This window comes from Notolepis coatsorum (assembly GCF_963971535.1).
Source record: "Notolepis coatsorum genome assembly, chromosome: 3".
NCBI lineage: Eukaryota > Metazoa > Chordata > Actinopteri > Aulopiformes > Paralepididae > Notolepis > Notolepis coatsorum.
The window spans coordinates 73,311,624-73,444,138 of NC_140167.1; the positions used below are offsets into that span (position 1 = coordinate 73,311,624).

The 132,515-nt window shown below is 44.0% G+C and overlaps 1 protein-coding gene across 1 annotated transcript; it reads right to left on the bottom strand.

Moving 5' to 3' along the window:
• Positions 1-40,658: 40,658 nt before the first annotated feature.
• On the bottom strand, positions 40,659-85,048 carry dsg2.1 (desmoglein 2, tandem duplicate 1). The gene is made up of 14 exons (XM_084310660.1): positions 84,887-85,048; positions 72,330-72,443; positions 69,817-69,975; positions 67,607-67,748; positions 66,332-66,495; positions 64,394-64,528; positions 63,841-64,023; positions 60,067-60,593; positions 58,273-58,415; positions 56,049-56,270; positions 50,193-50,435; positions 48,826-48,953; positions 47,784-48,092; positions 40,659-46,322 (listed from the first exon to the last, which is right to left on the bottom strand). Exons 1-14 carry the CDS (start codon positions 84,929-84,931, stop codon positions 45,000-45,002), a joined length of 3,837 nt encoding a protein of 1,278 aa, XP_084166786.1. The 5' UTR covers positions 84,932-85,048; the 3' UTR covers positions 40,659-44,999.
• Between the last annotated feature and the right edge of the window lie 47,467 nt (positions 85,049-132,515).

Consider the following 132,515-nt stretch of genomic DNA (forward strand, 5'->3'; position numbering starts at 1 on the left):
GGTGTAACGACAGATATGAGGCAAGATGGAAAGACATTGAAAAAGAAGGGGAGGGATACAAGGTACAAGCTCTGGTGGGGGATAGGGAACTATTTAAAGAAAAAGAGGGACTATTAGATCCAATCACCAAATGCACCTTGACCATATGGAACAGAGTAGTAAAAACACACAAATTGGAGAAGCAGTCAGGGGTCCTGAGATGGGTAGCACATGACAAGAGATTCAAACCAGGGAGGTTAGACCATGGATTCAGAAGGTGGGAGAGGGGGGGGGGCAACAGCGATATGCAAAATGATAGAGAAGGGAGAAATGCAGACACTACAAAAATTAAAGGAGAAATTTGGACTAGAAAACAGGGACCACTTCAGATATCTACAGGTTAGAGACTACTACAACAAAGAAATAAGGGGGGCCAAAGACGAGGAACAGAATGGAATAATAAAGATGATAGTATGGGCATACGAAGGGGGGCAAGGAAGAGTAATATCAGCAATATACCGGGCTATAATGACCAGCAAGGGACACACGACCGATTATATAAGGGAGAAATGGGAGAGAGAACTAGAGATAGGAATAACAGGGAAGGAATGGGGGAACATATGTGAGGTACAACATTCAACAACAGGATCGAGAATATGGAAAGAATTTGGATGGAAAAACATAATCAGATTCTTTATAACCCCAGAGCTGAAGGGAAAATATGCACCAACACAAAAAGCATGCTGGAGGATGTGTGGGAAGGAGGGGGCAAATCACACGCACATATTCTGGGGATGTCAGAAGCTGAAGGGGTATTGGGAGGAGATAGGGGAAGCAATGATCAGAATATTAGGATACGGGCTACCACAAACAGGACTGGTGCTTTACTTAGGAGACCTGACACACGAGGGAATACAAGGGGGGGACAAATATTTAATAAAGATAATGTTGATAGCGGCCAGAAAAGCAATAACGAGACTGTGGTACAAGGAAGACCCACCGACAATAGCAAAATGGGTAGGAATAGTGGAAGAAATACAGGATATGGAAAGGATAACACACATGCTGAGGTTACAGGAAGAGAAATTTGGGGAAAGATGGGGAAAGTGGGAGGATTATAAAAGGAACGAGAACGACATCACAGAGGAAGAACCAAATGCAACACAAGAGAGCGAAGGGTAAAGGAGGAAAGATGTTCAAGCAGGGTCTATGAACCCATGTCACACACCTGTACTTTAGTTAATATTTTCTATTTTGTTTTTGGGATATTACAATTGCTGAATGCTTTTATACCTTATTATTTATGTCTGTTTAACGGTGTGATATTAAATATTCAGGGATGATGTGGTTTGTGTATGGGTGAACCAAAGGCAAAGTGAAAGTTAATAAACAAGAAAAAAAAAAAAAAAGGACGAAGGAGAAGGGAAGAAAGAAGCTCAAGGAGGGTCTCTGGACCCAGATCACACATACAAACCTTAGTCAGCATTTATCGTCTTTGAGTAGGAATTACCTGTTTAAGCCTGTTTAAGGGAGATACACAATCAGCCTTTGTATCAAATACCTAGAAAACAACAGTAGGGGAACCAGACAACTAACCATGTGATACCCATGTAAATATGTATGTGCACTGTTTTTTCTTTTTGTTTTTATTGTGATGCTAGTCTCTTCATTTTTTATTATTTATTTTTTGTAAGTGCTGTCTGTCTAAATAACTGTTAATAAAAAATTTAAGTTTAAAAAAAAAATAAAAAATAACAATAATGATGTAATAATGTAAAAATTATTATTAAAAATACCTGATTATGAGAAAAAAAAATTACGATGCATGGAATATTGTTGAGGCACACTAGTTACAACTATATTTCAAACAGGCACTCCATGTCAAAAAGGTTGCTGACCCCTGCCGTAGATCATCCTCCATATGTGTGTGTGGGTTTTACAAAGTTTAAACAATGGGAAAGCATTAAACCGATCATCTGTCTAAACCTCCTAACTCTATTCACCCTCAAATCTGTGTTCGTTTTTTTCATCTGCTGAAAAGTTGGGTTTTTGGAGTTATGAGGTTTTGGCCCGACAGCAGCGATATGTGACAAATAAAATAACATCTCAGTTAAGGCAACTCAAATATTGTTATTATTTGTATTTCTATCAGACTTTTTAAAACGAATTCCACTATATGATCCATGTTTGATGATCCAGTTAATTATATTGACTTGTTATATTGTTGGGAAGTGAGTCAAGTCTGCCTGAATGTTCACTGTTACAGTAGTTTTGCCTTTGAGAACCAATGGTTCTCGAGCCGTAATGGCACATGGGGCAGGAGCCTTTCCGTAGCGTGAGGCAGCTTGATGTACAAGTACACCCCTTGGACATGACACTAGTATGTCGCAAGGACAGTATACTGTAGGCAGTGACTTTAAACTGTTAAACTGCAGCCTGCACAGGAAGGCATGGACAACTCACTTTGACAACACAAGTGTGTCGTTTATTTCCACCAAAACACAGGACAGTGATACACAGCCAGAGTATTAAATAATCAGAAGAACTAGACAACCCTTTGGTATTTTCAGTTAATGAAGGGCCAGCACTAGTCAAGAGTTGAATAACTTTGTTGCAGCTGCTAACAAGTATGACTACTGTACATTAACGGTTGTTGTTGAATCCTACAGATCACCATGGAGTGGATCTGGAGCCTTGGGATAAATGATTGCGATTTCAAGGGTCTGAACATTCAGGCAGACTTGACTCACTTCCCAACCCCCAAAATATAACACCTCCGAGTATACAGTAGGGGGGTGGGGGGTTGGCATTGTGTGGAGAGATCAGTGACACAGAGTGGAGGGGAAATTATATGCAAAGCTTAGAACACAGCTGTGGTACAAACATAAGAAATAATTACGTGGAAAGAGTGATTTTGTACTTTTCTTCAGATTGCAGAATGGGTACAATACAGTACAGCTCAATACACACAATTGTTATGGGGATGTAGACCAGAGAAAGTCTTTAGTCTTGTTTACATCAGGTCCCCCATTTTCAATTCATCATAACATGACATACATGACATACAGATAGACATAGTCATGTATAGTATACGTTTTCATTCATTCACTGTAATGTACATGTACCTTATATGTGACAAATAAAATAACATCTCAGTTAAGGCAACTCAAATATTGTTATTATTTGTATTTCTATCAGACTTTGTAAAACGAATTCCACTATACGATCCATGTTTGATCCAAGTCTGTAAGCACACATGAATCCCTTGCTGATGGAGATGACCCAATGCTGTCTTGTACCTTACAAGCTGTGGTTGTGTGTTCCAAATTGTATACAGAATAAAACCACACTCTACTGCTCCAGCACCTGATTCCGTGTCAGTCCTGGATGAGACAGCAGGCAGGACATAATAGGAGAAGTCACACTGGTCACAATTTTTTTTTTTTTTTTTACATTTCTATAACCTTTATTTACCCAGGCAAGCAAGTAAGAACAAATTCTGATTTTATTTATTGTCAAAAGTATGCATAATGTTGTGTTAATTCCACAACAAGAGATATGTAATGTTAATTACCTGAGATTATTAAATTTTTTGGGGGGGGGGAAACCCTGCATATATCGGTATCGGTTGATATCGGTATCGGAAATTAAGAGTTGGACAATATCGGTATATCGGTATGGGTAAAAAAGCCAATATCTGGAATGTGGTCTTACTTAAACCCCTGTCTTCTACTTCCAGTTGTCGGATCTTCTCATTCTCCTGCAGAGTACACGGCGGTACCGCAGACACTGGACGTTGCTGTCTTTATTGTTCATTATTATCTTCTCTCCTAGACGTCCTGCGTCAGTGTTACTATCTGTTGCTATTACTCTAGGTGTACCGTTCTACAAATAAAGAGAACCACCGTTAACGAGTAAACACCCTCTCTGCTTCTACGTATTACTCCACAACTGGAACCTACCTGTCTCCGTCGTAACAGAAGATCCGACCATCAAAGGTTCCATGGAGTCGTACGCAGAGATGCACCGGAAACTGGAGATCGTGCTGGGGCAAGTATCCGAGCGACAACAACAGGTCAGCGCCGAGCTGGTTCGACTGGGAGGACTCGCCATTTCTTCCCAGGAGACGACAAGTTCGGCGTTGGCCGCGGCCCAGAGAGCCAGTACAGAGGTGGCTGAGGCAAGGGCGGCGGCAGCTGAGGCGTCACCGGAGGGAGTGGCAGTCGGCGGCAGGAGAGATCGTGCGGCTCACGGGATCCAGGAAGAGATCCGGGAGCCACGGCTATCACCGCCGGGCCGCTACTCAGACACACACACACAAATAAGAACGAATGCTTATAAAAACGATTTAATAGGCTAAACTTTGTTGTTTTAAATAAAAAATGTTACACTGTTTATTGCATTCGATTTTTGTCGTCATAATGCAACATGGCCCGACTAGATCCGTGACTGTTGAGATACAAATGAATTATCCAGCAAATAAAAAAAAAACGCTTATAAAAACGATTTAATAGGCTAAACTTTGTTGTTTTAAATAATTTTTTTACACTGTTTATTGCATTCGATTTTCGTCGTCATAATGCAACATGGCCCGACTAGATCCGTGACTCCATTGAGATACAAATGAATTATCCAGCAAATAAAAAAAAAACGCTTATAAAAACGATTTAATAGGCTAAACTTTTTGTTTTAAATAAAAAAATTTACACTGTTTATTGCATTCGATTTTTGTCGTCATAATGCAACATGGCCCGACTAGATCCGTGACTCCATTGAGATACAAATGAATTATCTATAAAAGTGACTATCTTTGGAATAGGCTTGGGGAAACATAATAAGTCACTATCTCCACTCGCTACGGGGGAACATAGAACCCGGGGAACATAGAACCCTTTGTGGCTACCGGCGAACATAACATAGGGGGAACATAGGGGGAACATAGAACCCGGGGAACTTAGAACCCGGGGAACTTAGAGCCCCTTTAAAAAAAAAAAAAAAAAAACGGGGAACATAGAACCCGGGGAACATAGAACCCGGGGAACATAGGGATGACCCCCTCAGGAGCACCGGAGGGATGCAGAGAATTCATCACCCAGTGTTCACTCGTGTTCCAATTGCACCGGTCATCGCTTCGGGAGCTGTCGGGGCTTCTTGGGAAAAGGAGGAGCCCGCTAGGTCCTGAGGAGGCGCTGGCAGGTGGGCTGAAATCCTCACATTTCCCAGATACACACACTTTTTTTAAGGTGACTGTCAACACGGGGAGCGACGTCAAGAGTACTGTGGCACTTATTGACTCAGGGGCAGCGGGTAATTTCATCCATGTGGGGCTGGTGGAGGAGTGGGGGATCCCTCTCGAGGAACTGGGAGTACCTGTTCCTGTCCAGGCTCTGGATGGCCGGCCGCTGGGCAGTGGGAGCATCACCCATCGCACTGCTCCCATGCACATTCAGGTGGCGGGTGGTGGGTGGGAGTGGTTGCAATTTTTCGTGCTTGTCTCCCCCATTTCTGTCATGGTTCTAGGTAGGGATGTCCCGATCCGATCACGTGATCGGGATCGGCGTCGATCACGTGCTTTTCAGAGGATCGGGGATCGGGAAAACATAATAATAAAAATCGGCAGTCAAAAAAAGAAAATTTTTATTCAACAAACATGACCATGTCCACGTCTTAAACTCATACGGAGGCCTTAGTTTTGGTTTTAAATTACATATAATATATCATCATTAATGTATTTATTGTCACACAGAGCAGAATAATTGTCCACAACAAACACATTCCCCTTTCATTTTCACCGTTGCAACAAACACATTCCCTTTAAGCGCTACACGCTCACGCTCGACCACATCACAACAACAGTACAACACGTCGCTCCCGAAACACGGTTAATATCCACTGACTTGAGCAGCTAGACTTAATGTCAGAGGTTTGGAACTAAGCATTTTAAAATAGAAAGTCAAGCCAGTTGCAATGTTTGCAAGGAGGACAGGCTGGAGGCGAAGTTTTCAGACTAACTTTTCACCTGGAGGATAACGTGACTGAGGATTATCGTCGGCGTTTCAGACCAGAATGGACCATTACGTAAGTCGAACACTGAATGTATACTAATGTGCAAACATATATTGAAACTTTTAATATTTCTCATATGAAGCAGAAGCACATTTCTCAGAGTGAATGTAATAACAAACGCCTCCGCGCTCGCGCCCCGGACTATAGGCAACAGATGGGCTTGTCTCGCTCTGCCAGTTTCTGACAAAAATGCGTCAAAATTGATTACTAATGTGAAAGATCGGATCGGAAACGATCGGATCGATAGATATTTAAAATCACATGATCGGGATCGGATCGGAAGCAAAAAAAGGCGATCGGGACATCCCTAGTTCTAGGTCATCCTTGGTTAGCGTTTCACAACCCTGTGATTAATTGGTGCACGGGCGAACTCTCAACGAGGAACGGCGTTGAGTCGGGCGAGAGTTTGCCCCCCCCCCCTTTGCCCCCCCCCCCCCCCTCTTCTCTTTTGTCTCCCTCTTCTCTCTCCAGGATGGTGGGGAGCGTTGCAGATGCTGGCAGCCCTACTAATCCCGATTTGATAGGTGTACCCGAGATCTACTGGGACCTGGCGGACGTTTTTAGCAAAACGCGTACTGAACACTTACATTGAGGAGGCATTGCTCGCGGGGCATATACGTCCTTCCACATCTCCTGCCGGCGCTGGGTTCTTTTCCGTTGCTAAAAAGGATGGTTCCCAGCGACCGTGCATTGATTATAGGGGGTTGAACGATGTATCCATCAAGAACCGTTACCCGTTGCCTCTCATGGACACCGCCTTTGAGTGCTTACAGGGGGCACAGGTCTTCTCTAAACTTGACTTACGTAATGCATACAATCTGGTCAGGATTAGAGAAGGAGACAAGTGGAAGACTGCATTTAACACGCCCAATGGGCATTATGAGTACTTAGTCATGCCCTTTGGCTTAGCTAATGCTCCAGCAGTCTTCCAAGCCCTGGTTAACGACATGCTGCGGGAGTTAATTGGGGTGTCGGTGTTCGTTTACTTAGATGACATCCTGATTTTTTCTCGCGATATGGTGCAACACCAAGTGCACATTCGTGAGGTGCTAGACCGTCTCCTCAAGCATCAACTATTTGTTAAGGCAGAGAAGTGTGTGTTTCACACTGACACCGTTTCCTTCCTGGGCTTTGTGTTGACGAAGGGCGATCTTCGCATGGATCCAGCCAAGGTGAGTGCAGTCTTGGACTGGCCACGGCCTTCGTCGCTCAAGGAGTTACAATGTTTTTTGGGCTTTGCAAATGTCTACAGGCGTTCTATTCGCAATTTTAGCGCCTTAGCCAATCCGTTAACAGCTCTCACTAAGTCCTCTCTCCCTGGCTTTGAATGGTCGACTAGGGCAGAGTAAATCGACCTCAAACGTCGATTTACCTCCGCCCCTGTACTGATCCGCCACGATGCAGAGGTTCCCTTTATTGTGGAGGTGGATGCCTCTGACATCGCGGTGGGGGGGGGGGGGGGGTGATCTCTCAGAGGTGTTTAAAGGACGGTAAAGTGCATCCTTGCGCTTTTTTTTTCTCGCCGGCTGTCTTCGGCCGAGCATAACTACGACGTGGGTAATCGGGAGTTATTGGCAATCAAATTGGCACTAGAGGAATGGAGACATTGGTTGGAGGGGGCGGCACATCCCTTCATTGTTTGGACTGATCATAATAACTTGGCTTACATCCAAGGGGCTAAACGCCTTAAACAGCTAACGTTAACTAACATTCAACAACGAGCTTGTGTTTATAACCTAATTGGTTTGGTAAGGGCGGCTAGGTGGTGTAGTGGGCAAGGCACTCGCCACCAATGTGGAGACGCTGGGTTCGCGTGTTCAAATCCAGCTCTCCACATTGTTTTCAGTTTAGCTGGTCGTCCGCAGTAATACACATTGGCCGTATTACGGGGAGGGAAACTGAAGGGTGGGGATCGGGCGCTGTGGACAGCGACTCCTACAGGTCGGTTGGTGCGCCTGCGCAGTAGAATCAGGAAGTGTCGGGGGCAGCGTGAGCCTCCCACGCGTTACTCCTCGCCACTGAGAGATCGAGCTGCGCAGGTGAAAAGATGCGACTGCTGTTACCTCAAGTACCGGAGGGGACTTGTGCTATGTATGACTTAGTCCACATTGCAGCCGGCTTGTGGGAGGCAAGAAACAGCGTTTGTGACAGGGGAGGGTTGAATTGGATGATACGAAATTGGGATGGGAGAAAATATAGAAAATGGGAGAAAAAGTGGATAAAAAAAAAACCTAATTGGTTTGGCACAACTTCTGTCCAAAATTAAATTCGAAGCCAGCTGCTGCATCCAAACAACCAGTCACGACAAGAACGCTGCCAGCAAATCAACACTGTTCAATGTCGTGGGGCGAATTTCACGGCTTTAACAATTTACTTCATTAATTGATCTAGTTTATTTGCAATAGCAAGCAAGATAATCTACTACGTTTCGTTGACTACGGTGTAAATCAAGTAACTCATATTATGTACTGTACGTCAATGCTTTTATCTACTGTCTTGTGTTAGCTATAGCTCTAGGCTATAGGGCTTCATTGCTGTACTCTAGGTCTCTCCATGTTGCAACATGGTGTCATTAAACGTTATTCTCAGTCAAAGACTGCTTTGTGAGAATAGTCCATTTGGATTGCTTGAAAACTGGAACTATTATTCACGGAGATGGAAAACTGCGGAGCCCCGGAGTGACTATAGAGAGAAACATATATATTGAGTTCATGTTTTACTACATTGAGCACTCAAAATCCGATTGCATGATACCATTTGTTCTCACGTTTTGATTAATTAATTCTCACAAATTCAATAATTCAATAATTTTGACATGGCCAAGTTATTCATTCCAACTGCCACCTGCTTAAGGCACTTGTCCTTGGCTGTAGAATAGCTACAGACTATTTAATTAAGCTTTACTTCATCTTGATGATGAGTTATGAATACATGTTAATAACAACACTTTACTTCATCTTGATGATGAGTTATGAAGACATGTTGACAACACTTTACTTCATCTTGATGATGAGTTATGAAGACATGTTGACAACACTTTACTTTAGCTTGATGATGAGTTATGAAGACATGTTGACAACACTTTACTTTAGCTTGATGATGAGTTATGAAGACATGTTGACAACACTTTACTTTAGCTTGATGATGAGTTATGAAGACATGTTAACAACACTTTACTTTAGCTTGATGAGTTATGAAGACATGTTGACAACACTTTACTTTAGCTTGATGATGAGTTATGAAGACATGTTGACAACACTTTACTTTAGCTTGATGAGTTATGAAGACATGTTGACAACACTTTACTTTAGCTTGATGATGAGTTATGAAGACATGTTAATAACAACACTTTAATTTAGCTTGATGAGTTATGAAGACATGTTGACAATACTTTACTTTAGCTTGGTGAGTTATGAAGACATGTTGACAACACTTTACTTCAGCTTGATGATGAGTTATCAAGACATGTTGACAACACTTTACTTTAGCTTGATGAGTTATGAAGACATGTAGACAACACTTTACTTTATCTTGATGAGTTATGAAGACATGTTGACAACACTTTACTTTAGCTTGATGATGAGTTATGAAGACATGTTGACAATACTTTACTTTAGCTTGATGATGAGTTATGAAGACATGTTGACAACACTTTACTTTAGCTTGATGATGAGTTATGAAGACATGTTGACAACACTTTACTTTAGCTTGATGATGAGTTATGAAGACATGTTAACAACACTTTACTTTAGCTTGATTATGAGTTATGAAGACATGTTGACAACTCTTTACTTTAGCTTGATGATGAGTTATCAAGACATGTTGACAACACTTTACAGGCCTGTCAGGTGGTGTACCCAGGGTCACATTGGAAAACTAAGACCACCATCGTGTTCCACTATGTGTGTCTCGTTATGCACGATGGGCAGACTGTGTTCAACATAGATTCAATTTGGTCAAGAATTGATGTCAGGTTGATTTTATAGGTTAGTCCTACAGTTGGTGTCAGAAGTGGGATGGCGGGAGCGTGAGGCCATCGGAAGCATGTGTGGCCAGAGGCGCGAGGGAGCTGATAGGCTGAAGCATGTGTGGCCAGAGGCGCGAGGGAGCTGATAGGCTGAAGCATGTGTGGCCAGAGGTGCGAGGGAGCTGATAGGCTGAAGCATGTGTGGCCAGAGGTGCGAGGGAGCTGATAGGCTGAAGCATGTTTGATTGATTGATTGATTGATTGCAAACTGTATTAACAGATTGCAGAATGGGTACAATAAAGTACAGCTCAATACACACAATTGTTAAGGGGATGCAGACCAGAGAAAGACTTTCATCTTGTTTACATCAGGGTCCCCCATTTTCAATTCATCAGGACATATATGACATACATGACATACAGATGGACAGTACTGCTACATCTATACATTTGACATACCAGAGTTGCAAATACAGTACTGTTTGTGATACAAAAAGAGTCCAGAAAAGGGAGTATATACATTTGACGTACAAACTGTACATTGGAGGAGGTTGGGTGGGGTTGGGTGGGGGGGGTTGGGTAGGAGGGGTTGGGGGGGGAAACACTGTACAACTGTACAAGCAAGACTGTACATTGGAATATTGACAACCATACTAGGTAATTTACTGTACATTGGAGGGGGTTGGGGGGGGGGGACACTGTACAAACAAGCAAAACTGTACATTGGAATATTGACAAAACCATATTGTGGCCAGAGGCGCGAGGGAGCTGATAGGCTGAAGCATGTGTGGCCAGAGGCGCGAGGGAGCTGATAGGCTGAAGCGCAGGGACGTGCTTCCTGAAGGAGGGGGGTAGTGTAACAACCATGGATGACTAGTGTGGGTGTTCGTTAATTGACCTTAAAAGATGAGGAAGAGAGATTAATCTTTCAGAGATTTTATTCCAGAGTGAATAAACAATATTACACACAGCTGTGGACACAGAACTACTCAGCCTGAGCACAAGGAGAGTTGTGCCACAAACATTTAGTATTGGTCTTTTATACATAGACAAGGCTGACACAAGTCTAAACATGGTCTAGACCAGGGGTTCCCAAACTTTTCAGGCCGGGACCCAGAAAATAAGGCGTCAGAGAGCCGCGGCCCAATGCACATCGTCAGGCTTTTTTTTTTTTTGCCAGGCGACCGATTTATTTAGCCAAATATCACTTCAATCCTATTAAGTTAGTTCAAGTTAGTTATTCATTTATATGTGCTATTTATGAGAGGGCTAACTTGTTATTTAGTTTGAAATGTTCGTTGAAATAAGTAGATTTTTCGTTTTTGTTTATTGTTTAAGTTAATATAAAACCATATAGTCACATTTTAGAATACAATCGAATATAATTTTAGAATACAACTAGAAACACTGTCCTGGCCTGCTTCTAAGTTCAGTGGCCTGAATTTTTTTTTATTTTTTTTTGGAAATCATCTCGCGGCCCTCCCGTGGCTGCTCGCGGCCCACCTTTGGGTCGCAACCCCGACTTTGGGAACCACTGGTCTAGACAGACAGATAGATTTATAGATATTTTATATAGCAAAACCTGCCAAAGTCTGACACCAGTCAGCCCAGACTGCTGTCTCAGAGCAGACTCACTGTATGTCTCTGACCAACAGGTGGCAGGTCCTTGGGTGAGCTAGAATAGATTAACCTAAATATGATACTCCAAGGACAAAGAGTCACACTAGACACACTAGCCTGTGGCTAACAAGTCAGACTCTTTAGTTGACTGGTTAGTGCTGTGGTCTGGGTGACCCAAGTTCAATTCCCAGCTGCCCTAAACTTTGCTACGCTATCAATGCGTATACTTATGTGGATGAATGCATACAACATGACTCTCATAATTATGTGATTTTAAAGTGTGTATATTCACCATTTTCCAATATTTACTGTATCATTTACATTATAATCCCAATCACAAAGTATTCCATGTCTCCTCCCTTTCCTCTTCCCGTTTCTTCTGATTCTCTTGGGAAGAGGAGTTGGAGAATTGTTTTAAGGGCACTTTCTAAGGAAGCTGTTTGCTTTTTATTTAATCTTCAGCTTCAGACTTGATTCACTGCCGAGCGACAAGTTGCAACTGAATTAGAATAAAATGAGACATGCTGGTCTGGGCATCAACGAACTGACACACTCTGTACGAAGAGCTTAGAGGATCAACCTGAAAAGGAAGAAACTGTCTCCAAAGTCATGTTTTGTACGTGGCGAGTTGGTCTCCAGACACCAGACCACGGCTGGAAAACTGTGGCCATCGCTGTTAAGGCTGTCAGCTGTAGGCTACAAGCTGCTCCCTCTGACAGCCTACCTGTGTTCCCTCATCCAGTCAATAAAAACCTCTCCTTTACTTTATGTCTGGATGTCCTCATGGTGAGTCTGTCTCCTTTATGTCTGGATGTCGTAGTGGTGAGTCTGTGTCCTTTATGTCTGGATGTCCTAGTGGTGAGTCTGTCTCCTTTATGTCTGGATGTCCTCATGGTGAGTCTGTCTCCTTTACTTTATGTCTGGATGTCCTAGTGGTGAGTCTGTCTCCTTCACTTTATGTCTGGTTGTCCTCGTGGTGAGTCTTTCTCCTTTATGTTTGGATGTCCTGGTGTTGGTGTGTTGTCATTATTTCTATTATGCACAATAATGTTGATGTGTTCCTTTAAATGAATGTAATTGTGGAATCCACAGCCTTGGTTGACGCGCGCATGCGCTTTTCCGTAAGAAAACAGCTGAGATGAATTGTTTGGTTTATAGAAAAGAGTATTTATTGTCATTTACTTGAAGCTTTGTTTAGCGTGGATGGGTTCCTACCGGATGACGTGGAGGTGTGCTGGCTTATTCCCGTTGCATGGTGTCCTGTAGGCTGTTTTCGGTCAAAAACCGTCTGGGCTGCGTGCCTTGCATTCCAGTGTCATGTTTTTTACTAGCGCGCCAGTCCATTGATAAAGTGAGTTCACACACTCAGGTGCTGTAATCACCGGTTCAAAATGGGCTGGACCAGACACGCCTCCACGTTGTCGAAGCAACACATATCCAAGTCATAGCAAATAAAAGATGTTATCAATCAAGTTAATTTCAAATCATTTTCCAAACAATATTGCTTCATATATTTAACTAAATAAATAAATATTAAGGACTGAATCTGGCTCCAACATACCGGCCCCTAATTGTTCTGTAAGAGAACGGTACAATTACCAACAAAATCAGGAGGAGCCAGCCAAAACTAAACTAATTTCATATTCTAAATTACATTCATTTTTTTTAACAGTCCATATCCCCCCGACGAGGGATTCAAAAGTTCTGTTTTCAAAAAACGCAAAAACTTACGGTCCAGAAGGTCCCCCCAACGAGGGATTCAAAAGTTCAGCTTTCAAAAACGCAGAAAAAGCGCCTCACAGTCAACGAAGTGTGTAATGTGTGCAATGTCCGTGTGAGAGAGGGGGGGGGGGGGCGGGAGAAAGAAAGATAAGGGGATATGGTGGGGGGGGGGAAGAGAGAGATATGGGGGGGTCTTCTTATGTTTTTGCCTCAAGGAGTAAGACAAGCTTCGTGATGGGCCTGATCAAGGTGTTGGTCTTGGTTTGCACCTCACAAATCCTTTTTTGTCTGGCCGGGTTTGTGTGATTCGTCCCATGATCCACGAGTTTCTAGGAGCAGAGTCGTCTATTATTAAGACAATATCACCGGCTGCCATGTTTCTCCTTTTCTTTGTCCACTTTTGTCTTTCTTGCAGTTCTGGCAGGTACTCTCTTGTCCACCGTTTCCAAAACAGGTCTGCCATGTATTGCACTTGACGCCATCTTCTCTTGGCATAACAGTCATCTAGGCTGAATACTCCAGGTGGCAGTGAAGGCTTTTCTTTGAGGAGAAGGAGGTGATTTGGTGAGAGAGGTTCCAGATCCAGAGGGTCATTGGAGGCTTTAGAGATGGGCCGATCATTAATTATGGCTTCCACTTCACATAAGTGTAGTCAAGTCAAGTCAAGTCAAGAGTTTTAATTGTCACGGCATACAGGTATACAATGAAATGCGGGTGGTCTTGCCCGCAACGATGTGCAATACAGTGGTACATATAATAGAATCAAAAGAAGAAACAACATTGTGCAGTAACAGGTAGCAGGTAACATGGAGTGACATCTCGGTATCTGTACATAGTTATTTACAGCGCATGTGTGACATGCTAGTTAGCTTTGGTAGTGCAATACACTGTTCCTGTTATTCTAATTTAAAGTGTCCTTTCCTTTGGCCATAAGTGTGCGTGTGTGCGACATGAGTGTGTGCCCGCTCATGTTAAAGTGTTAAGTGGCTGCTCGTGTGTGAGCGTGCACAGTGTGCGTGTCGTGTGTGTGTTCATGTGTGCTTGTGTGTGGACAGTTCAATGTTCTGAGCACTCAATGTACATTGTTCATGGCTCTGATGGCCTGGGGGAAGAAGCTGAGCCTAAGCCGCTCTGTCCTAGTAGCTGGGATTTGCAGGCGTCTGCCTGACCTCAGCAGCTGAAACAGGCTGTTATTGGGGTGGTGAGGGTCTTTCATTATCCTGCAGGCTCTGGATTTGCACCTCTTGTTGTATAGAACCTGCAGGGGGGGTAGTGCAATACCCGTGGTACGCTCGGCTGAGCGCACCACTTTCTGTAGGGCCTTCTTGTCCTGTGCCGTGCTGTTTCCATACCAGGCAGTGATGTTTCCGGTCAGGATGCTCTCTACAGCTCCTGAGTAGAAGGACTGGAGTATCTTCCCCGATACTCTGAACTTCCTTAACTGTCTCAGGTGGTAGAGACGCTGTTTCGCCTTCTTTACTACTGTGCCTATGTGTGTTGACCATGTCAGGTCCTCTGAGATGTGGACCCCCAGGTACTTGAAGCTGCTCACCCTGTCCACGGTAGCCCCGTTTATCATCAGTGGTGTGTGTGTCTCCTGCTGTCCTCTCCTATAATCCACGATCAGTTCCTTGGTTTTGCCAATGTTCAGGAGCAGGCTGTTGTCCTGGCACCAGCGTTCCAGTACCTCAACCTCCTCCCGGTAGGCCTTCTCGTCGTTGTCCGAGATCAGCCCCACCACCACTGTGTCATCTGCGAACTTCACTATGGAGTTGGAGCTGAACTTGGCCACACAGTCGTGTGTGTAGAGTGAGTACAGCAGGGGGCTCAGAACACAGCCCTGGGGGGACCCGATGCTCAGGGTGATGGTGTTGGAGGTCTGACCCCCCACCCTGACCGCCTGGGGTCTTTCGCTCAGAAAGTCCAGTACCCAGGCGCTCAGGGCGGAGCTCAGACCTAGCTCGATCAGCTTGTCCACCAGTCTGGTGGGGACTATGGTGTTGAACGCTGAGCTGTAGTCAATGAACAACAGTCTCACATAGCCCCCCTTCTGACGGTCAAGGTGCGAGAGGGTGCTGTGCAGTACCTGGGAGACCGCGTCGTCGGTGGACCTGTTTGTCCTGTATGCAAATTGCATAGGGTCCATATCACTGGGGAGGGAGGCACAAATGTGGTCCTTGACCAGCCTCTCGAAACATTTCATGACCACAGAGGTGAGTGCCACCGGTCTGTAGTCATTTGGACATGCTGGGGAGGGTTTCTTCGGCACAGGGATGATGGTAGACCTCTTGAAGCAGGCAGGGACCACTGACTCCGCCAGTGATTGATTAAATATGGCGGTGAACACAGGGGCCAGCTGGTTGGCACAGGTCTTGAGTATACGTCCTGTTATGCCATCTGGGCCAGCAGCCTTCCTGGTGTTCACCTGCATAAATGCTCTTCTCACACTGTGTTCCGACAACGAGAGAGCGTCCCCCCCCCCTCGCGGTTGCCCCCCCCCCTCCACAACAGCCGGCGCGCCAGTGACGTCACTAGCCGGAGAGCCAGCAGCGCCACTGTCTACACCAAACCGAGCGTAGAAGGTGTTGAGCTTGTCCGCGAGGGAGGCGTCGTCGCTCCCCATTGAGGGGGCGCTGACTTTATAGTCAGTTATTGTCTTCAGTCCCTGCCATAATCCTCTTGTGTCGTTTTGTGCCATTTGTGTCTCCAGTTTGTCAGCATATGTCCTCTTAGCAAGTTTGACAGCTTTGCGTAGAGTATAGACTGAAGCCTTATACTCCTCCATGTTTCCTGACTCTCTACCCAGGTTGTAGGCGGTGGTACGAGAGTTCAGAGCTGCTCTAATAGTGCTATCCACCCACGGTTTCTGGTTTGGGAAAATCCGCACCGTTTTCCTGAGGACAATACCATCAGCTATTGTTGTTATGTAGCACACCACTATGTCTGCTAGTTCACTGACGTCACTGGCGCTTCCTATGAACATATCCCAATCCGTGTCTGCAAGCACGTCCTTGAGCGTGGCCTCTGATTCGTCGGTCCACTTCTTTGTCTCACGTGACACGACGGCGTCACGTGATCTCTGTTGATATGCCGGAAATAGCAAGATGGAGTCATGATCGCTCGAGCTTGTGGACCCCGTTAATGGCGGAGCGGCTACTGCCTTGTAACCCGCTTTGAACGGGGAATAGCAGTGGTCGAGTGTGTTCTTCCCTCTGGTGGAGCAAGTGATGTGCTGAAAAAAGGACGGCATCACTTTCTTCAGGTTGGCCTGGTTGAAATCGCCGGCCACTACCATCGCTGCGTCTGGGTGTTTGATCTGGTGTCTGTTGAGATGATCGTGTAATTCGCCCAGCGCTTTGCCCGTATTCGCGTGTGGGGGAATATACACGGCAGTCATGACGACTGCTGTGAACTCCCTCGGGAGGTGAAACGGACGACATAGGATAGAAAGATGTTCCAAGTCCGGCGAACACGAGTTTGAGAGGACCTGCACCCCCTCGGGATTAACCCAGGAATTGTTCGTGATGAGGCAGACTCCGCCGCCGATGGTCTTTCCTGAGCCAGCGTTGCGATCTGCACGTAAGACTGTGAAGGCATCCGAGGGAGAGACGCTTTTGTCTGGGGTCGTCGACGTGAGCCATGTCTCTGTGAGACATATAATGTTGATGTCTCTCATCTCCCGTTGGAACCGGACCCTCGCTCTCAGATCATCCATCCTACCCTCCAACGAACGGGCATTCGCCAGAAAGATGGATGGAATTGCTGGGCGGTAAGCAGCTCTTTTTAGTCTCAATCTGATACCTCCTCGTCTCCCTCTGTGTCTTCTCCTGCCGTCGCCTTTGTTCTTTTCTTTGCCGCCATTCTCCCGTCTGATTTCTGCTGGCCATTCTAGGTCAAAAGTGTCTCCAAACTCCTCTTTGAGCAGTGTCTGACGGTCGTATGACGTACCCGCCAGTGTTGCTTTAAATAAAAAAGTAGCAAAAACAAACATAATAGCTAAAAGTGAGTACATCGTTGCGGAGCTAAAACCAGAGGCGTCTGACCAGGGTCGCGTCCTCTCTCTAGTAGCCAATCCTTCCTCATCCAGAGTCTGTTCCCGTGTGTAAAGCTCCAAGAATGCGTCTGACTGTTCTTATTTGTCTCTCCCATATTCCACCATGGTGTGATCCGGCAGGTGGGTTGAATGTCCATGATATGCCTTTCTCAAGTAAGGTGGCGTGAATCTTGAGATTGTCCAGATCTTGAATAGACTCTCGTAGCTCTCGTTCTGCCCTGATAAGATTCGTTCCATTATCAGATCTCATGGTCTTGACTGTGCCTCGTCTGGCTACAAATCTTCTTATTGCATTAATGCATGAGTCTGTATTCAGTGTATGAGCAACCTCCAAGTATACTGCTCGGATATTCAGGCACGTGAAGATCATGCCATACCGTTTCAACATTGTTCTCCCTCTTTTCATTTCAAATGGGCCGAAGTAGTCTACACCCACGTTTGTGAAAGGTGGTTGGTCAGGTAGCAGCCTGTCCTGGGGTAAGTCTGCCATGTATTGTGTACCTCTGACGCCACTCGACCTCCTACAGTGGACACACTTTGCAATCACTGCCCTGACTGCTGAGTTGACCTTAGGTATCCAATACTTTTGCCTCAGGCGTGATAGTGTAAGGTTCCGCCCGCTGTGTCCAACGGTTTCATGGACATGTCTGATGATTAATGTTGTTACATGATGTTTTCTTGGCAGAATGGCGGGGTGCATGGCCTCAGGGGGCATTGCAGACTTGACCAATCTTCCACCAACCCTTATTAGCTCATCATGAGGAACTGGGGTAAGTTTATGGATGTGACTGGTCTTCTTCACAGCCGTTCTTTTCCTTAGTGACTCTAGTTCCTCTTTGTATTCTGTTGATTGACAAAATTGGATAATGGCATGTTCGGCTTCCTGTAAGTCATCAACAGACAACAGAGCTTTGCAATTTTTTTTTTTTTTTTGGTGCACCTTTCATTTCCTATTTTTCTTTGCAGGCCTTTTTTAGTGTTGCTTTAATCCTCAATATTCATGCTACGGCTTTTCTGAGACGATGCCACTCAGAATAGTAGGTGATTAATTTCATGACTGTATTCACAGACTGATCCACAGGAGCAACATTTATAGTGAAGACCATAACTTCCGGATCGTCCTTTGTCAATGTGCATTCTGGGCATTGTGGCCACTCCGTTCATGGATGTTGCATGAATTCAGTCAGCGGGATTCAGAGTGCCGTTGACATACCTCCACTGTGTAACATCAGATTCCGTACGGATGTTGCTCACTCTGTTGGCAACAAAGGTGTGATATCTTGAGGTTTCATTGTTCAGATACTTAAGCACAGATGTGCTATCTGTTCAATAGACTGATGGCATCAAAGGGAGTTCAAGTTCCGCCTGCAGAAAGGTATCCATTCGTACAGCCATTGCTGATACTGTAAGCTCGAGCCTTGGGATGGTGATGGGTTTTAATGGTACCACCCTTGCTTTTCCCATGATAAAAACGCACAGTGGACTTTATGCCTGTCGTCCAGCAGCCTTAGGTAGTGCCGTAACCACTTTCACTCGCGTCTGAGAAGTGATGGAGCTGCGCAGAGATTAGGTTTCCAAAATCCTCGGGCATGAAGCATCTCTTAACTTTGAAGTTTTCCAGCTGGGACAGGTCAGCTAGCCAGGTCAACCATCTTCTTTGCAGGTGTTGAGGTATGTGATCATCCCAAGCTAGCTTTAATCCACACAGCTCTTGCAGTATCTGCTTTGCGGAAAGGACAACGGGTGCCAACATACCCAAAGGATCATAGATAGAGCTCACCGTAGACAAGATCCCTCGTCTGGTAAGCGGCCTGTCTTGAAGCTGTATTTTGAAGGCAAATGAATCCGACTGGGTACACCATTGTACCCCAAGGGCTCTTTCGATGGGCAGTGCATCCTGATCCAGATCTAGATCTTTCACCCCTTGCGCTCGGATCTGTTCTGGGATGGAGAGAAGCAACGACCTGCTGTTGCTGATCCACTTGTTTAGCTTAAACCCACCCGTGGCTCACAGACTGATGAGGTCTTTGGCGAGTTGTATGGCCTCTTGCTCAGACTTTAGACAATCATCCACGTACACAGTCTGTATGACCCCTGGGTCAAAGTTGCCAATGTTGTCTCATGCACACTGCTGTAAAGCGAAAGTTGCACAGCTTGGAGATGATGTGGCTCCAAATTTTTTTACAATTATCTTATACTCCTCGAGGCCCGTGTCCAGCGTTCCATCGGGCCACCACAAGAATCTTAAAAGATCTGAGTCTTCATCCGGTACTCTCACTTGATGGAACATGGCCTCCACATCTGTAATGAAGGCAACAGCCCTTTGCTGAAACCTTGTGAGGACACCAGTGAGGTTGCTGGTGAGGTCTGAGCCCTGTAGAAGCTGAGAGTTTAGTGACACACCTTGGTAGGTAGCTCCACAGGCGAACACCACTCGTAGCTTGTGCTTTTTAGGGTGGTAAACCCCATGGTGGGGAATATACCACGTCTTTCCAACCTTGGCTTCCTTTTGCTTGTTGTCGGATGTTGTTTGGATAGCAAAACCTCTCTTCAGATTGTCAGCCATAAGTGTTCTATATTCCTCATGAAATTGTGGGTTCTTTAACAGCTTTTGTTTCAAGCTCATGACCCTTTGCTCGGCGAGACAGCGGTTGTTTGGGAACTCAGCTTCGTCAGTCCGTAAAGGCAATCCAATATTGTAATGCCCGTCTTGCAGCTTTACTGAGTTTGAGACCTTTCCCATGAATATATGGTCTTCTTGAGACATCTCTAGGCGCTCTTCATGCTGGCGCTCTGGGAAATCATATTTCATCTGTTGTTGCAGCAATTCCTCAATCCTTACCAGAGAGATCCTGTTTGTGGTAACGACGTTCCCAGTGCCCTGTGTGAGTGGCCCATTGACTGTCCATCCGAGAGTGGTTTTAACAGCAAAAGGTCCTTTTCCCTGGCTGTTAATTATCATACATGGCTCCAAAGCCTTTGGAACGTTGTTGCCGATCAGCAGTCCGATTTCTGCTTTTATTCTAGGAAGTTTCACTTGGTGTAGATATGGCCATTGCTTTATATCCTCCTGGTCTGGGATATTTTCAGCTTTCACAGGGATCGCAGAGTGTGAGTAAACCTCTGGGAGTTCCAAATACTCATTGCTGTCAAGAGCACTGATTTCCATGCCGTTTACCATGGATGTCTTTATGACCTGTTCCTCGTTCATAGTTCTTAACAAAATGGTAGTTCTGCTTCCTGTTGCCTGCAGCTGTCTGAGCAAGGACTCTGTGCAGAATGTTGCAGAACTTCCTGGATCCATAAAGGCGTATGTGAGAATCACCTTATCACTTTTCTTCATTTTGATTTTTACAGGAACTATGGCGAGTTTGCATTCTGATTTACCGGCCCCAGTTTCACTCCACACCTCAGCTTGATTTGTGTATACTGTCACGGCTGTATCTTTAGAGTTTTCATCCTTCTCTATATTAGGATATTTTCTGTTGATGTGCAGGATTGTGGGATGTTTGAGACAACACACTTGACAGGTAAGTCTCTTTTGGCAACCTTTGCTCATGTGACCCACTTCAAAACATCCAAAACACACTCCCTTTTTCTTCAAGAATTCCAGCTTTTCTTCATGCGTTTTCTTTTTCAGTTGTGAACATGAACTGAGCTCATGGTTTCCTTTGCAATGTAAACATTCGTTGGTTGTTTTTCTTGGTGCTTTATCCACACATTCGGTTACAGCCTGCTTGTAGAAGCTGCCTGTCACCTTTGCCACATTGGTAGCAAATCCACTGAATGCGCTCTTAGGCCTTCTGTCTTTAGAGGGGAAGGGCTTGCCTGGTGGTGATATGACGGGCCTTCTTGTCTGTGTGGGATTTAAGCTTCCAAACAACGGATGTGATAGGATTCTGGATTGATAGTTTATAAATTCCACCAGCTCTGGAAATGTTGGCCTTGTTCCATAACGATCCTGCAATTCACAAGCTCTGAATCTCCATCTTTCTTGCGTCTTGTAGGCTAATTTACTGAGAATGGCTCTCATGTTAGTTGGATGGTTCAATTCCTCCAAGTACTCAACAGAGCTCATGGCATTGAGACAACCATTGAGAAACACAGCATAAGCCTGCAAGGCCTCTGCATCTTCAGCTTTGATTATTGGCCAGCTGAGCACTTTGTCCAAGTATGAAGTGGCAATCTTGTGTTCATTACCGAAATGCTTCTTTAAAAGCTCCTTTGCTGTAGTGTAACCTGTGTCTGGAAGCATGTATTGGCAACTGTGCACCAGTTCCCTTGGTTGTCCTGATGTGAATTGCTCCAGGAAATACAGCATATCCTGGCGGTTCTCAGTTTTCCTCTCAATGCCATGTTCAAAGGCTCTTATAAAGAATTGGTATTCCAGAGGGTCTCCTTTAAAGACAGGGATAGTGATTGATGGCAAAGTGAATTGTCCTTGTTGCTTAATGAGATTTTCTGTTATCCTGTTTTGACCTTCCATTAGGTTCACCAGACTGTAAAATTCATGCTTTTTACTTGTGTCCTGGGAATATGTTGTAGGTCCTTTACTGTGTGGTTGTGTTGATGGTCCTACATGTCCTTGTGCATCTGTACCGTGTGGCATGAAGTGGCGTGCACCTGGAAAAGCAGGGAGGTCATACGGTCTGAAAGATGAAGTATTTTCATATGACATAGCTTGTACTTTGGTGCCACCTAGAGGAGGATTAATTGTATGCGTGGCATAGGCTGAGGTCAAAGGGTCATATTCTTGATGCCTTTGATAATGGTTGTGATGGTATCTTTTTACGCACAGATTCACATTCTGTCATAGTTCCATGTGTTGCTCTTTCCACTGGTTCCTTGTGAGTGGGCCTTGATCTGGTTGGAACATCATCCATGTTGGTGCTGTCCAAACCAGCTGTCCATGACAGCTTTTCTGGTTGTTGTTCCGTTTCCTCTTGAATGTATCCTTCCAAGTATTCATTCATTCCATCCGATTGGTATGTTTCTTTATGTACAATTTGTGTTAATTCATGTGATAATTCATATTCTTTGATAATGCTTAACTTTGCTTTGTTAGCAGCCATCTGAGTTTCCATCTCAATCTTTTCCTTCTCCATCTCAAGCTTTTCTTTCTCGGCTTGGAGCTCTGCTTCTTTTATCTCAAGCTGTTGCTTCCTTTTAAGCCCTTCAGCCTTGACTGCTAGTTCAGCTTGTTCACTTTCCAGTTGCATTTTAAGAGATGCTATGGATGATCTTGAGGATTTTGATGAGCGTCTTGATCGCACATTGGAAACACTGTCCTTTGGAGCAATATCATCCACTGTAATTGTGGTATTCATCATTAGCAGTCACCTTTTCATTTTGATCAATCCATTGTAATACACCGTCTTTGAATTCATCCACTGGTATTATTTTAGGGATGTACCACTCACTTTGATCAAGTTTAACATCATCCTTTGACATTGCTGACAATAACGTTTTGACACAATCATTTACATCATTCAGCTCTTTGTATGCTTTGTTGAACTCGTTTTCCACCTTTGATTTAACAATTTCCACCTGGCATGTATGCTTCATTAAATCAAAGATTTCATTTTTCCTTCTGGTTAAAACACCCAATTTGGCGCTTCTAGATGCGCTCAATTCTTGTAATCTATTGGAATGTGCAGCGTCAATTTCATCCACCAAACGTTCCATTTTCCTTATGTTCCTTTAATGTTTGATTTAACTGAAATGGTGCACTTATTGCACATGCTTTTCAATTTAATTCAAACATCGTCGTCGACTGATACTTCGACTTGATTCCATACAATTTGATTCTTGATTATTATCTGACGACGGATAACACAATGAGATGACGTCAGTGCTTCACAGATGCGCATCCAATGAGTGAATGTGTGAGGATTCTGTGAGGATTGGCCCATTCCCCGCCACACGCTTCTTCAAGGTACTGTGATGATTGGTCCATTCCCCGCCACACGCTTCAGGAGCGATTACCAATTTCCATCACGCACCTGTTGTAGGTTGTAATTAGCGCTCCAGAGGCTTCATATACTCGGGCCTTCTATCAATCGTTGTCGGGTCGTTTTGGATACTACTGCTATTGCCTGTTCCCCCCCGTTGTTGTGCCTCGTCTACTTCTTCTCCAGGACATCTTTGGAAGTCGCCGCTGGTGTATATCTCGATCATCCGTTGGAGCTGTGCCTCGTTGCCCGCTTTACGCGTTTGCGCCTTGGTGAGTTTTTGGAGACAAACCTTTTGGATTATCTGTTTTTTGTGTGTTTGGATAACACTGAAGGAATACCGTTTTTGTTTTGTACTGGACTCAGCTAAATTTGTGTGTTAGGATAACACTGACGAAATACCGTTTTTGTTTTGTACTGGACTCAGCTAATTTGTGTGTTAGGATAACACTGAAGAAGTACCATTTTTATTTTGTACTGGACTCAGCTAACTTGTGTGTTGGTACACCGAAGATCAAGTCACTTGTGATTTATACTGGACTCAGCTAAGGAGGACTGAACTGCACTGCCTCTGTGTACAGTTGGATTGATTATTGACCACTCTCTCTCTCTCTCCGTTTCCTCCCCGAGTTGGATCCGGGAGTATCTGCAGAGCCGCAGATGTAGTGGCGCCATGCCGATTCCCCACCTCTAGACCGGGAGGATCTGCAGAGCCGCAGACAACTCTGCCTGTGGAGCTTTTTTCCCTATTGTTAGGTTTTAGTGAGTTTTTCCTTACCTTCGCGTGGGGTATGTCTGGGAGTGCTTGCATTCTTTCATTTATTTGTATTCATCTAAAAATGTTTGGACCTTATGGTGTTCTTGTTCTGTTCTTGACTTATTGTTATGTTTTCTTCTTGACTTGTTTAAAGAAGATCTGTACGGCCCATGGGGACATTAACGTGTGTTGTCGGGCCCTATAAATAAATTTGATTTGATTTGATTTGCCGAAAGCATTCTCCTTTTTGTTAATTCTGATTTGTTATTTGGCTCATTTTTGATTCTGTAATAAATACGCCCTAGTGTTTGGCTAACTCTGAACTACCTGTCTGTGCCGTGCTGTTGAGGTCGGTTTCAAACCCTAACAGAATGAATGAATGAATGACTTTATTTAACAGATTGCAGAATGGGTACAATACAGTACGGCTCAATACACACAATTGTTAAGGGGATGCAGACCTGAGAAAGACGTTTGTCTTGTTTACATCAGGGTCCCACATTTTCAATTCATATAGACATTTATGACATACACAACATACATGACATTTATGGCATAGGGACATATAGGTATTTAGTACTGATACATTTGTGACATAAACGGTGTTGTGAAGGATCAGATTAAACCGAATATATATATTTATTTATGGATATATACTTAATAGTATTTGTATATCGTTTGATATCCCTTGTATATTCCTTGTACATATACACTGAATATCCCTTTAGTCTACTAACAGCCCATAATAGTTTCATTCTCTCATTGGACAAGAACTTGGCGCCAGCAGCCAAGCCCCTTGGTTCAAGTTCAATCGTGCCGACGAACATGTCGTTACTAGCCCGGTTCCGCGTAGGAATACGTCTGGCGAAATACGAATGGTACTATTTGTTCACAGCGCATATATATATGGCGCAAGTAAAGTAGAACTTTCTTTTAGTCCCTTAGCCCTTAGTTCTTTACCCTCCAACCTAGTGGCAAGACGTTAAGCCTCACCCACGATACACGTGTGGTGCAGTATGGTCAACTTGGCCTCAGAATGGCATTGAGACATCGTGTGGATTAATAGTTGAATTGTCATAGTTTGGCACTATACCGTCGAGTGGGACGTATTTCTATTAAGTTAATAATAGTCTATTATGTATGGTGCATCGTTCGGTTAGAGTTATACAGTGAGTAGTACCCCCATCGTTTTCCTCGCGTTATCTAGTCTTAACCAGGCTGGGCAGACCACGTGTGGTGCTTTCATCCGAGGAGTTCTGGGCTAGGACGAGTGGACCTGCACATTGGATTACCTTACCCGGACGACGGCAAGCCCTACACGGCTTGGATTATCTACTTGCTTTGGGTGCTTTGATTTATGCCATGGATAACAGCCAACACTGGTGAGTGTTGGAACTACCCCCCGAGAGGAGTCCAGGTGAGACGGCGCTCTACCCGAGTGAGGTCGCCTCACGTCTCTTCGTTGTGGACCGGCAGCTACCGTCTACAAGAGGGCCCAAGCATATTCATCTGTGGACCAAGGTTCTGTGGGCACCGTGTTCAGCACTCTGAATTCTCCCAAGAAATCGTTGGCCAGATGGGATATCGCCGGCGGCTCTCCTAACCCCCCCCCCCCCTCTACTGACTTACAACCAGCAGGACCCCCTTTAGTATATCCAGCTATAATCATTAAGTACCATCGCTATAGTTCCCTAAAGAACCAGGTTGTATACTTGCTTCCTGCGTAACCAGAGATTGGACATTCAATATTGATTTGCCTACGAATACTCATTTGCCTTACAAGTGCATTCAAATCATAAATGTCATTACGTGAACGTTGTATATACCCTTTGCTATATATTAAATATTCGACGGATACATTTGTGTGGACTTGGTTTCATGGTGGGAAAGTGTTCATCATATCTATATCATGTACTGTGTGGCCAGTAGTTAAAGTACATAAAGCGGTAGTGGTTTAATGATACCATACTTATCAATACAGTCAGGGAATTGTACCCCTCAGTTACAATTGGTCCTTCGAGCCGGATGGTAACTAGTGTAATATTAATATAGTGTTATTAATATTGAAATGGCCTATGATGAACACTCCACGAAACGGTCCTCCTAACGTAGAACGCCCGCGGCGCAGACGACAGACACCTCAGTACTTAGAGGATTATGCTGTCAGTCAACTACCTAGCCTTCGACAAACGGTAAACGCGGTAAAAGTAGAAAGTTAAATTATGTCTGACCTTAACGACCAGGTTACCCCGACCACAGAGGCCCTAGTGGGTTCTAATGTAACTGACCAAGCTCACGGTGGGGACCAGGAGGGAGCTGACATGCCTTTACCCCCCGCCAATACTGAAGAAGTAGTTCCCGACCAGCCCCGGGAGGAAGACAACCCTACAGAGAGAGAACTCTGCACGGAACAAGATGAGGAGAGCGCCGAGGAGATAGAGCTCCAGGACTCCCCAACGAGTACAGCCAGGAGCGGCTCACCTCTACAACCGTCTTCCCCCAGCGAAGCGGAGAGGATGCTATCACAGGCGTTCCTCGTCAGCCTGACAGCCTCTACCGAACGCGATCGACTCCAGGGTGAACGCGATCGACTTCAGTGTGAACGCGATCGACTCCAGACGCAGCAACGGAGCGAAGAAGAGCGCATACGCCTGGAGATGAGACGCCTTCAGACGGAAGAGAATATGGCAAGAGACCGAGCAGACACCCAGCGCGCCGCTGACGGTGCCCAAAGAGAGGCAGAGCGCGACCTCGCTCTCATCCAGCGCGAAACCGAGCGCGACAGACTACAGGGCGAGCGCGACAGACTACAGGCGCAGCTAATGGAGCAGCTGATCACCAAGGCAACACCCTCTCCCTCCGCCAGGGGTTCAAGGAACTCGTCGAGACAACAGTCAAGGGCAGCATCCCCTAACCGAGCAAGCGACCCTGAACTTGACCAACAGACCAAGCCTATACCCCCCGCAGACCCCCTTCCCCGACCGGTCCAAGCGAGACCCAGCTACAAGGAAGGAGCGGCATACACTGCGGAGAAGCTAAATAAACGACTACAGGATCTAGAGGACCTGATAGAAGAAGAAGAGGGAGAGGAGGAGAACCAAGCCCGACGACAGCACAGTACTCCACCGGACCAGGAGGTCCAGTACAGCCCAGGCTATACCCCCGCGGCGCTGCGCTACAGACCCCCGACTCTATTCACGGGTGAGCATGACGCACGACCAGCCCCGAGGAATAGCACCTGGACCAGCGGGCCATGGTACCCTGCCGGTACCAGCCCACAGAGAGGCGCAAGAGGAGACTCGCCTAGGAGGCCTCTCCCCCAACGCTCGCCGATGTATCAGCCATCCACGGCGTCATACATTGGCACACCGACGTTTCCAGACTTCACCTATGAGAATCGAGCACAGTACACGGAGCTCCGGATGTGCTTAGAGACAATGATGGTGGATGTCGCTGATGAACGCCACAAGTATGCAATATTACTGAAGCACCTGAAAGTACCCCGAGCGCACAATATAGCGCTAGCCTATGCCACCTCTACGACCCCATACACCGCGGCTCTAGCAGCGCTGGACCAGAGATATGGACGTATATGGGATTACGTAATCCAAGAGATAAGGCATATTGACCGCCTACCCCCAGCAACAGACAATCGCTCATTAGACGACCTGTCTATAAAAGTGCAGTCCCTGGTAGGGATGCTGGGAGCGCAACGAGAAAAGGGTATGCACGAGCTATACGCCAACTCTAACGTCGAGAGGATTTTAGAGAAGCTGCCACCCGCCAGACAAGAGCGCTTCAGGCGGCAGAGAGACCACCGTGATCCTAACGGTCCCGAACCATCCCTCCTCGATCTAGCCGACTTCCTGGCGAGAGAAGTCAGCAGCCTACGACTGGATACGTTCGTGCGGAGCACACCAAGCTCCAGAGAGGGACCCAGGAGAATAAACGATGGAAGAAGATCGGTGACTGTCATGCACCAATCAGAATCAGTACCGAGCAGTAAGAACCACAGTACCCCCTCGAGAAAAGAGAAGTGGAAGATGGTGTGCCCGTACTGCGAGAAGGAACACTGGCTGTCACAATGTGACCTGTTCACAAAGATGAATGCAGAAGAAGTGAGTCAATGGATAAAGTCCAACAGGCGCTGTTACCGACAGTAACAGAAGAAAGCCTGCACCTGCACCATCGAGCAGCACAAAGGCAAGTGTCATGTACATTGACCCCGCCAGCAGCAGCGGAGCCCAAGTGCTCTTAAAGGTAGTCCGTGTAACATTGAGCTACCAAGATAAAGTCATGGACACTTACGCCGTCCTTGATGACGGGTCAGAGAAGACCCTTCTGCTCGCGTCCGCTGCGGCCCAGCTGGGACTGCGGGGGAGCGAGAACCAAATGACGATTCGGACAATAAGAAGAGATTTAAAGACGATAAAAGGCGAGAATGTCTCCTTCACTATCGCAGCAAGCGGGCAGCCAGAGAGACGGTATAGGATTACAAATGCTTTCACCAGCCAAGAAATAGGACTATCACAGTACACCTACCCCATCGCCAAGCTGATGGATAAATATGTGCACCTGCGTCAACTACCTATCCCGCTCATAGACGGCGCCACCCCGACCCTGCTGATAGGCTCCGACCATGCAGACCTCATAGTCCCGATAGACCGGGTCCATACAGGACCCAGAGGCTGTCCTGCAGCAGTCGAGACCCGCCTAGGATGGACACTACAAGGCCCCCTCGCTAAATCTCTCAACCGAACAGCAGCCACTAGCTGCCTCCACTCCGGAGTGACAGAAGAAGACACCACTCTCCTGCAGCATGTCGAGAGGCTATGGACACTAGAGACAATGCCCTTTAAGAACGAAAAGAAAGACATTCGTTCTAAAGAAGACATTTACGCCATAAACCTCCTCGAGCAAGGGACAAAGAGAGTCACAGTCGGCGGAGTGATGAGATACGCAACTCCACTCCTGAGGCGAGAGGGAATGCCCACCTTTCACGCAAAGAAAGACGCTACGGAGCGGTATCTATTGAACACAGAGCGGCGCCTAGCCAAAGACCCCGCTCAAGAGAGTGTGTACCACGCTGAGATTGAGAAGCTAATCACAGCGGGACACGTGACAAAGATTGACATTAAAGAGGCCGATCAGACGACCGAATCATGGTACGTGCCGCACCACAAGGTCCACCACAACGGCAAGGATCGCATTGTGTTTAACTGCAGCTACCAGATCGGATCCCAAAATCTGAATAAAGAGCTCTTGCCCGGCCCCACACTCGGCCCCTCTCTACTAGGCGTGCTACTACGCTTCCGCCAGGACAAGGTGGCTATCAGCGGGGATATCAAAGGGATGTTCCTGCAGGTGAGACTAGTGGAGGAGGACAAGCCCCTGCTGCGGTTCCTATGGAGAGAGAGGATCGGAGATGAGCACCCCGCCATCTATCAATGGGAAGTCCTCCCTTTCGGAACTACATGCAGCCCGTGCTGTGCTACATTTGCACTACAGAAACACGTCGCAGAGGACCCAGCAGCAGATGAAGAGGTCCGACACAGTGTGAAGAACAGTTTCTACGTGGACAACTGTTTACAAAGCGTTTCGACTCAAGAAGAAGCCGAGGCTCTCCTACTCAAGCTACGCGCCTCTCTGATCAAAGGCGGCTTTGATCTCAGGCAGTGGGCCAGCAGCGACCCGCACGTATTGCGCAGCCTCTCCCCCGCGGACAAGGCTGCCAGCAGCGAGACCTGGATGGCGACAATCCCAGGAGAAGCCCAAGAAATGACACTAGGACTAGTCTGGCGCTTCAAAACAGACTCGCTCCACTATAGACACAAACCCCTGACCACGGAGCAGGGAAGGTCGACGGCGATACCGACCACCAGACGGAGTGTGTACAGAACACTCGCCAGACAATATGACCCGTTGGGATGTATTCTACCTTACACCACCAGGGCAAAGATGATTGTACGAGCACTATGGGACAAGGACCAGGGCTGGGACGACCCAATACCCGCACCCCTTGCCTCCACATGGAGAGAGTGGGAGACGGAACTCCGCTCACTCCCAGGCGTCAATATACGCCGCAGCTACTTCCCACCCACAGTGAGGCCAGAGACATGCAAGATGGATCTACACGTCTTCAGCGATGCCTCCGAAGTAGCCTATGGATCAGTGGCCTACTTGCGTGCCCAAGAGAAGGGAGGAGAGATACACACCGCCTTCATCCTGGCTCGCTCAAGAATAGCCCCACGAAAGCAACAATCTATCCCGCGTCTAGAGCTCTGCGCAGCCCTAGCAGGAGCGCATCTAGCCACGTTAATCCAACGTGAACTCACCATTCTGGTGCACAGAACAATCTTGTGGTCAGATTCCACGACAGTACTCACATGGATCAAGTCTGATTCATGCAGATACAAAGTCTTCGTGGGAGTCAGAGTCACCGAGATTCAAGAGTTAACAGAAACAGCGAGCTGGCGGTATGTGGACACCAAACACAACCCAGCTGACGTCATCACCCGGGGAATGTCCCTAGATGACCTCACCCGTCACAACATCTACAGTGACGGACCAGAGTTCCTCAAGCTCCCGGAAGAAGAGTGGCCTACGCCCACCCCACGGGAAGCGAGTAAAGAGGAGGCTGAGAACAAGAAACCTATGTTCTGTGGACTGAGCACAGTCGCCTCCACAGACCCCAACATAGATGATTGCATTACCCTACAGAGTGCGCAGCTAAAGACATTCCTGTGGCACCACCCAGAGATTCAGCCCACTGCCGACATTTCAGCAGCTGACTACGAAGAAGCAGAACTTCTTCTACTACAACGAGCCCAGAGAGACTCGTTCCCCGACTGTCTACAGGGAGGAAAGCCCGTCCCATCAGACAGCAGATTGCTCCACCTGGCACCCGAGAGCGACGCCCATAATCTCATCAGAGTGGGTGGTCGTCTGCGGAGGGCCCCCAATCTACCGGATGACGTTAAGTACCCGATAGTCTTGAACAGCCGACACAAGGTCACAGAGCTGATCATAAAGAAATACGACGAGGATGTACACCACGCAGGAGCAGTGAGAGTCTTCGCGGAGATCAGACGTCGCTATTGGATACTTCAAGGAAGAGAAGCAGTGCGACGCTTCCAGCGAACCTGTCTAGACTGCCGAAAGTGGCGCGCGCAGCCCAGCATACCCCGGATGGCTGACCTACCTCCCTGTCGCCTCCGACTCGGCGACAAGCCATTCCACTCCACAGGCATGGACTGTTTTGGCCCGTTGTATATAAAGAAAGCAAGAGGAACCGAGAAGCGGTGGGGTATTGTATTCAAATGCATGACCACCAGAGCGATACATATCGAACTCCTTCCAACCATGAGCACAGACTCATTCCTTATGGCCTTCCGAAGATTCACATCACGGAAAGGAAAACCGTCTACATTGTTGTCTGATCACGGGACAAACTTCAAAGGCGGAGAAAGAGAGCTGAGAGAGAGCTTCCAAGCTATGGGCCCAGAACTTAAGACCCACCTCGCTCCATCCCAGATTGACTTCCAGTTTAATCCCCCGAACGCACCCCACTTCGGTGGAACCTGGGAACGAGAAGTACGTTCTATAAAGACAGCCCTGTACGCCGTGCTTGGGGCCCAGACTGTAGCGGAAGAAGTCCTAATGACAGTCCTCACGGAGATCGAGGGAGTATTGAACTCCAAGCCCCTCGGCTACGTCTCCAGTGATATAGCAGATGTCGACCCAGTCACCCCCAACACACTCTTGATGGGGCGGCTGGACCCCGCGCTACCCCAGACAATGTACAGGCCTGAAGAAGCGAACGGCCGAAGAATGTGGAGGTACAGTCAAGTACTAGCTGACAAGTTTTGGAACAGCTTTCTACTCCACTACCTACCGTCTCTACAGACCCGCCAGAAGTGGGTAAAAGAGAGAGACAATTTGACAGAAGGAACAGTCGTCATGATTATCGACCAGTCACTACCCAGAGCTATGTGGCCGGCTGGCCGCGTAAGCAAAGTGATCACCGGTGCCGATGGAAAGGTCCGAGCAGCTGAAGTGCTCGTCCAAGGGCGAACTTACACACGACCCGTGGCGAGGCTGATAGAACTGCCTAGACTCCCAGACACTATCGATGACGACCATGACCCCATGACTTTGTGAGTTGACTGACCCTTACAGCGGACCTTGAGTGGTAGACAGTGCGGTTAATCTGTCTGCTTAGCTAATTAGGTGGGACTAATTAGGGGGCGGCTGTTGTGAAGGATCAGATTAAACCGAATATATATATTTATTTATGGATATATATTTAATAGTATTTGTATATCGTTTGATATCCCTTGTATATTCCTTGTACATATACACTGAATATCCCTTTAGTCTACTAACAGCCCATAATAGTTTCATTCTCTCATTGGACAAGAACTTGGCGCCAGCAGCCAAGCCCCTTGGTTCAAGTTCAATCGTGCCGACGAACATGTCGTTACTAGCCCGGTTCCGCGTAGGAATACGTCTGGCGAAATACGAATGGTACTATTTGTTCACAGCGCATATATATATGGCGCAAGTAAAGTAGAACTTTCTTTTAGTCCCTTAGCCCTTAGTTCTTTACCCTCCAACCTAGTGGCAAGACGTTAAGCCTCACCCACGATACACGTGTGGTGCAGTATGGTCAACTTGGCCTCAGAATGGCATTGAGACATCGTGTGGATTAATAGTTGAATTGTCATAGTTTGGCACTATACCGTCGAGTGGGACGTATTTCTATTAAGTTAATAATAGTCTATTATGTATGGTGCATCGTTCGGTTAGAGTTATACAGTGAGTAGTACCCCCATCGTTTTCCTCGCGTTATCTAGAGTCTTAACCAGGCTGGGCAGACCACGTGTGGTGCTTTCATCCGAGGAGTTCTGGGCTAGGACGAGTGGACCTGCACATTGGATTACCTTACCCGGACGACGGCGAGCCCTACACGGCTTGGATTATCTACTTGCTTTGGGTGCTTTGATTTATGCCATGGATAACAGCCAACACTGGTGAGTGTTGGAACTACCCCCCGAGAGGAGTCCAGGTGAGACGGCGCTCTACCCGAGTGAGGTCGCCTCACGTCTCTTCGTTGTGGACCGGCAGCTACCGTCTACAAGAGGGCCCAAGCATATTCATCTGTGGACCAAGGTTCTGTGGGCACCGTGTTCAGCACTCTGAATTCTCCCAAGAAATCGTTGGCCAGATGGGATATCGCCGGCGGCTCTCCTAACCCCCCCCCCCCCCCTCTACTGACTTACAACCAGCAGGACCCCCTTTAGTATATCCAGCTATAATCATTAAGTACCATCGCTATAGTTCCCTAAAGAACCAGGTTGTATACTTGCTTCCTGCGTAACCAGAGATTGGACATTCAATATTGATTTGCCTACGAATACTCATTTGCCTTACAAGTGCATTCAAATCATAAATGTCATTACGTGAACGTTGTATATACCCTTTGCTATATATTAAATATTCGACGGATACATTTGTGTGGACTTGGTTTCATGGTGGGAACGTTTCAAGTTCAAGTTTCAAGTTTCTTTAATAGTTGTCATACAGAAGTACAGAATACTTTTGTACAAAATGCTTCTTACTGTTGCGCTCCAGAGACTGTGCAAGACAAGATAAGTATGAAATAAAAACATAGTAAAATTAGAAGTAAAAAAAAGAGGTCACAGTGTTCAGTTTAGACATATGTACAATGTTCGATGCAGAATAGACGTAGTTACCATACAATATACAATACTGTGCAGTGTACTAATATACAATACTATATAGTGCAAGGCAGAAATGGAGAAATGGGACGAGGTGCAATTTAGGTACAATTCACAGTAGGTGTACGAGTTGTAGTGCAAATCCTTTATCAATAAATATAAAGTGTAAGTGTGTTTGTGTGATCTAAAGTGTGGAGAGTGGGTGCTGCAGTGTGTTGTTTGTTTGAGTGAGTGTGTGCGTGTGGGTGTGTGTGCTGTGTGCATTTGATGGTTGTTGCATAGTGATTATTGTTCGTTTAGCGATTATTGTTCGTTTAGCAGCCTGATGGCCTGGGGATAGAAGCTTCTTCTGAGTCTTTCTGTGCTCGCCTTAAGACTCCGGTATCGCTTGCCTGACCGCAGCAGTTCAAAGAGGCAGTTGTTCGGGTGGCTCGAGTCCTTAATAATTCTCTTAGCCTTCCCCTTGCACCGCTTGATGTAAATGTTCTGGAGGGTGGGAAGCCCCCCTCCAATTGTGCGTTCGGCTGAACGTGTCACTCTTTGTAGTCTGCTACGGTCTTGTGCAGTGCTATTCCCAAACCAGGAGGTGATGTTGCCGGTCAGGATGCTCTCTATTGTACATGAGTAGAAGTTCCTAAGGATCTTCTGACTGACTTGGAACTTCCTTAGGCGCCTGAGGAAGTAGAGGCGTTGTCGTGCCTTCTTCACAACACTGTCAATGTGTGTGGTCCATGTCAAGTCCTCGGATATGTGGGCTCCGAGGTACTTGAAACTGTTCACTCTCTCAACCGGTGCCCCGTCGATGCTGAGGGGGCTGTAGTCCTTGACCCCCGACCTCCTGAAGTCCACAATCATCTCTTTTGTTTTGCTGACGTTCAGGGAGAGGCAGTTCTCCTGACACCACTGTGACAGGTTCTCTACCTCTTCCAGGTAGGCCCTTTCGTCGTTGGCAGAGATCAGGCCCACCACTACTGTGTCATCAGCAAATTTGATGATGGTGTTGTTGTTCCGCTGTGCTACGCAGTCATGTGTGTACAGGGAGTAGAGGAGGGGGCTCAGAACACAGCCCTGGGGGGCCCCTATGTTGAGCGTGATGGATGAGGAGGTGCAGTTGCCGGCTCTTACCACCTGGGGTCTGCCCGTCAGGAAGTCCAAGACCCACTGGCACAGGTCATAGTTCAAGCCCAGGTCCCTGAGCTTGGCTATGAGTTTGGAGGGGACTATGGTATTGAATGCTGAGCTGTAGTCGATGAACAGCATTCTCACATAGTTCCCCTGCCTCTTGTCCAGATGTGATGCTGCTGTGTGCAGCACATGGGCTATGGCGTCCTCCGTGGACCTGTTGGGGCGATATGCAAATTGCAGAGGGTCCAGGTTGATGGGGAGGGAGGAACAGATGTAGCCCTTCACTAGCTTCTCAAAGCACTTCATGGCTATGGAGGTGAGGGCTACAGGGCGGTAGTCGTTGAGGCAAGCGGGCGTAGATTTTTTGGGTACAGGGATGATGGTGGACTTCTTCAGACAGGTGGGGATGACAGCCTGTTCCAAGGACAGGTTGAAGATGTCAGTGAATACCGGGGCCAGTTGGTCGGCACAGACTTTTAGGACGCGGCCGGGGATGCCGTCCGGTCCTGCTGCCTTCCTGATATTCACTTTTTTAAAGATCCGTCTCACCTCATGCTCTGTTACCCTGAACACTGAGTCTCCATCAGCAGACCCCCCCCCCCCCCCCCCATTGCCGTGGTTTGTAGGCTGGTGTTGTTATTCACAGCCTCAAACCTCGCATAGAAGGAATTGAGATCATTTGCTAAGGAGATGTCACTGTTCAGTTTGAGGGGGGTTCCTTTGTAGTCTTTCATTGTTCTGAGGCCCTGCCACATGCCTCTAGAGTCAGCCTGTTCAAACTGAAGTTCAACTTTATCCCTGTAACGCCGTTTTGCCTGTTCATCATATCTATATCATGTACTGTGTGGCCAGTAGTTAAAGTACATAAAGCGGTATTGGTTTAATGATACCATACTTATCAATACAGTCAGGGAATTGTACCCCTCAGTTACAAACGGTATTCAAATATACAGTACTGTTACCCCTAGATCCTGACAGAGTATATACATATGATGGGGAGGGGACTGTACATTAGGAGGGGGTGGGTGGGTGGGAGAGAAATATACATACGGCGGGGAGGGAATATATACATGCGGGGGGGAGGAGACTGTCTATTAGGAGGTGGTGGGGGTTTTGGGCATTTACGGTGGCCAGTTTCGAATTGCAGCCTCCCGTAGGTGCTCTTTAAGAGCGGTTTTGAATGTGGGTAGGGATTCACATTCCTTTACAGCTTTGGGTAGGGCGTTCCACATTGATGTGGCATAATTGCGAAACGTGTTTAGTCCCTTGTTTGAGCCGAATCTGGGTTTAACATGATTTGTTGAGCTTCCTCTGGTGTAGTGGTTGTGGTATTCACTGACCTTTGGGAAGTATTTTGACATGTACATGGGTACCTTAGTCGTATAGTGTATCTTGTAGACCAGGCCCATTGCAAGTTGCTGTACTCTGTCGTCTACTCTAAGCCATCCTAGGTTGTCAAAGTGGGCAGGGGTGAGGTGGGTTCTGGGGGTAAGGTCAAGTAGTAGTCTGACCAGTTTGTTCTGTGATGTTTGTAATCTTGTTTTAAGCGCCTTTGAGGTGCTTTGGTACCATGAGGTGCACGCATAGTCGTAGTACCCTTGAATGAGTGCTCCTGCCAGAGTCTTCAGGGTATTCTTGTTTACCAGAGAGGAGATCCGGTACAAGAATCTAGTTCGTTGGTTGACTTTTTTTATTACGAGTGGTGCGTATTCAATTCATTGAACTCCGTCCATAGTAGTAACGTGGAATGTTCGATACACAATCTTCAAAGCAAACAAACGTAACGTTATTTCCAGCAATCAATTCCAGTGATGTTCCTTAAACAAAGGCGCAAGTATTGCATGCCTGGTTTTTGACAATGTGGAATCCACAGCCTTGGTTGACGCGCGCATGCGCTTTTCCGTAAGAAAACAGCTGAGATGAATTGTTTGGTTTATAGAAAAGAGTATTTATTGTCATTTACTTGAAGCTTTGTTTAGCGTGGATGGGTTCCTACCGGATGACGTGGAGGTGTGCTGGCTTATTCCCGTTGCATGGTGTCCTGTAGGCTGTTTCCAATTATTTCTAAAGTTCCAAATCCATAGCGCTTGCGACGGTCAAAAACCGTCTGGGCTGCGTGCCTTGCATTGCATTCCAGTGTCATGTTTTTTACTAGCACGCCAGTCCATTGATAAAGTGAGTTCACACACTCAGGTGCTGTAATCACCGGTTCTAAATGGCCTGGACCAGACACGCCTCCACGTTGTCGAAGCAACACGCATCCAAGTCATAGCAAATAAAAGATGTTATCAATCAAGTTAATTTCAAATCGTTTTCCAAACAATATTGCTTCATATATTTAACTAAATAAATAAATAAATATTAAGGACTGAATCTGGCTCCAACAGTAATAATAAAAAAGGTTCAAGCACATACATGCATAAATGCACATTGACCAAAAGTGTTATAATAAGTACACATTTATTTTATTGAAGGAGTGACGTTTAGAAATATCTCAGTACATTCAACCATACAGTCAGACACCAATAAGCACCACATCCAGGTTCCACAGATCTTTGTCAACAATAAATCCAAACTGATCTTTTTGAGCTGAAGGCACCTGTTTGGACGGAGCCTGAACATGCCACCTGGCTTCATTACACGCCCATGTGACGTGAAGCTGTTGGAGGGGAGGGGGGGTTACATACATTTTTCTGTAGGTAATGTTTTCTTCAGTGACGCAAAATGAGGCCGGCGGTGCCAAACGTTCATTTGGGCCACAGCAGTCACAGTTACTGAGAGACACTGGAAACATGGAATTATAACTTATAAGCAATATAAGAAATTATATTTGAGCTTTGAGCCTTCATCTTATTTTTCATACCAGCGCTTGTATTCCTATGCGTTTTTGTTCTTAGCTATTTTATTAAAATGTTTAAATGTTATTATGTACTTTAGATACTATTGCTACCATGTATATGTGTTTTATTACATGTATATATACATACATACCAATTATTTGCTTGTTCTATTCTCCATCCATCTATCATCCATAGCAACACTACAATATCACCGACATCCTGATGGAGATCCCCTTTGAACCGCTCATCTGATGTTTCTCTCCTCCACGCCACCTGTGGTGTTTTTCCCCCCGACACCAACCTCTGGGTTTTAGGGAGTCGTTCCTCGTCTTCATTGGGGGAAGTCTGGGGGTGTGGCTTATGTGGATTTTCATGGTGTTTTTTGTTCTGGATCTATTGTGATGTTTCTTCTAGACCTGTAAAGCCCATGGGGGCAATTCCTTGTGATTTGGGGCTATACAAATACATTTGATTTGATTTGATAAGGTTATATCTGATATATTAAATAAAAACGCAATGTTATTCATACAGGCTAATCTAGCTCTATAAACAGGTCCCCTCCCACCCCCTTATACACTCCACTAACCACCTTGTCATTCGTGCCAGTGGCTTGTCTGTGGGCATGGACTGTTGCCAGCCGCTCGAGAACTAGCAGCTGCACAACTCGAGAACTAATTACTCTAGAGGAAATGTTTGCTTCCCCTTCAAGTAGGTAGAAACATATCAAAATGTTTATATTAGTTTTGCACTATGGAATGTGAAAACCTTCAAGCTCAGTATCTCAAAACGACTCTGAACACAGAGAGAATCTTCCAAGCTGAAGATATGTAACACATTACTCAACACGTCTATAAAATACTATAGGGATCTTGTTTATTTTTTTTACCCATGCGCTATACATTTTTTTTTTATGTTGACTAGTACTGAACCCAGGTTATATTTAAACATTGTCTGGCATGATGTTGACTAGTACTGAACCCAGGCTCTATTTAAACATTGTCTGGCATGATGTTGACTAGTACTGAACCCAGGTTATATTTAAACATTGTCTGGCATGATGTTGACTAGTACTGAACCCAGGCTCTATTTAAACATTGTCTGGCATGATGTTGACTAGTACTGAACCCAGGCTCTATTTAAACATTGTCTGGCATGATGTTGACTAGTACTGAACCCAGGCTCTATTTAAACATTGTCTGGCATGATGTTGACTAGTACTGAACCCAGGCTCTATTTAAACATTGTTTGGCTTGATGTTGACTAGTACTGAACCCAGGCTCTATTTAAACATTGTCTGGCATGATGTTGACTAGTACTGAACCCAGGCTCTATTTAAACATTGTGATGTTGACTAGTACTGAACCCAGGCTCTATTTAAACATTGTGATGTTGACTAGTACTGAACCCAGGCTATATTTAAAGTGACATTGACTAGTACTGAACCCAGGCTCTATTTAAACATTGACATTGACTAGTACTGAACCCAGGCTCTTAAACATTGACATTGACTAGTACTGAACCCAGGCTCTATTTAAACATTACACTCTTATTACACACAAACTTAGCTCTGTGCTAAATCCTTTCACCGGGCTCCAATACAATCTAATGGGGCAACATTTTATTTTCCAAAACCATGAATTACTTCCAAAATGGGCTCTACAGTATAATGTGTCTCCATACAGTATGTTCTACTGAGAATTGTTGCAAACCGTACATTGCATCATACATTATGGGTTTCAGAGCCCTTGAAAACTTTTGATTAGTGTGAAAGGTTTTTGAAGGCTGAAACACTTGACCCATTGGTTTGTATTGGAGCCTGGTGAGAGGATGCAGTTCCTCAATACTAAAGCAATACGTAAAAGAAATCATGGACTGTACTAGTCAACATCACCAGACAGGCAATGTCTTAACAAGCGGGCAGAAAAGTGGCAATTTTCTTACTTGAACTTGAGGACTGCATACTTTTTTTGCAAACCAAAACAACATTATACTTATAGCACATGCATGGGCCTGGTCTCTTTTGAAAGATGACATTCTGAAGTTTCTGATTCCAGAAAAAAATTCACTTTTAGTGCTAAAGTAATAGAGTTACATAGGTCTGAACTTGAGTTGTAAAAAAACTTGTTACTCAAGTTTTTCTGTAGTAGTTAGTAGTCCAGAGGTAGTATTTCCCCAGAAGGTGGTATGGCTTACAAATCCAGACGGAGCCATAGCCTGAAGCCTTATGTAGTACATATCCAAATTTCATAAAGATCCATTCAGAAATGAGTGATTAGGAGTGATTTATGTAAACTGTGTACAAAGAAAAACTCAGTTTTCTCATAGACTGTTTTGCTCTTTCTGTTTTCGTGTTTCTTCGTGTTTTTTTATTTTTTATTTAGATCCCCATGTGGGGTATCATTGGAAAGCCACACTCATTGGCTACAATGATCAACAATCATTTTCGAGATCGGATCTAGATTGACGGAACTACTGCAGCCTGAGTCGGTGGTATTTTGCGCAATACCATGTACTTTGCACAAGCCTCAAATACCAGCATGTAACTCGAGAACCGCTGAACGGATTTTGTTGGATTTTGTCGCTATCGACTGGCAACAAATAAGCATTCAATTCGATATATATATTGTATTACAAAATATGCACACCCGAGCCACTAGGGGTCGCCAAAGTGCCAGTTGCAAAGAAATCCGAAAGACGTTGCAGCTTGAGAGGCTATTAAAAAGTGACCCCATCCTTTGACATTTTAATGTTAACTCAGGTAACTCACAAGTGACAAACATCACAATGCAGACAAAATCATAACCGCAAAAGACAAGTTTTCCATTTACTGAGCCGAGTGTCTCTTAAAATGTTTATTTTGCAAAGCAGCAAAGCTCCATGCTTTTTTAACCACAGATTTCCATCAATATGTACCCTTTGTACTGCATCTATTCACACAACTGTTCAAATAATAATCATTAAAAAACACACCAAACTCATTTACAGTAACAGTTTCTTTGAGTTAAAATGATCTGTTGTCTAGCAGTAAGCGTACAACGACCTCTGCCTGCTAGTACATGACATTGACAGTTTTATATGAGGAGCTAATAACACATCTGCCATCACAAGCATGTGATGATATATAATGTGTCTAATGACATCGTTACTGCAAAAAAACACAGCTTACAGCTACGAGACAAGAATGTTTTGCAATAATACAGTACATGTCACTGAAACAGTCATCTGAACCAACCCAACACAACCCAGTACCAGTGCCCCAACACTTACAGCACCAGTGCCCCAACACTTACAGTACCAGTGCCCCAACACTTACAGCACCAGTGCCCCAACACTTACAGCACCAGTGCCCCAACACTTACAGTACCAGTGCCCCAACACTTACAGCACCAGTGCATCAGCGCAGAGTAACATGATAGAAAATAATAATTACACAATGATTTCACCTGTACTGGATAATCATTTTACAATCATAAGAAAACAAAGCATCCTTTTCTGCCATGGATGACCATCAACTAAAACATAACCACACGCAACGAAAGTGGACAAATAATCATTGACCTTCAGAGTAAATTTGAAGCACACACTGTAGGCCTATAGTGTACTATGTGCAGGGGTTCCCAAACTGCCTGCCACGGGGGTGCCGCCAGATCAGCTTGAATACAATTTTAAAAGAAATGTATAGCCCAGGCCTCCAGATCTATTCATCTTACATTCATGTTTTAAAGCCCTCATGAATAATATGATATTATGACATAGTTTATCAGAAATAGTTTATCAGAAAATAAAAAAGATTTGTTTGGCAAAAAAAGTATAGTGTATAGTGTACTTACACTTACAGTGTATAACTATAACATGTACGCACACACACACACATAAATTATACCGGTTTGGTTGTGGCAAAACATGGATCTGTTTTTGAAGAATTAGAGTGAGTGATGCCACAGATTACTTGTAAAAGTAATCCGATTACTGATTATTGATTACTCCTTTAAAAAGTAATCCAAGTTACTTTACTGATTACTTGATTATCAGAGTAACTTAGTTACTTTGAAAGTAACTAGGTTACGAAGTCGTCGTCGTTCCCCCAACCGTTTTTTTTAAACGCTTTATTGAAAGTGCATAAATTGTTTTTAACTTGTTTCTCTGCACATAACGTAAATTGTTAAACTAGTGCTTCAGCTTCTGTACCATCAAGTATGGTAAAGCAACAGTCTATGATGCTCACAGCATTAGAGCAGCCAGCCAGTGGTTTTACAAAACCAGTGTATCCATTCACATCTAACAAATGCAGGCTGAACTATTCAATTATATCAACTGTAACTATTAAATTGTTTTTATAAATGTCTCTCTATAAACATACAATCAGTCTGAATGAATGAATGAATGAATGAAAACTTTATTAACAGATTGCAGAATGGGTACAGTACAGTACGGCTCAATACATACAATTGTTAAGGGAATGCAGACCAGAGAAAGACTTTCGTCTTGTTTACATCAGGGTCCCCCATTTTCAATTCGTCTCTCTTTAACATGTAAATTAACTGTAAATCTGGCAAATAAGAGCTTTTGCTCTGCCACCATCAAATATACATTAATCAAAAGGGAAAGAAACTATCTCTCTCTTTTGCTGTTTGGCTGGCCTCCGATTCCTCCTGTACCTAGTCGAAGCGTCGGCTAGTGTTGTGATTCCAGATGCTTTCAATGCAATTGGATGTGCTGTTTTTAGCGGTAGACAGTATTTTGTTTCCTCCGCATATGAACGTGAAGTAGTGACTGACGAGCGTTTTGGGATGGAAGTCTGAACAGAAACTCACACTGGAATTCTCCGACGACGGAGCCCTGCTGTCAGACGATTGGCGCATATGTCACATGACGTGATGTGAAGACCCGCCCTACTCTGCCTCTGATTCGCAGACTGTGGATGGGGAATGTGATTGGACCAAGGCAGAGTCACTCACAGACAGAGTGTCCAGTCACGCCGCGGCCCGCGGGACACATTCTTGTGTAACCCTTTCACTGCCACACTACGTCACTCCCAAAAGAAAAACAGCTCAAAATGTATTTTTGACTGTCGAAAACGAAATAAAATACTGCATTCCACCTGCATTATGAATTTATGATGAGATAGTAACGAAATAGTAATGCACAGCCACTTGGACAAGTAACTGCAATCAGATTACTGGCTTTTAAAGATTAACGCGTTAGATTACTATTTTCGGGGGAAAGTAATCAGATTACAATAACGCGTTACTTAGTAACGCGTTACCGGCATCACTGAGTGAGAGTCAACATTACTCAACCCTAGCGACAAAGCTTCAGGGTGTAACTGCTTCGGAACGAACGGCGCCACACACTTCGCCAGAGAACGCACATCTCAGGAGGTAAACAAATCTCAGACTGGCAGATCGTATTGGGATTGGGAATTGGAACTGAACCCCAAACTCCTAATTCTACGTTTACCACGATTGGAAAACAATAAAGATGTTCAAAATGTGGAACAAGAAATTCTGTTCTATTCATGTATTAAACAAGATAGCTGGGTAGTGCAATGTGAGCGGCCAAGTACAGTAACAGAAAACCAGAATTCTGCATAGGTCTGTAAAATGAGCCATAGTTTGCAACGTTGTATGGGCTAAGCTGCCACACTGGCTCCTTGGAAGAGAAAAAGGGAACTGTGTTTTGTCTCGTCTGTGGTTTGTAGTTCTGGCATTCTGTGTGTTTAATTGCTCTGAAGTGGCACAGTATTAGTGATGAGGAAATGGCGGTGGTTACATTCCATGTCTACTTGAAAGAAGAGTTTTTTTTATTCACCCTTACTCAACAGTTTCCTGTATTACAAGTAACCAGCAAGAATGCCTTTGCTATAAACATTTGGACGGCCTAAAGTAACTCCTTTAACCTCCAGTTGAAAGACTTCTTGAGACGTAGCGCAATTTAATTTCAAGTTTTACCTAATTATTTACGATGGTAGGTTGGACTGTTTTGTACATTCATACATTCATAGACTGTAGAGGTGGAGTACGTCCTGGTGATATATCACCAAGTGAATTGGATTGACTTTACATCTGCACACATTAGGGGTGTAACGGTACATGTACTGGACCTTTGGTTCAGTACGCGCTGTGTACCGAACGAATGCAATGGTTGTGGAATGGTTTTTTTTTTGCGTGCAGAATTTCATTCAAACGCCAAGTTCACCCCTTCCCAAAATATAACTTGCGCAAAGGGCCGGATGTTCGTTCAGCCCACGCACAACACTGAGAGATTACCTGTAATTTAGCATAGCCTCATAGTGTGGCGAACGCACACTCACCCTCTCTCTCAGTGCGTGCGTTGGTGCTAGATTGAGGGGCTGTCTCTCGGAGATCAAATAAATGATAGTTTGCGGCATATAGAACGGACATTCATACACAGCAACGCACCTCCAAACAAGGTGTGATAAACATGAATTGATATATTTTCCTTGGCATGAAACAGGAAATAGTATTTACCATTAGGGACCTGCATGACGCTTCTTTCTCTATTCAATAATGTTTACCCTGAAGGATGATTTACAATAAAGTGTTAACAAATTTAAGTAGGCTACTTACATTCTTGATGCTAGAACTCCCAAAATAGCGTTAGCATAAAAGAAGGTAGGCCAGCTGTAGTTTACATAGCTTGCATAAAACGGTCTCAAGGTTCCACAAGTTAATCAAAATCCGAAGTATTTCCAACCGGGGCTTGAGATGCTCAGAGTGCAAATCACTGTCTTTGCACGTTATTCAGTTCAATGACGTTGCGTGTCTCCTATCCATCATGCAGCGCATTCAGGCCCACGTCCCCACAATCTAATATATATACATATATATATGTCGATTATTCATTTGAATATAGAATATTCATTGACAGCCCAACTTAACAGTTACTGAATCGCCCCTGAGTGGACCATGGAAAGCCAAATAAATAAACTTAAACTTTACCCCACTGTACCGAAAACCCATACCGAACCGTGACTTCAAAACCGAGGTACGTACCGAACTGTGGTTTTTGTGTACCGTTACACCCCTAGCACACATACATGGGCTAAAACATTTCAAAAACAGACTTATTGTTCTTCTGTCTCAAGGGTTAAAATCTTAATCATCAACATGGGAAAGCATTCCCTCATAAAATTGTTTTGCTTCTGCGATGCCTCATTATTCTGTGATATTCTCTGTGGTCACAACTCTTTTCTGTTGTACCACCACCTTGTGGGAGGAGGCCGGGATGGTGCTGAGCATCGGAGAGGACTGGTTCAACCCCGTCGCCAGGCCACTCAGGGAGCCGGCCCTGCTGTAGGTGACCTGTTGAGACCCGGAGAGACCGCACCTCGGGAGTGAGACGTGCCCCGGACCACCAGCACTCTGGTGGACTATCTGCCCTCCACAGACCCCCTGCCCCTCCACCACCAGCATGCTCTGAGAGCCTGATAGGCCTCCTCCACTCTGCAGAGTGGTCCCCTGGATCAATTGCCTGGAGCCCAGAGGAACCTGGCCATCCACCACTAGCATGCTCTGAGAGCCTGAGAAGCCTCCCCCACTCTGCAGAGTGGTCCCCTGAATCAATTGCCTGGAGCCCAGAGGAACCTGGCCATCCACCACCAGCATGCTCTGAGAGCCTGAGAAGCCTCCCCCACTCTGCAGAGTGGTCCCCTGAATCAATTGCCTGGAGCCCACAGGAACCTGGCCATCCACCACCAGCATGCTCTGAGAGCCTGAGAAGCCTCCCCCACTCTGCAGAGTGGTCCCCTGGATCAATTGCCTGGAGCCCACAGGAACCTGGCCACCCACCACCATCATGCCCTGAGCGTGAGGCAGGGTGCCCATGTGGACCATGCCACCATTGCCCTGGGCCACCCCACTGGAGACCAGCCTCGGACCCTGTACCATCAGGCCTTGGGTAGCGGCTGACGGGGTGCCGTTTACCACTATCATGCCCTGCAGGTTGGCAGAAGCTGGGCTCTCAGCTAGCAGCACAGTGTTCTGAATCTGTGGTTGGACTATGTAGTGCATGGGCTGGACCATAGGTGCGGCGGCGTAGTAGACTGGCTGCTGCTGCAGTAGGAAGGTCTGGCCCTGGGCCTGACTAGCTCTGCCGTCTCTCAGCGTGGAAGAATGGTCCGACAACTCCCTCACCACGGTGTGCTCGGTGTGTGTCGAGACCACGGGTGGCAGCTGGGGCTGAGGCAGAGGCATGGGTTGGGGCAAGGTGGTTAGACTACTGGCAGCCTTCTGGAAGGACACGCTGGGCCTGAGCGGTGGAGGGGCGCTGATCTCCGACTTGAACTCCGTTTGAATCTGCTTGCCGCCACACACCTCAGCCAGCGTCTTGAACTTGGGTCCCAGGTCGTCGAGGAACTGGAGGTCGTTGTCAGATTCCAGGAGGCTGCAGCAGCCCATCGAGCCCGTGGGAGAGCCCTGGCCCTCGTAGTTGTACACCAGCAGATTGTCCTTGGGGATGTGGCTGTCAGCCGCCACCTTCTGCAGAAAACCACAGAAGAACACACACATTTTAGATTACCAGACTCAAATGGCACACTACATTTCATTTCTGGTTTGACCGAGGGTTATGGTCAACTCAACTTTCAGTTCAATCAATTCCTCAAAATGATATTCTGACATGTGAGATCGTACACCTGAAAGGGTTATACGGTGAAGAATCATCCAACAAGTGTTTGGGGATATAGACATTTAAACGTCTGAAAACTCAATATAGTGTGCAATATATCTTATAGTACTGAATAAGTAACTGTGTCTGTGAGAGAGGGCCACTTGACATCATTGAAGAGGAGGCATCCCAGGTGTGCTCTATTGTTTCCCTCAAACTCAAACATGTTTTTTATTACACACAATCCTAAGTTTGAGTACACACAATCAACCCTACGTTTGAGTACACACAATCAACCCTAAGTTTGAGTACACACACTCAACCCTAAGTTTGAGTACACACAATCAACCCTAAGTTTGTGTCAACCCTAAGTTTGAGTACACACAATCAACCCTACGTTTGAGTACACACACTCAACCCAAAGTTTGAGTACACACACTCAACCCTAAGTTTGAGTACACACAATCAACCCTAAGTTTGTGTCAACCCTAAGTTTGAGTACACACAATCAACCCTAAGTTTGAGTACACACAATCAACCCTAAGTTTGAGTACACACAATCAACCCTACGTTTGAGTACACACAATCAACCCTACGTTTGAGTACAAACAATCAACCCCACGTTTGAGTACACACAATCAACCCTAAGTTTGAGTACACACAATCAACCCTACGTTTGAGTACAAACAATCAACCCCACGTTTGAGTACACACAATCAACCCCACGTTTGAGTACACACAATCAACCACTCTGAGTTTGAGTACACACAATCAACCCTACGTTTGAGTACACACAATCAATCCTACGTTTGAGTACACACACTCAACCCTAAGTTTGAGTACACACACTCAACCCTAAGTTTGAGTACACACAATCAACCCTAAGTTTGTGTCAACCCTAAGTTTGAGTACACACAATCAACCCTAAGTTTGAGTACACACAATCAATCCTAAGTTTGAGTACACACAATCAACCCTACGTTTGAGTACAAACAATCAACCCCACGTTTGAGTACACACAATCAACCCCACGTTTGAGTACACACAATCAACCACTCTGAGTTTGAGTACACACAATCAACCCTACGTTTGAGTACATGTACACACAATCAACCCTAAGTTTGAGTACACACAATCATTCCTAAGTTTGAGTACACACAATCAACCCTAAGTTTTGAGTACACACAATCAACCCTAAGTTTGAGTACACACAATCAACCCTAAGTTTGGTTATACACACTCAACTCTAAGTCTGAATACACCCCCCCCCCCCTGCCAAAGGCAGTGAGGTCTACAGCAACACATTAGGGGTGGAGCAGCTCAGGTCTTCTCACCTGAGAGTAGTACTGTCCCAGGAAGTGCTCTGGCAGCGCGATGCCGTCATAAATTCCCATGGTCTGTGTGTTCTCGTAGCCTGCATAGCAAGAATGACCCGCCCCCCACATTCCACCACCGTAACCCGCCTCCTTCACCAGGGTGCTGTCATAGTATCCGCCGCCGCCGCCACCCATGGAGGAGGTGGACGTTATATATTCCTGTCCCATGATGCCTCCAGCGCCCCCGATCATGGTGCCGATACCGGCGGCCGCGTTCCCCGCATAGTTCGCTTTACCGTCCACTGCCGTGATCAGCAGAGGCACTTCCTGTGAGGGGTCAGGGGTCAAAGAGTTAGAGCCTAGAAGTGTCAAGCTTAGAGGTCAGCGTAATAAGCTAGCAATGTATCAGGATCTGTTAAATCATTAATTGCAATTCCATTGTAAATACTTTGTAAACTTCTAAAACAGTATTGTTCCGACAAAAGATACAACATTTATAAGTCTGACTAAACAGGGCTTTCCCTAAACAATGGTATAGGGGTGCAGAATAAAAAAAATAAATAAAAAGTTTAGTCTATAAAAATGTTTGCAGTGTAAGCTTGGGGCCAGCTTACACTGTACTTAAATAAAAAACGTATTTGGAACTTTTGTTAAAAGACATTTTTTTATTTTGTTTTTTAGTTGCAGGAAATTACAGCAAATAGCTTTCTTTTATTGGAAGTTTTTGGCCTCTTGGATTGGGAGGCACAGTCCCCCTCCGTACCACCCCCTCATAGGCGTAACTAAGGGCGGGGACATCGGAAAATGTCCCCCGCATGGTTTCAGATTGCAGTTATTGTCCCCCCCACGTTTTAACCGTCCAAAAACAATGTTACATGATAATAAACGGTGACGCGACGCGGCACTTGGACCACATGGAAACACGGCTGCTTGTTCCATCTCTGAGCTCAGGTCACTGGCCACGCCCCCTAATCTGTCCCCCGCACCACTACAAACAGAGTTACGCCACTGCACCCCCTAGTTGCAACTCTGCACCATCTTGTTTGAAAGTCCTCCCTACCGTGTTCTCTCCCTGGCCCTCGGTGTGGTAGGAGATGAGGTGGGACTTGGTGTCGAAGGGCATCTCAGCAAAGCCCCCAGGCAGGCCGGCCCCTCCGCAGTGGCAGAACAGCAGCAGCAGAGGAATGACTGAGGAGAACAGCAGGGTTATAATGAGTCTGGTTGTTATGGGGAGCGGTTGGTATCAAGACACGCTGCTGTCGAGATATGGACCGATTCACGTCGATCCGACCCGCTATCAAAGAAATAAAAAAACTGTATATATATATATATATATATCTTTTAAACGATACAAAATGTTCATACTGTTTTCACAGCTGTTTGCCACCATATTCCATCTTAAAGGACCACATCTCTTTGACATGTGGTTCGAAGTCATTCTTGCCTTGATACAAAAAGCCCTTCTTTTTTCATAATCTTTTTTTTACCGTTACCGAAAAATATGGTAATTATTTTCTGCCTGTTCACCACTGCCATTGGCTTCCAGTGTATCTGAAAATTCGCCAATTATGGGAAATGAGCTTACCGTCTTCTCTAGAGTCAGACAAGAAGATAGATACCAATTTCCGCTCTGTGCTTTCAGTAGAAAGCTACACAGCTGTAAGCTAGCCTAGCTTAGCACAAATGAATGGAAGCGGATACGGACCAGCTAGCTTTCTACTGAAGACAATTGGTATCTATCTTCTTGTCTGACTGGAAAAGACGGTAAGCACATTTCCTATAATGTTGACGTGTTCCTTTTAACACCAGGTTTGACTAAATGCTGCTAACATCTGATGGAACTTGTTTTCTGAAAAGTGAATTCCTCCTCCTTCCTTTTTAGACACCCACACTGTATTAACCCTTTCACTACCACACTACATACGTTAACCCTTTCACTACCACACTACAGACGGTTAACCCTTTCACTACCACACTACAGACGGTTTAACCCTTTCACTACCACACTACAGACATTAACCCTTTCAAGTTCAAGTAAAAAAAATTGCCACAAGTATGTGTCTTTGCTCAAGGACACTTCGACAAGCTGTCGGGAGGAGTCGGAATCAAACTGGGAGCCTTCTGATTACCAGATGACCGCTCTTTCCCCTACGCCACTGCAACCCTCTGTCCTCTGGACTTGTCAGTAACTATGCCCCTGTTACGGTGATAGGGACACTGTCTCCTGAGCCGTTCAGCCATTGTGTATAGTGATGTGTGCCTGGTGCCAGTGTATGGCAGCCATTGAGCCTGCGTAGCCCAATGTTGGGTGCTACCAGTGGTGGTGAAGGAGGCAATTTCCACCTTACATTGAGTGTCAAAAAAAGTGCTGTATAAATGTAATTACCATTCATTCATTCATGTGACATCATCATTACTAATACTCACGCAACAGCATCAGCAGGCCGAGGAGGAGAAGGCCGATGCCCGCGGGTCCGAGCTCCGACCCTTTCTTCAGCCGACCGCTGGCGCTGCGCAACCCGCACGTCTTTCCGTCCTCACAGGTGCACACCTCCACCGTGACCTTCTGCCGGTCCGGACAGGCGTGGCCCTGCTGGTCCCGCACCTCCAACTCCACCTTGTAGGAGCCCGGCCAGATGGACTCCTGGCTCCGCAGGATGGCTGATGTGTCTGCAGAGAAAGAACAGCAGTTAATGTGCTGCCGTTACCCCCCCTGTCACTGTTGGAATAATGCTCTATACATTTTATTTTATATTTTATATTTTAAATATATATTTCTAGTATATTCAGTGTGTTAAACGTATATTTCTACCCATTATGTGCTTTTATGAGAGTATACTTGCAATATATAATTTTTTTTAATCATATTTCATGTACTAATTCAAGCACACATGTTTAGTATGATAGTCATTAACTCATTCAGCGCCATCGCTTAATCCACGAGATGGCGCTAGTACACCACCGCTGTAAATCAATGGGGGGACTGCGAGATTTGCGAGTCCTTAAAATATATCTTAAATTATAGCTATGGGTCTAATACACCCGTCGATTATCAGTGAGTTGCTTCTAGTCAACATGTACAAAACGGATAGTTTTTTCATCTGTACATTTCCGTTTTATAGCCTTTTGAATATGAGTATAACTTTGGGTGCTTCTGAGTAATTCCAGAGAAAGATGTGATAATAGCGTTTAAGTGGAATACACTAAATAAACACGTTGTAATTTTTCGCATGATTATCGAATCTTCCTGAAATCAACGCTAGATCATCATTATTATCCTTCCTCATGCAAAGATGAAAAGAGCATTGGACCGCGGGGCTCCGCCGCCGCCTCCTCCCACTCAACGACACACAGCCACACACACACAGCCGCGATCGCCGTAGAAAGACATATCAGATCAACGATCAAATTTATATATAGTGTTCTTACCTGGTATCTGATGTAATGCAAAAGAAATAATCCAATTATCTGATCGCCATTTGAAGTACTGGGCACGGAGGTCCGTGCCACGTTCAACAGCATTGCATATTGAGGGGGGGGGGGGCAGCCTCGCAGATGTATCGTTGAAACAGGTTACCTCGCCTGAGTATTTAAACCACGGCCGCACGGCTTGGATCGACCCAGAAAAGAAACTACACCATTCCCAGTGGAGTGCAATACCAACTGGAAGGCGTAGGCGGCGGTATGTGCCCTTTTGCAAGCTCAGACCCATTCCCAACGATAGCATCAGGCTGGATGGATGAAAATGAATAGATATCGCTAATAAAAGAAATAACGATTAAAACCCAACTATACTCGTGATTGGCGCTCAAGCGATGGCGAGTTAACCCGACTATCATCGTGACTGGCGCTGAATGAGTTAATATGCTGGAAGTGTGATCTAAGTACACGTAAAGAAGAACTGAAATGGTTACCAAACTTAAGTTGTAAAAGTGTACTATTTTGGTAAGCAGATGTAACCAGAAATACCTCAAAAGTATCATTTAAATATATGTGACCCGGCACGGTCATCCATCCATCCATCCATCCATCCATCCATCCATCCATCCATCCATCCATCCATCCATCCACCCACCCATCCATTCATCTATTCATCCATCCATCTATCCATCCATCAATTCATCTATTATCCATCTATCTATCCATTCACCCATTCATCCATCTATCCATTGAGGGAAAAAGGGAAAATCTTTTTTGTTGAGGGAAAAAGATCCTGAAAAATCTCTATGGGAATTTGATACCATTTTTATGCCACTTGTTGACAAACATGCACCATTGAGAAAATTTACAGTCAGAAGCGTCAGAACACCATGGTTGGATGATGAACTAAAAGAATATATGATAGAACGTAATCGAGCTAAATTAATAGCAAATACATCAGGTTATAAATCAGACTGGGAGGTATATTGTAAATTAAGAAATGTTGTTACAAAATGTAATAAGAAGAAGAAGAAATTGTATTATGAAAATAGGTTTAATTATATAAAAAATGACAGTAAATTATTATGGAATACTCTAAATGAAATAATGGGCAGGAATAAGAAACCTACCCCATCCTTTCTAGAAACGGAAGGAAAATTCCTCACCAAACCAGTTGAGATTGCTAATCATATTAACAATTATTTTATTGGAAAAGTAGATAATTTAAGAAATAATATGCAAACAATAGATAATGAAAAATCTTATTTATTAATAAAGAATAAAATAATGAAAGATAAAAATTGTCAATTTAATTTTGATAGTGTGACTATAAGTAATGTAGAATATATGTTAAGTACCACTAAAAACAAACCACCAGGTGTTGACGGTCTTGACGGGAAACTTCTGAAATTGGTCCCTGATTTAATTGCCCCTGCTATCTGTCATATTATAAATCAATCCTTTAGTGAATGTTTGTATCCGCAACAGTGGAAAACTGCCAAAGTAATACCACTGCCAAAAAATTTGAAATTGCCATTCTCAGGATCTAATAGTCGTCCCATAAGTTTACTGCCAGTTTTGAGTAAACTGATGGAAAGAATAGTAAGTGAACAGATTAAAAGCTACTTTTCTTTTAACACATTGACCACTGATTTTCAACATGCATATCGTGAAGGACATTCAACAGCGACTGCTTTAACCCAAATGACGGATGATTGGCTGAAAGAGATAGATAAAAAGAAAATGGTTGGAGCTGTCTTGCTTGATTTTACTGCAGCATTCGACATCATAGATCACAAATTCTTACTTAAAAAACTTGAATGTTACGGTTTCTCCTCATCTGCACTATCTTGGATGCAAACTTATTTAGCAAACCGGAAACAAATAGTTTTTTTTAATGGGAGTTACTCAGAAGTTAAAACGGTAAGGTGTGGAGTACCCCAAGGAAGTTGCCTTGGGCCTTTGCTCTACACCATATTTACAAATGACATGCCTCTTGTCCTAAATAAGTCCTATATTTCTATGTATGCGGATGATTCAACGATTTACACATCAGCCTCAACAGCCAATGAATTAAATACGGTTCTAAAGGCAGAGTTGCAATCAGTGATGGAATGGATAAAGAATAACAAACTAGTTCTAAACATATCAAAGACAAGTAGCATCATTTTCGGTTCAAACCATACTCTAAGAACGAACCCAGTCTTGAAACTTTTGATAAGTGATGTGGTAATTAATCAAGTCCAGGAGACTAAACTCCTAGGGGTAACATTAGACAGTAAATTGTCATGGTCACACCATATAAACAATATAGTAGTGAAAATGGGAAGAGGGATTTCTGTTGTTAAAAGATGTGCTCATTTGTTACCACTAAATTCTATCAAACAGGTAATTCAAGCTCTGGTTTTGTCAAATCTTGACTATTGTCCTGCAGTATGGTCGAATGTAACAACGAATAAACTGAAAAAATTACAAATGGTACAAAACAAAGCAGCACGTATAGCGCTTCGCTGTGAGTACAGAACTAATGTTGCAGCGATGCACAGTTGTTTAACTTGGTTACTTGTCAAACATAAATTACTCTGCTCACTCCTTGTATTCACTAGGAATATTCTTGTTACAAAGATCCCCTCAATTTTATATAACAATTTATCAATAAGTCTTGACAGACACAACCATTCCACCAGACATGCTTCTGCACGAGGTTTTACACTTCCAAAAGTGAGGTCGAATGCAATGAAGCGAACTGTCATGTTCCGTGGTATGCAGGAATGGAACTCTCTTCCCAGACATGTTAAGCAGGAGAATAGTAAATGCCGTTTCAAAATCGTGGTAAAACAACATTTTCAACCAAAGAAATTGACATTCCCTAATAGATAGTGTGTACGTAAATGAAAATGTATGTGTCTGATATTTTTATCTTGTATTATGAATTTGATTAGGGTTTTTATTGTTGTTTTAATTGTCTGTATGACATGTAAATGTTGTGAGTGTATAAGGGTTTTTATTGTTGTTTTAATGGTCTGTATGTCATGTAAATGGTATTTACATTTACATTTACATTTAGTCATTTAGCTGACGCTTTTATCCAAAGCGACTTACAAGTTCTGTACGACAAGCCATCAGGAAGGGCACAACTCTATCAGCTGAGCAACAATGTTCATCAAAGTGTTGAGTGCTACAGTGTAGGTTAGTTTATTAGGACAAGTGCATGACAGTACGGTTAGTTAGGGTTAGATTTTTTTTTTTTTTTTTTTTTTTTTTTTTTTTTTTAATTCAGATAATGGTTGAAGAAGTGCGTCTTTAGTCGACGGCGAAAGATTGGACGTGATTCGGCTGTCCTAACTGGGGTGGGTAGTTCATTCCACCATTGTGGGGCAAGGACTGAGAATAGGCGACTTCTCTTTGATGACCCTCCCGGAGCTTGGATAGGAGTAGGTCTGAGGCGGCCAGAAGATGCAGAGCGTAGGGGTCTTGAGGGTGTGTAGTTAGAGACCATTGACCGGAGGTAGGCGGGAGCGGTTCCCTTTGCCGCACGGTATGCTAGGTCGAGGGCCTTGAAGCGGATTCGTGCAGCAATGGGGAGCCAGTGCAGGTCCCTAAGAAGTGGGGTGACATGGGCCGACTTCGGTAGGTTTGAGATCAGGCGGGCCGCTGCGTTCTGAATGAGTTGAAGAGGCTTAGTGGCAGTGGCCGGGAGGCCAGCGAGCAGTGCATTGCAGTAGTCGAGGCGGGAGATGACTGTTGATTGGACGAGGAGTTGGGTGGCTTCTTTTGTCAGGAAGGGGCGTATCCTTCTGACGTTGCTCAGGAGGAATCGGCAGGTTCTGGTCGTCGCTGCGATGTGAGCAGAGAAGTTCAACTGGTCGTCGAGGACAACACCAAGGTTCTTGGCGGTCGGGGACGCAGTCACAGCTGCATTCTCGACTGTGATTGAAAGGTCGGTTAGGGGGGAGGATTTGGCCGGCAGGTGGAGCAATTCTGTTTTGCTTAGGTTCAGTTTGAGGTGGTTGGACGTCATCCAGGCTGAGATGTCGGACAGACAGGCCGAGATCCGCACAGAGACGTGGATATCTGAGGGAGGGAAGGAGAGGAAGAGTTGAGTATCGTCGGCATAACAATGGTAGGAGAAGCCATGAGACGTGATAATGTTACCCAGTGATTTAGTGTAGAGGGAGAAGAGAAGGGGTCCTAAAACCGAGCCCTGGGGGACACCCGTCCGCAGGGGGCGGGTGGCCGACAGGGTCCCTCTCCATGACACTTGGTAGGAGCGGTCATTGAGGTATGATGACAGCCATGTCAGCGCAGAGCCAGCCACTCCCATTCCTGCGAGGGCCGCAAGGAGGATCTGGTGGTTGACTGTGTCGAAGGCTGCAGATAGATCTAGGAGAATCAGGACAGAGGAGAGGCCTTTCGCTTTTGCTAAGTGAAGTGCCTCTGTGACCGCAATGAGGGCTGTCTCTGTGGAGTGACCAGTCTGGTATGAGTGTATAAGGGTTTTTATTGTTGTTTTAATTGTCTGTATGACATGTAAATGTTGTGAGTGTATACGTCTGTAACTGTATTTTATGTGTTATGGACCCCAGGAAGAATAGCCCCAGCACTGCTGTGGCTAATGGGGATCCAAATAAACTTAAACTTAAACTTAAACATTAATCTATCCATCCATCTACCCATCCATCCATCTATCCATCCACCCATCCATCTATACATCCATCTATCTATCCATCTATCCATCCATCCATCCATCCATCCATCCATCCATCCATCCATCCATCTATCCATCCATCCATCTATTCATCCATCCATCCATCCATCTGTACGTCCCTCCATCCATCCCTCCATTCACCCCCCCCCCCTCACCGTCCAGATGCTCTGCCACCCACTTTCCCTTAGTGCCCTCTGGGATGATCTGGAAGGTGAACGGAGCGGCGTTGGGGAAGTCGTCCTCATCCGTGGCGGTGACGGTGACGGCTCCCACGGTGCTGCACATGCTCTGTACGTTGCTGGTCAGCGTTGGACAGTGGTCGTTAAAATCCTCCACCTGGATGGCGATGGTGCCGGTGGCTGTCGTGGACGGCATGTCTGCTCAGAGGAAACACACAGGGATGAGCGATCACGCCATTTATCAAGAGAAACACAGAGAGATTTTTTCTTTTTTAAATATACACTATCATACTTATTTCCACTTCCCGGGGGCATACTATGGAACATCTGTATGGATGTGAGTCTGAACATGGGTGCTGGGGGAAATTATATAGATACTCCTTGGTGTTTGGCCAGGTATAGAAGTCTTTAACAAACCTAAACAAGGTGTTCAGAATTATTGCAGTTTGTGATGTCATAGGAGGATGAATTAGCTTTGATTAATCAATAGACCACTGCTCTTCCACATGGAGCTCATGGGAGAGCGCGGGGGATAAAATTAATGAATGTTGATTAGAGCCTTGACGTAAGTGGTTGTAGCTACGGCTGTCTGGATGCTGGAGACATGATCCCATAGACTTTTTTTATACACCCGAGTCTCCTGAATACGGAGAGACCAATCCAAAGTCAATCCGCACTTTCTCTGCCAAGCTATAGTCGCTTTTTCGCACCTACACCCCAAACTCTGCATTGGCAGACTCTCTGGATTGTCCAGATACCATCCCTGGGCAATCTATGCATGTGTCAATTGGGGAGTAGGTGCTGAAAAGTGACTATAGCGCATTCGCTCTCCCATGAGCTGAAACGACCAGTGTTGCGGTTGTCTATTAGCTAGGAACACTGCCTAGCTAATGTACTGCCGGGTTTGTAAAGTTTTTACAACACATAGCTCTTGCTCCCTCTTCTGGTGTGGTGTGCACACTACACTGTGCTGTGCCATTGCTCAAGATATCGAGGATCGACACTACAGTATAAAAGATACCATAAGATAAGATATTCCTTTATTATATTCCTTTATAAACAATATAATTAACTCTGAATTGAGGATGCTAGGTACTGACTCCTCTGTCTGGTTCACAATGTTCTAATTGGTGTTTTTTCAAAGACAGATGCCGATACCAATAATCAGACATCAGGACGGTGATATAATGCCAATGTAATTTTGATGATGAGCATCTGATAAAATACAATACATAATAACAAACAAGACACAAAAACCTTTCTCTTCTTTTCTTTTGTAGATCTGTACTCTACTTATTATTTAAAATCCACAAATGTATCAAACTAAATAACTGATGAATTTGATGATGAACTGAAAATAGAAATAAAAGAATATTATTATTATTTGAATTTTTGATCAGTTGACACTTATGGGATTGACCCAACATTTTTGTTAATTGGCTATGTGGGTGCGGTTATCGGTCGATGTCCATTATTTCAAAACGCCAGATATCGGACCGATTAATCACTACTGTAATTCTAATGTATATTGTCTTGTAAATATGCATGATGGGGGATGTGGAGCTTCTGACACAGGAGGACACTTCCTCACTACAAACAGAGCTACAAACATTCCTGAGCCACATAATGTCTGTAAACTATTTTCCTGAAAAATTAACTCTACCCTTTTGATTTGTTATTGTAATCAGTTGGCGTCTGAAACTATATTTAAAATGTAAACCACTTAAGTTGTACTTAGTGTGTTCAAAGTTGTACTTAATATGCATATGTGTTTGGTTAACATTTCAGTTTTAGTTAATTTGACATTAATGACATTTACATCATATTAATGACTATAATTAAACTTAAGTAGTATTAAAAGTGTACTATTTTGGTAGCAGAAGTAACCAAAAGTATAATTTCAATTAATTCAACCTCATCTTAAGTACGTCTCAAGTCAGTTTTAACACACTAAGTGGTTTCAATTTAACACTACTTCAGTATATATAAAGTATACCTTCAGAAAATATACTTGGCAAACTTTTTTTTTTAACTATAACCTTTTTAATGATTTCGAGTCTTGCTTTTTGATTAAACTCTATTGTACATTTCCCGTATCGCTCTGTATCATTTTGCTATCACTGTACTCATTATCACTTGACCCTAATGACAGTATTCAGAAATGTATTGAGGTAGAGCCAGAGTTGATTCTTAAGCTTACCCTGAGTAATACAGAGAACTTTAGCATAGTACGTCCCGTTGACCAAGTATGGAGACTCTCTGTCAGGCATCTTGTTGAGTCTGATCTCTGCGGTCTCTGCATCGAAGGTGAGCCAGTTGCCGGGGTCTGAGCCCTTGGCATACCTAGAAAACATAGATGAACTGTGTCAGGAGCATGATAACGTGATAGGTTGATAGATTGATAACTTGATAACTTGATAGCTTCATAGCTTCATAGCGTGATAACTTGATAAATTGATAACTTGATAACTTGACAATTTGATAACTTCTGAGAACTGTTAAAGTTAAGTATGTCTGGTCAGGTGTACAGTAATATAACCCATATACGTGTGGGGTATATTCATATGTATTCTTGAACATTTTATTTGTAGATGAAAAACTTTTTTTAACTAATTCATGGTAAATCAGTTTATAGGTATCTTAAAAAAAGGAAATCATTTAACTTTGTACTGTTAATCCAAATATTACCAACGAAAAAACACCCCTTTTAAGATGTACACCCACAAAACCAATACAATTAAAAACTCATAATTCCCCATTCCAAGTGTTAATCCTTGTATTAACACTTTGGTCGCCAGGCTTATATTCTTAATATACCATCCTCCGCCAGCTCTATTTGTCTATGGGGATGTTTACCTTCTTTGCAGGGCTATAACTTTTTAAATTGTATTGCTAAATTGACATTACTATGGCCCATTCAATGTCAAGTATCTATTGTTCAGGGTGTAGCAACGTTATACTTTTTCATTCACATATTCATACTAAAATACGGTCTAAAGTATAAGTATGTTTTTATCGTTTTCTGCAGCTTTCTCCAGAACGTGATTTATAGCCCCAAATGCATTATATTGATGATCAAATACAGTTTGATAGGAATCTGCGCGAGATTTCAAATGGACGTGCTTCTAGAAGTTACTACTGATCATCTGATGTTGACCGGATGGAGGGGGGGGTCATTTATAATTCCGTGGCCAACGTTAGATGATTCATCTAGTGTGGGTGATATGATCATTAGAGCAGTTAGTATCGAACACGTTAAAAAAATAACGCTGAATCTTACCGTAGCTTCCTCATAGCGTTGGGCGATGAGCGTGGAACAGAAATATTCCTATTATGGGATGTAGAAATATGCGATCCATTTCCAGGTTGTATAATAGTATATACGTCCAAATCATGTTGTTTATCGAGTTATTGGTAACGGATTGCTATCCGTTGTGTCTAGCTCGAGTCCTGGGACTATTACCGAGTGATCGGACCGAATTGAAATGAGCACCAGCTTCCATTTCCTGTTTCCGCTCTGGGCGATCCGCCGATCGGCCACCAGATGGCGCTCTTGAACCGTTGGAGAGTTGAGAGGGGATCAACAGTAGATCTCAAGTCTCCGGGGGAGAAATATGATTTCGATCACAGATTTTTGAAATATTGATATGAAAGACGTGGTACGGCGTCTTTGGCAGAATGAGCATGGCGGGGAAAGACGTGCTACGGCGTTTTTGGCGACCATAGTGTTAAAAGCATCAACTAGATAATGAAAACATGTCTCCACTCCACTTTTTTGTTTGGATTACAGACTCGAAAAACCTAAGCAAATGAAGTGGAATTTACAAACACATCTGGAAAGGTTTAATTACTGTGTGTGTGTGTGTGTGTGTGTGTGTGTGTGTGTGTGTGTGTGTGTGTGTGTGTGTGTGTGTGTGTGTGTGTGTGTGTGTGTGTGTGCGTGCGTGCGTGCGTGCGTGTGTGTGTGTGCGTGTGTGCGTGCGCAAGTACAAACCTGACGTTCTCGGCAGGTTTCCCGGTGTCTCCGTCGATGGCTTGGTAAACTCCAATGACCTCCTGTTTGTCGACCGTCGTGCCGCCCTCCGAGATGGGGATGGCCTTGACCTTGGGGTCGAAGCGCGGCCCCTCCGGCTCGTTCTTCACACTGATCTTGACGGGGTACAGTTTCCCTGTCGTTCCCCCGGGCACTTTGCCGCCGTCACTTCCAGGTCTTGTCCCACCACCTGTTCCACCACCTGTTCCACCACCTGCTCCACCACCAGTACCACTGCCACCTCCAGCTCCTCCACCTCCAGCTCCTCCTCCTCCCCCACCCCCACCTCCTCCTCCTCCTCCTTCTCCTCCTTCTCCTCCTCCTCCTCCTCCTCCCCCTCCTCCACCTCCTCCTCCTCCTCCACCACCTCCTCCTCCACCTATTCCAACAGTGGCCAAATCCACTCCTGTGACGCTGGGATGGTAAGGAGCCTTGTTCCGCACTGCGAGGCCCAGCTCCAGATCCTTCACGTCCTCGTAGTCTACAGCCTGGTCACGGGACAGAACACAGCACAGGGGATAGATTTAACAACAAGTCAGTAACAATACCCCTGTGATGATAGGTGATAGGGACACCATATAGCTGCGAGTGCCGTCCTTCGGATGAGACGCTAAACCAGGGGTGGGCAATTATTTTTCCCAGGGGGCCAAATGAGCAACTGAAAATATTTTGGAGGGCCGGGCCAAAATTCCGAACTCAATTATGCATAATATACATTTTATTTCTATATAAAAAGCAGTAAATGGCATTGTTTTGACCGCTGGTAAGAGTGTATGTTATTATTTGGCAATTAAAAGGTGAGGTTAGCTTTCAAAAATATCATTTATTCAAATAGAATTTCCAAAATGTGAAACATCTAACTCATTTTCAGTCACATTAATAACAATGGGCATTTTGAGTTTCATATACTATTGAAACAAGGATCTTCTTAGATTTCTAAAGACATCACATCATCTTTGTAGCCAAAATAAACAAGACATGTCACTGAACTGTGTAACTGTGTAAAGAAAAGTGTCCCAGTTTTGTAGCCTTTTTGACTTTACATGCCTATATTAAACATTTAATGTTTTCAGAACTGTGCAAAAAAAAGAATGTGTCCCATTGCACTTGTTATATTTCCACATTTTAGTGTTCTTCAGTTCTTTTTTTTTACTGTGCAGAAAAAAAGAAAATGTTCAAGTGTCCCATTTCACTTGTTATATTTCCAAATGTTTGTGTTCTTCAGTTCTTTTTTTTACTGTGCAGAAAAAAAGAAAAGGTTCAAGTGTCCCATTTCACTTGTTATATTTCCACATTTTTGTGTTCTTCAGTTCTTTTTTTTTCATTTAGTGTGCGAAATCCAGTCTCTTGAGCTTTAACAAGTCCATCAAAGTCAGGTTGAATGTCTGAGGTGGAGATGCGAAGCACAGCTGACAGATGTTCATTAGTGAGAGAGGATCTGTACCTGGATTTGGTAAACTTCATGACTGAGAATGTCTGTTCACATATGTATGTGGATCCAAAGAGAACCAACATCTTCTGAGCATGTCTCCTCATGTTTGGAAAGTTATCCTCCTCGAGAGCAGAGTAGAACTCTAGCAGTGATGCTGACTTAAAGTGCTCTTTCAGTAGTGAATCAGACTGCAGGTCAATGAGTTCAAGCTGAACATCAGTGGGTGCACTATCAACACTGCAGGTAAAGGGAGAGGAAACCAGCTGCATTTCATCCTCAACCTTTTTGAAATCTTAAACGCCTTGAAAATTCATCATGCGGTTCTCCTCTCCTAACATGGATGAGTACCTGTGCCGGTGATCAGCTGATGGTTTGACTTCTTTCAGGGTTTTCATGTGTTCGAGATTGTTGCTGCCTAGTTGCCTTGAAATTTATTGCAAATAAAAAAAAAATTATCTACCTACCTCAGTTGTATAAAAAAAAAAAAAAAAAAAAACTTTAAATAACCACACTTTCGACAGTTTTCGGCTTGCCATTGCCCCGACTGCTTTGTTATTGAATCAAGTCAAATCCTAGGTAAGCGTATATTGTGCGTGTGAACGTTGACATGAAAAGAAAAAATGTTAAAAAAATAATAATTATTATTATTATTTTTTTTTTTTTTTATTATTATCGTGTAATGTTTTGCGGGCCGGTCAGAATCATCCCGCGGGCCGTACAATGCCCAGGTCTGCGCTAAACCGAGGTCCTGACTGAATCTCGGTCGCTAAAGAACCCAGGACGCCTATCGCAAAGAGTAGGGGGTTCCCCGCATTCCTGGCCAAATTCCCAATCAGGTCTCTGACATCAAGGCCACCTCACATCATCCCTTCCCCTTAACACTTTCAGTGCCAACGACGCTATATATCGTTAGTTCATGCTGACCGTTGAGTGCCAGCGACGACAAACAGCGTTTTTTTGTCGTTTTTTTTTATTTATTAGCGATTTTAATTCATATTTCATCAATCTAGTCTCACGTTAGTGCTGCAAACTCTCTCTGAGCTCCATTGGGAAAATACCACCCCCTATCGTCTCTCCCTGTTGTACTGCACCCCATTGGATTAGACTGAATGAAACACATGGGGGGGGGAATCCAGTTTCCTCATTTTACTTCTCCGGCAAGCCATCCGAGAGGATCCAAGTCATTGCCGAGCCGCAAAACAGCGTGGAATACATATTTCCAGTACCCAGCGCTAAATCAATAAACGCGATCGATATTTGGAATGGCGATCAGGAATTGGAATAATCTTTTTGGAGAACATCTGATCTGAGGTAAGGAATCTATTTTACCAGTCTTAGGATAATCAGACCTTTTTTCACAGAGATATCAGCGTGTGCCGTGTGTGTGTGTGTGTGTGTGCGCTTATCAGGAAATGAGAGAATAGATTTTTCAGCCCGCTTCTCTAGCGTGCATAAGTACACATATACTATCGATAATCTAGCGTTTATTTGAAAACTATTCATAAATAGGCCGAAAAATTACAATGTTTTGTGTATTCCAGAATATTCCAGTAAAGGGCGTTTATCACAGAATCTTTATATTTTCCTGAAACTTTCAAGAAAACGAGGGGTTTTCAAAATGGTATAAAACGGAAATGAACCGATTAAAAAACAATCCGTTTCGACAATGTTGACTGCAAACAAGTCATTGATAAGCGACGGCCAAATTAGACACATAATTTAAGACATATATGAGAGCGCTATCATTGAAGTGGGTGGTGGCATTCAACGGGGGTAAGGCGCACTGCATGGCTGGTAATCAAAGTGTTAATTGGCTGATATCAATCCCTGTCTCCTGAGCCGTTCAGCCATTGTGTAGTGTAATATGTGCCTGGTGCCAGTGTATGCCAGCCATTGAGCCTGCATAGCCCAAGGTTGGGTGCTACCAGTGGTGGTGAAGGAGGCAATTTCCACCCTACATTGTGGGGAGCGCTTTGAGTGTCTAGAAAAGCACTATATAAATGTAATAAATTATTATTATTATTATTATTATTATTATTATTATTATTATTATTATTATTATTATTATTATTATTATTTGGATAGATCATAAATTGTTAAGAGACAATAGTATCTCTTTAATATACTGGGAGGGGTGGACAAGAGATAAAACTTAAACAAATGTGTTTCCGGGTCATCGGCAGTCTTGCCTAAATCCTAAACTACTTTTTTGTAAATCTGTACCTGAAAATGGGGGTGCCCACTTTTACATTAGCTAAAACTTAAGTTTGCTAAACTACAATTCTCTCACAGGTGTACAGTACCTTGTCCAGCATCAGGACGCCTTCGTTGGTCTTAGGGTCTGTGGTGATGCTGAAGTAGCCAGCCTCGTTACCCTTGACGATGTCGAAGTGGGCCAGCTGGTTGACGTACTCCACGTCCGTGTCCAGCACTTTGAGTCTCATCACCTCCACATCTTGTGTGTTCTCCATTATTTCTCCCCCATACTGCAAAAACACATGCTCTATGAACTGACTGCAGACCAAACAACTTTAACTATAAATGATCTGTTCGAAACTATAAATTATCTGTTTGAAACTAGAAATGATATGTTTGAAACTAGAAGTGATCTGTTTGAAATATATATATATATACTGTATATATTCTTACTGTATATAGCTGTACATATCTGCATATAATCCTTTAATCCTATAATCCATATAATCCCCAAGGGGATCAATAAAGTAATATCTTATCTTATCTTATATCTGTAGATTCTATATCTGCACATATCTGCTGACCAGTATGACTTACTTACTACCATAGTGTCTTTATATTCCCTTTATGTTCCCTTTACATGTAAAAACCAGCTTGTACCTCCTGTTTCTCCAGAGTGGGGGCGTTGTCGTTCACGTCTCGCAGGCGGATGGTAACGGTTCCTGTGGCGACGTTTCCCTTGGGGTCGCCGTCCATGTCCTGACCTCTGACCGTCAAAATGTATTGTTCGTGAAGCTGGGAATACAAACAAATAAAATGGTATTTGATCAAATATTCATAGTGTTCAATTACTCCACCAGAAAATCCCATAAAACTATAGTATTATAGTAGTATTTCCCCCCCCACACACCAATTACTACAGAAATACTATAGTGAATAGTGAAACATTTAGCATTTCTATAAAAAACACAGGGATACTATAGTGACTCGCCATACATTTCTATAACATTCCACTACATTCCACTAATATTCCAATACTATGGTGAATCACTACAGTATTTCTGTGGTAAATCTCTAATAGGTTTAACTATAGTTCCTTTTCATATGATCATCATCACCATGGCATACATCTTGGTTGGCAAAACAACAGGTGATTGTAATGAAATAACAGGTGATAACAGCTGAGTTAATGGGATCATGCATCTTCACGAGAACACTATGAATACAGAGTTGTTGTGACACGATAGCAGCGCTCAGTTAAAACAGAACAACACTGCACCCGTGTGGCAGGAGGGTGTCATTTTCACACAAGGTTTGAAACTCCCATGTTATTCATCATGACGGAAGTCAACTTATTATACTGTGTCTGTAGCAGCTGTATGAACTATGCTCTTCACGTGTGAACGCTGGTAAAGGGGCACCAGATTTATTTTCACATCATCTCACACACATCCAAAAACTCTGGCCACCAGTGATGTCATCGAGGACATTGAATCCTCGTGTTGTGTTAATTACAGCTCAATTAAACTATGTAGATGAAAGAAATTGCAATAGCTTGTCTTATAGGGAACTGTTACCTTGTGATTTAATTGAGCTGTAATTAACACAAGGATTCAATGTCCCCGATGACATCACTGGTGGCCATATCCAAACTCATTTACTCTCAACAGCTGTCAAACTAAATGAATGTGTGCAAAACTGTTTAGAGTTTTTGGTTGTGTGTGAGATTATGTGCAAAATAAATTGTGTGTCCACCTCTCTCCCTCTCTCTCTCTCTCTCTCTCTCTCTCTTTAGTCTAGCAGGTGTAGAGTGCAGGTGTGCTGCTGTCAGCGGAGCAGCTGATTGACATCTGTGGGCCAATTACGTCCATGGAATGATATTTATGATTGTGTAATGAAGAAACTCTGATTGTATGATTCCATGTGGCAAATAAAAACTGTGAACTGAACTGAACTGAACTGATATAACCCCGCTGCAGATGTCATGAGGCTGCCAGATCGTAACTTCGTATTTCCCAGTGTTATTCTGCTCTCTCGTATAGTTCTCTAGTCTAGTCCGTTGTTCTCCGACCGTGCCTAACCCTTTGTTGTCCTCCTTTCCCCACAGTCCTACCTGGCTCTTCACCCTGATCTCTGGCTCTCGATAGACGTGCTCTGACCCCTGCCTGCCTGACAACTCTCCTTGCCTTTTCCCTGAACTTATGAGGACCTGTACCCATTTTGACCCCTGCCTGGCTGACATTTTTTATAAATTTAGGCCCCACTCTCACAAAACCCATAAACTCCTAAATCAGTTGTTGGATAGTCGATTATTTTTATTATTAATTAATACATTTTTAATGTTGCACAATTCATTTGTATACTTGTATCACTGTACATAATAATACTACAACTCTGTATATACATCGGATTAGCATTATTACTCAGTAGTACTCATTTATATATCTTATATCCCGTTTAATCACCTGTACATTGTATATTACTATTGTACTGTTACATTTGCACTCTGGTTGGAGGCCACGTTTATTTTTTTTTCTAAATGGATGAATTTGGGAATTAAATTAATTGTTCTCTGATGAATCCCCCAAACACACACACCTCTCTGTCCAGCGTGGGCCGACGGACGAGGATATCCCCGCCCTGTCCGACGGAGAACATCTGTTCCCCCGCCGGGTTCTGCTCGATGATGGTGAAGGCGATCATTGAGTTTGGATTCCCTGGCTCGTCTAAGTCCGTTGCGCTGATTTTCATGACACTCGTACCTGAAACCAGACCAGGTAATGATCAGATCACTGGCTTACACTGGCTTGTTTCATGTTCAACTCTTTACTTGCAATTTACTTGCAATTTACACAAGGTGATTGAAGTTTGGCGAGGCACTACCATGGAAATGGTGATTTTGGCTGGATAGGAACATTTTGAGATATTATCAACTACTGTAGTTTCATAAAACGTATAAAACAATCATCAAAATCAACTATAAATATGACAGTTAATTACACATAATAACCCATCCCCAAGCTAAAGTAAAGCTTTTTATTAAATAGTCTCTATCCATAGCTATCTACAATCAAGGACGATAAGCAGGGGAAGGAATGACTTGGTCTTGTGCACTGTCAAAATGATTTCATGATTAGTGACAACAAATTAACCAAAACGTGGGAACAAATTGTATAGTGCACTCTAATTAATAAAATCATGGGAACAAATTGTATAGTGCAGAGTGCAGACCAATTAATAAAAATGTGGGAACAAATTGTATAGTGCACACTAATTAATCAAAATGTGAGAACAAATTGTATAGTGCACACCAATTAATCAAAACGTGGGAGGTTACTGGTGAAAGTGAGTGGAAGTATTTCATTTTTTATTAAGCAAATCAAAAGTACACAATGAAATAAAAATATATATAAAAAGATGTGTACAGGCGAAAGGAGACCCTACAGGACTTTACATAAGTAAAGATAAACATAATGTTGCAATTGATAAGTAAATGGACTTATATATCCGGTGAGGAACATACAGTCAAATGTTCTACAAAACGTCCATATCGCTTTAAGCCTTAAGGGATAGGCTACTTGACATTTTTAAATTCTGTTGATTATTTTTCTCCATGAATCAGTTTCAACACAAAATGAAATGTTAGCATTCCATTTGTAAAACATGGGGCACTACTAGCGGTGAGCTTGCCAGCTAGCTGTATCCCATGGTTTCAACAAGGAATGCTAACATTCCATTTTAAAGAAACTGAAGGACAAGTGTCTGGTGAAGAACAAGAGCCAACTCAAATTCAAAATGCAAAAGTATCCTTTTAACAGACAGAATGTGGCTCCAGTTTTAAGATGGCCACCAAGACATGGGGAGGAAACTTGCCTGCCACACTGAGTTCATCCACCTCCCCTGGAGGCATTGTGTTAAAGACAGGATTGTTGTCGTTCTCATCCACAACCGCCACTCGTAAATCAATGTCCTTCTCTGCAAGTTTGCCATTTCTGTATGTAGCAACGCCTGTCAGCTGGAATGGGAACAGTCACATCAGCATCCTCATCATCATCACCACCATCATCAGCACTACCACCATCATCCTCTTCACCACCACCATCATCATCACCATCCTCATCAGTCATCACCACCATCATCATCATCATTACCATCATCATCACATTTACATTTAGTCATTTAGCTGACGCTTTTATCCAAAGCAACTTACAAGTTCTGTACAACAAGTCATCAGGAAGGGCACAACTCTATCAGCTTAGTAACAATGTTCATCAAAGTGCTACAGTGTAGGTTAGTTTATTAGGACAAGTGCATGACAGTAGTTAGGGTTAGATTTAATTTGTAAAAAAAAAAATTATATTAATTTCAGATAATGGTTGAAGAAGTGCATCTTTAGTCGACGGCGAACAATTGGACGGGTTTCGGCTGTCCTAACTGGGGTGGGCAGTTCATTCCACCATTGTGGGGCAAGGACTGAGAAAAGGCGGCTTCTCCTTGATGACCCTCCCAGAGCTGGGATAGGAGTAGGTCTGAGGGGGTCAGAAGATGCAGAGTGTAGGGGTCTTGAAGGTGTGTAGTTAGAGACCATTGACCGGAGGTAGGCGGGATCGGTTCCCTTTGCCGCACGGTATGCCAGGTCGAGGGCCTGCCTGTGTCTCCCTATCCCCTACGTTATAATTGCAATGATGATCGAATCCCGAAAGGTGGCAGTATCGCCTACCTTTTGAACTGGGTCTCTAAGGTGTCTTTCAGTACTGAGGTACCTCCGGCTGCAGGAATCCCTTCCCCCTCAAAGTGAATGAGCACACAGCCATCTGTCGGAGATTTGCTCGCCTGAAACCTATTGTTTCCCGTATTATAGCCAGACCCATTCATTCATTCATTCATTCATTCACCCAATCCACACGAGTAATGGAGATCACGATGGAACTACTGGGATAATTAATTTTAGAGTACCTTCTGACTAAGGTAAGGTCTATTTTAGGTATATTTTACCAAACCTAAAACATGCTTTTGTATTGATCACAGCATCGTATTTTACCTAACCTAAAACATGCTTTTGGTAACGATCACAGCTTTGTGAAACGACCCCCCCCCCTTGATGATTTTGTGAAGAAACATATATGGTATATACTTTTGATTTGGAAATAATATAGGTTTCAGGCGAGCAACCCGAACGATTTGCGCATATGCATATAACACGTCATATCTCACTACCTAGACAACGAGACTGGATTATTTCGAAAAGGGGCGATGTTTAGCGTGGAATAGCGCACAAACAAAAGTATGTAGAAACAAACTGGTTTGTCAATGTTGGACTATAAATATCGCCTGTCAAATGAGCCATACTATTGTCTCCATAGCTATAATACAGAACACATGATGGGTCCGCAAACATTGCGAAAATGGTCAATAACGCTGGTGCCATTGAGTAAAGATGGGAAAACAGCGTGGCGCTCAATGAGTTAATGTATTGACGTATTTACGAACATTTTGAATGTGTACATATTACAAATAATATATTGATGTATTTACAAATAAGTACATATATTACATATTCATATCTTTTACTTTTAACGTTTTCAGAAAATGTTTGAGTTCCCCGTCTGGGGAACAAACCCAGGATGCTCACATGGGAGGCAAGTGCCTTTACCTCAAGACTACCAAGACACACTTTTCTGATAGCCTCACTCAAACCCTAACCCTAACCTTAACCACATTGTTACTTTAAACTAACCCTAACCATAACCCTAACTTTCTATCTTAACCATAACCATTTTACGTTAAAACGAATCATCATCATCATCATCATAGTATTGCTGTGTTTGTAGCAGGGTGGGTGTCTTGTGGTGAGAGCACTCGTCCACGACCACAATCATTTAGATTGACTCCCGATTGTGCTGTTTTTTTGGGGCTTTCGCCGATCCGAAATGTAAATATATTACTTATGGCTATAACATAACGTACATAATATACCTATTTTCCAGTGGTCGTTTAGTACTTTATTTACCTTTTCTGATAAGAACGTGTTGCAGAGATACACAGGAATTGTGTTTCACTAGATGCAATGTTATCAAACTTACATTGTACAGATGGATTTTCTCCCGGTCCAGTAAACCGGTCACACGAACCCAGCCAGTATTGGGGTCGACCACGAACAGGTTGTAAGGGTCTTGGTCGGCCCCCACTCCCTTCAGAGAGTACTGCACGTTCCCATCGTGGTGATCTGCATCAGAGCGGATCTGAAACAAATGATAATTTAAAATGTATAAGTAAAATTGTAACTGTTTAAAAACAGTAACTGTTCCCTACTCATCCATACTGTCTCTACCAGCTTTCTGCCTGCCCTGATTGATGGGAATGGGTACAGTACAGTACAGTACAGCTCAATACATACAATTGTTAAGGGGTTGCAGACCAGAGAAAGACTTTCGTCTTGTTTACATCAGGGTCCCCCATTTTCAATTCATCATATGACACACACGACATACAGATAGACAGTACTGCTACATCTATACATTCATGACATACCAGATTTGCAAATACAGTACTGTTTGTGATACAAAAAGTGTCCAGAAAAAGAGTGTATATACATTTGACGTAGAAACTGTACATTGGAGGAGGTTGGGTAGGTGGGGTGGGGTTGGGTGGGTGGGTGGGACTGTACATTGGAGGTGGGGGGGGGGGGGGGACACTGTACACTGTACATTGGAATACTGACAAAGCCATACTTGGTAATTTACTGTACAACTGGGTTAGGACATTTGTAGGGGCCAGTTTCGAATTGCAGTCTCCCGTAGGTGTTCTTTGAGAGTGTTTTTGAAAGTGGGTAGTGATTCACATTCCTTTACAGCTTTGGGTAGGGCGTTCCACATTGATGTGGCATAATTGCAAAACGTGTTTAGTCCCTTGTTTGAGCCGAATCTGGGTTTAACATGATTTGTGGAGCTCCCTCTGGTGTTGTGATCGTGGTATTCACTGATCTTTGGGAAGTATTTTGGCATGTACATGGGTACCTTGGTCGTGTAGTGTATCTTGTAGACCAGGCCCATTGCAAGTTGCTGTACTGTCGTCTACTCTAAGCCATCCTAGGTTGTCAAAGTGGGCAGGGGTGAGGTGGATTCTAGGAGTCAGGTCAAGCAGTAGTCTGACTAGTTTGTTTTGAGATGTTTGTAATTTGGTTTTTAGTGCCTTTGAGGTGCTTTGGTACCATGAGGTGCAAGCATAGTCGTAGTACCCTTGAATGAGTGCTCCTGCCAGAGTCTTCAGGGTATTCTTGTTTACCAGAGAGGAGATCCGGTACAAGAATCGAGTTCGTTGGTTGACTTTTTTTTATTACATTGGATGCCATTTTGTCACAGGAAAGATTAGCCTCTAGGATGGAACCCAGGTAGGTCATTTCATCTTTCCTTGTGACAATATTGTCACCCACTGTAACTGAGAAGCCGTCAGTCTTGCTGAGTTTGTTATTTGAACCGAAGAGAATGGACTCTGTTTTGCCCATGTGTAATGATAGTTTGTTGTCGGAGAGCCTGATGAGGTGCAAGTTGCAGAAGCGTCTCATGGGGATATGTTCTGAGTCAGGGTCAGTTAAATTCTTGTGGACTGATGTTTCGAGTAGCCTAGTCTATTGTTTTGAACCAGTGTTTTTAAGAAAGATTTTGTTGAGTTTGAAACGGCAAACAGTACTCAAATCACATAGACATTTTACTGTTACATTTGCACTCTGGTTAGATGCCAAACTTATTTTTTTTGTACTGTACTTGTGCTGTATGATGACAATACATTTTAATCTACAGTGAGCTAGTGTGAGAGATAAGACCCCCTTCCCCCCTCTCTCTTTGATCTACCCATCTTTCCTTCCTATCCCCCATTCCTCCCTTCCTCACATTTCCACATTCCAAAGATGTCACGTTCCTTTGACCCCCACCCGTTACAGTTTGTATGTATAAAGATGGTTCAAGATCCAGTGAGGAGTCTCTCTTCCCGGGTGTCCTAGCTAAACACTTGATGGAGTCATCCAGCCTAACTCTGACTATTTTACTTTGATTGAGTTAATAAATCGTATTAACCAGGTCTCTTTTGACTGAGTAAGTTATTAGCTTCGGCTATTTTCCAACACACTAGATAGCCACCCATCGATAAAGAAGAAAGCTCACAGTAACAACAGGTGCCTCTGTGTCTGGCCCCTAAAGGAGAATTCCACAGAGGATATATATAATGTTTGTGTAAATGTAACAGTAAAGTGCAATAGTAATATACAATGTGCAGGTGAACTGGGTATACAATATCAAAATGAGTACTACTGAATAATAGTGCTAATCAGATGTATTTACAGAAAGAGTTGTAGTATAAAATATGTACAGTATAAAGACACTATGGTAGTAAGTCATACTGGCCAGCAGCGTAACTAGTAAGGCATATGTTCAGATATAGATCTACAGATATATAAAAAGGATTATACTGTATGCAGGTATGTACAGACAGATGTGTGTGTGTACATACAGCACAATTGTACATGATATCATACAGTTATATATATATATATATAACTGTATAACCCTCCCACCCTTAGTAATGACTTATTAGGACTCACCTTGGCGATGAACTCCCTTCTGGTGTAATCGTAGTTCTCCTTCAGCTTCTGCGCAGGGATGATCCATTCTCTCCTCCGTCTCACCAGAGTAGCGTCCGTTGTGATCACAACCACCTGGTGACAACAACACAATGGACACCAGTTATTACAAACAAGCATACAGGCTGCTGTTGCTAGGGCTGGGGTGAGATGAAAGAAATCCACGTCACCATTATCACCTGGAATTTTGGGATATCGATACCACGTATGAAAATCACAAATGATCTGATTGGCTTTCTTCCCATTGAACTGCATGATGTAAAATGTGCTAACAAACCAAAGCGTTGTTATTAAAAACATTGAGAGACATTTTAGTTAATAATAATATGGTTTTCATGCGCAACGGTACCACAATATTATAATTTGATGATCATTATATGATCCCGATACAATAAGATAAATGATAATATTAAAGTCCACCCGAAAATGTTAATGGTTTTATTGTGCGTTGGCATTAACACCACTTGAAAAAGTAAAAGTCTTGTTTAACCCTTTCACTACTGCTCTACCAAATGGTTAACCCTTTCACTGCGACAATACAGAAGGTTAACCCTTTCACTACCACACTACAGAAGGTCTATCTATCTGTGATAGTAAAGGGTTAACCTTCTGTAGTGTGGTAGTGAAAGGGTTAAAAAAAAGTGCATTTATAAAAAAAATTACTAAAAGTGCCTGCTATCTTATAGTGTGGATCTGGTTCTATGGACGTCAGCAGTAATCACATTTACATACACAATAACAACACTGCAAAAAGAGCAGAGCAAAGCCTGTTTGTGTCTGTTCTCAAGCCACGCCCACTCCGGCTTAAGAAGAGACAACTCCTTGGTCAGACGGACACAGAGATGTCTGAAATGAAGAACCACTGGTTTATCCACAAACCCAAACAAGACGGCGTGATATCTGCTGGTGTTGTCTGACAACTTTGGGCAAAAGTATTTGTATTTGTAAGTACTGTACTTAAGTACAATTTCAAGCTGTATGTACTTTACGTGAGTATTTTCATTTTAGGGAACTTTATACTTGTACTACATTTCAAAGGAAATATTGTACTTTTTACTCCACTACATTTATCTGAACCCATCAGTTACTAGTTACTTTGAATGAAAATAATTTGCATAGAAAACATGGCAAATATTTATGAAATGTATGATTATATACTTTCCCATTTGAAGCCTGTCAACTTCAAGAGGACATAATCAGAGCAGCATAACTGGACCACATGCCACTTTAACATAACCTTTAATCAGAGCAGCATAACTGAACAACATACCACTTTAACATAACCTTTAATCAGAGCAGCATAACTGGACCACATGCCACTTTAACATAACCTTTAGAGGTCAATGGATCGATGGTTGAACGCTCCCAAGCACTAGAATACACAAACGTCAATGCATACTTTTGCTTTATGTTAACAGTTTGGCAATGGGGCGACAATAATGTAGACAAGAGGCATGGTATTCTATCTTTGGCCTAGCTCTGCTGGCAGCGGTTTATTTATCATGTTGTCTCATAATACAGCAGCACATATGATCTCCCCTCCGGGAGGGGCAGAAGTGAGAAGAAGGAACAGTAGGAGGGAACCAAGGTTTATATAGTCCCAACCTGGTGTAGACAGTAGACGCTCCGCCTACAGCGCCCTCCAGTGGACACAGATATACATGCAGTCATGAGGGCAGTAGAGAGCAATTACAGTCAGTTACAACCATATATACACCCTCTATATTCAACACTTTAGATGCTTCATTACATTCAATGGCAAATACTTCTCTACTTTTATATTATTTAATTATTATATAATTGTGAATGGAGGACCTTTACTTCTACCAGATTGATTGATTGATTGATTGATTGATTGATTGATTGATTGATTGAAAAGTTTATTAACAGATTGCAGAATGGGTACAGTACAGTACAGCTCAATACATACAATTGTTAAGGGGATGCAGACCAGAGAAAGACTTTTGTCTTGTTTACATCAGGGTCCCCCATTTTCAATTCATCATAACATATATGACATACATGACATACAGATAGACAGTACTGCTACATCTATACATTTATGACATATCAGATTTGCAAATACAGTACTGTTTGTGATACAAAAGTGTCCAGAAAAAGACTGTATATACATTTGACGTAGAAACTGTACATTGGAGGAGGTTGGGTGGGTGGGGTGGGGTTGGGTGGGTGAAGGCTGTACATTGGAGGTGGGGGGGGGGGGGGGGGGGTTGGGTAGGGGGGGGGGGACACTGAACACTGTACATTGGGAATACTGACAAAGCCATACTTGGTCATTTACTGTGCAACTGGGTTAGGACATTTGTAGGGGCCAGTTTCGAATTGCAGTCTCCCGTAGGTGTTTTTTGAGAGTGTTTTTGAAAGTGGGTAGTGATTCACATTCCTTTACAGCTTTGGGTAGGGCGTTCCACATTGATGTGGCATAATTGCGAAACGTGTTTAGTCCCTTGTTTGAGCCGAATCTGGGTTTAACATGATTTGTGGAGCTCCCTCTGGTGTTGTGATCGTGGTATTCACTGACCTTTGGGAAGTATTTTGACATGTACATGGGTACCTTGGTCGTGTAGTGTATCTTGTAGACCAGGCCCATTGCAAGTTGCTGTACTCTGTCGTCTACTCTAAGCCATCCTAGGTTGTCAAAGTGGGCAGGGGTGAGGTGGGTTCTAGGAGTCAGGTCAAGCAGTAGTCTGACTAGCTTGTTTTGAGATGTTTGTAATTTGTTTTTTAGTGCCTTTGAGGTGCTTTGGTACCATGAGGTGCAAGCATAGCAGAGTACTCATCTATCTGGGTATTTCTACTTAAGTAAAGGAACTGTGTACTTCTTCCACCACTGTTGTTGGGAGTGATTCACTTATTTTCTTACACATGGCGTCGTGGTGCAGGAAGGGGACACAGAGGAGATGGACGGGTGAGGGTTCGATACGCAGTAGCCTGGACTCTGGCACCAGAGCTATTGCAACAAGCCAACTGGCTAGCAGCTAGTGTTAGCTGCCACTCATACATTGAATTAGATTTATAACAGACCTTTCCTACATCAGCAAGTCAAGTGTTCCTTTATGAATCCCCTTGGGGACATTCAGGTGTCATAGCAGCATGGGGGAGGGGAGGTACATGCAAAAAAAATTATAGAAATAGTCATAATAATAAATGTTTGTGTATAACGTAATAATAATAGTGGAATTATATTAAAGTGGATTTCTATCAATAATAATAATAATAATAGTATACATGGTGTATGTATAGTAGTAGCGCCACCTGCAGGTCTAACCAGTAGATTAAATTGACTGAATGCCTTCATTTGGGACGGATCGTCCCACCGCTCTGATGCAACATTACAAGCTAGCTAATGTTAATAAAATAATGGCTTGAGAGACACACAGTCCAGCCTGCTGTCATCAGCTGTCACTCAAGATTCACTCCATCCCCCCAACAGTTTGGTAGCTCTGAGGACAATTTTATTATAGTTTTCATGGATATAACACATTTTACCAAGTAAATTTGTATTTTTGTATATTTTTTGTTGTTGTATTTTATATGTTTTTTTATTATTATTATATGTATTTTATTATATGGTTTCTAACAGGGACAAAAGTTTCAGTTGGACTTGAAATGATCAGGCAAACCTAGCTGTCAAGGAACTCAAACCTATCTGTCAGGTTGCAGTGGTGTAAAGGAAGTCAAACCTGTCAGGTTGCAGTGGTGTAACGGAACTCAAACCTATCTGTCAGGTTGCAGTGGTGTCAAGTAACTCAAACCTATCCCCCAAACCAAACCAGTGTCATTGCCAGCAGCCTGGGTAACCTGTCTCCCCTAGTCAAGCCCTTGGTTAAAACCTGGGCATGCTCTTTGACCCAGAGTTTTCCTTCAATAGGCAGGTAAACTCAGTGGTGAACGGGTGTTTTTTCCAGCTCCGGTCCATAGCCAGGATCAGTCCATTCTCTCCCCCTCAGACCTGGAAAGAGTCATTCACGCCTTCATATCTTCACGCTTAGACTACTGTAACTCCCTGTACCTGGGGCTTAATAAATCCACCATAGCCCGTCTACAACTACTGTACTTTTCGCACTATATGCCGCACCTGACTATAAGCTGCAGCAGCTAAATTGAATGATGTGTACATATATAAGCCGCACTGGACTATAAGCTGCAGGTGTTTTAATGTTTAATTACCATATGTAAGGGTTCGTGCACAGAGGGGATTGTCATAAAAGAGATGGCTGTTTGAGGAAGCTCCCATTTATTAACATTTCAACAAACAAGTTGTTATTCTTGTGTGTTTCAACACCTCGCTAAGTGCACGCGCACGACCACACCCAGCTTCTCGTTTGTAGTTTTCCCACCAGCATTGGAACACAATACTGTCAGACAAATAACAAGAATTAACTCATTTACAAGTTGTATTAAGTTTAGCAAATAAGGGAACAGATAAATAACATTTCAATGCAGTAAAAAAAGCAATATTACGATTTTTACATTTTCGGGGTTTGGTCCACTATAAGCCGCACCGTTATATAAGCCGCAGGGTCGAAAAATGGGGGGGAAAGCCACGGCTTATAATCCGAAAAGTACGGTACCCCAAAACACTGCCGCTAGACTGCTCACATCACCCCTGTACTTGCCTCCCTCCACTGGCTCCCGGTGCGCTATAGAATATACTTCAAGGTCCTCCTATTGGTCTACAAAGCCCTTAATGGTAAGGCCCCTGCTTACCTAGCAGACCTCCTCACCCCCTATACCAGGGGTCGGCAACCTGCGGCTCCGGAGCCGCATGCGGCTCTTTAGCCAATCAGCTGCGGCTCCCTGGCCAATTTTTTTATTTTTCTTTATTATTTTGGAGATCGATGTCATACTGTGACACTGAAATGAAAAAATATTTCATCAACTAAAATATTTAGTCAACAAAAATATTTCATCAACTAAAATATACAGTACGTCACACCCCGCGCCTCTCCCTGCCGTCTGCAAGTGGCTAATCTTGAGTTTCTTACCCCCCAGTAAGCTACTGTAACAATGGATAAATCCAAAAAAAGGAAAGTCTGAGGAAAATAGAGGGTTTAATTCAGCGTGGACAGATTAATTTGCTTTCACAACTAACGATGCAGGCTTACCTGTATGCCTGATATGTGGTGCGAAATTTGCGAACAACGAAAAATTTACTTTTTATTTTATAGATTTTCCACAAATAAGGGAAGGACTCAAATAGAGCTGCATAGTTCAGGGTTTTATTTTAAAGTAGGTCTACAGATGCCAGTGTTTTTTCTCCTTTTCTGTGTTTTATTTCAAAGTAGGTCTACACATGGTAGTCTTTTTTCAAAGTGGACTACTTTTTATTTTATAAATGTTCCACAAATAAGGGAAGGACTCAAATATACCTGAATAGTTCAGGGTTTTATTTCAAAGTCGGTCTACAGACACCAGTGTTTTGTCTCCTCTTCTGTGTTTTATTTAAAAATGGGTCTACACAGCCAGTATTTTTTCTCCTCTTCATAAGAGTTTGAGGTTTTCCTTTGTTATAACAGGTAAAAACAGCAATAAAAAGTAATTTCTTTTCTTTTTGTTGCTTTATAATTCCATTAATGCAACAAACTGTGTGATATAAGTATAATAAATCGCAAATTACTTTGGGTATGCAATTGTCAGGCGTTTTATGCTAAATGTGGGGTATGCTTGGGGATATATAAAACGTTATACACTGTGTTATCTTCATTTTAAGGGTAAATAGGTTGTGCGGCTCCCTGAGCATTTTATTTTGTGGGAGGGGGGAAAAGTGGCTCTTTTGATAGTAAAGGTTGCTGACCCCTGCCCTATACCAACATCAGGGCCCTCAGATCGGCTGACAAGGGTCTCTTAACACAATGATCGCCAGTCCTACAGCACAGCAGGATGAATTATGAATGGAAATAGCGAATAAAAGAAAAACGGATCCAATAACGAGTTTACTCATTGTTGGCGTCCAACGATTGGCGGGCTATAACGAGTTAATTTGTTTTTGGCGCAGAAACGGTTAACCACCCGTAGGTCTAATTTCAAGTCTAAGGGGGGGCGTGCTTTTGCGGTCGCAGCCCCTGACCTCTGGAACAGCATCCCCATGTCCATTAAATCTGCCCCCTCCATCAAGTCTTTTAAATCGAGACTCAAAACCCACCTATACCGCCTGGCCTTCCCTGACTCACTTTGACTCTTGCCTTGCTTGTTGACCTGTTGTTTTGTTTCCTTGTCTATCCGTTGGTTGTTTTTTCTGTTTATTCTATACTTGTCTTTGTTCTTAGCTATGTGAAGCACTTTGGTTGACAAGTGTCATGTCTAAATGTGCTATAGACTCCAGTCCCTTTCCCTGGATACCTCATGCTTGTTACTGGGAAATTGTAATAATTGTATGTACTGAAAAAATCCATGAACCTCTTCCTGCCCTGCTAGGAAGAATAAGGTGGTTATGGTGCACAGCACAGTATTTATATAATATATACATATATATATTTGCACTTTTCAGATGACAATATTTCGGATTAAAGCAGCAGCAAACGCTCGACTGAAGAGGAGCTCATACGACCAGTCCAGACCAGAAAAAGTATGTTTGCGCGATGCGCTAAATAAGGCTGCAGAGCGGCATTTTGTAAAATGTCCAGTATCACCGGTAATCACCATGGAAACCCTACTGTACGCTACTGTTGGGAATATGTGCAGCTGAGAACAGCCACACACCGCTCACATCTCAGGTATCTTCAATGATATGTCGGCACTGTGAGTTTGTGAAAAGAGTAACAAAAGCTGTACTTTATTACTGAGCCTAAAACTGTATCAAGACCACCAGAGAGGCAAAAAGTAGCAGAGAGTACATCAGGGTTTCAGTAAAACTCCACAGGCGCTCATTGGTTGGGAACACATTGAGGAGGTAAATCCCAAAGGCAAACTGTACAATACAATTGGAGACACAGGAATCCAGGTTCAGACCTGACTGTGAGTTACATGTACATAAGGCCTTTATTTGTAAGAGAGCACTAAAAACAACACCAACTGTCTCTGCGTTCCCCTTTCCTCAGGAATACCAGCTATAGAAATATCGTTTTCCTCAGGAATACCAGCTATAGAAATATAGTTTTCCTCAGGAATACTAGCTATAGAAATATCGTTTTCCTCAGGAATACCAGCTATAGAAATATAGTTTTCCTCAGGAATACCAGCTATAGAAATATAGTTTTCCTCAGGAATACCAGCTATATATGTTTTTTTCTTCAGAAATACCAGCTATAGAATTATGTTTTTCCTTTGCAATTGACCTCCTCAAGATGGTTGGCACTCAGGAGACCACTGATGTCTATGCACTGTGCAATGAATGAATGAATGAATGAATGAATGAATGAATGAATGAATGAATGAATGAAAACTTTATTAACAGATTGCAGAATGGGTACAGTGCAGTACAGCTCAATACATACAATTGTTAAGGGGATGCAGACCAGAGAAAGACTTTCGTCTTGTTTCCACCAGGGTCCCCCATTTCCAATTCATCGTAACATATATGACATACATGACATACAGATAGACAGTACTGCTACATCTATACATTTATGACATACCAGATTTGCAATTACAGTACTGTATTTGTGATACAAAAAGAGTCCAGAAAGAAAAGAGTATATACATTAGGCGTAGAAACTGTAGCAACAGGTCCATTCAAACAGTTTCTGACTGAGGCTCGCTGAAATTTAGTCTGTGTGCACTGTGAAATACATTTCAGTGAGCCTCAGTCAGCTTGTGCCAGACAGGAGCTCGACCACTTTGCATTGTTCTGTGGCCAACTATCCGGAGCTGGTATGAGGAACAGCAGGGATTGTGTTACCGCTCTACTGGCTTTACAGATCAATATCACCATTGGTGAGTAAGAAATAGGTTGGGCCACAACTATCCCTTTAACAGAAAACATCTTCCATTTAGTCAGGCTTACGGCTGCTCTGTTGTTCTATAAAGTGATACGCTGCTCTTTTGTGCCACCTAGACTCATTACATTAACACTGATTATTGTACTGCAAATGAGGGCTATTTTATTTTATTTAACTATTTTATTGCACTGCACTATTGCATAATTTGACTCTGTCTATTCTATTTTACTAACTATTTTATTGCACTTTTTATTATTGTCTATTTTAAAACTGCCATAGAATCAAACCATAAACAAGGTGGCCTATTAGGATGTTGGATTCTAATTGATCTTTATATGTCTGCACTTTATGTGCTCATTTTGTGCCCGTCTTTTTTACTGCTTTAAAGCACTTTGAGCTGCAATTATTATTATTTTTTTCCTCCTTCTTTTTTCCGTTTTTCTCCCATCCCAATTATCGTTATGCCAATTCCGAATCCCCTTCCTGGTCGTTGCGCACTCTACCCCCTACCATCGGTCCGGGAGGGCGGAGATCACATGCTTCCTCCGACACATGTGTACCCAGCCCACCGCTTCTTTTCACCTGGCAGCACGGACTCTCACTGGGAGAGTGTAACGTGTGGAAGGTCACACGACACTACCTCTCTTAGATCCTTCCCTTGCTGTGCAGGCTCCCAGACCGAACTAGGAGTCGCTGTTTACAATGACCAGGACCCACCCTCGCCGGGTTTCCCACCCTCTAACACTGCCAATTGTGTTAGTATGGACGGTCGGCCAACCCGGAAGCACCACAGCTGGATTCGATCCCACTGTCTCTGTGGTGGTAGACAGACCCTTAGTCCGCTGCACTACCCGGCCGCCTGAGCTGCAATTCTTGTATGAAAGGTGCTATACAAATACAGTGTATTATTATTATTAAGGTAATAAACAGGGTAAGTGACGGGTGTTTTAAGTGTCACTTGTGCTCGCAATGACAGCAGCTTCCCCTTGGGTGCCAGCAAGGCCAGCAAAGAGTGCTAACTCTTAACCTTAACCTTTGGTAGTGTGGTAGTGAAAGGGTTAAATAATGTCTGCATGTCTTTGTTCCCTAAATGAGTTGTCCCATTTAATTAACTCCTACATGTCCTGTGTAGGTAATCTCATAACATGCCATTTAGTTGGAGATCAGCTCCACCAATCAACCTACAGGACCACACTGCCTTTAAAAAAGGTACCCGTGTCTCAACACCTTACAACTAAAAGTTTATTGTAACTTAATGAATGAGATCAGAGATACAGACTAGACAACCAGTGAGACGAGTACATGAGCTTTATGACATGGTGACAGACGTCTGCAGGTCCCGCGGTAACACATTCTACTTTTGAATCACGTTCAAATGATTCATGTTAAAACGTGTTGAAACTAGAGCGGATAGCAATGAGTTGTGTCAACATTTCCAGTGTAATCTCCTTCTATTCTGTCTTGCTAGGTAACTTTGTGAATGAGAGTACCGTCTCTGTGTAGTGCAGGTAGGTAATATTGAAGGCAAAATGGGACTTGTGTAGTCAAATGTTTTCCTGGTAACTAGACTACATGTTCCATTGTGATTAAAGCAACAATGCTGAGGAAACTCTGTTGGCCCCAAAAAAATTGTTGCCATGACTGTTATAATGAACTAATGACTTGACTGACTTGTCTTGAACCTTCACCATGGTTCCTTCACCCGCCCTGCCACTCCTACAGGGTTCATTTGACACATTGCCCAGTCAACAAAAGAGGAGTCAGGACAAGCTGAGGAGTGGCTCATCTGTAACTGAGAAAATGCACCTGCGTACTAGTCACGATGAACTAAAACAGCCTGGGTCTGTTCTTAAAATGGAGAATCAACCATTTTGTGCTATTCCAATGATCTTGGACAGCTCAGTCCATATCTATAAACATAGACAACTGTCTCTCTAGGCTGGAAATCAGAGCATTCAACTTTAATTGGTGATATCTTCAATTGTTTTGGAGCTCTTGTGTGTGACCTCTTGTGTGTGTCGTAATTTTTCTGCCCAGCATGGGAAAATGAATGTCTTGACGATGAACAAATGAACAAGGTCCTTATTAAACTAGCTTCATCTGTGGTTCATACAGGCTCTTTACCTTGAACACGGTTCTTTAGTAAACTAGCTTCATCTGTGGTTCATACAGGCTCTTTACCTTGAACATGGTCTTTATTAAACTAGCTTCATCTGTGGTTCATAGTTCAAGTTCAAGTTTCTTATTAGTTGTCATACAGAAGTACAGAATACTTGTATACAAAATGCTTCTTTCTGTTACGCTACAGAGACTGTGCTAGGCAAAAATAGATACGTATAAAATAAGTATAGCAAGTATAAAATAGAAGTCAAGTACGTAGACAAATGTTCAGTATATATATACAATGCTCAATGTAGAGTAGAAGTAACTGAGTTACCATACAATATACTATACAGTGCAAAGGATGAGGTACAATTTAGGTACAATTTACAGTAAGGTATAGTGAGGTATGGGTTGTAGTGCAAATTCTTTACCAATAAATATAAAGTGTGCTTAGGTGTTCTAAAGTGGTTAAAGTGGGTGCTGCAGTGAGTTGTATGTTTAAAGTGAGTGTGTGCGTGTGGATGCGTGTGCTGTGAGCTGTGAGTGCATTTGATGGTTGTTACATATTGTTATTGTTCGTTGAGCATCCTGATGGCCTGGGGATAGAAGCTTCTTCTGAGTCTCTCTGTGCTTGCCATGAGACTCCGGTATCGCTTGCCTGACCGCAGCAGTTCAAAGAGGCAGTTGTTTGGGTGGCTCGAGTCTTTGATAATTCTCTTAGCCTTGCCCATGCACCGCTTGTTGTAAATGCCCTGGAGAGTGGGAAGCCCCCCTCCAATTGTGCGTTCGGCTGAACGGGCCACTCTCTGTAGTCTGCTACGGTCTTGTGCGGTGCTATTCCCAAACCAGGAGGTGATATTGCCAGTCAGGATGCTCTCTATTGTGCATGAGTAGAAGTTCTTAAGGATCTTATGACTGACTTGGAACTTCCTTAGGCGCCTGAGGAAGTAGAGGCATTGCCGTGCCTTCTTCACAACACTGTCAATGTGTGTGGTCCATGTCATACAGGCTATTTACCTTGAACAAGGTCTTCTAATATAATTTTCTCTCTCTGCTAAGGCAGGGCATTTTTGATTTTTTTAAGTGGCATTTTAAAAAAAGGAAAAATCACTAGCCAAAACTAGCTTAGTATTTCAGCTCAGGTCACCCCAATGTCACCCGCTCCAGTGCATTCTTGGCACGTCTTAACGAAATTGCAACATCCGGTCGGTTTAGTTTTAGCAATGTGGCTCTTAGGCTAGTTAGCGAAACATATAGTCTAATTCTCCTGTAAACCCTCACTTATATATTACCTCTCAAAGCAAATGCAGTATAAAGAACAAAATTGTGGTGGCCATATTCAAACTCAATTACTCTCAATAACTAAATTAATGTGTGCAAAACTATTTAGAGTGTTTGGATGTGTTTGAGATTATGTGAAAAATATATCAGCATTGTTTTTAGTGAAGTGCCCCTTTAAGGAGAAACGTGTTCATATACTGAGCTGTAAAATAGTATAGACATAAAATATGAATACTTGTTAAGATTTTCCCTTTAACTGAGCCAAGAGAAAGGACACACCTCAACAAAAACATCCATACTATAAAAAGGGCACATCAGGACAATTTAAAAATGAGCTTTTCAACCATTTTAGTTTAGTGGTAAATTAACCATTTCAGCAGGTGTCATTTGTGGGATGTTTTCTCAAAATCCACAGTATTTGATTACATCATTGCAGACATCTTGGTAGGCAAACAGTAAGTGAGTGTAATCACATAATAGATGATTATCATTCACAATACTGCTACTGGGAATTATATGATAACATTCCAAAACTATGGCATTCAATGGGCAGCATGTGTTGTTCAGCTCTCAACATTATAATATCACATAGATAGATATGGGGCCTAACTATAGAGAGACATATAATAGAATATATTGTAGTCTTACACCTGAAAGGTAAAATAAAGTTGTTGCCATGACACTTAAGGCGTTTGTGATCAACATGACATTTTAGATTAGATTAGATGATCGGCATTACAGCACAAGTACAGTACAACGAAAATAAAATTGGCAAATGTAACAGTAAAGTGCAGTAATATACGATGTACACGGGTGAATAAACTGGGTATAAAATACATAAAGTAATAGTGCGAATCAGATGTATACTGTGTACAGAGTTGTAGTATTAATATACACAGTGATACAGGTGTGGTAGTAAATCATACTGGCCAGCAGCGTAACTAGCGTAACTCTTTTTTTCGTGACGGGTTGTATTATCTTCTGATATCTTGTTATCCCAGCTCCGACATTTTTAGAACTGGCTATCCACTTCACTGTTTTAGAAAACAATTGAACCATTAGTTATACAGTAGGACCGATATTTTTTTAAGTAGGCGTACGGGACGCTGTTGTAACACAAGTAGACGTAAACTAGGACTGGTTGGTCGATCTACGTAACGCCGAGACATCGCACGAAAGAAAACAAATAAACACAAACAAACGAACAAGCGCGACTAAATAAAGTCGACTCACCGTGAAAATAAATAGCTCCAAAAAGGATAACGAAGCCCGAGTCATGACCTGAAGCGAGTCCTCGATATCCCAGATACACCTGAGCGAAAGTCCAATTCTCTAGTCCAACTGTTAGTTGTTGTTGATGATGCGAGACACGGATGACGGGTTCTGAGGACTGAGATGCACTCTACTGTAATATGAGGCGGAGGTGCGGTGCCTGTCCTATAACGTCACACACGCTGCACACCTACACACCCTTACCTGGGGGAGGGAAGAGCATGTGGTGTGTGATACATGCGTCCTTGGCAATAAAACACTTTGATTTAAATTTAATCTGACTGACTGACTGACTGACTGACTGACAGACATATATATATATATAGATCTATATAGATCTATAAACAGATAGACAGGCATGCTATTAAGGAGGAGGCAACAAAACCTTAGATGAGCATTTCAAATAATAAAATAAAAATAAAAGTATTATATTATATTATATTATATTATATATTATATTTCAATGAGAGATTCCCCCAACTAGGATGGCCAGACGTGTAATAGACCTGTTGAAGTGGCAACAATTGATATTAGTGTATAGTGTCTAACTGTTATGTTGTAGTATAACTGTGTTAAGAGATACAAGTTCAGTTAAGGAGAAATTACTGTTATTGTATTTTTCCAGGAGGTTAGTGAACATGTCATACGCTTAGAGGCTGTGATGTTGTTGTTCCTGTTTGGAGAGAGTGTGTTAGACTAACATGAGCAGGGAGCTAAAGAGACAGGTTTTAGTTGTGTTGCAATTGGCTATGTACTGCCTGAATAAAGTGTTAGCAAAATCAGATAACTAGTAGCCTTCACCAAGGGACTGTACAACAATAATAATAATAATAATAATAATAATAATAATAATAATAATAATAATAATAATAATAATAATAATAATAATAATAATAATAATAATAATAATAATAATAATAATAATAATAATAATAATAATAATAATAATAATAATAATAATAATAATAATAATAATAAATAATAATAATAATAATAATAATAAATAATAATAATAATAATAATAATAATAATAATAATAATAATAATGATAATAACAGGTAAGCCGAGACAATAAGGCATAAAAATGTCCATAGAGATGGCACGTCCAACGACTTACCACCCAAGGTGATCTTAGGGTATCACAACAAATGTCATGATAGTAGGTTCCCAACAGAGCACACTGATACAATGGATAGAAAAAAGGATAACAACTTGTATTATAATCAGTTCAAATATAATGTAGTACACAAAACTGGGAAAGGTCCCTTTTTGGCAGCAGAAGGCAGCAGCCAATGTTCTCCCCTGCCGGTCAGGCAGTGTTTACCCTATCTGAGAAGCATGGGTTAGTAACTTTACACACCACAGGAGGAACACACAAAAGCACTACTGGCCACTCTGGTACAAATAAAATGCTTGTAGTGAGTGTTGTGGGAAATATTATATGTTTCATCCTATTACATAATTGGTACAGCTTTTAGCTATTAGTAGACAGCATGTGTATAGCTCTGTTAAATACATATTGTCTGTACAGCCTTGACTATAGTTAGAGTCCGTAAACACAAGCACATAACCCCCATCCTCCACTCACTACATTGGCTCCGGGTCTCATCCCGGATCAACTACAAAATCCTGATGCTCACCCATAACTGCATAAACAGACACGCACTCCTCTACCTTCAGGAACTCATCACTCCACAATCCTCCACCCGTACCCTCAGATCTGCAGGTAGCCTGCTCCTTCGGGTCCCCAGTACCCGGCTCTGCACCATGGATGGCAGAGCCTTCTGCTTGGCTGCACCACGCCTGTGGAACAGCCTCCCCATCCAGCTGAGGGCACCACAGAGCCTGGACTCTTTTAAAGCAGCCTGAAAACCTACCTGTTCAAAAAGGCCTTTGACTGTTAGCTTTTTATTTTAATTTGATTGCGCTTTTGTTTTTAAATTGTCTGTTTATACTATGTTTTTAATTAACTATGTTCTATTTTTATCTTATTTTTATTCTGTATTTTATTTTATTTGTTTTACTAATAACTATTTTATTTCTGTTTCAATCTGTTTCAAAAGGCCTTTGATTGCTAGCCTTTTTTTCTTTTCTTGTGATTTTATTTTTTTCTTGTGCTGTTGTCTTTAATTTTCTGTTTATACTATGTTTTTAACTATGTTCTATTTTTATGTTATTTTTATTCTGTATTTTATTTTTATTATTAATAATTATTAAAAATTTTAACTATGTTTTAACCCTGGAGCACTTTGGGATCCTAGTGAACGAAAAGATGTAAGTCTGACCAGACCTCACTCTCACTTTCTGGTCAGACGCTTGTGTTACACTTGTCTCTGATTGTAAACTGAGGATACTTTCTGTGGCCACAGAAAATAAACTACTATCTGAATTTCTACAGTTCACTGTCTTGGCTTATTTAAAATATTCCACAACATGAGCTAAGCTAATGCTACTTAGCGAGCTAGCCCTGCAACACATTCAATTATTTTGTACATTCACCGTACAACATGCACAGAAGAAATATACAGTACATACTTGGTAGGCTGCCTATAGGGTTAGGATAATTACCACCACCGCCACGAGGGACTCTCCTAAACCTGCCACTAGCAGGTACCTTGTCGTCCACACACTACCAACGGGGGGGGGGGGGGGCTGCCTGATAATACTTTCACCGGGCAGTATTCTTATTACTGTCTGCTCTGCTGCTCTTTTATCACACATAGAGCTGATCTTTATCATGGGTAAGTAACAACATCATAGGGAGATCCTTGAATGGCCCTATAAGGTTTCTCTCCTCCACACTGCCTGTGGTGCATTTTTTCCTATTGTTAGGTTTTAGTGAGTTTTTCCTTACCTTCGCGTGGGGTATGTCTGGGAGTGTTTGCATTCATTCATTTATTTTGCATTTATTTTAAATTGGTTGGACCTTATGGTGTTCTTGTTTTGTTCTTGACTTATTGTTATGTTTCTTTTTGACTTGTTTAAAGAAGACGTGTCCGGCCCATGGGGACATTAAAGTGTCAATTTATAATGTTTCTTTTTTTTTTTTTTTTTTTACAATAATATACATAAATAACAATATACAATATCATAATAATAATAATATGGTCTAATGCACATGGTCTAATGACTAGCATAGATGTGATGTAAGATGGCATTAGACCATGTCTGGTCCATGGCCTGTCAGGAGGGGCGGCCCAAGGGATGGCAGGGGGGCTAGGAAGATCTGCCTTTTGTTTTTATAATATTATGCCGGCCACTGTGGCCATGGACCGCCCCTCCTGCCTGGTCATGGGCCGCCCCTCCTGCCTGGTCATGGACCGCCCCTCCGCCTGTTACTGTTCCGCAACTGTAAGTTACTTCCGGGGTAGGCCTGATTGGCCCCGACAGGCACGTGACAGGCGCGGCCACGCCCCGCGGCAGCCTCAGGACGCGCAACGAGGCTGCTGAGAGCTGTCGTGCGGAAATAGGCTGTCTATTGCCTCGCGCTGCAACGCGGAAATAGGCTGTCTATTGCCATTCTCTAAGACAAACTCTAATCTTAACCAGCTCCTTAACAGCGCCTAAACTTAACCCTTTAACCTTAAGCAACTCCGAAACTATGCCTAACCCTTAACCTTAACCATGCCTAACCTTAACCATAAGGCATAACCAACTCCGAAAGAATATTGCCATTCTCTAAGACAAACTCTAACCTTAACCAGCTCCTTAACAGCGCCTAAACTTAACCCTTTAACCTTAAGCAACTCCGAAACTATGCCTAACCCTTAACCTTAACCTTAACCATGCCTAACCTTAACCATAAGGCATAACCAACTCCGAAAGAATATTGCCATTCTCTAAGACAAACTCTAACCTTAACCAGCTCCTTAACAGCGCCTAAACTTAACCTTTCTAACCATAACCAACTCCGAAACAATGCCTAACCTTAACCAACTCCGAAACAATGCTTAAAGTTAACATGCCTAAACTTAACGGCGAACGAATGCACGTTAAAAAAAAAAAAAATTGAAGGGAATCGAACTTGCCAGCAACGGACGGTAGGATCCACACCAATGCAGCGCTGCCAATTGAGCTATTTCTGGATAGTGAAAAAGGGCGTATTACTGCTACATAATGCTGCCGCGGAGCGTGCCGCGCGGCAGAGAAAGTTGCGCGTCCTGAGGCTGCCGCGGGGCGTGGCCGCGCCTGTCACGTGCCTGTCGGGGCCAATCAGGCCTACCCCGGAAGTAACTTACAGTTGCGGAACAGTAACAGGCCGCCCCTCCTGCCTGGTCATGGACCGCCCCTTCTGCCTGGCAGTGGAGGAAGCGATGGATGGGTAGAAGGCTAAATTGGATGATCCAACTGAAGCCAACTTCGCAGAGAGGAGCATGTTCTAGAGACAAAGCTGTGGGAGAGGTATCCTGCAACACACAGGTCAAGCAGTTCATTGTTGCATCTTGGTTATACAATAATCCATAGCGTATATTACATTACTCCAACGACCAGGTAATCCTGGTAATATAGGTAATATAGGTCATATAGGCATGCTGTGGCCTGAACCCTTATATCCTTGGACTCTTTATATCACTCTGCCCTCAGATTTATCACTAATGATAGATACAACACTCATCACTGTGTCCTTTATGAGAGGAAATGAACAATACACTGGTATTTGTTCATTGTTAAGGCCCTTAAGGTAAGCTACCTCTCATTATTGAAATGGAATTTTGGTACTTATGGAATCCGTTCTAGTGACTGGTTGGTCCTTATTTATTGTTATGATTTTATATTCTGTGTGATTTTATGTGCCTTTTTTTCAGGGGTTTGCTTAACTCTGTATGTACACTCGACATGACTGTAAATGAGGGAAACCTCAGTTGCCTTTCGAGTTTAAATAAAGGTTTGAAATTAAATTAAATCCAGTGGGGTTACACCAACAGTCTAGGTGTAAAACTAAAGTGTGTCCATGAGAAACAAAACATGCAACTTGAAATGACAGTCAATATGTAAAAGGTTTAGCAGGGGGAGCCCTGTCCTGTCAACCTGTGACATACAGTAACTCATTATATTTACTAGACAATTAGTCAGACTCACATTCCACACACATCATAACACACATAAAGCAAACCTTCTAAAACCATAAATCAGGTTGATCTAGTAGTCAAATATTCACCGTCCCAAGGCAAGATTCTACTAAGGTTCCCTCAACTTCACCCAAGTCAAGTCGTCTGGTTTCCTGGGGCCTGTAGGCATATAGACAGACTGACACGGGTTGGAATCACTCATTAGAATGCTTCCAGTTTATGCAAGCCAGTAACCCGTGTGAATATGAGTAAAATATACTGCTCCTGGCCTGGGCATAGCACATGTGCTAGTTTGCAGGTATATATGCAGACACACACAAATAAATTGAAGTCTCTGGGTGAATCTGTGTAGAGCGCGGTTTCATAACCTTTGGTCCAAGCAAGCCCATTGATAATGTCTGAAAGGGTCAGTGCCCAAAATTAAAACTTTTCCCCTGTTACCCAGAGTGCTATCAAATCTACCCACATAGTTCGATTTGGAGATATCTGCTGTAGTGATGTCTGCCGCTCAAAGTGTGCAAAAAGATTACTGTTAATCCACAGACAATGTTGTGAACAGTTTCATTAAGAACTATTATGGTAGAAAATAATTCCCAATGAAGCTGGTCGGTGGATTACCTTGAGTAACCGTGTCATGATTTATGGGAAGAGAGCATTGCTTTGATAGCCACAAACCCAATGCCATTCAGCTACATTGTATTGGAGTGATGGCAGACATCTCTACGGCAGATATCTCCAAAACTCCGGGGAGACAGGGGAAACTCAGTCCTCGTAAAGTCGTAACTGTATCATGACCAAATGGTATACGATGTGATAGGGTTTGGGTGCCCTTTGTTAAGTCGTAAAGTCAGGACCAATCAGATCAAATTCAGCTAGTTTATTCAGCCTTTCTTTCTTGATGCAGGCGGTTTGACCAAACTGTAGGAATCCCACTGGCATTTACCACTTGGTAGTTTACCACTTGGTAGTTTACCACTGGTATTTACCACTTTTTGCGCAAAATACCACTCCCGACTCTTGGGGCTCTAGTTCTGTCAATCTAGATCCGATCTAGAGAATTATTATGGAGGGCTGTAGTCGATGAGTATGGCTTTCCAATGATACCCCACCTGGGGATGTATGAAAAACTAACAAGCGAAAACAGGAAGAGAAAAACAGCCGAATGAATTGAAGTATATGAGAAAACTCAGTTTTTCTTTTGTACACAGTTTACCAAAATCACTCCTAATCACTCATTTCTGAATGGATCTTTATGAAATTTGGACATGTACTACATAAGGCTTCAGGCTATATGTGTCTGTATGGATTTGTAAGCCATACCACCTTCTGGGGAAATACTACCTCTGGACTACTAACTACTACAGAAAAACTTGAGTAACAAGTTTGTCTACAACTCAAGTTCAGACCTATGTTACTCTATTACATTAGCACAACATTTTTATTTTATTTCTGGAATCAGAAACTTCAGAATGTCATCTTTCAAAAGAGACCAGGCTCATGCATGCATGCTATAAGTATAAAGTTGTTTTGGTTTGCAAAAAAAGTATGCAGTCCTCAAAAACGAAAACTAAAATGGCCAGGGAGACTCATTGCAGGTTAAGAGGGTCATTACCACTGGTAATTACCACTCAAGTGCAACTTCCTGGTGGCAAAATCTCAGACTTTACGAGTTGATATGGACCCACCAGGAGTTGAACCCGGGTCCCCTGCACAGGAAACCAAACATCTACCAGTCAGCTAAAGATGAACCCCTCCTGATTAAGGGAGATATTTGCTCTATACTAGGCTTTAGGCTACTCTGCTACACTCACCCCCTTTGACCTCCCGCCATGGGGGGAAATCCGTCCAGGTCATGGCACCACTGTATCCAACCTGGATAAAAACCAGATCCCCCGCATGGGAAACCAAATATGTACCGGTTAGTCCTTCAATGACCAAGGTATTGGGCTTACTAGGCTTCCCGACAGGGCCAGAAAAAGCCTGATGGCTTTGCATCAACAATGGATGCTAATTAATTGGTCGGGTAGGGTAAGGCTCGGACTGCATAAAAAATTATAATAAAAAATATAGATAATAAGAAGAAGAAGAAGAAGAAGAAGAAGAAGAAGAAGAAGAAGAAGAAGAAGAAGAAGAAGAAGAAGAAGAAGAAGAAGAAGAAGAAGAAGAAGAAGAAGAAGAAGAAGAAGAAGAAGAAGAAGAAGAAGAAGAAGAAGAAGAAGAAGAAAAGAAAAGAAAAATAAAGAAAAATGTAATATATATATCAGCACTGCCACTGCCAATCAAATACAAATATTCTGATGATTCTCAGGAATCATCTCATGATTCTTCACAACTTTAACAACTGGTATTTCCGTGAATCTTTGGGGTGACCTTGTCCGTAATCTCCCACTCCTTTGGAACTTAAAAAAACTGGTCAGGACTTCAGCGACATGCCTTCCCTCTGTTTTCACCACATAAAGCGAAGGAGTGCAGTTGTCATTCGTCATCCCATATGAATTCTCACGACAATAGTTCCCCTCAAAGGCAGCTTGTATGATGGGTCGTCTGGATCAGTGGTTCCCAAAGTGGGGGTCGCGAGCCGCCGCCGCCGCCGCCGCCGCCGCCGAGATGATTTCCAATTTATTTATAAAAAAATAAATTATGCAGTCAGGCCGCTGAACTTAGAAGCAGGCCAGGCCAGTGTTTCTAGTTGCAGAGATCACTGCAACTCACACAAGTTGGAGAACTATCTCTCTCTATTTCTCTCGCTCACACACACACACACACAAAGGGAGCCGCATGTGATTTGTGGAGGTGGGACCCTTACTAAAAACTAAAAGTCCATCAAAATCAGTCTTGTTGCTAATCATTGACACATGCTAGCCTGTAATAATCCCCCCCAGAAAAATAAAAAAATTTGATATATTGCAAATATATGCCATCACACACACTGCCATTTAAAGGGTTAGAATAAAAAATGTATTGGATATGTGGTGTTATGATCAGGGCTGAGGTTGAATAAAAGATTTATGAAAGAAAAAGTCGTAAATTATTTCAACATATAGTAATATTTTTATGGCGTTTTTGAAGAGGACAATTTGTGTCCCTTATGGTAAGAGTGAGTATTTTTTTCAATCTGACATTACAAAAAAACTGAAAATCAATAAAAATCAGTGTTGTTGCTAATCATACATATGCTAGCCTGTTTTTTAACAATAATTTGTGATGCCAACACAAACACTGGCATTTAAAGGGTACAAATAAAAAAAATTCCTGCACCAAAATGCAGGAAATTAAGTCTTTGTAACTAAAAACTTCCTGGTGGGGGACCCCAGACCCCCCGCTTAATTAAAAAGTGGCCTGACTGGGGCTATATTTTGCACTATAGAATAGAATAGACTTTTAATTGTCATTGCACAGTATACAACGAAATTTCAGGCCTGAATGATTTCCCCAGTCCGGCCCTGGTTAAAAGCCTCCAATGCTTATTAGTGTGTGTGCGTTTGAACGTTTGCATGTTTCAACCATTCATTTCCTTTTATATTAAAAAAAAATATATATATATAAATATATATATATTTTTTTGTACATTTATTTTGTACCTCCTATAATAGTGGGGGTCGCGGCTCTCTGACACCGATATTTCGGGGGTCGCGGCCTGAAAACTTTGGGAACCCCTGGTCTGGATAACACCTTGAATCCCCTGGTCTTCAACCATGTTGATGAGCCTGCAGTCCAATGGCATCTGCTTTGTTGACAGACTTGCTCTGGCTGCACTCTGCCAGTGTAGTTTTACGAAGACAGCTTGGTTCTGTCTCAGTGCTACAGCTTGGTTCTGTCTCAGTGCTACAGTAGTAGATTGGTTCTGTCTCAGTGCTACAGTAGTAGCTTGGTTCTGTCTCAGTGCTACAGTAATAGATTGGTTCTGTCTCAGTGCTACAGTAGTAGCTTGGTTCTGTCTCAGTGCTACAGTAGTAGATTGGTTCTGTCTCAGTGCTACAGTAGTAGCTTGGTTCTGTCTCAGTGCTACAGTAGTAGCTTGGTTCTGTCTCAGTGCTACAGTAATAGATTGGTTCTGTCTCAGTGCTACAGTAGTAGATTGGTTCTGTCTCAGTGCTACAGTAGTAGCTTGGTTCTGTCTCAGTGCTGCAGTAGTAGCTTGGTTCTGTCTCGGTGCTACAGCTTGGTTCTGTCTCAGTGCTACAGTAGTAGCTTGGTTCTGTCTCAGTGCTGCAGTAGTAGCTTGGTTCTGTCTCAGTCCTACAGCTTGGTTCTGTCTCAGTGCTACAGCTTGGTTCTGTCTCAGTGCTGCAGTAGTAGCTTGGTTCTGTCTCAGTGCTACAGCTTGGTTCTGTCTCAGTGCTGCAGTAGTAGCTTGGTTCTGTCTCAGTGCTGCAGTAGTAGCTTGGTTCTGTCTCAGTGCTGCAGTAGTAGCTTGGTCCTTTCTCAGCATATCCATATGTTTATGGGGGGTGCAGGGGACCCCTTCAATATTGAGAAGAGGTACATGTGTCCCCCTCAAAAAATATAGCTAATATGAAAGACAACCCCCCCCCCCCAAAAGAGGTACAAAATAAGGGGGTCAAAACATGTATATATTCTTCTTACCTGTAACTATGGAATAAATATTTGAAATCAATACAGAATGCCTGAGAGCCTTACTGCATTATGTTCCATTATATTTGTGTCAGCAAATTGTTGTCTTTTCCTTTACATATATAAAGACATTTCCACCATACATTTATGCAGAAAAGGCACAAATCAGTGCAGAAAGGTACTGTACACCAGAATGCAGCAAATGAAGTGTTTGACGCAAAAGGATCAGTAACAGTAACAGGATCAGTATCAGTAACAGTATCAGTATCAGTAACAGTACAGTAACAGTAACAGTAGCAGTATCAAGTTCAAGTTCTCAAGTTCTTTAATAGTTGTCATACAGAAGTACAGAATACTTTCATACAAAATGCTTCTTACTGTTACGCTCCAGAGACTGTGCTAGACAAGATAGTATCAAATAACATAATAACATAATATAGCATGAATTTAGAAGAAGAAAATGAGGTCACAGTGTTCGGTATAGACATATGTACAATGTTCTGAGTTACCATATAATATACAATACACAATACTATGCAGTGTACTAATGTACAGTACTATCTAGTGCAAAGCAGAAATGGGATGAGGTACAATTTTAGGTACAATTTACAGTAAGGTGTACGAGTTGTAGTGCAATCCTTCATCCATAAATATAAAGTGTGGGGAGTGGGTGCTACAGTGTGTTTGTTTAAAGTGGGTGTGTGCTATAAGTGTGTGGAGTGGGTGCTACAGTGTGTTTGTTTAAAGTGAGTGTGTGCGTGTGGATGTGTGTGCTATGTGCGTTTGGTGGTTGTTGTTGTGTAGTGTTCATTCATTGTTCGTTTAGCAGCCTGATGGCCTGGGGATAGAAGCTTCTTCTGAGTCTTTCTGTGCTCGCCTTGAGACTCCTGTATCGCTTGCCTGACCGCAGCAGTTCAAAGAGGCAGTTGTTCGGGTGACTGGAGTCTTTAATGATTCTCTTAGCCTTGCCCTTGCAACGCTTGTAGTAAATGTTCTGGAGGGTGGGGAGCCCCCCTCCAATTGTGCGTTCGGCTGAACGTGTCACTCTTTGTAGTCTGCTTTGGTCTTGTGCAGTGCTATTCCCAAACCAGGAGGTGATGTTGCCGGTCAAGATGCTCTCTATTGTACATGAGTAGAAGTTCTTAAGGATCTTCTGGCTGACTTGGAACTTCTTTAGGCGCCTGAGGAAGTAGAGGCGTTGTCGTGCCTTCTTCACAACACTGTTAATGTGTGTGGTCCATGTCAAGTCCTCGGATATGTAGGCTCCGAGGTACTTAAAGCTGTTGACTCTCTCAACCGGTGCCCCGTCGATGCTGAGGGGGCTGTAGTCCTTGACCCCCGACCTCCTGAAGTCCACAATCATCTCCTTTGTTTTGCTGACGTTCAGGGAGAGGCTGTTTTCCTGGCACCATCCCGCCAGGACCTTGACCTCTTCCAGGTAGGCCCTCTCGTCGTTGGCAGAGATCAGGCCCACCACCACTGTGTCGTCAGCAAATTTGACGATTGTATTGCTACTCCGCTGAGCCACACAGTCGTGTGTGTACAGGGAGTAGAGGAGGGGACTCAGAACACAGCCCTGGGGGGCCCCTATGTTGAGGGTGATGGATGAGGAGGTGCAGTTGCCTGCTCTCACCACCTGGGGTCTGCCAGTCAGGAAGTCCAAGACCCACTGGCAGAGGTCATAGCCCAAGCCCAGGTCCCTGAGCTTGGCTATGAGTATGGAGGGGACTATGGTATTGAATGCCGAGCTGTAGTCGATGAATAGCATTCTCACATAGTTCCCCTGCCTCTTGTCCAGGTGTGATGCTGCTGTGTGCAGCACATGGGATATGGCGTCCTCCGTGGACCTGTTGGGGCGGTATGCAAATTGCAGGGGGTCCATGTTGATGGGGAGGGAGGAGCAGATGTAGCCCTTTACTAGCTTCTCGAAGCACTTCATGGCTATGGAGGTGAGAGCTACAGGGCGGTAGTCGTTGAGGCAAGCAGGCTTGGATTTTTTGGGTACAGGGATAATAGTGGACTTCTTCAGGCAGGTGGGGATGACAGCCTGTTCTAAGGACAGGTTAAATATGTCAGTGAATACTGGGGCCAGTTGGTCGGCACAGACTTTTAGGACGCGGCCGGGGATGCCGTCTGGACCTGCTGCCTTCCTGATATTCACTTTTTTAAAGGTCCGCCTCACCTCATGCTCTGTTACCCTGAACACTGCGCCTCCATCAGCAGCCGACCCCCCCCCCCCCATTGCCGAGGCTTGTGAGCTGGTGTTGTTATTACCAGCATCAAACCTCGCATAGAAGGTATTGAGGTCATTTGCTAAGGAGATGTCACTGTTCAGTTTGAGGGAGGCGCCTTTGTAGTCTGTCATCGTTTTGAGCCCCTGCCACATAGCTCTAGAGTCAGCTTGTTCAAACTGGAGTTCAATTTTATCCCTGTAGCGTCGTTTGGCCTCTGACACTGGCTATCAGTACAGTAACAGTAACAGTATCAGTAACAGTATCAGTATCAGTATCAGTACAGTAACAGTAACAGTAGCAGTATCAGTACAGTAACAGTAACAGTATCAGTACAGTAACAGTAGCAGTATCAGTACAGTAACAGTAACAGTAGCAGTAACAGTATCAGTATCAGTAGAGTAACAGTAACAGTATCACTATCAGTATCAGTACAGTAACAGTAACAGTATCAGTGCAGTAACAGTATCATTACAGTATCAGTAACAGTAACAGTATCAGTATCAGTACAGTAACAGTAACATTATCAGTACAGTAACAGTAGCAGTATCAGTAACAGTAACAGTAACAGTAGCAGTATCACTATCAGTATCAGTACAGTAACAGTAACAGTAGCAGTAACACTTGAGTCATGTGCTCAGTGCTCTTTTCACCTCCACTGCTAAGTGAGGTATAATCAAGTAGCGCCTGACAAGAAACCACAGACATCCACAGCCTCTTAGCATCTTGATGAGGGTGTTGCCTCTGTCACTGTAAACAGGGAAGATAATCTTTCAGAGTAGAGCCATCCTCTACCCTCCTCTATAGGCACTGTGGAACATTTGAGCCAGTCGGTGGGTGGCCTGTGTGTGTGTGTGTGTGTGTGTGTGTGTGTGTGTGTGTGTGTGTGTGTGTGTGTGTGTGTGTGTGTGTGTGTGTGTGTGTGTGTGTGTGTGTGTGTGTGTGTGTGTGTGGCCTTGTCTTCCTATGACGTTCAGAAGGAAAACACTGGTCGGACGCAAGGACAAGGGGCTATTTTAGGGTTAGGCTTAGGTTATGGTTGAAGGAACACACCAACGTTATGGGAAATGCGCTTACCATCTTTTCTAGTCAGACAAGAAGATAGATACCAATTTACTCTCTGTGTGTTCAGCAGAAAGCTACATGTATCCGGCTGCAAGCTAGCCTAGTTTAGCACAAATGAAAGGAAGTGGATATTATTGGACAAGCTAGCCTAGCTGTTGGCCAAAACACCTCTCTCTGAGTTTTAAGGGGTTACGGTTTATGGGGTTAATGTTTAAGGGGTTAAGGTTTACAGGGTTAATAGGCTAATATGAAAGACAACCCCCTCCCCAAAAGAGGTAAAAAATAAGGCGGTCAAAACATTTATATATCCTTCTTACAATTTCAGACACCCCTACAGGACCATACCATCTCAACCTTGCAGATGTGCCTCTTATAAAAGTACACCAGAATGCAGGAAATTAAGTGTTTGAGTTGCTAATTTAGCATGGAACTAGCATAAATCACATGATGGGACTAGCATAAACCACATGTGACTAGCATAAACCACATGGGACTAGCATAAATGGGACTGGTATAAACCACATGGGACTGGTATAAACCACATGTGACTGGCATAAACCACATGGGACTGGCATAAACCACATGGGACTGGCATAAACCACATGGGACTGGTATAAACCACATGGGACTAGTATAAACCACATGGGACTGGTATAAACCACATGGGACTAGTATAAACCACATGGGACTGGCATAAACCACATGGGACTAGTATAAACCACATGGGACTAGTATAAACCACATGGGACTAGTATAAACCACACGGGACTAGTATAAACCACATGGGACTAGTATAAACCACATGGGACTAGTATAAACCACATGGGACTGGTATAAACCACATGGGACTAGTATAAACCACATGGGACTGGCATAAACCACATGGGACTAGTATAAACCACATGGGACTAGTATAAACCACATGGGACTAGTATAAACCACATGGGACTAGTATAAACCACATGGGACTTACATAAACCACATGGGACTGGTATAAACCACACGGGACTAGTATAAACCACATGGGACTGGTATAAACCACATGGGACTAGTATAAACCACATGGGACTGGTATAAACCACATGGGACTTACATAAACCACATGGGACTGGTATAAACCACACGGGACTAGTATAAACCACATGGGACTAGTATAAACCACATGGGACTGGTATAAACCACATGGGACTGGTATAAACCACATGGGACTAGTATAAACCACATGGGACTGGTATAAACCACATGGGACTAGTATAAACCACATGGGACTGGTATAAACCACATGGGACTAGCATAAACCACATGGGACTGGCATAAACCACACGGGACTAGTATAAACCACATGGGACTAGTATAAACCACACGGGACTAACATAAACCACACGGGACTAGTATAAACCACATGGGACTAGTATAAACCACATGGGACTAGTATAAACCACATGGGACTAGTATAAACCACATGGGACTGGTATAAACCACATGGGACTAGTATAAACCACATGGGACTGGTATAAACCACATGGGACTTACATAAACCACATGGGACTGGTATAAACCACACGGGACTAGTATAAACCACATGGGACTAGTATAAACCACATGGGACTTACATAAACCACACGGGACTAGTATAAACCACATGGGACTGGCATAAACCACATGGGACTGGTATAAACCACATGGGACTAGTATAAACCACATGGGACTGGCATAAACCACATGGGACTAGTATAAACCACATGGGACTGGTATAAACCACATGGGACTAGTATAAACCACATGGGACTGGTATAAACCACATGGGACTGGTATAAACCACATGGGACTAGTATAAACCACATGGGACTAGTATAAACCACATGGGACTTACATAAACCACATGGGACTGGTATAAACCACACGGGACTAGTATAAACCACATGGGACTGGTATAAACCACATGGGACTAGTATAAACCACATGGGACTGGTATAAACCACATGGGACTTACATAAACCACATGGGACTGGTATAAACCACACGGGACTAGTATAAACCACATGGGACTAGTATAAACCACATGGGACTGGTATAAACCACATGGGACTAGTATAAACCACATGGGACTGGTATAAATCACATGGGACTAGTATAAACCACATGGGACTGGTATAAACCACATGGGACTAGCATAGATTGAGCCTGGCTGCAAAAGGGAGATTTGTGTGGCTCCAGTGGGGATCATAGAAATGATGGTACAATACAAAACAGATTCAGGGATTGTCCTGCAGGACACTAGATGACAAAAGGCTGAACAGTTCTTCAGTTCTGGGAAGGACAGATCCGTTGTTTGGGACGGTTCCGGGATGGTTGTGAAATATTATTTTAATTGTGAATCCAGCCCACAAGCATTTTGATGCAAGAGTACACTGTGTGTGTGTGTGTGTGTGTGTGTGTGTGTGTGTGTGTGTGTGTGTGTGTGTGTGTGTGTGTGTGTGTGTGTGTGTGTGTGTGTGTGCGCCTGCATGTGTGTGTATGCGCCTGCATGTGTGTGTGCACCTGTGTGTGTGTGTGTGCGTGTGGTGTGTGTGTGTGTGTGTGTGTGCGCCTGCATGTGTGTGTATGCGCCTGCATGTGTGTGTGCACCTGTGTGTGTGTGTGTGTGTGTGTGTGTGTGTGTGTGTGTGTGTGTGTGTGTGTGTGTGTGTGTGTGTGTGTGTGTGTGTGTGTGTGTGTGTGTGTGTGTGTGTGTGTGTGTGTGTGTGCACGTATGTATGTGTGTGACTGTGCCAGTTGTTTATCCTGGTAACTGCAGTATTGTCAAGACACACTGCTGGGTGTTTCCAGTCGAACTGGTTCTGCCTTTAGTTTAGCTGGGATGGGAGCTGCCGGCTACTGAGTCAAACTTTATCCTCGTGACCAACGAGTGACTTGTGATACTAAACACTTTCAACCTCTTCCCACCCCTGTTGAGTCACATCCATCACCCTTGTGACTGTCATTCTCTCACTCTCTCATCTTCTAGCTCTCTCTGTTATTGTCCTCGGCTCACCCCCCACATCACACTCTCACACACACACACACACACACACACACACACACACACACACACACACACACACACACACACACACACACACACACACACCCTCTCCATCTCTCACCCTCTCCATCTCTCACTCTCTCCCTCAGTACAGTATACATTGTTCACACTTTGGTTAATTAATCAATAAATTAATAAACATAACACAATTTTAAATGAAGCCAATTAAGTCACAGTAATGGTACAAACAACCTTTCTCTCTCTCTCTCTCTCTCTCTCTCTCTCTTTCTCTCTCTCTCTCTCTCACTGTTTCTCACTCTCTTCCTTTCTTCACCTGTCACTCTTCCTCACCCCCTCTCACTCTCTCATTCTTATTCTTTCACCTGCACATGCCCACACACACCCAAAGCCCCTAGACAACAGCTCTCTCTCTCTCTCTCTCTCTCTCTCTCTCTCTCTCTCTCTCTCTCTCTCTCTCTCTCTCTCTCTCTCTCTCTCTCTCTCTCTCTCTCTCTCTCGCTGTAAGGCCTGGGGGCGTCACAGGAGGGTGAGTCATAGCACACACACCCAGACGGCCACACCCTGTACCTTTAGCCGAGGAACAGACAGCTGCTCCTCCCCGCCTGCTTCCCTGTTGGCCTGCCTCCACCTCATACCTACCTGGCAGAGACTACACCACATGCATGTTGAACTCTTGCTGTTGATGTAAAGACATGGTTCATCACAGGGAACACGTCTGACATGTCAGCATACAAAGGGAGAGAGAGAGGGCTGTTTGTCTAAGGGATTTGGGTGTGTGGGGTGTGTGCAGGTGAAAGAGAGAGAGAATAAGAGTTAGAGAGAGGGCTGTTGTCTAGAGGCTTTGGGTGTGTGTGGGCATGTGAAAGAGAGAGCGAATGAGAGAGAGGGAGGGAGGAGGCAAGGTTATTATATATATAGAGAGAGAGAAATATGCCTGAAGACCAAACATTGTAATAATCTGAAAATAAAATGAAACTAAAATTAAATTAAATTAAAAGAAATGTAATATAATCTCTGCCTCAAAAACTCACTGTCATGAAATAATTATCAAGAGAATCAATGATTGTAGAATCAATCAATCAATCAATCAATCAATCAATCAGTCAATCAAAGTATATCCAAATCAATTCAATATAGATGTTTGTGCATTTATTTATAAATCTTTAACACAGATAAAAAAAGATTACTGAACCAAAACACACAAAAAACAAACTCTAACTAACTGAAACTAGAATGAAAATGAAATAAAAATGTATAACACTTAAGCAAACATTCCTTTAATAAAAAACGTAACAAGACTAACAAGACCTGACCCCAGATCAGAACCCTGACCCCTATCTCTTTGAATGGAGTCATCTGTATCTAAGATATTTTTCAAACATGTAATTGTTTTTCTTTTATATTTGAAGTCACTGATAAATTAGGCTACAGACAACACAGTCAGTGTTAATTTGGTCAAGAATGCAGTAAATTATAACATTACTTTACACAAAATCATATCACATTTAATTATTCTCTGAATATGTTTTTATTTAATTTTGTAGCACATAGTTCAATTGTTGCTGCCATCTGTTACGCTCAGTTCCCCATTGAAACTATTGTGATCCGTCTCTTTAGACTGACTCTGTTTAAATCACAGTGTGTGTGTGTGTACGTGTGTGTGTGTGTCTAGCTTGTTAGTTTCAGCCTTCATGCTGATAACAACGCAGTTTCATTCACATACCACTCACTCTCACTCTCTCACCCTCTCTCTCTCCCTCTCTCTCTGTCCTCTCTCTTACTCCTCCCCTCCCTTTTCCCATGCCTGCATCTGTCCCTCCCTAGCTCCCTCCCTCCCTCCCTCTGTCTCTACAGTATGTTCTGTGAGCAACATGACACTCTTGTCACAGCAAACCTAGGCCGTTGTAACCTGAGGCTTATTTGGGTCAAGCCCTGAGACAAAGTCTGTGCTTGTGTCCTCAGCCCCCATGAACACTGCTTGGAACCTGAGTCACAGTTTTCCCTCCCGTGAAAAGTTGCTCTATTGTGTCTTAATACGGTGTCTACGAAGGACGAGGAATTCTTCCTCAGATACTGAATTATGTCACAATGGCAAAAGCTTTCAGAAAACACATAAGACATGTGGCACAATGTGTAGTGACTTTCTCCAGTTCATGTGGTGTTTAGAAACATGTTCAGATACACTGGAAGCCTATACAGTGGTGAATCGGCAGTAAATAACTACAGTACCACATTTTTCAGTAATGGTATGGACGATGACAGAAATGCTTCTTGCCTCACAGCAAGAAGGTCCTGAGTTCGATTCCAGCTTGGGGACCAGGTTTCGAAGGGTTATGCTTTTACCAGCGCATTTGTGTTTCCGCATTCCCGTTTTGTGCTCCGATTGGCCGCTGACCTATGCTAGCACGCCCTCCTCGCTCTCATCCTGCTTTCCGCAACTCCTATACTTCCTGAGTAACTTGCCCAACACTGCTTAATGGTTGTTTAAATATTTTACATGTTTTGATGTGAAAAGGGATGCTGCACTTAGCACTGACTGAGAAACATTACAGTTCTACTTTATAAAATGCTAATTGTAAATATGTTTAAGTCCACTCCACATTACAGTTCTACTTTTGTTTTGATATGAAAAGTGATGCTGCATAAGATGACTGCTGAGAGCGTCGTTTCTTGACTTTCAGCTGAGAGCGTTGTCAAGCTACAATATTATAAAATACAATATTATAAAATCCTGTCAGGAAGCGCGCCTCAAAGCATGAATGAACCGGCATTTCTAAGCACTTTAAACGTGAACTTTAGCGCACATATAAAGTCACGCTTATTATGATGAATTGAAAATGGGGGACCCTGATGTAAACAAGACGAAAGTCTTTCTCTGGTCTGCATCCCCTTAACAATTGTATGTATTGAGCTGTACTGTACGCATACTGTACTGTACGCGTGTAGCACGCGGAAACAGCTGTTTGTGCGTCACTCATAGCGAGTCACGCTTTTTATGATGAATTGAAAATGGGGGACCCTGATGTAAACAAGACGAAAGTCTTTCTCTGGTCTGCAGCCCCTTAACAATTGTATGTATTGATCTGTACTGTACGCGTGTAGCACGCAGAAACAGCTGTTCATGCATTTTTTTCTGGAACTTTAAAAAAAAAGAGCGTTTTTCAAAATGGTATCAAACGGAAATTAACCGATTAAAAAACAATCCGTTTCGACAATGTTGACTGCAAACAAGTCGCGGAACGCGGAAACACAAATGCGTTGGTAAAAGCATACACACGACCAGGTTGCTGGGTTGCCAGGTACCCAAGTGGGGTATCTCCTGGCCTTTTTGTGTGGAGTTTGCATGTTCTCCCCGTGCTCGCAAGGGTTTCACCCCCAAAAAGAGATAAACCCAATGGAAAAACATGCAGAACAGATCGCTACCGCTGTCGCTGACGAAGACGGACAGGAGCACTTGGATTGGTCCCCCGGCACGGCCCCACGCTGCTCCTGGCTGCCCTTGGGGGGAAGGGCGACGGGATGGGTCAAGAGCAGAGAGGCATTTCATTGGCTACCCAATGTATGTGTGTGTTCCTGTGTGTCGCCCATCTTACAGTACATGTGTGTGTTTGCTGCATGACAAATAAAGACTTCTTCTCCTCCTGAAAAAAGAAGGGCACCTTGGTTTTTTGTATCAAGGCAAGCATGACTTGAAACCTACATGTCAAAAGGACCAAGGCAATCCAGTGGAGAAGCTCATGGTGATGTAGCACGGCCTGGTGGCCTGGTCACATGGTCACATGGTTACATGGTTACAGTACATGGTTACAGTACATGGTCACATGGTCACATGGTTACAGCACAAGAGCTGCAGCCGCTGGTCACAAAATATTTCCAGCTTCAAGAACAAACGTTGGTCAATTTAGGTCATGTTTAAGTCAACAGCAGGTCATGCAGGTCAACAGCAGGTCAACAGCAGGGAACACTCTTTGGGAATTCTCTGCCCAAAGATATAATTTCTATGGTTAACTTTCAAAAAACATACAAAGAAATATCTCACCAAAGAGTAGGGTTGGCCTTGTGTTACTGTTATTCTACTAACCTCAAACCCTTTCATTTATTTATTTGTATCATCTGCTTGCTTATGTAGCACTTATATCTGGGAAGTGTCTTTTTTTCCCTCTTGGTTTTTCTTGGCTGGGTGTGTCTGCTGAGCCAGGCTGGATGGGTGTCTGCTGAGCCAGGCTGGATGGGTGTGTCTGTTGAGCCAGGCTGGATGGGTGTGTCTGTTGAGCCAGGCTGGATGGGTGTGTCTGTTGAGCCAGGCTGGATGGGTGTGTCTGTTGAGCCAGGCTGGATGGGTGTGTCTGCTGAGCCAGGCTGGATGGGTGTGTCTGCTGAGCCAGGCTGGATGGGTGTGTCTGTTGAGCCAGGCTGGATGGGTGTGTCTGCTGAGCCAGGCTGGATGGGTGTGTCTGTTGAGCCAGGCTGGATGGGTGTGTCTGTTGAGCCAGGCTGGATGGGTGTGTCTGTTGAGCCAGGCTGGATGGGTGTGTCTGTTGAGCCAGGCTGGATGGGTGTGTCTGCTGAGCCAGGCTGGATGGGTGTGTCTGTTGAGCCAGGCTGGATGGGTGTGTCTGTTGAGCCAGGCTGGATGGGTGTGTCTGTTGAGCCAGGCTGGATGGGTGTGTCTGTAGAGCCAGGCTGGATGGGTGTGTCTGTAGAGCCAGGCTGGATGGGTGTGTCTGTAGAGCCAGGCTGGATGGGTGTGTCTGTAGAGCCAGGCTGGATGGGTGTGTCTGTAGAGCCAGGCTGGATGGGTGTGTCTGTAGAGCTGTCCCAGAAGCCTGTTTTTGGGATTTGCACTTTGGCAGGGTTTTCCGAATGGACGTTTGAACCATCGTTTTGAATCATGCATAAATGTGCTCTTACATTTTTTTTTCTGGTTCAGTACTGTCGAGTCTCGACTTTAGGCACATAGCGCACATTTACGCATATAACGTAGAACATATGTGCATATTGTTGTGGTTATTAACTCATTGACCGCCACACTTAAGTGCGCGAGAGGGCGCTAGAGCGCCACCGATTTAATCAATGGGAGGACTGGGAGATTTGCGAGTGCTTCAGGGGTAGGCAATTAGTTTGGCCGAGGGCCACATTTTTTCCAAGCCATTGTATGGGGGGCCGGATACAAAAACAATGGCTAATTTAATATATATTGATAGTGAAAACATTTTAACTCTGTGACAGACCACCTTTTAACTAAGACGTACATTTGTGGCAGAGGCAGAGAATGGACAAAATAAACGAGCTGCATACAGTAGGTGGCATAATAAACTGTAAACGACATACACATTTGCACTGAACATTATACCTTTGTCTTTTTGTCATTTTATTATAAAACCAGAGACAAGCTCCTCTCTCTTATTGGTCTATCTTACATTACACACAACCAATGCGTCTATCTGACAGCCCTTTCTGTGGAGCACACTGGACTATTGAGAAACAATAAGAATTTTCTATTGGTTCTCCCAGTCCATGTGACCATTTCTAAAATTTCCATTGGCTATAGTGACAGACATAGATATATGATAAATGGATAGATACAGCGGATTAGATGCAGTCCAGGGAAAACAACCAATCTAGATATTTCAAGATTCTATGCTTTACATCCGCGCATTCTCTGAGAGATGCACTACATTTTGAGATGACAATCGATTCCGATACAATAAAGCAAGTCTTTATCACAAACAAATCCAAAGATATTTAATGTTTTACAAAACATGTCTAGTGTTGCGCCCGGCTTTAGAGGGTTAAAAGCCTAATTGTATTTTTTATTTAGTCAATAAATGTCTCGTTGTAATTCCTTATATACCTAATTAAATGTAGCGCATCTTCTTGAAGCAGATTCAGCTTTTTTTGCTCTGATTTGACTTCATTTGAATTGCATTGTTACTGTTCACATGTGTGGTGCCGTCGCAGTCATATATACAGTAAGTAAAGATAAAGTTTGAATGACTTACTGAACTGGTGTTTTAATTTCACACCACACATGTGGTGTGGCTTGTTTGTTATTTCAGCACCAGGCGCTGTCCACCAACTTTTTTCTACATTGCACCTCGCTGCCTATACCTTATTCACTCTCAACATGGATAAAACAAAGTATAATAAGCATTCTTTAGGTGGTGGTAGTTTCTCTATTTGGACATTATAGCTAACATATAGCCTATCCTAGTTGGTCTGATAAATACATTTTTATTTGTATTTTTTTTTAATAATCTGAGGGGCCAGATATAATTGCTGGCGGGCCAATGTCGGCCCGCGGGCCGCCTATTGCTGACCTGTGGCTTAAAATATATCTTAAATTATGGCTATGGGTCTAATACACTCGTCGATTATCAGTGAGTTGCTTGCAGTCAACATGTACAAAATGGATTGTTTTTTCATCTGTACATTTCCGTTTTATACCGTTTTGAATACGAGTATAGTTTTGGTGATTTCTAGTAATTCCAGAGAAAGACGCGATAATAGCCCTTTAGTGGAATACACAAAACACGTCGTAATTTTTCGGCTGATTATCGAATCTTCCTGAAATCAACGCTAGATCATCATCATTGTCCTTCCTCGTGCATAGTCATACATGAAATGGCCCTCGTAGCGCGCACCCCCCCCCCCCCCCCACCTCCTGCACCCAACGAAAAACAGCCACACATACACACACAGATACAGCGTCGATCGGGGTAGAAATACATATCAGATCAACAATCAAATTTATATATAATGTTCTTACCTTGTATCTGATGTAATGCAAAAGAAATAATCCAATTATCTGATCGCCATTTGAAGTACTGGGTGCGGAGGTCCGTGCCACGTTCAACAGCATTGCATATGAGGAGGGGGGGGGGGGGCAGCCTCGCAGATATATCGTTGAAATCAGGTTACCTCGCCTGATTATTTAAACCACGCCCGCACGGCTTGGATCGTCCCAGAAAAAAAACTATATAATTCCCAGTGGAGTGCAATACCAGCCGGAAGGCGTAGGGGGCGGTATTTTCCCTTTTGCAAGCTCAGACCCATTCCCAACAATAACATCAGGCTGGATGGATGAAAATGAATGTATATTGTCACTGAGGGGTACAATTCCCTGACTGTATTGAGAGTATGGTATTATTAAACCACTACTTAGTTATGTACTTTAATTACTGGCCATACAGTACACGGTATATATGGTGAACACCCACACAAGAATACAACAATGACACTAAAGTTCTCTTTGGAGGGATTTATTATTATAGCAACGGTAGGTTACAGAATGATAATTATGAATTGCGCTTATATGGCGAAGAACACTTAAGTAGGTCAAGAGCGTAAGTCCATGAGCATAATAAGATGGGTATAATTGACACCACCTGTAGCATAAGAATTACATAAGGCACACTCGTAGTCAGCTGGAGATACTAAGGGGTTCCCTCCGGTTGTAAGCCAGCAGGGGAGAGGAATGTTCGGGAGCAAAAGTCTGGATCAACGAGGAATCAATAAGCTCCAGCTACGGGAGGCGGTACATATACTCCCCTCGATCGGCAGACAAAAGCAGCAGCTATAATCCAAGTATGCGCGACAGCATGGATGAAAGCCAGCCAGCCTCTTCCTAGAGACAGGCTCGAGTGATGCTCCTCACGGGTAGATCCCACACAGCAGTGGGGTAGACGGTTCTCTGCTCCAGCAGCCACAGTACCAAAAGCAATATAATCCAGCCGGAAAAGGCTCTGCATTCGCCGGTGTAGATTCTCCTGTGCACGGTACTTCACATTTAACTAGGTCGAACTTGACGTTATTTCACTAAGCTCTGACACTTTTACTATCCTATTCGCACGCGGTTCTAAGTGCTCTATTTAGACGCAAGGTTGCTCACTTCACTTGGTCGTTGACTCGTGGTGAAGGCTTTAACGTAATGAACTCAACTAGACGTTACTTTGAACGAATGATGAACTGAATGAACTGATACTTTGAACGAAGTGAACGAAGTGCTGCTGTTTTCACCTGCGCCGTATTTATACGTAAGGTGAATTATCTAGTGCCAACCTCAGTTCTGTCTCGTATTACTGCGCAAACCTGGACATGTTGAGACAAGCCTTGGCGGTGGCTTTGAACTCGACATTGGGGGTATGGCCGTTGGCGCCTAGGGGGCGCTGTCCAATAGGAGAACGAATATTATGGTCTGGCTTGTACCTAGGTAAAGGGATATTCCGTGTATATATACAAAGAATATACAAGGGATATCAGACGATATACAAATATTATACAATATATCTCAAGTAATAAATATATATATTCGGTTTAATCTGACCCTTTGTAACAGCCGCCTCCTAATTAGTCCGCACCTAATTAGATAAGCAGAGACAGATTAACCGTCTTGTCCACTACTCAATGTCCGTTGTGAGGAGTAGGGCAATTCACAAAGTCAGTGGGTCATGATCGTCAGCAAGGGAGTCAGAGAGCCTTGGCAACTCTATCAGCCTCGCCACGGGTCGGGTGTATGTCCGTCCCTGGACGAGCACTTCTGCCGCTCTGACCTTTCCGTCGGCACCAGTGATCACTTTGCTTACGCGGTCGGCCGGCCACGCAGCTCGGGGTAGTGACTGGTCTATGATCACGACGACTGTGTCCACTTTTAAGTTGTCTCCGTCCTTGACCCGCTTCTGACGGGCTGGAAGGGATGGTAGGGGGGTTAGGAGGAAGCGGGCCTGAGGCTGCTTTGATCTGTGCTTGGCTGTGCCTCCACATCCTCCGTCTGGTCCTCTTGTTTGGTCTGTACCCCGTCTGAGGAGGGGCCGGTTCCGGCCGCCCCATCAAGGAGTCGCTTGGGGTGCTGGGTTCGAGGTCAGCTACGTCTGGAGCGCAGCTGAGGGGGGTGGAGTTCCGAACTCCTTCTTGTGCCCACGGTTCTCTCACAGGCCTCTCGCCTAATGTCAATAGCCTCTCAACGGCGGCGGAAGCGAGGAGGAGAGTCTTTTCAGACCCATCGTCTAGGACCTTGTCCTCGTAGCTCAGGAGTACTCTGACCACTTTGATGAGCACTCGGGGGGTCCCGCTATGCTGGTCTATATGGAGCACTCCTGTTGGTCGGTTGCCTTGGATCTTCTGGAGTGGTGCCGACTCGCGGTCGTCCGAGTAGCACCGTGACTCCCAGTGTCTGCTGTAGCAGTCGGTAAACCAGGGGGCGGTCTGGTGGATCTTCGGTACTGGTGCCACCGCCTCGGCCTGGTACATTACCGTGACGGGCCCACTTTGTTGTCCTGGCGGACGCCTGTTGATGTCATGCAGGACCTCCAAGTGGGCGCCGCCGCACCTGCTGCACTTCTTCTTCAAACGGCACTCAGCTGCCATATGGCTGCGCGCGCAGCGGAAGCAGCGGCGGTGGTCTTTGATCCACTGACTCACCTCATCCGTGGTCAGCTTCATGAAAGTGTCGCATTGATACAGCCGATGTTCCCCTTCACAGTACTGGCATTCAATCTTCCACTCCTCTTTCGTCGAGGGGGTGTTGTGGTTCTTGTGCTGCGGTACTGATTCGGCTTGGTGCATAACGGTCACCGACCAGCGGTTATCATTTGATCCCCGAGGTCCTGGTCTTGGTCCACTCCACACGAACGTGTCCAGTCGTAGGCTGCTGACTTCTCTCGCGAGGAAGTCAGATAAGTCTAGGAGGGATGCCTCTGGGCCGTTGGGGTCGCGGTGGTCTCTCTGCCGCCGAAAACGCTCTTGTCGGGCGGGAGGGAGCTTCTCTAATATCCTTTCTACATTAGAGTTAGCGTACAGTTCATATATCCCTTTTTCCTTTTGGGACCCCAGCATCCCTACCAGGGACTGTACCTTGATAGAGAGGTCATCCAATGCTCTGTTGTCTCTGGCTGGGGGGAGGCGGTCGATATCTCTTATTTCCTGTATCACGTAGTCCCATATGCGTCCATAACGCTGGTCGAGGGCTACTAGAGCCGCGGTGTATGGGGTACTTGAGTTGGAATATGCCAGCGCTATATTATGCGCTCTGGGCACCTTCAGGTGCTTGAGGAGGATAGCTGTACGTCTCATCAGGGACGTCGGACATCATAGTCTCCAAGCACATCCGTAATTCCGTGTACTGTGCTCTGTCCTCGCGCGTAAAGTCTGGGAACGTCGGTGTGCCAAGGTACGATGCCATGGATGGCTGGCACATCGGTGAGCGTTGGGGAAGAGGCCTCCTGGGCGAGTCTCCCCGTACGTGTTGTCGTGGGTTGGTACTTGGTGGGTACCAGGGGCCGGGTACCCAGGTGCTGTTCCTCGGTGCTGACGGTGCGTCAAACTCACCCGTGAGTTGAGTCGGGGGTTTGTAGCGCAGTGACTCGGGGCTGACGTCTGGGCTGTACTGGGCCTCCTGGTCCAGAGTACGTTGCTGCTGGTCGGCTTGACATTCCTCCTCTTCCTCTTCCTCTTCCTCTGCTAGGTCCTGGAGTCTTCTAGTCAGTCTCTCGGCGACGTAGGCCGGTTCTTCCCGGTTGCTGGGTCTCGTATGGACCGGCCGGGGAGGGGGTTCGGAGACGCAGACAGGATCCTCCTGTTGGCGGGGTCCCGGGTCGCTTGGTCGGGTAGGGGAATGTGCCCTAGACCCTTGTCGGGATGATCTCCGGGAGCCCCGTGCGGAGAGAGGGGGTGTCGCCATGGCAATCAATTGTTCCATCATCTGCGCCTGCAGCCGGTCGCGCTCTGCCTCGCGCTGGGCATGGGCGGCGTCGCGCACTGCTTCGCGCTGGGCATTGGCGGCGTCGCGCTGTGCATTGGCGCTGGCATGGGCGGCGTCGCGCTGTGCATTGGCGCTGGCATAGGCGGCGTCGCGCTGTGCATTGGCGGCGGCGCGCTGTGCATCGGCGCGGCCTCTTTCAATGTTCTCTTCCGTCTGAAGGCGTCTGGTCTCCAGTCTTATGCGGTCGTCTTCACTCCTTTGTTGCGCCTGGAAGCGCTCTCGCTCGATTGCAGCGTGTTCGCGCTCGCTCGTCTGTTGAGCCTGGAGGCATTCTCTTTCCATGGTAGAATGTTCGCGCTCACTTAGTTGTTGCGCTTGAAGTCGATCGCGTTCGGTGGAGGCTGCCAGGGTGGCGATGAATGCCTGCGCCAGCATCTTGTCCGCTTCGCTGGGGGAAGACGCTGACGGAGGTGATCGGCTTCTGGCAGTGCTCGTTGGAGATTTGTTCTCTGGGCGCGCCTCGAGGTCCGTCTCCTGGGCGCGCTTCTCTTCTGGTAGTGGGTCGGGTTCTGTCCCTGGAGCGCTTTCTTTATCCTGGAGCTCTCCGGGGACCGTCCCGTTGACGTTGTCTGGGGGTATAGTCATGTCATGTCCCCCCTGGTCCCCCCCGTGGGCTTGGTCAGTTTCGTTAGAACCCACTGGGGTCTCTACTGGCAGGGTCGTCTGGTCGGTAGGATTTGACATGCTTTTACTATCCGCTTTATCCCTATTTAACGTCTGTATAAAGCTAGGTATTAGACTGACAGCGTATGCCTCTAGATAGGGAGGTGGCTGACGTCTGCGCTGCGGGCGTTCTAGCTCGGGAGAGCTGCTTGGGGAGTGTTCACCGCTGGCCATGGTTAATATCAATATTATATTTAGATATTACACTGATACCTCCGGCTCGAAGGACCAATTGTAACTGAGGGGTACAATTCCCTGACTGTATTGAGAGTATGGTATTATTAAACCACTACTTAGTTATGTACTTTAATTACTGGCCATACAGTACACGGTATATATGGTGAACACCCACACAAGAATACAACAATGACACTAAAGTTCTCTTTGGAGGGATTTATTATTATAGCAACGGTAGGTTACAGAATGATAATTATGAATTGCGCTTATATGGCAAAGAACACTTAAGTAGGTCAAGAGCGTAAGTCCATGAGCATAATAAGATGGGTATAATTGACACCACCTGTAGCATAAGAATTACATAAGGCACACTCGTAGTCAGCTGGAGATACTAAGGGGTTCCCTCCGGTTGTAAGCCAGCAGGGGAGAGGAATGTTCGGGAGCAAAAGTCTGGATCAACGAGGAATCAATAAGCTCCAGCTACGGGAGGCGGTACATATACTCCCCTCGATCGGCAGACAAAAGCAGCAGCTATAATCCAAGTATGCGCGACAGCATGGATGAAAGCCAGCCAGCCTCTTCCTAGAGACGGGCTTGAGTGATGCTCCTCACGGGTAGATCCCACACAGCAGTGGGGTAGACGGTTCTCTGCTCCAGCAGCCACAGTACCAAAAGCAATATAATCCAGCCGGAAAAGGCTCTGCATTCGCCGGTGTAGATTCTCCTGTGCACGGTACTTCACATTTAACTAGGTCGAACTTGACGTTATTTCACTAAGCTCTGACACTTTTACTATCCTATTCGCACGCGGTTCTAAGTGCTCTATTTAGACGCAAGGTTGCTCACTTCACTTGGTCGTTGACTCGTGGTGAAGGCTTTAACGTAATGAACTCAACTAGACGTTACTTTGAACGAATGATGAACTGAATGAACTGATACTTTGAACGAAGTGAACGAAGTGCTGCTGTTTCCACCTGCACCGTATTTATACGTAAGGTGAATTATCTAGTGCCAACCTCAGTTCTGTCTCGTATTACTGCGCAAACCTGGACATGTTGAGACAAGCCTTGGCGGTGGCTTTGAACTCGACATTGGGGGTATGGCCGTTGGCGCCTAGGGGGCGCTGTCCAATAGGAGAACGAATATTATGGTCTGGCTTGTACCTAGGTAAAGGGATATTCCGTGTATATATACAAAGAATATACAAGGGATATCAGACGATATACAAATATTATACAATATATCTCAAGTAATAAATATATATATTCGGTTTAATCTGACCCTTTGTAACATATATCGCTAATAAAAGAAATAACGATTAAAACCTGACTATACTCGTGATTGGCGCTCAAGCGATGGCGAGTTAACCCGACTATCATTGTGACTGGCGTTGATTGAGTTAAAAGTAGTAGTACTTACTTACTGGTTACGGGAGGCTTCAATAACGTTTGGATGGTAATCCATTTTGTGAATACATTTGTTGAAACAACATCTTTGCATAACATACCTGTGTAACGTTAAGTAACTTGTGTTCCGCTGGGAATGTTTAGCATCACTGCATACACTTGGTTTAATACAAACGTCCATTCGGAAACGTTGTATTATGAAATAAGGCGGGTGAGTGTGAGTGATTCTCTCTCTCTCAGTCTTTTTTGCATGATTGATTCATTTCCTGATAATGTATGACGGTGACGGTAAATACAACTGTGATATTCTGATATATATCACATTCTGATATATATTTTTCGTGTAAAATAAATAAATAAATAAAAAACGGAAAACGGAAAAAAGCAGAGGTTCGAACCCATGAATTAAGATTCGAGTGCCAACGTAACGAGCGAAGGTCCGAACCTTCGAAACGTTTGGGCTCAGCCCTACTGGATGGATGTGTCTGTTGAGCCAGGCTGGATGGGTTGTTGTTTCTGTGTTTAATTGTACTGACAAGTCTGTCATTATCTTATCACCTCCTAAGCAGCGTGTCGAAGTGTCCTTGAGCAAGACACTTAACCCCTAATTGCTCCCAATGTGCAGGTTGGCACCTTGCATGGTCGCCTCTGCTGTTGGTGTGTGAATGTTTGAGTGAATGAGTAAAATGTGAAGAACAAATTGTTAAGCGCTTTGGATAAAAGTGCTATATAAATGCAGCCATTTACCATTTATATCTTGTTCTTTACCTCTATTCTGATATTTGTATTCTCTGTATTTTATTGTCATTTCTATTACCCTGCCTGTACCCCCCCCCCCCCCCCCTTCTTCCCTGTGCTGCTATACCACCTGCATTTCACCAAGGGTTTAATATCACATACTGGTGACAGACATTCAGAAGTCAGTTATATATAAATTATATATAATTTTTTGTATTATATGTCATAATAAACAACATCCCAGGTAAACAATATTATTCACATATGTCATGTTGTACGTACGTAGTATTTTGTATGTAGGTAGAGGTGTAGTAATAAGACACAGGAAGCAGGTTACTTGTTAGCCTTTTAGTCAAGCACGTTAGGTTACAGCATGGTACAGCAGGGTATCATCATACAGCATCGTGTACTCTTCTTCTTCTCTCCTTCTGTATGCATAACATGGCATTGTATCAACTACGCCCCATAGTGGATACTCTTGGGAAGTACAGCTTCAACATGTAATGTTATAGAACACAACATCTCCCTTCTCTGTAAAAGAATGTTACTTGCTACTCAGCATTATGCAAATTTTGAACTTTTGCTTTTTCACTTTCTTAAGTAAACTGAACCAACAGTCAGTATCATAAAACGTGTAACTCAAGGTAATCATTAAACAAAGGGAGCACAGGTTATTCAATCATTATCAAGATATAATTATATATGCTCAACCAATATTACTCTTAGTTCTCACTCAGTGTGCAACAAAGTCCTGATGCCAACTAGGCTTGTTTCTTGCCCGCGACTGTGCTGGAGTGTGACCGCTGAGCTCTGTCAGGGCAGGGCGGATCCCTAAATCAGGCTCATCTGGAGTGTTAGAAGTGTGAGCCAGACGGGATGCGTTCCATTTCTTTCCATCACTGAGCGGAAAGGTGCTTTTGCCAATCTTCTTTTTCACTGTCATTGGTGCACTGTATCTCGGGTGTGCTTTGGGGACGTGATGTGGTGTTCTAATCCTGACTCTCTCCCCCTCCCGAAAAACAGGTGCACGAACGCCCCGCTTAGCATCTGTGTCTCGTCCTGTGAACTCACTGTAGGCTGCAAGGGCAGTACGTCCAGTTTGGTGCGCATTTTACGACCGTAAAGCAGTTTATGTGGTGAAACGCCAGTGGTGGCGTGGGGAGTGGCTCTGTATATTTGCAGACAACCCAACACAGTCTCTTTCCACGGGTGAGACTGCTGGATCGCTGTCTGAATGCAACTCCTCAGAACACGATGGAAGCGTTCGACAGCACCATTAGCCGCCGGATAGTAAACTGAAATCCGATTGTGAGCAATGTCTCTTTCCTTGAGGTACTCGGCGAAGGCTGCTGATGTGAATTGAGGTCCATTGTCTGTGACGACGCTCTCTGGGTTACCATGGCGACCGAACACAGAGCTTAGGAACTTGGTTACATCCGTAGTTGTAGCATTGTGAGAAAAGGCTACCTCTGGCCACTTAGAATAGTAGTCCTTTAGTGTGATCGCGTAACGGCAGGCTGGCACAGCTGACTCGAAGGGCCTGACTATGTCGAGGCCTAGCTTCTTCCATGGGCCGTCTGGCAGTGGAACTGGCTGTAGTGGTGCAAAATAAATCTTGGCCGTCTTGTCATTAGACTGACAAGAGACACATTTGGATATGTCGGCCTGAACCTGAGAGTCCATCTTCGGCCACCAATAGAGATCCCGCAGACGATGCTTAGTGCATACGACCCCCTGGTGGCTCTCGTGTGCCAGTGTGAGCAATGTATGGCGTAAGGACACTGGTGCGATGAGGCGGTTGCCTCTGAGGACGTAATTGTCCTTGACTGACAGTTCCTCTCTGATCTTGAAGTATGCGATCAGATCTTGGCTCACTGATTTCGCTGAGTGAGGCCAACCTCTGTTAATCTGACCATGCAGTGCAGTCACTTCAGGGCAGGTAGAGCAAGCAGCCCCAAACTCAGTCACCGACAGGGCACTGAGTGTAGCAGCGATGTGTGCTACTATCTCGGGCTCCACATCCATAGCAGAGTCAGTAGAAGCAGTAATAGTAGCAGCAGTAGTAGTAGCAGCAGTAGTAGTAGCATCCGCAGCAGCAGTAGTAGCAGTAGTAGTAGTAGTATCCGCAGCAGCAGTAGTAGCAGTATAGTAGTAGTATCAGTAGAGACGGCGTCCCTGACCGCGAAAGGCAAGCGGCGTAACTTCTGGTGGACTGGCTTAACAGTAGGGTACATTTTTACACAATGCACAAAGCCTTTTGCACAGCCAAATGCCGTAGGAGCTGTGACAGTAGTAGCCATCACAGGGGCAGGTGTAGACGGCGTAGGAGCGGAGGAGGGGAGGACAGTAGTTCCACTAATGCAGAGGTGGAGTGCAGTCAACAGGTCCATTCCCAGCAGGGGAGTTCCTTTATCCACAACGTAAAATGTAGCAGGGACCGTGACATTGTCTCTCCTCACCTGAGCCTGTAGGCACCCCATGACAGGTACATGCTAGCCTTGGTGTACGACACCAGCCGAACAGTAGGTGCAGATAGGGTAGTTTCACTGAAGTATTTCTCATAAGTAGACAGTGGCATTATGGATACTGCTGAGCCTGTGTCCACAACCAGTCTCAATTATTGAGCCTGGGTAGTAGGTGTGTGTACATGCACATTGCATACAATCCTTTTTGTAATGTCAGAAGCTTCCAAGCATAGCACTGTAGTTTCAGGAATTTCCACTGTACTCACTGACTGTGTTTTAGCACAGCAGACACAAGCAAAATGTCCTGTTTTCTGGCATAATTTGCAAGTCACTTTCACTGCTGGACATTGTGAAGAGTTCGCCAGGTGGCTTCCCGAGCCACATCGGTAGCAAGAGCGAGTGGAAGCAGAATCAGTAGCAGCAGCAGGTTTAGCTGGACGGGAGCGCTGCCAGTCCCGTTTCTTGAAAGTATTCTGAGACCGCGGCATCACGGCATGTACTGGAGCAGCACGCTCGGTACTTATAGCTTTAGCATGCAGTGTAGCTGCTTCAAACTGCGTAGCTAGATTGATAGCCTTGTCCAGCGTCAAACCGGTTCAAGCAGTAGACGTTCCCTTATATGTGGGCTAGCTACATGTTCAATCAACTGATCCCGGAGATTTTCCTCCGTTTTATTATCAAAGTCACATCTGGTAGCTAGGTCACGCAAAGCAACGACGTATTGTGCAATGCTTTCATGCGGTGCTTGTGCACGCTTTCTGAACGTGTGTCGCTCGACTACTACGTTGATTCTTGGAGTAAAATGTGCATCCAACGCTGCCACCGCGTCAGCCACAGAATCACCTGTATCTGGCAATGTGTAGAAAATCCGCTGACCCTCGGTACCAAGACAATGTAGAAGGGTAGCTCTCTTCCGAGCTTCGGACCAGCCATTTCCAGTCGCATTTATTACCAGCATGTAATTCTTGAACATCTGGTGCCAAGTCTTGAATGGCATAGTAGGTTCTCCGGGGCAGGGTAAAAACGTCGTCGGAGAAGGCACATGTAAATTAGCCATTTCTCCTGCAGTAAAAACGTAGTTAAAAAATTCCCAGGTTCAACTTCACTCGTCGCCAATTGTTATGTTGTACGTACATAGTATTTTGTATGTAGGTAGAGGTGTAGTAATAAGACTCAGGAAGCAGGTTACTCGTTAGCCTTTTAGTCAAGCACGTTAGGTTACAGCATGGTACAGCAGGGTATCATCATACAGCATCGTGTACTCTTCTTCTTCTCTCCTTCTGTATGCATAACATGGCATTGTATCAACTACGCCCCATAGTGGAGACTCTTGGGAAGTACAGCTTCAACATGTAATGTTATAGAACACAACAACATATATCTCCCTGAATGAATGAATGAATGAGACACACCTCTGTGGTCGGTGTGAACCAGTATCACATGCACAGGTGAGGTGACTCATGACAACTGTCTGTCTCACTCCATGACTGTTACAAAGTCAGATGAGATCATTTGTCATGAGATAAACAGGAGTTGAAAGTAACTAAGTACTTATACTCAAATACTGTACTTAAGTACTGTTTTGAGGGATGTGGCACTTCGCTGTATTTTGAAAGGAATATCATAGAATAGAATAGAATAGAAATACTTTAATCATCCCGAGGGAAATTTGGCACTACGAATCGCTCACAGTAAACATTTAGGTAGACAAAACAAATCACAAATAAGAATAATAAGAAATTGCCTAAGAATAAGGAATAAAATAAGCATGTAAAATAAGAATAACATAATAATAATAAACTACTGTCCGGGATTCACATTTCACATTCAAATTTCCTCTGAGTGTGAGGAAGAGAAGGAGAAACAGTGAGGGTGAGAGAGACACAGAAGCAGATAAAGAGGGAAATAAAGAGTCTCTGGGCCATGTTATTTATTGTGTTCAGTTTAGAGAGAGAGGGAGAGTCACTGATCCGTGTTATTTCTTTTCAGTCTAAACACTTTCAGTGAGGCGGTTTCTCTCAACATTCCACTCATGCTTGTGTGTCTCCTCCCTTTTGCCGCCAATTAAAAGCCGCATCAGACAAACTGTGATATCCAAAACACTAGTCTGACATGTCAAGACCCATGGAACGTACACAAGCGAAAAGGGTCATCAATAAAGTCACGTCATTGACTTACCGTGGTGATGTGTTGGTGTCTTGTCTCCCATGCCACAATGAATTCCTAGCACCATGATTATGTCATAGATCAAGGGAATTGACCTGGACTAGTTTCCACAGGTTCCAAACACAGTAACACAGCAGGACAACAGATGAAGGTGTAACAGAGGTAAACCTTCATTTGTAAATGTTATTACAATGTGTGAAAAACACAATAGGACATGGGGGTAAGACCGTAAGAGTAATGGAGGCGCCAAAATGGTGGCACACACAACAATAGTAAATAGCCACAATGGCAAAACAAATGCCACGCACAATGACTCCCAATGGCCACAAAGGTTTGGGGTGTAAAACACCTTCAACAGAGTGGATACTATGTTGATACATAATTACATACTCACGCTCTTAACTTTGAGCCACTTAGGTTTGAGACTCTGGTTACAGACAGTCACGGGCTAAACATGCACTCAATCAAATGCCTGACTACACAATGACATGCAACACAAAGGTCTGCCTAGCAACTGGTATTAAAAGGGGCACATGGTACTGCTGCTACGACTGTGAAAGGTGTCCCTTCCCCCGCTAATGGACCACCGTGTGTTGAGCAAGCAGGTGAGGGGGGAAGGCAAAGGGAAACACATTAGAAACTAAAATATTATATACCTACCACACCAACTTACCTACGCTGGGGGGGGGGGGGGGGGGGGGGAAGGGAAGGGACAACCGTGGGGAAACAGCCTGGGGAGTGGGGAAAAGGGAAAAAAACTAAATAAAAAGGCTGTATGCCGCTGCCCTGGGGTATAAAGCTCTACCAACACGGGATTGTTGGTCCAACAAAATACGCCGGGCAGAAGGGAGACAGTTGTGTGTGGTGCATTCCTGAAAAATCTCTGTGTAGGAAAAAGTGACATCCTCCGTCAGTTCGTGCACGTCTGGTCGGTTCTGTGCACGTCTGGTCGGTTCCTGCATGTCTGGTCGGTTCTGTGCACGTCTGGTCAGTTCCGTCCACGTCTGGTCAGTTCCGTCCACGTCTGGTCAGTTCCGTTGAGTCAAACACCTAATGGAGAATGGAGAGGACTTCTATCAGCGCTGTTTCCAGTTTAACATCCACAAAATCCTCTTTTCCAAGAAGTGTGCTTGAGCAAGACATTTAACCCCTAATTGCTCCCGATGAGCAGGTTGGCACCTTGCATGGTTGCTTTGTAAAAGAGAATTGTAAAGCGCTTTGGATAAAAGCACTATATAAATTCACCATTTACCATTAGGTGAGTTTTACATTCAAATAAAAGTAATTTCCACCCCAAAAAGTATATGTACATTGTTTATATGTACATCATGTGCAAACTTACTTTTTGGGGTGGAAATTACTTTTTTATTTTTATTTGTTTTATGTTTTTGGTAGATTTTTATTTGTTTGTACCACCGGGCAGTCCGGTAGAGAGAGAAAGAGAGGAAGAACGGGAGACAGAGCAGGGGGAAGACATTCGGCAAAGGACGCCGAGTCCGGGAATCGAACCCGGGTCGGCCGCTTCGCTTTTTTTTATCCACTTTTTCTCCTTATTTTTCTCCCATCCCAATTTCGCATTGCCAATTCTCCCCTCCCCTGTCTTGAACGTTGCTAGACTATGCCTCCCACTGCTCGGCTGTAGTGAGGATAGAAGCCTTGCATCACGTGTCCCCTCCGGTACACAAGGAGGCAGCCTGTCGCATCTTTTCACCAGACGGCGCGGACTCTCAGTGGCGAGGAGTAACGCGTGGGAGGCTCACGCTGCCCTCGATACTTCCTGTCTCTGCTGTACAGGCGTCACCCAACCGACCTGTAGGAGTCGCTGTCCACAACGTCCAATCCCCACCCATCGACTTTCCACCCGCTACCTCTGCCAATTGAGATAGTATGACGACTGGCCAAGCCGCAGGCAATGCTGACTCGGGGAGTCAAGACCGGAGTCTCTTGCATTGGTGACAAGCGTAATCTCCGCTATGCCACCCAGCCGCCTTGACTGAGGTATTCTGCTACTAGCCTATACAGGTCTAAAACAATATGATGGTTGTCAGGCTGTTGTTTTGTGTTGTCATTTGGCTTAGTAGTGCATCTGTGTGCAACGTTTCCACCTCCGGGGATTGTGGGGGTCGCCAGTCTCTGGCCCCATTATTTTGGGGGTCGGGCTGAAAGGTTTGGGAACTCCTGGTCTAGTGGACTGCTGGTCTAGGGGTCTGCTGGTCTAGGGGACTGCTGGTCTAGTGGACTGCTGGTCTAGGGGTCTGCTGGTCTAGGGGACTGCTGGTCTAGTGGACTGCTGGTCTAGTGGTCTGCTGGTCTAGTGGACTGCTGGTCTAGTGGACTGCTGGTTTAGTGGTCTGCTGGTCTAGGGGTCTGCTGGTCTAGTGGTCTGCTGGTCTGACTAGTGGTCTGCTGGTCTAGTGGACTGCTGGTCTGCTGGTCTAGTGGACTGCTGGTCTAGGGGTCTGCTGGTCTGACTCTAGTGGTCTGCTGGTCTAGTGGTCTGCTGGTCTAGTGGTCTGCTGGTCTAGTGGACTGCTGGTCAAGGGGTCTGCTGGTCTAGTGGTCTGCTGGTCTAGTGGACTGCTGGTCAAGGGGTCTGCTGGTCTAGTGGTCTGCTGGTCTAGTGGTCTGCTGGTCTAGGGGTCTGCTGGTCTAGGGGTCTGCTGGTCTAGTGGTCTGCTGGTCTAGTGGTCTGCTGGTCTAGGGGACTGCTGGTCTAGGGGACTGCTGGCACAGCGCTAACACTCAAAATGAACTACTATCCCCAGGCCATCAGGAAGCTCAATGACTCTGCAACATTAACCCATTCATCTACATTCATTGCACACACATCCACATGCACACTCACTTTAAACAAACACTCACCTTAACACTCACTTAGACACTTTAAACACAACACCATATTTTATCTATTTATTACAACAAGATGGGTACATCCATTTTATTTTTTTAAGTTTGTATTTTTGTACCTCATTGTCTGAGGTCAAAGAAAAATGTTATCCATTATATGTTGGGGGCACCTATATGTTTCCAATTACCTAAGGGGGGCCTGAAAAGTTTGCGAACCACTGGGGTAGAACATGGTCCTAACATTGACGGTTAGAATTGCATTGACCACCCATGATGAATAATTAACATTACTGTACTATGGTCTACTCTAAGACTCCACCAAATACCATACATTCAAGCTCACACTAGGGGGAGCCAGAGAACATATTAATTCCCAATAGCAGAAAAGACACGCCTCCCCTTCACTTGATTGAGATTTAGACAGTGTGTCTAGCTTGTTAGTTTCGGCCTTCATGCTGATAACAAGGCAGTTTCATTCACATGCCTCTCTCTCTCTCTCTCTCTCCCTCTCTCCCTCTCTCCCTCTCTCTCTCTCTCTCTCTCTCTCTCTCTCTATCTCTCTCTCTCTCTCTCTCTCTCTCTCTCTCTCTCTCTCTCTCTCTCTCTCTCTCTCTCTCAGCATGTCCCAGCATGCAGCGGAAGGTCCTGGGGTGTGACTGGGCGTCGGCTGCTGAAGAACTCACCCAATAACAATGGAGACACGCCCCAGCAACCCACCTGTTGCCATGGTAAACTGTCATTCAAGTGTCAACAGTGACACTTGACCCAGAGCCATTTATTACCAGAGTTTGGCCAGGTTTGATAGTACGGATGCCTTATCATAGTGAGTCATAAGCCACTGACACTCTTTTTGAAGCCTCGCTGTCCAAATTCTGGTACTGAATAGCTCTGGTCTGACCTTTTTACACACAGAGGGTTGGGTGGGAAAATGGATGGGTGGTGGTTGGAGTTAAGTCTTTTTTTGTCTCTCTAGATGGTGTCTTTTGTCTCTTTGAGCCTTTTGGAAAAGAATCCTGATCCTTTGCCAAGTTTCCCTGCCGTCTGCCAGGTTGTGGTGGCTTCCCCCTCGTCCTCCCCCCTCATCCTCCCCGGAGCCAAAAACAAATACAAAACGAAATCAAACCGTGGTTGGAGGCTTTGCATTTCCTGTTCTCCTTCCCTGCTGTAATGTGATGTTGTGGGAGGAGCCAGGCTGTATGAGGAGCAGGGCCATTTCTTGCCATATGCGGACTATGCAGTTGCATAGGGCCCCCTAAGCCACCAGGGGCCCCCCTAAACTGCCATTAAAAAAAGAATATATATTTCTTTTATTCACTCAATACACTGTATATATATATACATATATCCTGTAGTGATGTAACAAATCATCAGCTTAAAAAATGTAACCGAGCCTACTGCTTATGACCGCAAGTTATTATCTTAAATAGTTCCATTTAAATTTCAATATTGTAAGTCAGAAATTTAAGGAATGCTGTCTCATTTATGTGCATTTGGGAGTGTTTCCTATTTATTATAATTTTCTGTCATTGTTGGGGTCGACTTGAGTTGTTTGATTTGAATGTGCGAGAAAAAAATATATACGTTTTTCTTCACAGATCTAGCGGATCTTTTCCTCTTAAAGTGCACCAGATTGATGCATTTAAATGTTAAATGCATGGCCACCTTAAAATCATTGGTAAACAAACGTAGTGCTGAAAATATACACTTTGACTGCTGTTTTGACAGGGTTAGGGTCTTTACTCTTGGCTACATTAGAAAAAAAATGCAACATTAATTCATATATTCTGTAGACATGGATTTATGGCATGATATCAATCTCGTACCGGTACCGGACCACTCGGGCTTAAGAGGTTAAAGGGTTTGGGATCCCCCCACCATAGTTTCACAAAATAGGGCCCCGCAAACAACATTTTGCTTAGGGCCCCCAAAAAGCAAGAAATGGCCCTAATGAGAACCCTGGCTGTATGAGGAGCAGAGAGGAGCCTGGCTGTATGAGGAGCAGGGAGGAGCCTGGCTGTATGATGAGCCTGGCTGTATGAGGAGCAGGGAGGAGCCTGGCTGTATGAGAAGCAGGGAGGGGCCTGGATGTATGAGGAGCCTGGCTGTATGAGGAGCAGGGAGGAGCCTGGCTGTATGAGGAGCAGGGAGGGGCCTGGCTGTATGAGGAGCCTGGCTGTAAGAGGAGCAGGGAGGAGCCTGGCTGTATGAGGGGCCTGGCTGTATGAGGAGCAGGGAGGAGCCTGGCTGTATGAGGAGCAGGGAGGAGCCTGGATGTATGAGGAGCCTGGCTGTAAGAGGAGCAGGGAGGAGCCTGGCTGTATGAGGAGCAGGGAGGAGCCTGGATGTATGAGGAGTCTGGCTGTATGAGGAGCCTGGCTGTATGAGGAGCAGGGAGGAGCCTGGCTGTATGAGGGGCCTGGCTGTATGAGGAGCAGGGAGGAGCCTGGCTGTATGAGGAGCAGGGAGGAGCCTGGCTGTATGAGGAGCAGGGAGGAGCCTGGCTGTATGAGGAGCAAGGAGGAGCCTGGCTGTATGAGGAGCAGGGAGGAGGGGTGGGTGAGTGCAGGAGGAGAGGGAGAAGACACACTGTGGTGCAACATTCCCCAAAGCCCCACCTAGTCAGTGTGAAGTTTGGAGCTGCGCTTGTGAATTTTTCTGTGTGTTGTGTACATTTCCTCTGTTCCAATGCCAACACCCCCAGGGGCAACGATGGAAATAAGTCCTGGACTTTTCGTTTCTATCCCTGACAAAGAGAGCCATATATAGATAAACATACATACAGACAGAGAGATATATAAACAAACATATAAACAGACAGACAGACAGACAGACAGACAGACAGACAGACAGACAGACAGACAGACAGACAGACAGACAGACAGACAGACAGACAGACAGACAGACAGACAGACAGACAGACAGACAGACAGACAGACAGACAGACAGACAGACAGACAGACAGACAGACAGTGTGTTGTCACAGTATTGGAGGGCTGACCTGCATGAGGAGGCATGCTCTCTTATCAGCTAGAGAGGGAGGTCACAACACTCTCACTCACTCAAGGCTTCTGGGCCCCTAGCCTCCCTCCAGACAGAGGCTCTCTTTCTCTCACTCACTCACACACACACACACACACACACACACACACACACACACCACACACACACACACACACACACACACACACACACACACACACACACACACACACACACACACACACACACACACACACACACACACACACACACACACACACACACACACACACACACACACACACACACACACGCGCGCGCGCGCGCGGGAATCACACCACTCAAACCAGTCCACGCCAACCCTGCAATCCTACTGTTCGCACTCCTCCAGAAGCCCAGTAGACCCACTCCAATCTTTAAATACCTCTCTTGTAGTCCAATACTTACCCTTGAAACAGACTGGAAGTAGAATATACGTGAAACACACGCTGAATGCCACCTGCTTTGCTTCGGTGCCCATGTTAATAATATTATTATAGTCTAGTGAGTCAGTCTGTGGTTTGACGCAATAATCATTCAAGGTTTTATAGGACATCCAGATAACATATTAAAAGTATACAATTCTATACTTAGTGGAACAAGGTCAATTCAGATGTGGAAATATGTGACCTTCATGTCACAGGTATCTCTGCTTCTGAACATGCCACTTTCACTTTCACTTAGTGGAATCTACCATGTCTATATATTACTACCTACTATGCTAATATTCTCAAGTCTGTAGCACTCAAGTTCAACACTGTTTGACAAACAATATTTGTTGTACAGAACTTGTAAGTTGCTTTGGATAAAGGTGTCAGCAAAATGACTAAATGTAATGTAAATGTAAAGGAACACGCTAAAAGTAAGGTTCTTGACCTGGCATACCATGCAGCGAGGGGAACGGCTCCCACCTACCAATGGTCTCTTAACTACACACCTTCAAGACCCCTACGCTCTGCATCTTCTGGCTGCCTCAGACCAACTCCTATTCAGGCTCCTGGGGGTCATCAAAGAGAAGCTATTCTCTGTCCTCGCTCCACAATTGGTGGAACGAACTCCCCACCACAGTCAGGACAGCTGAAACGCGCCCAGTTTTCCACCATCGATTAAACACACACTCTTCAATCAATATCTATAATTATATAATATAATAATAATAAAAAAAACTATTATTACTACTATTTCTATACTACTATCTACTATGTACTATGCTAATTATACTACCAAGAAACCAAGAATTCACTCTGCATAAAGCCTGAATGCAAAAAAAGAAAGCACACAAATACGACAGAGCAAAGACAGTACCGCTCCCAGCCAGCAGGCACTACAATTACACTTTATCATTATCATTATCGCTATCATTATCTATTATCGCTTTATCATTCAGGGATGTGCTTTTTCCGTTTTTAACCGGATTTCCGGTTTTTCTGACCTAAAATCATGCAAAAAAAAATATTCAAAAAAATAAATAAAATGTAAAAAAATTTAAAAATAAAATAGTTTTAATATGTTTGGATTATTTTCCCACCTGGTCTAAGTGAAACGCGAAAGCAACATTTATCAGACCTGCTATTCTTGCATAACAGATTTTCATTGGCTATAGATAATGTTAGCAGTTTTGTTGAGTGGCGCGAGATGCTGTAAAGACATCAACACACTAGGAAACACACTAACATTGGATTGCTTTTGTAAAACTGACCAACCAGGGAAGGTTACTTGCAAGCAGTGCCGCAGTCTGCCACTCAACACTACTCAAGGGAGAGAAAGCATTGTCCAGTTAATGTGAAGCTCTGTAGAAACATCAAACTCTCAAGCATGAGGTACAGAAGCCAACCTAGACAAAACCAAGAAGCTGAGATGGAGAAATGTCACCACTTTCATTCTCAAAATCGACCTGAGAGCAAAAGAAAAGCAAAATAGTCCATTAGTCCAACTGCAGCCCTTTGCAGTAGGCAAGACTTCGAGAGGAGGCAGTTACAGGTGTTGCACAATCTGGTTGCAAAGAAGAAAAGATAAGGTCCTAATGTTAGTGTTTGAGCCAGGATGACTTGGGAGGGGTCAAGATGACCCCCTTAAAATTTGTTAGGGGGACACTGATATATTTGATTCATTTTCTTTGTCCCTTTCCTCTCCCACCTTCCTCTTCCCTGTGAACAGTTCAATATATACAAATAAAATGTGTTCATTCATTCAAATGGAGTGTTTATAAAAAAAAAATATTGTTTAGAAAAAAAAAAAATCTTAAGGCGCAATCACATCCCTGATCATTGTATCTGGTTACATGTCAAGAGTTCATTGATGCGGGTGTTCTGATTAGTTAATGAACCAAGCCTTGATTTAAAATGTGGCAAGAATTGATGAAGATTATTTTCAAATTTGAAGCCTGCCAACTTCAGAGTTGTTGAACGTAATCAGAGCAGCATAAGTAGGATTTTAAATGGAGAACTTTTACTTTTACCAGAGTATTTTGGTATTTCTACTTTTACTAAAGGAACTGTGCCCTACGTAGAGGCGGCCGGGTAGTGCAGCGGACTAAGCGTCTGTCTACCACCACAGAGACACTGGTATCGAATCCAGCTGTCAGCGGTGCCTCCGGCTTGGCCGGTCGTCATACTGGCACAATTGGCAGTGTCAGCGGGAGGGAAGCCGGTGGGTAATCTGGTCGTTGTAAACAGCGACTACTACAGGTCGGTCAGGGCGCCTGCACAGTGAGGAAGGGATCTGGGTGAGGTAGTGTGCCCTCCCACGCGTTACACTCACCCAATGAGAGTCCTCACTGCCAGGTGAAAAGAGGCTGCTGGCTGTCTCGTATGTATCGGAGGAAGCATGTGATAGACTTCAGGGCTCCCTAGACCGGCAAGTAGGGGGGAAATGCGCGCAATGACCAGGAAGGGGAGGGGGGAATTGGCATAACGACAAGGAAAATACAAGAAAAATAGGAGGAGAAAAAGTGGATAAAAAAAAGGAACTGTGCCCTACGCCTAGTTTACGAATTGCATTATAGAGGTGTGGTATTTTGATAGAAAATAGATATATTTTGATGTCACACTTAAAACTTTTGAAACTTTTTTTTCCGCCCCCTCTTGCCATTCTCAGCAAGATGCCACCCTGGTGGACTGCCCATGTGGCCCATGCCTAAGTCCACCACTGAATGTTTATATAAATGCTCCTCAGTATGTGTTAAAGCCCCTTGGTGTACAAGGTATGGCCAGCCTTGTCACACTTAGTGTCCAATATTTACTGACAGTGAGCTATGAAAATATGTATACTACTGTATTCAGACATGCATGCACCATTCTGCCTACAGTTGAATTCACTATTCATGAATTCTAAGAGCCTTGAGTGACTGTTATACAGCAAGACCACTCAGTGACGTGACCTGTCCCAGGCGGCAGGGACAGCCTTTTTAACGTTACACCATATTTTAACACTACACCATATTTTATCTATTTATTACTAACGAAAATGTGCACTACATCTCTACCTCATTTTTGCATTTTGCCTTTTGTCTGCATTTTGTACTTTAGTTTTTTACTGTATGAAGCACAATCTTAGGGGGCTCATACAGAACCAAGCATTTCACTGTAATGTACTGTACATGAACATTATATGTGACAAATAAAACAAAACTTGAACTTGAAACTTGATACATTTATCCCGTCAAGGAAGTGTATCCAACACGCCTCCCTCTGGAGAAGGATTCTCTATCCAACACGTCTCCCTCTGGTGAAGGATTCTGTATCCAACAACACGCCTTTCTCTGGAGAAGGATTCTGTCCAGTGGCGGCTCGCCACTAGGGGCGCAAGGGCGCCGACCCACCTGCTGGCCAGCTGCTGTTAAATCAGAGAAGAAGACAATAAAACGTTTTCGTTTTTGTGTTTTATAGCCCTATAAATAATATAAACATGTTTAAAATGAATAATATTTACTAATTTTAAGTATGTTTGTATTTCCAATGCACAATATAACGTTATTATCTAAATTAAAAAAACATCGTTTTCATGAGCAGGAAGTGACGTTATTTTTTTATTTTTTCGTATTTCTCGCCCGGGCTAGAAGCGATAGCGCTCTGAGTGCGCGTCACAGTTTGATCGCTGTCTCCGTCACAGCCAATCAGTGCATACGGCGTTGTGCGTTGAAATATGACTATTATGTTGGAATCCGAGCGCGATTTGAAGCGGTCTAGGCAGCAGCGTGAACTTCCGTGAAGAATTTCCATAGCCGCATTTTCGTGGAGACGCTCTCTGATTGGCCGACGCGATGCCATTTTTTTTCCATAGCCGCATTTCTCGGGTTGGCTTATGCAACACAGCAACAGCAGTTCAGTCGACTCGTCAACAACAACAGCAACTACACTGAGCTTAGGCACTCTTTCAAAGTTGGTTAAGGTTAGAGTTTGTCTTAGAGCATGGCGATAGAACGCCAGGTAGTTTGCAGGCTGTTCGAGGCGGAAATGGACAAAGACACAGCTCTTCACTCACACAGCTTGTTGGCTAACAACAAGCTATATGGATGCGGACATTATGGATGGACATCAACACAGGCTGGATGGACAATGCCATGGAGTGGAATGGATATACATTATCAACAAGCCAACAACAAGGTAGATTAGCGATCTTAACTCTAGTTTAATACATGATACGTTGTCTACTGATGCCGCATAACGTTGTAACGTTACAGCTACTGCTAGCTGCTAGCTCCGTTAGCTTAGCTGGCCACTTTTATAATTACTTCATGGAAACGGAGTAACGTTAACGTTTAAACGTTATGTCGAGGTCATACAATACTACAGTCGACATAAGGTTAACGTTACCCCGTTTCCATGAAGTGTTTAAATAGCAGCAATCTTGTTGAAAATGTAACTTTACTAAAATGCTCTCTCTCTCTCTCTCTCTCGCTCTCGCTCTCGCTCTCTCTCTCTCTCTCTAATTTCGCCGCATGTGGGACATAACCACTCAGACAATGAATGGTAACTTGTTTAAAATAACGAGCTTTACAAATGTGTTTATTATTGAATGGATCTGACATCATCTGAGAGAGAGAGAGAGAGCGAGAGAGAGAGAGAGAGAGCGAGAGAGAGAGAGAGAGAGCTGTGCGTGTTTGTGTTGGGCTTTTTTTTTACCAGCAAAATGTTTGGTATAGCGCCCCTAGTGGCGAAGTACCCAGCGGCCGCCACTGATTCTGTCTCTGTTGACACCTCTCTGTGGCATATTCACCATCACTACGCCCATATAATTCACTCAAGCTGTGGTTATCAAAGTGCCAGTGCTGGTTGATTACAAATGGAACACTTGTACAAAGTACTGAACAGAAGCTATTGGACGCCTAGTAAGCTGGCCAGACTGAAATTAAGGGACAGTGACATCTGCTGGAGATGTGAGAAGGAGACAGGCACCTTGCTGCACATGTTGTACGAATGTGAGAAGGTCCGAAAAATGTGGGATCAAATTGTGACATTCCTAAGTAAGGTCCTGAATGTGAAGATAAATAACGCCCCAATGGCATGTGTTTTGGGTATAGTACCGATAGGAATTAAGCTGCCTAAATACCGGGGAATGTGGTATAGAATGGCCATGATATCAGGATGTAGAATTGCATTACGACATTGGAAATCACCTGTTGATATTACTTTTAAAGAATGGATGGAACTAATGTTTCGGACAGCATCATATGAAAGGGTGACGTATAGAGTCGCAGGGAGAGAGGATATTTTCGCTGAGATATGGGACAGTTTTCTACACCTGACTGAACGATCTGAGGACAAATGATTGAGATGGGAATACAATATTATCAAGGATGAATATGAAAAAGGGGATTTGATCTGATGATACTTGTGCTATGTAATATATTATGTATATATGTACATATATTTTGTGTCCGGATGGGGTGTCTATGGAACGGTCAATATCTCTATCACACTCACATGTGCGCAGATATAGCCACATACAAATATCTAGGATACACATATTCGTATGTGTACATAATAGGTTTACACGCACTCATATACACAAGGATAAGGTATACACGTCAGGGGCACACATACATGCACATACTCATGTATAGGAAATAGACATACATACACCTACATATGCACATAGTTGAGATATAGGCTTTCACTGACACATAGGGGGATACACAAGTATATAGGAGACACACACATACGTAGCTGAAACAAAAAAAAAAGTTAAAAAAAAAGTAAAAAAAAAAAAAAAAAAATGCAGCACGTACCTGCTCGCAGGTGGATCGGCCTACATGTAACGTATGACGTATATATATATATATATAACAGAGATGTATATGCACAATGTATAGTATGTTTTTTTTATTTTTTTTTGTAAGTGTTTTTTTAATTTCCATGTCAGTTATTAATGTGTTTGTATGAGTCTCTTACATGTTTTGTATGTTGCTACAAAAACGAAAAAGACGAATCTTGGATGTTGGATACTATGCTGTGAAAAGATAACTGTGAATAATGGAAAGATTTGTACAAAAATATCAATAAAAAAAAAAAAAAAAAAAAAAAAATGGAACACTTGTGTATCCTCCTAATCCTATGTCATCATTTCACTCAATCCCAAGTCTGGTGGTTTAGGGGCAGAATCACGTGTAACACTAAATGTGGTCTAAAACGCAATTCATAATATGTTGGCAAAACAAAACCACGGTTAAAAACCAGGATCTGTGGACACAAGTGTTCCGTTCGTAATCATGATGATAAATCATCGGTGGCACTTTAATAGTCATAACCACGGCTTGAGTGAATTACGTTCCATGGGCGTTGAGGCAGAGAGCTGGCAACAGAGTCAGAATCCTTCTCCAAAGGGAGGCTGTGGCGTGGGGGGAACGCCGCCTGGGCAAACCAACACACACACAGTAGTAAGGTGCAGACACGCCTCCCAGATGGGCTGCTTTATTAGAGACCAATAAAGAGGGCGGGGGGGGGGGTGTATTTCCCTTGGTGAACAGTGATGAATCCCAAGGAATGCTGAGTGGGGCTGGAGAAAGGAGAACGGTTGTCTACCAACCGGAGAGTTTACATAGTTTACGTAACATATGTAATGGAGACGAGGCACTAGACTAAACTCCCTCTGGCTGTCAGAAGCCTCTGATGATGGTGTTGATGGGGCTTGATGACTTCCTGCTGTGGAGAACTGGCTACCAGCTGTAGGTGATAATCGCCATGCTGCCTGTTCCTCTACAACCCTCTGCTGTGTGGCTCTATGACCTGGTGAATCCCTCATCACAAGGCATATTGGAAACACTTCCTTGGGTGTCTATAATTTATATATATTGTGACGAACCTGGTGGTGTTCAGGCTCGCCATGGTTCAAGTACAAACTAATTTGAATGTCCACACAAGAGCA

What these genes read in the sequence shown, in the direction of transcription:
- dsg2.1 (XM_084310660.1), bottom strand. Translation starts at nt 84,931, where the DNA reads ATGACTCGGGCTTCGTTATCCTTTTTGGAGCTATTTATTTTCACG. An exon ending in GAAGGGAGTTCATCGCCAAG is followed by an intron (nt 69,976 to 72,329) that starts GTGAGTCCTAAT and finishes CATTTGTTTCAG; the next exon opens with ATCCGCTCTGATGCAGATCA. An exon ending in TGGGACAGTACTACTCTCAG is followed by an intron (nt 46,323 to 47,783) that starts GTGAGAAGACCT and finishes GGTTTTCTGCAG; the next exon opens with AAGGTGGCGGCTGACAGCCA.